Genomic DNA, 144179 nt, shown 5'->3' on the forward strand with positions numbered 1-144179 from the left:
TAGTCAATGCACGCAGAAATATGGGGGCTGGAGCCAAAGACAGGATTTGGGAGGAGATATCCAGGGCTGTTAATGCTGTGGGGACAAACTACAGAACACAGAAAGTCATAAAAAAAACGTAAGAAAATGATATTTTGAGTGTACTGAAAGCCAAAGCTTGATCTTATTTAAAAACATGAACACTTAATTTTTCAAAAAAAACATTGACAGCTGGACGGATTTCAAATACCAACTGAAGAGGAAGCTACGGAGTAGGATGGACCATGCTGTGGGGACAGGTGGTGGTCCCATCCCTGAGGAGCTGGCCTTGACAAGGTTGGAGACGTTGGCTCAGGGATGTGTGATGGAAGAGGAGATAGTCAGCGTGTCCACTATGGACACTGACATGGCCGACTTCAACGCTCCACATGTGCAAGAAGGTAATTTAATTTTGTAAGCCAAAAAGTATAAAGCTGAAACGTCTCTGTTTTTTTGTTTTGGGAAAAACAAATAAAATTTTTAATTTTATATTCCAGACTCAGAGGAGGTAGTGCTTGCTCCTGAGGTCAGGTCTGGGTCCAGCACAGATGGGGACTCTGCAGGGGAGGATCCAAGTACTCCATCTGGTGACCCTGTGGAGTCTACTCCAGGGCAAACATCAGACCAAGCAGTGCCTCTCCTCACCAGGTTGGTCTCCCAAACTCAGGATAACACATGTGTACTTCTGAGGATGGAGACCACTCTGGTGAGGCTGGCGGTGGCCCTGGAGACCATTGCTGGGGCCCTAGATCATTTGGCCAATACCCAGGAGCAGGCCAGCCCACCTGCCATGATGGAGCGAGACTCCCTTCCTCCTAGGACCACCACCTCTGGCAGCCCAACAGCCACCCCCGCAAGTATGGAGAGCCCTATGCCTAGGCCAGAGGAAATCCCATCTACCTCTGGCCAGGCCAGTCGGCGTGTTACACGCCAGTCGGCTGTCCGTAGCTTACCTCTTCATCCGAGCCGGCCCAAGCGACGCAAGTAGTCCTGGATATCTCCTCCCTCACCTGTTGTCCAGTCCCCATATTTCTGGTCATCAATGTCTCAAGCTCTTTTTTTTTTTAACCCCAAATTATTATTTTTTTTATATTTTCTTTATTTTAATTATATACAAATGTTGCCTAAACAATTATTCTTGACATTGTGATGAAAGGCAAATTTCACAAAAATAAAAAAATTTCAACCCAAAAATGTCTATCTTTAACTATATCAATGTATACAATGTTTAAACAGTGTGGTATCTGAAAAGGCTGCTACGCAAAACACAATGCTAGAATTTTGAAAAACTGTTTGAGCAAAAAACGGGATAAAAAGCACGAAGAAACATTTTGGTTACGAATTCACTAATGCACACGCAAGTGAAATGAGTTACAAGGTAATTAGCAGTGTTAATAGTTACAATGCAGCAATGTTAGCTGCTTGGTTTGTGTGGTTCAAAATCGAAACATTGCAGGGAACATCAGATTAACGATTGTACTGTTGTGGCTTACGGACGCTTCTTGCCTACCTTAGCCTGGACGATCAGCCTGTTCGTAGAGTGACGTTTTCATGCATCCGCAATTCTTGGTCGTACAAAGCAGGTAATTTATGCACTCCCCTAAAACGCCTGGAAACGCTGAAGAACGCCTCAGTTTCCAGACCATCACCCCCGTATACTCCCACAAATGGTCTTTCTTGTCAATCAACTTTAGCAACCCACATCCGTGTCGGAAGCCCTACGACCGACAGTAATTGTGATCGGTAGAGCTTGTACGCACATGCGCACTGCTAGCCATGTGCAGGCGCAGAAAGAAAAACATTGTATGCGTACGACCGTGCAGCAGCAATGACCGACTCTGAATGAGGTCCATAATCTCCACTAAACAACACAAATACTTTATAACTGCTACACTCTCTGATTATATTGGGACAAAACTGGTCCTAAAGAACATTTATTGAACTAAGGGCCTGATTCAGAGCCGTTCGCTATTTGCGGTCGTTCGTTCAAAAACAAGGGGTGGCTATTCAAATGATCCGTTCGCAAATTGCAGTCTGTTCACACCTCTAAGTCTGAACGAGCGAGCAAAACATACGCTCATTTATTTGTTAAAAACGCCCCCTGGCCGCTCGCACCATACGTCATGTCCGCTATTTATTAGATTAATCGAGTACATCGACCAGCGTATGAACTGCTCGCTATTCTTGTGGTTGGTTTTTGCTACCACAATTTTGCGAACAGTTCTGGCTTAAAAAAAACCCAGTGACGTGGTCAATGACGCTGCTGTTTTAAATATGCACTCCCATAAAACGCCCGTTTTGACCTTTAAGCACGCCTGCGTTCTGATTTCCACTCCCCGTTTTCAAGCACCTTCCCCTGTTACCACCCACATACGCCTCATCCTGTCACTCAAATTATCAGGCATTCGCTATTTTGCGAGCACATGAATTTCGGCCGCACTGACTGGTTCGCACATGCGTATAACGATCCGTACGCATGCGCAGATGTGCGAACATCGCTCGGAACGAGCGTACTGCCGCTAGCGAGTGGCTCTGAATGAGGGCCTAAGTACTGATCAATTGTAATTCTTTTGGATAATGCACATTTGAATAGATCGATCCTGCCACAAATTGGCATATATGTATTGAATCCATATATGTGTTATATTTGGAAACATCTCTCTTGTATATCTTCTTATGTAAGTATTGTAATTAGTTTAATCATTGTTTTAATTACATTATTTAATAATACAATTGTTTATATTTCATCTAAATCATTTAATGCTGTTTATTGTAAAATATATTGCAATACAGTATATACACAAGATATTTGTGGAATGAAATAGGGAATACTAGGACTGCCTTTAACTTATTTGTACCCACCAATCATGTTTATTGGTGCAGAAATGAAGCTTCCCTTGCTCTGTCAGCAAATAAATTAATTGTAGTGGAAAAAAATTCCACAGTAGTGGATATTAACTTTAATCTTGGGCTCTGTCCGAAGGCCAGGGCTAACCTCTAGAAATGGACTTGTTGTTTTGTAGGTCTTATTGTCTTGAATCATGCATTTACAATGTATCTAAAATCTAGGTGTGGTATGTGTTATGTTCCCATAAAAGCGGTACAAGTTCCATAGTTTTGCCTGAATTACATTAGATTGTGGACCTCTCATAATTGAGAAAAATGTGTCATAGAATAATATGTTTAAACCTATTCCTAATATGACAAAGCATAACAAATATTTGTATGATATATTACAATATGTTACTGTTTAATAAATGTACAAACATATTTAATTAAATCAAACATTAAAAATATTATCACAAGTATCTATATTTACATGTATTTTCTATAAATTACTTAGTTTTAGTTATCGGCATAAATATCGGTGTAGCTGACACATGTGCTGCTCTTGGCATCGCTCTCAGAGTAAAAGAGGTTTGCCTTAATGTGACACCACCAGCCCCATAATATTTATAAAGTCACAGATAGGGAGGCCAACCTCTGCGCATTTTTCAATACCGGGATTCGGTATTGAAAAAATGTCAATCCCGGGATTGAATTGTATTTAAATGTAATCTGCCCCTCCTCACCCTCCACCTCCCTCATACAGAATTTAAAAAAAAAATTACCATCCAGTCCGGGGATTATGATTTGCATAGTAGTATTGTGACCTCGCTTACGTCACACCTCACACAGCTGGGCACCTGGGGCCAGGCATTGTCTGATGCAGAGTCAAGCGCTAGTGCTCAGCAGTGCTGCCCTGACCAAAAAAATACAATACTACTATGCAAATCTTAATCCCGCAAATCCCCAGATTGGAGGCTTGAATCCTGGGATTCAAGTCTTGGCAATTTTCATGCACATGAGCCACACAGTTCTTGGGTTCAAAAACAAAATACTGCTTAGAGTGCTTGGAAATCTGATGCTCCCTTCTTCTCTAAGTAAGGTGTTTGCTCCCTAGAAACCTTGTGGATCTTTTAAAATGTTGCTATGACAATATTATGTAAGGCCCTTGACATCTGACTGGCACGTCTGCCACCTATGATAAAAGCCCCATTCACAAAAAGATACATTGTCAGATTTAGGCAATGTGGAGAGGTAAAAAAGGGGAATGGAAGCAACTGTTCAAATAAAATAAATTTACTTCAATATGCAAAAAACAACTTGTAATCAGTTAGTGTCTCGTGTCTCACCAAAGAAACAAATGGTCTCAATACAGTAAGTCAATACAAGAGTATAGTATTATCAATAATAAAGATCTGTCCAAAAAATTAAAATAAATCGCAATGGATGAAGATGGTATTGATATGCTAAAGAAATTAAAAAATAAATAAAGGAAATAAAGAAAATACCAATGAGTCAGAAACAAAAATAAATAAATAAATAATAAAAACAAAAAAATCACACAAAAAAAATCAGTTAAAAAATAATAAAATATATAGGAAAAAATGTGTAATAATTGGTCCTAAAAATAGGTGTCTTTAAAAGTACTGGTGGAATTAGAAAGTGGCGCCCACACCTCTAAACTGATGTTATCCCTGATGTTGATGTTCGTCCAGCATTGTTCTGATCCTCGCTTCCGGGTCCCATGATGGCGGTCATGTGACCACATCTATGCCGGCTCTGATCGGGTCTGCTTAACAGGGGTATTGTCCTGTAAAAAGTATCCAAAGGTGTAGATGGAAATGGTGTTGCTGTGAAAGCTCCTACGCATATCAGCCCTTCCGGGCATTCGTTGGGACCCGGAAGTGAGGATCAGAACAACGCTGGGCAAACATCAGTGAGGACAACTGCAAGAAGCAAGACAGGTGTTGGGACATATTTAGGATGTACAGAGGAGATACAAGAAGGTAAGATAGAGCGACACTCCCAGTGCTGTGTACCTAATTGTGGGAGCAAATAATTAAAGGGATAGGTACATAGGAGCAAAGACTACATACAAATTATGTGTTAATTTGCAATTATAATGGTTATATATATATATATATATATATATATATATATATACAGAGAAGTCTGGCACCTATGTCAGCAGCTATAGACCTCTAAAATGGGCACACCCTAATCCCAAAGAAACAGCTTTCAAATATAAACAAGAAGAGGTCATTAAGAGCTGACTGGTTGTATGAGAATGGATATAGTATTGTCCCTATGTACAGTAGATCCGGTTCTGTATGATCCTATATCTCTGGACAATTGGATCTGAACTTACATAAAAGTACTGTCCTGAATGTATACAAAGGTATCTTTAGGGGTATATCTCAGGCAAATTCAACAGTCACAGACATCAGGACCTCATGGAAAGAAAAGACTTACATTCAAGTACTGTCTCGCATGCACATCACATTTTCTTTAAACTCCAGGGATGCAAGCAATGTCCTCAAAAAATAATTTATTCATACACAGCAACACTCGGTAAAACACAAAAATGTTTATCGAAAAAGCAGGAATAAAAAATACAGATACAGACTCAGCCGATATCAGTCTTAGTGGAAAAGGAGATACCGCTGATGGAAAAAAGCTGGTACCAATCCTCCCTGCTGCAGACAACGGCCGATGGTATAGGCGGCTAGTGGGTACACTTCCTCCAGTTGGCACTCCTCTCCTGAACTTGTGGTGGTGTGGCTTCTATGCGTTTCGGAGACTCCCTGTCTCCTTTTTCAAGAATGGCCACACTATGATCCTTGCCGGGCTTAAATCCCCAAACACCCTGTTACATTGTAATTATTATCCAATTGTATAGCAGCAAGCTCATCCATTGAAACAAATTAATTAAAAAGACATGTGTCTAGCTAACAGGATACACATAATGAATTTGGTCAACTAATAGTATCATATAATAAATAATACATATTAAAAAAGTAAATACAATAAATACAATGAATCCAAATAAATAGTTAAATAACTGTGGTTCATCCTCATAAAATCTGATCATAAAACTTCATATTAACAAAATGAGAAAGAAGAGCGAGAGAAGAGAGAGAAAAAAAACATTAGTATAATAAAGCAAAAATGATTGGAACATCCAGTAAATCCTATATAAACCATTTAGTCTCAAAATCTACATTTAGACCACTGGGAATAAGCGTTTTTAATTCAAATATAGTTTGCATTTCTAACATGGCTAAAGCTGTTTCTGTACTGCTTAATCTCCAACTTTTTTTTACATATTTTTATCCCACAGAAACTTTTTAAATCCATAATATTACAAGAATGTTCTTTAAAATGCAGTGAAACATTATGTTTGTCATACCCCTTCTTAATATTCCTAGCATGTTCAGCTAGTCTTACTTTTAACATTCTACCCGTCCTTCCAACATATTGAACACCGCAGATACATTCTAAGAGGTATACCACATTTTTACTTGTGCACGTAATGAAGTCCCTTATTTCATACATGTGAGTGGTCACATTAGATATATACTGAGAGACCTTATTCTCAGTCTTGCAGCATTTACACATGCTGCAAGTTCCACATCGATAAAAACCTTTAGAGATAATTTTGGATGTTTTCTCTTTTATTGGCAGTGCACTCTTGCTAGAAAGTTTTTTAAATTCTCTACTTTCTTGTAAGTAATGCATGGTTTCTCTGTAGTACATTTTTTTAATAGAGGATCTCTCACTAAAACATTCCAATGTTTCTTAAGGATTGCTTCTAATTGTTTGTGTTGTGATGTGTACTTGGTAATAAGAAGTACTTCTTTCTCAATTTTGTTTGTTTGTTTATCCTTATAATTTAAAGCTTCTTCTCTTATAAGATTCCTATGTTTTTCCTTTGCTTTCACATCTCTTTCCTTATTGTAACCTTTGCTCAAAAATTGTTTTTCCATTATAGCTGCCTGCTCATCCTATACTTATTTTTGGGAAGAGTTCCTCCTCAAACATTGGAATTTGCTATTATTTATGCTATTAATTCAATTTGCATGATGGTTACTTTCTTGGATTATATATGAGTTGCAGTCGGTGGGTTTAACATAATTTTTAGTTAGAAGACTTTCTCCCTCCACATATATATTCAGGTCCAAGAAATTCACTTCAACCTGATTAATATGGAAAGTTAATTCAATCTTTCTATTATTAGATTTTAAATATTTACAGATAGAATCCAGTGATGACTCATCACCTCCCCATATGAAGAACACATCATCTATATACCTTATCCAGAGCACCAGGCTGGCCACCCATTCATGACCCATCCAGGCTTGTTGGTCCTCCCAGTGAGCCATAAATAAATTAGCGTAACTGGGTGCCAGCCTGGTGCCCATAGCAGTACCTGAACTCTGTAGATAAAATTCGCCTTCATACCAGAAAAAATTGTTACTAAGAATAAATGATACTCCTTCCAAAATGAACTCCATACGTCTAGTATTCATATTATTGTTATCTAAATGGTATTTAAGAGATTCCAGACCTAAACTGTGCTGAATTACTGTGTACAAGGCCTTCACGTCTGTGGTTACTAAATAATAGGCAGGTTGCCAATTACATCCCTTAAGTTGGTTAATCACAGAGATAGTGTCCTTCATATGTGATTTAGTCTTGATAACTAACAGTTGTATCATAGAATCCAAAAAACAGGATACATTTAAGGTTATGGAATTAACTCTTACCACTATGGGTCGTCCAGGCGGGTTCTCAATACTTTTGTGCACCTTTGGAATGGAGGGATTATCCAATTAATGTAGTTAGTTTCCTCCATTGATAAAGTCCCTTCAGATTTGTACAAACTCACCAGGACTTCTAATTTTTTAATTAATATTTAATATTATTAGAAGGATCCCCCCGTAACTTCTTGTATGTATAGTCATCTGATAATTGACGGAGGATTTCTGCATGGTAATCCTCCCTATCCAGAATTACCAGCCCTCCGCCTTTATCGGGGGGCTTAATGACAATTTGATCTTTATTTTTCAATGTTTTTATAGCCTGCCTCTGTCCTGCAATTAAATTAGGTTTTCTAAGAAGTTTAATTTGTGTGCTCTCCAAATCTTCCTTTACCAGGCATTCAAACGTTTCTACATAACAACCCCTTTTATGTTTTGGGAAGAAATTCGATTTTTTTCTTAAAGAGTTTAATATTTGGAGTACTATTTTCTTCCTCATTCTTTTTCTCTGAAAAAAATCTTTTTAGTGCTAACTTCCTTATAAAACGTTGGAGGTCCACATATACTTCAAAATCATTTATCCGATTCGATGGGGCAAATTTTAACCCCCTCTCTAGGAGTTTTGTCTCATCTGTATTGAGCTCATATTTACTTAAATTATAGATCTTAGTTTTACCAATCTCCCCATCTATAAATTTTTCTTCAGGTTCATTCTGATTAAATGATTTTTCCTCAATCATCCTGGCTTTCTTCTTTTTTGATAATTTTTTGTACTTCATGGCCCTACATCCCCTTTTTTTCTTTGTCTTATTCTTATCTGGGGATGTATTAACTATTTCTGGAATCTCACGGTTGGTCTTTCCCCTAAAAGATGTTGGTATTTGTAGTTGTTCCTATTATTGCCATCATACTGTGTTCTATATCTACTGTTATCTCTCCTAATCCTCTCTGTTTTTCCAAAATGTTCTTTATCTTGCTCAGTATTTGATTCTTAATCATAATATTCAGATCTTAGTGGTCTTCTGAATTTCCTTAGATCTGTACTACTGGAGAGATTTCTATTTCTTCTATCCTGATAAGTAGAAACCCTATTCTGATAATCATTAATTGTCCTACTATTTCTTTCCCATCTTAAACCTCTGTATTGATCTGGGGTGGGAGAACGGTAAGTGTTTCTCCTTGTACTTTTGTCTTTATCATGATTTCTTCTATACTGATAATATTTTTCTTCATCTACATTCTCACCCGATCTAGTCATTTTCCAATTTTTATTTTATTTCGTTCTTTCTATGGATTTATCTTTAGGGGATGGAGAATCACCTTCATTTGTCTCCATATAATTGTCCCTTCTATTAAAATCATACTGCACTCCCTCTTTATAGTCCCTCTTATCCCTTAAATACTTCTTTTGCTTCTTCTTCAGTAAATCCCTTTCATTCCTCTCAATTCTAAGTAGGATTCTACTTTCATACTCCATATAATCCTCTGATTTTTTAAAAGGGTCAATTAAAGTTTTCATAATATCTATATACTGTTCTAGATCCTTTAAGGATATAATGGACAGCTACAGGCTTCTGAATCACTGACCTGTGTTCCAACTCATTAAGAGGGAAAGGTGTCCGTGTGTTGTGGGGGCCCCCTGATATTTGCTTTCCCAAGTTGCTTACTGCATTGACCACCAGTGGAGGTGTCTGTAATCAAGCCAGCAAATAAGGCTCAGTGTTGAATACACTGTTTCAATCTCCACCAGTGGAGATGTCTGTGTTCAGACCTCTTTTTTTATTTTTTGTTTCCACCCCATTGGCCTTTTCTTTATTTCCTTTATTTCTTTTTTAATTTATTTAGTGTACAAATACCATCTTCAGCCATTGCGATTTATTTCTATTTTTTGGATAGATCTACAATATTGATCATATTATACTCTTGTATTGACTGCTAGATAAGAGACTAATTGAGACCATTTGTTTATTTGGTGAGACACAAGACGCTAACTGATTACAAGTTGTTTTTGCATATTGAAGTCAATTTATTTTATTTGAACAGTTGCCTCCACCCCCCTTTTTATCCAAATAGCGAGACAGTACATATAAACTTCTGGTGCAATTTGTTAATTATTTTCATATAACAGATGTAATGGACTGAGTTACCCTTAATCCTCAAATCTGCTGCCCAAACCTTTGCCCCTTTGGTGAGCACTAGGTTACACTTTTTCTGTCAATTTGGAGAGGTAAGATTAATGATAAGGGAACATGAACGGGAAATAAACAGAAGAAAACAAGAATAGTCAAATAACACCTCTTCCTTTTTTATCCTAAAATGTTAGTATTGACCATTACCCAAATAAATGTCTTTGAGAATGAAAATGTAACATACAACAGGCATATTATACAAAAGTAAAACATAGGGTTCTGGATGCCATTGGGCTCCTTATGCCTCCAGGCTGTATAGCAGTGGATAGGGCTGTTATGTCTATTGTTACTGATCAATGGAAGCTGTGGTTAACAGAGTTTCCCTAATTGCACAGACAGCTGTCTTGTATGTATACTCTCTTGTACAAAGATCCTTCCAACATAGAAATGTCTCCCCTTTCTACAAAAATGCTGTTATTATCTCTCTGATCGCTGAAATAACCATATGCCTATTAGCATCTCTATGATCACAAAGATACTTGCTTGCTATTTGCTTGGTTAAAGGTCTGAAGGAGCCATGAACATCCACACAAATCTGCAGAAGTTTAGATGCAAGTGAAGGACACTGCACCACAAGGAATTAATGATGCCATAATAGGAATTTAGGGCCTGATTCAGAGCCGTTCGCTATTTGCGGTCGTTCGTTCAAAAACAAGGGGTGGCTATTCAAATGATCCGTTCGCAAATTGCAGTCTGTTCACACCTCTAAGTATGAACGAGCGAGCAAAACATACGCTCGTTTATTTGTTAAAAACGCCCCCTGGCCGCTCGCACCATACGTCATGTCCGCTATTTATTAGATTAATCGAGTACATCGACCAGCGTATGAACTGCTCGCTATTCTTGTGGTTGGTTTTTGCTACCACAATCTTGCGAGCAGTTCTGGCTATAAAATAACCCAGTGACGTGGTCAATGACGCTGCTGTATTAATTATGCACACCCATAAAACGCCCGTTTTGACCTTTAAGCACGCCTGCGTTCGGATCTCCACTCCCCATTTTCAAGCACCTTCCCCTGTTACCACCCACATACGCCTCATTCTGTCACTCAAAATAGCAGGCATTCGCTATATTGCGAGCACATGAATTTCGGCCGCACTGACTGGTTCGCGCATGCGTATAACGATCCGTACGCATGCGCAGATGTGCGAACATCGCTCGGAACGAGCGTACTGCCGCTAGCGAGTGGCTCTGAATGAGGGCCTTAGTTCCATGGTCCCTACAGTGCAGTGAGTAATAGCAGAGGAGTCCACAAACCTTCACAATTTCACAGATTGCATGTACTTCGTAGAATCGAACATATATAGTAATGTACATTTAATCACTACAGTTATGTAGTCTACTGGGTGCACCTTGACTGGCATTAGAAGTAGCATGGATGGTGTAATGGTTAGCATTGAGGTCCTTGGTTTGATTCCCATCATGGCTCTAACTGTGTGTAGTTTGTATATTCTCCTCGTGGTTGTGTGGCTTTCCTCTGAGTTCTCTGGGTTTCTCCCACACTCCCAAAATACTGTATACTGGCAGATTAATTGGCTCCAAACAAAAGTTAACCCTAATGTGTGTGTGTTTTTGTGTACAGTACATGTGTAAGGGAATATAGGGCCTGATTCAGCAAGGATTGCAGATGCTAATATGCACACAGATGGCCGATGGTTGCTTTCTGCGCTTGCGTGAGTGGCTCACTGCGATTGGAAAAGTGATTGCAGAGATCACGCAGATTCATTGTAAAGTGATTGACAGGAAGTGCCGTTTGTGGTGGTTTCGGGGAGTGGTCGGCCAAACGCAGGCGTGGCAGTGACACTGAGAACAACAAAGAGTTGTCATTTTATACTATTTTGTGTTTCAAAAGTTTTATTTAGTAATGATAACTTTATAGACATGATTTACTGACCTTGTCACAATTCAATTTCCAAACTTAAAAAAAATATTCTAAAAATAAAAATCTAAGTTTTTGTATTTCATAAAAGTATTTTTTACAGATGATCAAATTATATATTTTGTAGTTAACATCATACAATGTAACCAGCTGCGTAACTTGATAGTAAGTAAATCACATAGTATAGCACTGTAATAATTAGCACACATGTTCAAAAAAACTTGAGAAAATCTAGCTATGTATTATTGGCTTATACCACTTAATTAACACAGAGTATATGTAAATATATGAGGATAACTTCCTCTTTATATAGAGAACAATGACTGGGAAATGTCCATATACAGTCAGTTCCTGAGCTGATTTCTCAGTAACTCCTCAGCCCAGTCATGCAGAGTCTCCTGTGGTTACTCTGTGTCCTCACTACAATGTGAGTCTGATTTGCTGATCATCTCAATGTGCTCCCAGTAACATAATCACTGGAAGAGCTAATAGAGAACTAACATGTTTTATGTTTATTTGCAGGTGTCACTGCACAAATCTCCTTAGTGGAGTCTGGTCCTGGGACTGTGAGACCAACAGAGACTCTGGAACTGACCTGTAAAGTGACCGGTGCCTCCCTCACTGACAGCACTAACATGAACGGTGTGAACTGGATCCGCCAACCTGAGGGGAAAGGGCTGGAGTGGCTGGGAGTAATTTGGTATGATGCAAACACAGTTTATGCCCAGTCTGTTCAGGGACGAATAACTCTGTCCAGAGACACAAATAAAGGAGAAGTTCATATTAAACTCACTGGAGTGAAACCCGAAGAATCTGGAAAATATTATTGTGCAAGAGATGCTCACACTGTTACACAGTAACCGAGGACATGTGCACAAACTGAGGAGATGCAGTCAGGAAGCCGATGGTCGAAATATTTATTACCAGTTATTTATATAGCGCACACATCTTCTGCATCGCTTTACAATATAGAATATTGGACCATTCACCTCAGTCCCTGCCCCAGTGGAGCTTACAATCTAAGGGCCTGATTATTGCGATTGCGGCTGCGATTACACACGCAGTTCAACTGCGAAGGTATGCTAATCTCTGTGCTCACAATGCAGTCTTAGCAAAACATAAGGACGCCCACTTCCCTTTACTCACATCTGTAATACTTAGCAACACTGCGATACCACGGACAATTACACCAGGTCATCAGGATGCTCCAAGCGATTGTACAGGCTGCAGGGTGCATGCCTGGAGAGTCCAAAGTATGCTCTGGGTGGCACCACAGCAGCTATACTGGCTGCAGGGTGCCATTCCAGGCACCATTCTAGCCAGATGCAGGGGCCATGGGGCAGCAACAGTGCCACCTATAGAGCCTTGTGCTCTGTGAGACAGCACTGCACACAAATTCCTAGTTACGGCCCTGGCTGCCACTTTCACCAACACACCCGCGACACTCGCATAACACCCCCATGAGACAGACCATCTCCATGCGTCTGTGTATGCACCTTTAGTCATTGCCTAGAGAAACCCAGCACCATTCCAATACATTTCTGATACCGTGATTGCAACAGCACCTTTGTGTGTACACATGTAATACAAGCTCCGGAGGAGAGATTAACGATTTCTGCGCACATGCAATTGCAAAAAAATCATCAAACACATGAAAATAAGCATTGCATGTGTCTCTGAATCAGGCCCTATATGTACAGAATGCACGAGGGTCTGCATAGCCTCATATGGGTGTGTCCACTTTCTAAGCATGTGCAAGATACACCATGCAAGCTGCCATACTGTATGGAGGAAATTAGCCATTCCAAAGGGAACAACTGGTCAGGCAAACAACAGCAAATCTGTGAAAAGATCAGACAGCCAATGAGTGTGTGACATTCATACCAATTTCCCCTCTTCTCTATCTACAGGAATATCTGGAGGTGTAATTCCTGTGAAGTAACCAGGATGTACAGCTCAGTGAAATACATAGGCTGGCTAGACACATAAACAAAATACAAGAAGCCTATATAGTTACCATAGGAATATGAATTTTCAAATCCCATTTCTTCATAATTCAAATTTTGCATTCTGTTTCCACTAATTTTTTTTCGTATTCTTATTCTTTATTTTATGGAGCAATAACGATTACCCAGCACTTTACAAATTAGCAAAACAAGAAAGTGACTTACAGTACAAAACACTGCGGAACAAGGACATGGTTTATAAACATTGTAACATCATAACACTCAATCAGCAGGGCAGCAGCAACCAAATATTAGGTGCCATTGAAGGGAGTATAAGATAGTGTAAGTTAAGGCCCCATACATCAGAGATGGATCGCCACGATGTAGCGATCCAGAGATGTCGGGTCGGCTAATCTGTGAAATCCAACATGTTGTATTTCACAGATTTGCCAATCACAATCAAAAAATTATCATGATTGGTGAAACTTAACATGCAGAATTTCATTGATTATGTGATGGATCGCGGAACATCGATGTTCGCCAGTCTGCATTTCTGACTGGCAGTTCGGCATTTCCGATCCGATTGGCGATCCATCTCTGATGTATGGTGGCCTTAATTTAAAGGAGAAGCACATGAGGGCTTCAGAGAATCAGTAACAGACTGAAGAATAGGCCAGCATTTCTGTAACATACCTTTCTTTTCATTGATTGAAGAACATAACCACAAAACATATTTTGGGGTCATCTCCATCTGATTTTTATGAATGAAACAATAGTTATTCTTTATTGTGTGATTTGGAGATTTTATAAGCCATTCCAGTATATTCTGACTGTAACCTCTATTTGAAAGTCTTTGTGTTCATTGAGTTCTCTTTCATCAATGAGTTATTTCTTCTAGTCTTTAAAAATTCATCCCTGGGGACCTGAAAAGTTGCACCCTATCTTGGACATCAGGAATGTTTCCTTGTAGTCAGCTGCACAACAGGAAAACCAGCAGCTGGGAGGTAAGAGGACTTCCGTGGGGAGCTGGACCGAGTTACCATATGAAGTGTGCTTAAATAGTAGCACACCTAATTACAGTGACTACATGGTGAATATGCTAATTGGACATATTTACAAAGATACTGTATATATTTGGACATACTGCTAATATCATATGGCTAAAGATTACTAATACTATTTGAAATACTAATGTTAACTTTCTGTACATTCTAAGAAAATTACAGTATATATCTGGAATAACTACAAAATGTTTTACTAACTTTTGGACTGAATAACTAGAATGTAATGTATATGGATTACAATAAAATATATATATATATTTTTTTCTTCTAATAATTGCCACTAATTATTTTTATTATTATTATTGTTCTTTATTTATATGGTGCCACAAGTGTTCCGCAGTGTCTTACATAGCACATAAACAAATAAGTGAACAAGAAACCAGTGACTTACAGTACAATACAGTACAATGCAGGAGAAGGACAGGGTTTACATACATTGCTGTATTAGCGATCATAACACTAAAATAAGCAACAGGACATAAATGTTACGTGCCCTAGAGGGTAAAGAGTGGATAAAAGCATAAGTAATGAAAAGCAGAAGAGGGTACAGGGCCCTGCTCATGAAAGCTTACATTCTAATGGGGAGGGGCAGACAAACTAGCGTGACACAGATGGGGTAGACAGAGAGGAAGGAGCAAGTAGCAGTAAGTTAGAAAGATAACTTGAAGGCTTTGATGAAGTAGTGGGTCTTGAGAGCCCATTTGAAGATTTGTAGAGCAGTGGAGAGTCTGATGAGGAGAGGGAGAGAGTTCCAGAAGTGGGGAGCAGCACAAGCAAAATCTTGGAGGCGGGAATTCAATGAAGTAATCAGTTGGCATATAGGTGGCATGCATTTGTGGAGCAAAGAGAATGGGTGGGAGTGTGAAGGGAGATAAGGACATAAATGTAAATAGGAGAGGAATGAGTGAGAGCTTTGTAAGTGAGTATACTGTAAGAACCTTGAATGGGTTCTAAAGGGGAAGAGGAGAGAGTGGAGGGCTTGTAGGAGAGGGGAGGCAGATGTAGAACATTTGGAGAGGAAGATGATCCAAGCAGCAGCATTGAGGACAGATTTGAGTGGAGAGAGGGTTGGAGTCATGGAGGCCAGATAGGATGAGGTTAAAGTAGCCCAATCTTGATATGACCAGTAAATGGAGTAGGGTTTTAGTAGCATCATGAATGAGAAAGGGTCTGATCTTAAAAATATTATTGAGATAGAAATGGCAGGACTGCGAGAGGTGCTGAATGTGGGTTTCGAAGGAGAGGGAGGAGTCCAGGATAACTGCAAAACAGTGCACTTTGGTGTTAGAGGAAATAGTTGTCCTGTCAATTTATAAAGAAATTGTGGAAAGTGAGGATATGTGGGAGGGTGGGAAGATGATCAGCTCAATATTAGACATAGTCAATTGGGTGTTAGGTGTAGCAAGATAAAAAACTTTGCACCCAATTTTGGATGCGGGCTTCTGATACCCACGGTATCCAATTAAAAAATAGTGTTTGTGAGGTTTTCAGCTCTGAAAACCCTGTGCCGCATAAAAAAATACATTTTCACTTACCTACCTTCATTAGTCTCTTCGACTCCTAGTGGCATCCCCTCCATCTTTTCACAAGGGAGGGGTCTGCTGGGAGTCCCGGGGGCTGCTGAGAGGCTCCAAGTGCTGCAGGGAGGTGCAAGGGCTGCTGGGAGATGTAGTTCTCCCAGTGCCTGTTATGGGGGGGATACACTTACACTGGGGAGGCCCACACATCAGGGGTCACATAAACTCACTCATACACACAAACATTCACAAACACACACACACACACTACATACTCACCGTTGCTGCAGGAGACTGGGTCCCGATGCTGGATGCAGAAGACAGCTTTTTGGAAGGTGAGTAATTACTGAATAATTATGATAATTGTAAAGTTCTCATTGCTTAATTAGCCCTCAAGGGGTTCATAGAGCAAGTCTCGCTGATTTTTCCTAAATTTAATGATTTTAGGAAAAATCAGAGTTGCTGTGATGGTGGTAAAAAAAAAAACCTCATGGTGCTCAAAAAGGAAAAAATACCTGATCCTAAGTGAATAGCAAAAATCCTGGCAGGCAAAACCATGCAGGTGCAGGATTTTTTCTGTTCTTGCCCCCATTTGAATATGCCCCATTAAGTTTAAGAAAGCACTGGGACATCCAGGAAGAGATAGCAGAGAGACATTTGGAGATACGAGTGAGGAGAGAGGGGGAGAGATCAGGGGAGAAAAAGTAGATCTGAGTATCTTCAGCATAGAGATGATATTGGAGGTCAAACGAGCTGATAAGTACACCTAGAGAGGACATATAGAGGGAGAATAGGAGGGGTCCAAGAACAGAACCTTTGGGAACACCTATTATAAGTGGAATTGGGGGGGAGGAGTCATGAGAGGAGACAGAGAAGAAATGGTCAGAGAGGTAGCACAGCCAGGAGAGGGCAGTGTCACATTGACCAAGGGAGTGAAGGATTCAACGGAGGACTAGGTGGTCCACAGTGTCAAAAGTAGCAGAAAGGTCAAGGAGAATGAGCAGAGAGTAATGGCTCTTGGATTTGGCAGCAAGGAAGTCATTGCTGACTTTCGTGAGGGTAGTTTCAGTGGAGTGGAGACAACAGAAGTCAGATTGAATTGGGTCAAGGAAGGAGTGGGAGGAAAGAAAGGCGGTAAGGTGGTTGTAAACTATACGCTCATGGAGTTTGGAGACAAAAGGGAAGAAAGAGATAGTTTGCTAGTTGGAGAAAGTGTTAGGATCAAGTGTAGATTTTTAAGACTGAGGGGACAAGGGCATATTTGAATGCAGAAGGGACAGTGCCAGATGAAGGGAGAGATTGAGGAGGTTGGCAAGATGGGAACAGGCAGAAGGAGAGAGGTAGCAGAGGAGACAGGAAAGGATAGGATCAAAGGAGGAGTTGGAGGGGGGTGGACACGAATAAGGGCCATGATTTCTTCTCCACATACAGTGGAGAAGGATGTTAGAGTTGGTAAGATGGATGGGGAGGGGTGGTTCAGGAAAGGAGGGATTGGAGTGCTGAAGGTCTAGTGGGATATGATGTCCTGAAGTATGGAGTAAATTTTTGATGTAAAGTAGGTGGCAAAGTCAAGGGCAGAGAGCGAGGAGGGGAAGCGAGAAGGGGGAGGGCAGAGGAGGGAGTTGAATGTGGTGAATGTGCAATAATCAAAGATTGAATTGTATATAAAAGTATTTATTCAATTTGCAACCAATTAGACCTGTGAAAATAAATGCAAAAAATATGTTTTTTTTTATCATGTTTTGAAATGTTTTATAATTGTGCAACAGCCGTATTCTTTTAATTATGTGATATTTATTTTATGGTAATAAAATAAATTATCTGATAGAACAGAGATCCCTACAGGAAACTTTGGGCCTGATTCAGAGCCGCTCGTTAACAGCAGTACGCTCGTTGCGTTCCGATGTTGAGAAACCGCGCATGCGTCGGTGTAACACTGCGCATGTGCGTACGGCATATTGCAAGCTTTTTTTGTCTCGTTCGTCAAATAGCGTACAGGAAGTGACATGTCAAATGTGATTGACAGAACAGGGCGTTTTTGGGCGTTGACGGGGGTGGAGATGGAAAAACGCAGGCGCGGCGAGGCGTTTTTGGGGCGTACATACATTATCAGATGCGAACGTCAAATGTGTTCGTACCAACTCATACATCACTGGATGGTCCTCTTTCCGTTCAAAATGCTCGCACAGCTTAGGGTCTGGATTACTCGACCACATTGGCGATGGCCTTCTCCTCCGTCCCTGCCCTCCATGATGTTGCATCGATTAATCACGGCGTGTCAGAAAAACAATTAGTGTTGTATTGAAAACCGGCTTGTAATGTGTTTTGAAATCAGTTTTTTGGGTTAGCACAAAACCGTACGCAGGTGGAAATCATAGCTGCTAATGTCAGGATTACACAATCAATTAGCGTACATTTGTTGGTGTTTTTTTTTCGGTTGATACTTGGTTTTTGGGCTATTGTAACAATAATGTCATCATGTTTGTGTGTTTTTTTCCATTTTGCTTTTGCCTGGAGAATTTGCATCCTTATGTAAATTTTAAAGTGTTCCTTAAAGAGCCCTTTTGTTTTTTATTTCGTTTAAATTTTGGGGGAGGTCGTTTTTGCCTTGTGGGCCATGATTAAATGTAAACCATTTCTACAATAATGTCAGAATACAATGTCGAACATTTTTAAAAAATTTATTTGAAAATAAAAACATTTTCATGCACATTTTTGGCCCAAACATTTTTGGCAGGGTGTTATTCCCAAAAATTTATTTATTTGTGCAAACATAAAAGGTATGAAAACTTAAAGCTAAAAATTAAAAACAATTCACAAGAAAGGAGAGGGAAGTTTTGGCCAGAAAGAAATATGGGGCAAGCACAGAAGGAGTGTGGGAAAAGTAGCCAGTGCTGTCAATGTTTTTTCCCCCGTTTGGCTAGGGGAGGGAGGGCGCCAGACCGCGTCCGGGATGTCATCGGGCTGGCCCGTCCAGAGGCAGATGTTGTGGCCTCTGGACTAGGCACAGGGCTAGGCACATTTGGAGGATTTGCTGATGTTGTACCAGAGGTGGAGGATCCTGATGTTCCAGCAGGAAGGGAGGTCGGCCCCACCATGTGCTGGCGAACGAGCTGCTCCAGGGCATTGGCGATGCGGATGTTGGCCCTGGTATTTTCCGCCAGGGCCTGACCAATGGTCACGTTGGCCGCAGCATTTTGCTCCAGGGCCTCAGCCACCTGTACCAGACTGGCGTCCATCCTCTGCAGAATCTCCGTATGGAAATCCGATTTAAAATTGAGTTCTGTGAGTAGGGACACTGCCTGTGAGGAGGATTGCCCTGGACTGGCTTCTGCAGGGTCCTCAGCCGGATATACTGGTTCCTCCCCTGCAGAGCCAGCAGAAATTCTGCGGCCAAGGCTCCCCTCTGGAGCAGACTCATCCGCCTGTGTCTCTGTGTGAAAAATGAGAAAAGAGTCACATTAGAATCTACATATTGGCACAATAACATTTCAGAGTTGGTGACATCACAATATTTACCTTGGACAACAAGAGGAGCCGCAAAGTCTGGCATGTCCGTATCCATGTTGGACACGCCAAACACCTCCACAGCCTGCACACACCCCTGTGCCAGCTCTTCTAAATCATTCAACTCCAATGACACAGGGGTGGGTCCCCCACCTGTACCCCTTGCATGCCTAGCCCTGTCTGCCAGTTTTTGCTTCAGGCGATATTTGAAGTCGGCCCATCTGTGGATGAAATTGGAACCATTATCCTTTTTTTTTTAATGGGTTTTGGTTTTAGGGGGGTCAAGTTTTTACTTACCGCCGTTTGGCATCCCAGGCTAGACGGACATAATCACCCACCCTATTGACAGCACTGGCTACTTCCTCCCACATTCTCCACTTCTGGCTTGCACTCATATTCCTGTCTGCCTGTGGCAGGATGTCCACACACTTCTGAACCAAAACCTCCATCTCCTTTCTTGTGAATTGTGGCTGCCTTTTCTTTTTGCCAGCTTTGGCCAGAATACTGGGCCCAGCAGCCTCTTCCATGTCATCCTCCTTACCTATTTATTTAAATGTTGAGCTTCACAACTTGCACTATATTATGTTTCAAATTAATCATTGTTTTGAAATGCCTGAAACACTTACCGGCAGACTGTTGGCCATTGTTTCCCTGGTCTGTAGCCATGACTTATCTACAAACAAGAAATACACACGAACGTTTTTTTTGGCTCGTGACGTATTTATACATGCGTCCTTATTTTTCGGCTGCATCATTGATTGTGCGTTCCTATGATCCCTCCTTAATTTGCGCGGGAAACTAAACACTATTTATGGCTTGGGGCGTCTCGAGTCGAGGTGGCGGTTGTTGGTTGTTGGAGGTTACGTTGGTCGGAGTGGATTGTTGGCGGGTTTTGGATTTGGCGTTGCTGGGAGTTGTTTTTGGTTTGTCTTTTTGTTTAATTTTTTTCCGTTCGCTTTTTTTCTGGTGGTTGTTTTTTTTGGCGTGTATTTATTTGGTAAGTTTTTGGCCGTCTAACTTTTGTTCAATTTGTGTCTCCTTCTTTTCTTGAATTTTGGCTCGTTAATGTTTTAAATTTTCTCCTTTGTTAGGTTTCTTTTGGCTCTGCCCCGATGACCTTTTGATCCGGAGACTTATATATTCTCTATTGGTAAGTTTATTTTTTCACTTGTTTATTAAATGTTCATGTTTTTTTTAACGCAACTTTGTTTGACCTTACACTTTTAACCTTTGGTTTTGTGAGTCCGAAATGTTTGAAAAAATTCGTGTTTTTCTATCTGCGTATTTTTGGACTTGTATTTGCGAACCAATTAGCGCATTTTTATCTGTTTCTATTGTGACTTGTATTTGCAAACTAATTAACGCATTATTATCTGTTTCTATTGTGACTTGTATTTGCGAACTAATTAACGCATTATTATCTGTTTCTATTGTGACTTGTATTTGCGAACTAATTAGCGCATTTTTATCTGTTTCTATTGTGACTTGTATTTGCAAACTAATTAACGCATTTTTAAATGCTTATTTAGACCCATGAAATTGGTTGTGTTTTCCCTTTAGCATTTGTTTAATACATTTGGGCCCAAATTGAGGTAGTCTGTGCACTGTCGCTTTGCTCTTTGCCCAAATGTGTGTTTCTCCCCTTTTATGTTTTGTCTTGCACCCAATTTAGATTTCTAAATGCCCACCCTAAATTGTTGCATTGTTTATTTTTGATTATTTATAGGTTTGGCCAATCATGACAATACCCCGGCATGTAAGCATCATTGGATTGTATCATCAAGCTAAGTAAAATTTCAAATATTTTTGTGGAAAAAAGCCTTACATTCAAATCTTGCCATTTCAGGTTGATCTTGGTCGGATTGTTCTGGCCATGCTCCCGGAAGCCGACCAACTTCAATCTCGTCCCAAGCGTAGGCATCGTAGGTGTGCAAGGCCCCAGATATATCGAACACGTGTCACCCTTTTTGGAATGCCCAATGATGAGGTGTTAAGACGCTACCGTCTTCCGTCCAAAATCATCATAGACTCTCTCTCATTAATAGAGAGTGATCTTGAGCGGAAAATTGACAGTCCTACAGCAATACCACCACTTACGCAATTTATGGCAGTGTTACATTTCTGTGCCTCAGGATCGTTTCAAACAACGGTGGGAATAGTGGCGGGAATCTCACAATCCTCCTTTTCCCGGATCCTGAGGGCAGTGATGGAGGCCCTTTTCAAGCACCTCCATCATTTTATTAAAATGCCTTTGGATATGGGTGCCCTTAGTGTGGCCAAGGCCAATTTTTACCAAATAGCTGGCTTCCTACACATCATAGGGGTTGTGGATGGTACTCACATACCACTTCAGCCTCCAGCACAGCTGGAGGCCATATTTCGCAACCGGAAACACTATCACTCCCTGAATGTATTGGTGGTATGTGATGCCTCCCTCCAGATCCTGTCCCTGAATGCAAAATTACCCGGAAGTGCACATGACTCATTCGTCATCCGTCAATCAGGGATATGGCACAAATTAAACAACCTACAAGCTGGTGATGCATGGCATCTGGGTAAGTGGAGTCCTTTACTACATAACAATGTTAAGCTTGATACACAGTGATCCTGATGTTGTCACTTCTTTTTCACAGGAGACAGTGGCTACCCTTGCACGCCCTGGCTGCTCACTCCTTATTTGGCTCCCACACCAGGGCCACAAAGTAATTTTAATGCCGCACTTACAGCCACCAGGCAAGTGGTGGAGTGCTGTATCGGCCTTTTAAAAGGCTGATTCAGATGCCTCCACCGCTCTGGTGGCGAGCTCATGTATTTGCCGGATATGGTTTCGAAAATTGTGGTCCTGTGTGGGATATTTCACAACATTGCCATAAGGAGTGGTGTCCCAATGCAGCCAGAGGATGCCTTACCTGAGGATGGCCCCCCCGAGGTTGGTCGGAGGTCAGTATGTGAGGGGGCCATACGCGATGATGTGGTGGCCAGATATTTTAGGTAATTATTGGCAACACAACAGTGTTTAGACACAATGTGGTAAGGATTTTTGGAGAACATCTAATTTTTTTTTTTTTTCCCATCTTCTGTTTGATTTCATAATCTTTGGGACTCAAACGATGACTACTTCCTGCTACCCTAAAAAATCCTTCATGGGGACACATTGGATATATATTCTGGAACCCATATTGCAACACAACATTTGTGGAATCATGTTGGCATGCTCCTTCGTCAACCAGTTCTTGATTTTTCATTTCTTTTTTCATATGTTGTTTTATGGGTTGTATTTTTGTTTATCACTGTGTGTATTGTTTGTGAGTGAACACTTTGTTATTTTAGTTATGTTGTGAATAAATGTTTTGAGAGTGTAATTTCGGTCATTTTATTGCCCATTACAAGCAAGTGTAACCAGGTTCACCCACGTTAAAATTTAATAAGGGGTAATCCTGTAATGACGTAAGTTGAGCTAACTTTAAAGATGTTTTCTGGGTCAAAACCAACACCAAAAGGAATCCTGTACAATCAGTTGGATTTGTAATCTCGGCCTAAGCAGGTTGCCCCCCAAATTGGAACCTGTAAAATGTAGTAATATATAAATTGTCAAACACAAAAAAAGGCCAATCAGATTGTTACTGTTAGGTGTTTCTTGTGCCTGTTTTCCAACAAAATACAACACACAATCTTAGTGACAATAATTGCAAATACTTGCTGGAAGAGTCTACTTATGTCAGTGTAAACAATCTCAGATTTGGAGACAAGGAATGAGACAGAACGGTAAGATTAAAATTTTATTGTAGACAACTATTTTTTAAGAACAAAAAAAATTTAGGGACGCAGGATGACAGACATATGGTCAAGGACCACCAGCAGCCCGATGACGTAGGCCCGCATCCGTTTTACACATCCGGCTAAGTCCGCCAAACGCCTCTGTTCCTCTGTGGGTTAGAAAAGTGTGGGGCTTAATACATAAATAATGAAACCACATTAAAAAACAAGCCAAACAAAGCTAACCAAAAATGACAATATTGTGACCAAAAGCAGAATTACCCCAAAAAAACCAAGGCCCCAAAAATGGACACCCCAACAATTGCTAGAAAAAACATCAGATTCTGGCAGGTGTGATATGTGTATGGGGAAATCAGCAGTAAAAGGTAAAGACAAACAGAAATCTACACCAAATTCTCACAAACCACACAAAAAAAGGAACAGACACAGGATTACATACAGTTTTTTCTAAAAAATAAAAAATAAAAAAAACATACCGTTCAAAATAACGCCCGCTACAGAAGCCACTCCCTCGTCCTCCTTGGAGGTGCCAACATTCCCCAACGAGGTTGGCGGGGTGATTTGGGATTCAGGGGAGGGGGTAGTTATGAGAGGGGTGGTTGGAGGAGAGGGGGAATTGGGATGGAGGGGAAGGAGCCCCGAAACATCGTCAACAGGGTCTGTTCAGGCTGGGGAGGAGGGGGAAATATGGGAATTTTGGGGTGTGGATGTTTGGCTTGGGGTTGGGGAGAGGGGCCGAGAGCGCAGTCTTTGACGCCGATGACGCCGTAGTCTTCGCTCTGCCCCTAAAAGATGGGAAACAAATTGTGGTTATTTTCAACCCAGACCTAGTTAAACACTAATTTTTGACAACACAAATATGTAAACATGGCCATGCACATATGAGTACAATGAATAAATAGGACATACATGGAAACATGGCCATGCAGATATGAATACAAAGAATAAAGAGGACATACATGAAAACATGGCCATGCACATATGAGTACAATGAATAAATAGGACATACATGAAAACATGGCCATGCACATATGAGTACAATGAATAAATAGGACATACATGAAAACATGGCCATGCAGATATGAGTACAATGAATAAATAGGACATACATGAAAACATGGCCATGCACATATGAGTCCAAAGATAAAAATGAAAACAACAGTCACAAAAACTTACTTACCGTGATCTGCATGCGAAAGCATGCCAGCAAGCGGGGCGTCCGCCGTTGTAGGTCGGACCTCCTGCGCTCCAGCTGGCCGATCTGGCTGCGTGAGCCGAAGGAACGCAGGCGGCCACGTACCGCCGCATATGCGGAACGCTTTTCTCTATTGGTGATGGGGGGAGGCTGGCTGGTGATCCGCCTGTCCATGACCTCGGTTAACACCATCAGCTGGCGCCTGGTGAATGCCGAGGCTCTCATGATGGCAATGGTGTATTTTCTAAAAATAATTTTTAATAAAGACCCGAAAAAAAATTTGATTGGCTAATGTATTTGGGGAATTAACAGGACCAATTCTATTGGTTAGTGTATGAGTCATGTGTTCAACAGGGCCCCAAATCTATTGAGAGTTATGATAGGCTTGATGCAATGACATGCGTAAGCAAATTTAAATAAAGAAATTAACCCAGGAAAATATGCGTGGTTAAAAACAAAAAAAACAAATGTTTAATTGGCTCAAACATGTATTTTGACAAATAAAAGCGAATGTTTAAGCCGTACGTATTCTGCAGGGAAACACAAACACGGACAAGAGTAAAGTTTATTGTATTGTCAAAAAAAAAAAAAGGAGCAATTAAGATAATTCATATATTGATTGGCATGATACGATTGAGGGAGGTAGGCAGAATAAAGGAGCAGGTAATCGGAATCTGACAGGCCCACTTCCGGTTTGTACTTGTGCGTGCGTTCCCTTCAAGCCACATTGGGGATGTACGCTCGCTATTTGGCACGCTCGTTTGTTAGAGGAGGGGTCGGTAGAGTTTGGGGAGGATGTTTAGATGCGTTCGAAATTACAAGCGAGTGCTTGAATTAACATATGTGTGTACATACGCTGAACGTACGAACGGCCACTTGCGTCCGGGTCTGAATGAGGGACTTTGTTTCCACTTTTTTTTGTGTATTTGAGGTTTCAGCATTCCCTCTTATTGGAAGCAGCAGTCATTCCAGTATTATTAGAGCAACGTAAACAGGGATGGGTGTGATAATTGGCGCTACAGTACCTTCACTATCTTTTATTATTGACGTTAGTCTGTGTCTAAATACTCCTTTGTGACCATTGTCCGGGTTTTTTTCATACTAGAAAAGTGAAAAGAGAGGGGCGAACAATGTGTAGTATTGTCTTAAATTCTCCACTCAAACAATTTTTTTAGTATTAAGAATAGAGTGTACCCAATTTGTTACAGTTATTCATATAACAGATGTAATGGACTGAGTTACCCTTAATCTTCAAATCTGCTGCCCAAACCTTTGCCCCTTTGGTGAGCACTAGGTTACACTTTTTCCGTCAATGTGGAGAGGTAAGATTAATGATAAGGGAACATGAAGGGGAAATAAACAGAAGAAAACAAGAATAGTCAAATGACATCTCTTCCTTTTTTATCCTAAAATGTTAGTATTGACCATTACCCAAATAAATGTCTATGAGAATGAACATGTAATAAACAACAGGCAAATTATAAAAAAGTAAAACATAGGGTTCTGGATGCCATTGGGCTCCTTATGCCTCCAGGCTGTATAGCAGTGGATAGGGCTGTTATGTCTATTGTTACTGATCAATGGAAGCTGCGGTTAACAGATATTCCCTAATTGCACAGACAGCTGTCTTGTATGTATACTCTCTTGTATCCTTCCAACACAGAAATGTCTCCCTTTTCTATAAATATGCTGTTATTATTTCTCTGATCACTGAAAGACCCTTACATCTATTAGCATCTCTGTGATCACAAAGATACTGAGCTTGTTATATGCTTGGTTACCATAGGCGAAACTAAGGGGTGGTCCGGGGGTGCACTGGACCACCCATTAGCCTCTGCTACCAATTTACATTTTTAAAAAATATATAATTAATGAGCTCCCTTTAACGCCGCTCAGGCCGCCACCACCTGACCGGGAGGGCCTCTGTGCGAGAGTACGGTGATGTCATGACGTGCACGCTCGCGCGCTATGCTAGTGGGGAGCCGAGGTATTCTCACTGTCACCTGCTGCCTAGCCCTTTACATGGGGAGGAAAACACTGCGGCTTGCAGGGGAGGAGACTTGCCAGGTACAGCAGCAGCAGGAGACTCCATCTCACCTCCACACACATGACCCAGTGCTGGGAGCCTGGAGGCACAGGTGAGGTAACCCAATGGTCTGTGTTTTGTGTGCTGCGAGGGGGAGTTGTACTGCGAGGGGGGGTCTGTGCTGTGAGGGGGGGTTTGTGCTGTGAGGGGGTGTCTGTGCTGTGAGGAGGGTTTCTGTGCTGCAAGGGGGGTCTGTGCTGCAAGGGGGATCTGTGCTGTGAGGGGGGGTGAAGTGGGTTCTGTGCTGTGAGGGGGGTGTCTGTGCTGTGAGAAGGGGTCTGTGTTGTGAGGAGGGGTTCTGTGCTGCGAGGGGGGTTTTGTGCTGTGAGGGGGGTTTGTGCTGCGAGAGGGGGTCTGTGTTGTGTGAAAGAGGGGGTCTGTGCTGTGAGTGGGGATCTGTGGTAAGAGGGGTCAGTAATGTGAGAAAGAGGGGGTCTGTGCTGTGAGGGTGGGGGGTCTGTTGTGAGAGGGGTTAGTTATGTGAGAAAGAGGGGGTCTGTGCTGTAAGGGGGGTCTGTGTTTATAGGTGATGGGTCTGTGCTGGGAGGGGTCTGTGCTGTAGGGGGGCTCTGTGCTGTGAGGGCTCAGTGAATTGAGAAAGAAGGGGTCTGGGGGCAGTGACATATCTATAATGGGTGCAGTGTGTGCGGGGCACATGGACCCCTGGGTCATGGGGGGCCCCGCACCGCACACACTGCACCCATATCTTTTTAAACTTACCTGTCCATGGTCCCACGTCGGGTGTCACTGCTGCTCAGAACACCATAAAAATGGCTGCTGCGGCCATTTTTCCGGTGTTCTGCGCATGCGCAGTAGACTCTGGGCACTAAAGTGTGCCCAGAGTCTACTGCGCATGCACAGAACGCCGTCAAATGGCCACCGTGGCAATTTGCCAGGCGTTCTGCGCATGTGCAGTAGACTCCAGGCACACACTGCGGGCCCCCTCCTCTCTTAAGATGCCCCTGTCTGGGGGGGTTGGAGCTGACTGCACAGGGGGCTGGGGGTGATTGGCGCTGACTGCACAGGGGGCTGGGGGGATTGGAGCTGACTGCATAGGGGGCTGGGGGGTAGGAGCTGACTGCACAGGAGGCTGGGGGGTAGGAGCTGACTGCACAGGGGGCTGGGGGGGAGGTTGGAGCAGACTGCACTGGGCTGGGTTGACATGGGATGGGGAATGATGCTGATGCACACTTGGGCTGGGGGAATGGGGGCAGAGAGATGCACACTGCGGCTGGGGAAATAGAGCTGAGAGATGCACTGGGGCAGAGAGATGCACACTGGGGCCAGGGGAATGCAGCTGAGAGATGCACATTGGGACTGGGGGAATGGGGCTGAGAGATGCACACTGGGGCCAGGGGAATGGGGTTGAGATACGCACACTGGGACCAGGGGAATGGGGCTGAGAGATGCACAATGGGGCCAGGGGAATGGGGCTGAGAGATGCACACTGGGGCCGGGTGAATGGGACTCAGAGACACACACTGGGGCCGGGAGAATGGGACTCAGAGACACACACTGGGGCCAGGGGAATGGGGCTGAGAGACGCACACTGGGGCCGGGGGAATGGGGCTCTGAGAAGCACACTGGGGCCGGGGGAATGGGACTCAGAGAAAATCACTGGGGCCGGGGGAATGGGGCTGAGAGACGCACACTGGGGCCGGGGGAATGGGGCTGAGAGATGCACACTGGGGCCGGGTGAATGGGACTCAGAGAAGCACACTGGGGCCGGGGGAATGGGACTCAGAGACACACACTGGGGCCGGGGGAATGGGGCTGAGAGACGCACACTGGGGCCGGGGGAATGGGGCTGAGAGACGCACACTGGGGCCGGGGGAATGGGGCTGAGAGATGCATACGGGGCCAAAGTGATGCACACTGGGGCTGGGGGAATGAGGCTGAGAGCCACAGGTGAGCCTAAGGATGGAAAGATGCAGGGGGTCCTGGGGATGGAGAGGCCCAGTGGGTCTTGGGGATGGAGAGGCCCATGGGGTCCGGGTTAGAGACAAGGAGGCCTAGAGATAAATAGACACAGAGAGCCTGGAGAACCACAGGGGGGCCTAGGGATGGAGACATTGGGGGGTCTGGAGTAACACAGGGTTGCCTGGAGAGACACAGAAGTTTGATTTGGGAAATTCATATTTTTCCTGCACAAAAACTTCTGTTACTACAGTATATATTAACTGGTTATGATGATGACATTGGTTATATTTATAATTAAACAGGCATCTTCCAGACAATGTTATCTCCTACATGAATAGTGAATACCGGCTGAAGACGCTGCCCAGTGAGGCTGAAATTCCTCCGAGGTTCCCTGTTGGAGAGAAACCACCATATAGGTAAGAAAAGACTTTCAAACTGACTGGGGCCCCAAAAAAACCACTGAGGGGTGACTCCAAGGTAACAGGAGCCCTGTGCTGCCCTGTAGCATTAAGTGCAGCACTCGATTCTTAATAGTGTGAGGGAGCCGGGACTGCACAGTGCTCACCTGTACTACTGGCACCCACCACCACACCGGACCACTGGGGTTCGTGCGGCAAGGCCATACCCCAGTGACCACGCCCCTTGTCGGCGGCGCGCAGCTAAGCCGCGCACACAACATCCCCCCCACACAGGGTAACACCATGGGGACGGATGCCACTGGTGCGTGTGTGATACAATTTTTTTTTTCAAGAAACAGTAACACAATATCTGATGTGCTAAACCTGGTACCACCCATTACCAGATCTCTAGTTTCGACCTATGTTGGTTACAGCTCTGAAGTAGCCTTGAACATCCACACAAATCTACAGAAGTTTAGATGCAAGTGAAGGACACTGCACCACAAGGAACCAACGCTCCCATAAAAGGAATTGGTTCCATGGTCCCACTAGTGCAGTGAATAATATCAGATGAGTCCCCAAGCCTTCACAATGTCACAGATTGCATGTACTTCGTAACTAGTGTAGAATTGAACATGTATAGTAATGTACATTTAATCATTACAGTTATGTACAGTAGTCTTATGGGTGCACCTTGACTGGCATTAGAAGTAGCATGGATGGTGTAATGGTTAGCATGCACTTTGACTGGCATTAGAATTAGCATAGACGGTGTAATGGTTAGCATTGAGGTTCTTGGTTTAATTCCCACCATGACCCTAACTGTGTGTAGTTTGTATATTCTCCCCATGGTTGTGTGGTTTTCCTCTGAGTTCTCTGGGTTTCTCTCACATTCCCAAAATATACTGGCAGATTAATTGGCTCCAAACAAAATTAATCCTTCTGTGAATGTGTTTTTGTGTACAGTACATGTGTAAGGGAATATAGGGCCTGATTCAGCAAGGATCGCACATGCTAATAGGCACGCAGATGGCCAATGCTTGCATTCTGCGCTTGCGCAGGCAGCTCACTGTGATCGGAAAAGTGATTGCAGATATCATCCAGATTCATTGTAAAGTGATTGACAGGAAGTGCCATTTGTGGGTGGTTAACGGGAGTGGTCGGCTGAACGCAGGCGTGGCAGTGTGTTTGAACGCCGTTACAGGGGCAAGCATAAATTAGCCACTGCGAGACTCTACACAGCCTGAGATCTCCCTGTGCAGGAAAGTTAGCAATTTATAAGTGAGGTCTGACCTGCCATAATTGTACCAGAGGCTCCGATGTACTTCAATGTTACCTATGTTTTGGATGGATTGCAAGGTATTACGGATGTGCGAGAGGTGAAGTGAGCGTCTGCATGTTGTACGTTTCAGTGCTTTGCAATTGCAAACATTAGCATACTGTCACAGCAGACTTGCGATTGCAACCGCGATCACATCAGCGATTCTTGCTGAATCAGACCCATAGTTTGTAAGCTCCACTGGGGCGAGGTTTGATGTGAATGGCAAATATTCTCTTTATAGCCTTGGGAAATATGTGTGTGCTATATAACTAACTGGAAATAAAATTAAATAACAATAACTTGTGTATTTTGTCATTTAATTTTGTTTACTGTTTTCCTTCAATATGGTCCACATTGTAACTGCTAATGATTTCCTAAGATTTTACAAAAAAGTTTTTTAAATTGTAAAATATCTTGTAAGAATAACAATATGCATCTTTATTTAAGAAAATGTATTACAGATAATTAAATGAAACTGATAAAAACTACAAGTATAATATTTAGCCAACATAAATAAATGCATGTAAGCACTATATAAATTACACTGGACAATTGTTCTAAATGTTATTAGATAAAGTACCTAACATAATGTATGATCACTGCATACAAAAAAGGAGCAGCTGTGTTAATATTCCCATAGTGTTATAGATAATCAGCAGCAGCACATTTGCCACTTACTATTCATACAGGTGCACTTTAATTGTCATTAAGTAAAAGTACGTTCATACACTGAGAACAACAAAGAGTTGTCATTTTATACTATTTTGTGTTTCAAAAGTTATTTAGTAATGATAACTTTATAGGTATGATTTACTGACCTTGTCACAATTCAATTTCCAAACTTATAAAAATCTTTATAAAAATAAAAAAATAAGTTTTTATATTTCATAAAAGTGTTTTTCAGATGAACAAATTATATATTTTGTAGTTAACATCATGCAATGTAACCAGCTGAGTAATTGGATAGTACATAAATCACATAGTATAGCACTGTAATAATTGGCACACATGTCCAAATGAAACTTGAGGACAATCTAGCTATGTATTATTGGCTTATCCCACTTAATTAACACAGTGTATATGTAAATATATGAGGATAACTTCCTCTTTATATAGAGAACAATGTCAGAGAATTGTCCACTGCAAAATCTATACAGTCAGTTCCTGAGCTGATATCTCAGTAACTCCTCAGCCCAGTCATGCAGAGTCTCCTGTGGTTACTCTGTGTTGTGTCCTCACTACAATGTGAGTCTGATTTGCTGATCATCTCAATGTGCTCCCAGTAACATAATCATTGGAAGAGCTAATAGAGAACTAACATGTTTTGTGTTTATTTGCAGGTGTCACAGCACAAATCTCCTTAGTGGAGTCTGGTCCTGGGACTGTGAGACCAACAGAGACTCTGGAACTGACCTGTAAAGTGACCGGTGCCTCCCTCACTGACAGCACTAACATGTATGGTGTACACTGGATCCGCCAACCTGAGGGGAAAGGGCTGGAGTGGCTGGGAGTAATTTGGTATAATGCAAACACAGCTTATGCCCAGTCTGTTCAGGGACGACTAACTCTGTCCAGAGACACAAATAAAGGAGAAGTTTATGTTAAACTCACTGGAGTGAAACCCGAGGAATCTGGAAAATATTATTGTGCGAGACGCTCACAATGTGACACAGTAACTGAGGACATGTGCACAAACTGAGGAGGAAGCAGAGTACAGTATATTGAACCGATATAAACATATTTATGCATGGAAACTATTATTAAAATACCAGCAGAACTGCCATGATAAAGCCAACATGCACCAGGCACCGGACAATTGTAGAAGGAGGAAATTTTATTTTTTTCCCGAAAAGCAGTCACTTTATTTCCAGGGATTCAGCAGCAGATGAATAAAGTTACTTATTAAAGAATAAGCTGAGTTAGGGGTGACATAGGTGAGTATATAGAATTGCCTGCTGGCTGAGCTATATGTACACAGAGATCCATTTCTTTTGACCAGGTATAGGATTGTATGCATGTGTGCTGATAATGATGGTCACTATATTCACATGTAGATTATTGTGGCGGAACAGTCACTTTAATGTAACCAATAAGGCCTACAGGCAATATATGAATTCAGTTATCCCAGCGGTAATATATTTATTTATTACCATTTATTTATATTTGGTAGCGCACACATACTCCGCAGCAGAGAATATTGGTCCATTCACATCAGTCCCTGCCCCAGTGGAGTTTACAATCTAAGGGCCTGATTCATTATGGATCACTATTGCGATCGCAGCTGCGATTACACACACAGTTCAACTGTGAAGGTATGCTAATCTCTGCAATCGCAATGCAGTCTTAGTAAAACATAAGGACACCCACTTCCCTTTACTCACATCTTAGCAACACTGTGAAACCATCGGTAACATCGAGTAACATCGGAGCCTCACGCACAATTACACCAGGTCATCAGGATGCTCCGAGCGATTGGACAGGTTGCAGTTTGCAAAGTATGCTCCGGGTGGCACCACAGCAGCTATACTGCAGCTGTACCATTCCAGGCACCATACTAGCCAGATGCAGGGGCCATGGGGCAGAAACAGTGCCACTCACAGAGCCTTTTGCTCTGTGAGACGGCACTGCACGCAAATTCCTAGTTACGGCCCTGGCTGCCACTTTCACCAACACACCCGCGACACTCGCATAACACCCCCATAAGACAGACCATCTCCATGCGTCTGTTAATTCATCTCTTAGTCATTGCCTAGAGAAACCCAGCACCTTTCCAATACAATTCTGATACCGTGATTGCAACAGCACCTTTGTGTGTACACATGTAATACAAGCTCCAGAGGATATAGTAAGGATTTCCGTGCACATGTAATTGCAAAAAAATCATCAAACACATGAAAATAAGCATTGCATGTGGCTCTGAATCAGGCCCTATATGTACAGAATGCATGAGGGTCTGCATAGCCTCATAATGGTGCATTCACTTTCTAAAGCAGAGCATACACATCCAGATAAAATGCCTGTCAGACCGACAGACATTTTATCTGGCAGCCTGCTAGCCACAGATGTCCGCGGCATACACTGTGAGATTTCTCTCACAGTGTATTAGCCCGACATCTGCGCTCCGCCCCCGGGGGAGGAGACATTTCCTTGTTCCTTCCAGGAAATGTCTGTCTGTCTGTCTGTGGCCGATAGTTTACCTCATATATTTCACATCGGACGGGCTTGCTGGACAATCCTGCATGCCCGACTGAGCAATATTTAACACTCGGTCGCCCGCACACACACTACAATTATCGGGGCGATCCGAGGATATCGGGCCAATCGCCCCAATAATTGTAGCGTGTATGGCCAGTTTAAGCATGTGCAAGAAACACCATGCAAGCTGGCATACTGTATGGAGGAAATTAGCCATTCAAAAGGGAGCAACTGGTCAGGGAAAAAACAGAAAATCTGTGAAAAGATCAGACAGACAATGAGTCTGAGACATTCAATCCATTTCCCCTCTTCTCTAACTACAGGAATATCCGGACATGTCATTCCTGTGAAGTAACCAGGATGTGCAGCTCAGTGAAATACATAGGCTGGCTAGACACATAAACAAAATACAAGAAGCCTATATATTTACCATAGGAATATGAATCTTCAAATCCCATTTCTTCATAATGCAAATTTTGCATTCTGTTTCCACTAATTTTTATCCATTTCTTATTATTGTCCTTTATTTTTAATGGAGCAACAAGGGTTACCCAGCGCTTTACAAATGAGCAAAACATGAAAGTGACTTACAGTACAAAACACTGCAGGACAAGGACATGGTTTATAAACATTGTAACATCATAACACTCAATCAGAAGGGCAGCAGCAACCAAATATTAGGGGCCATTGTAGGGAGTATAAGATAGTGTAAGTAAGGGAAAGGAGAAGCACATGAGGGCTTCAGAGAATCAGTAACAGACTGAAGAATAGGCCAGGATTTCTGCAACGTACCTCTCTTTTTATTGATTGAAGAACATAACCACAAAACATATTTTGGGGACATCTCCATCTGATTTTTATTAATGAAACAATAGTTATTCTTTATTGTGTGATTTGGAGATTGTATAAGCCTGTCCAGTATATTCTGGCTGTAACCTCCATTTGAAAGTCTTTAGGTGCATACACACGTAGCGATTTTGTAACCAATGATTTTCTGTCAAATTATCTGTCAGATTTTCCCTTGAAAAAGTGAACGATTTTTTGAAGTGTAATGAACGATTTTTACAATGATGAACGAAAAATGTTCCTTCCCTTAATGAAAATCGTTATGTTGGACAGTCTGAAATGTACGATGAACTACAAACTACAAAATGGGAGCGCGCTTGAACGATTATCATTCATCGTTATAACTCAGAAACTGAACGATTTTTTGAATGATTGAACGATAACGACGTCGTTAACGACAAATCGTTAAAAAAATAGTTACGTGGGTATGCACCTTTAGTGTTCATTGAGTGCTCTTTCATCAAAGAGTAATTTCATCTAGTCTTTAAAAATTCATCCCTGGGAACCTGCAAAGTTGCACCTTATCTTAGACATCAGAAATTTTGTCTCCTAGAAATCAGCAGATGGGTGCTAAGAGGACTTTCGTGGGGAACTGAACCGAGTGCAGTGTTCTTAAATAGTAGCACACCTAATTACAGTGACTACATGTTGAATATGCTAATTGGACATACTTACAAAGATACTGTATATATGTTTGGACATACAAATAATATCATATGGCTAAAGATTACTTATACTATTTGAACTACTAATGTTAACTTTCTGTACATTCTAAAAACAATTACAGTATATATCCGGAATAACTACAAAATGTTTTACTAACTTCTGGACTGATAACTAGGATTGTAATGTATATGAATTAAAATAATATACCTAGCTGCATGCTGTGATTATTATTCAAGTCCATGGAGTGCTGCCGTTTGTTTGTATCTGAGCTACGGGTATGCTGAGGGCCTCTGGATGTGCACCCTGGCAATATATCAACTATTTGGAGTGCCGGCCATCACATTGTGTATATATTAGGGGTGTGCACCAGCCACTTTTCGTGTTTTGTGTTTTGGTTTTGGATCTGGATCTTTCTTCGTGTTTTGGATCTGGATTGGTTTTGCCAAAACCACCCTTCCATGTTTTGGGTTCTGGGTTTTGTGTTTTGGATCTGTATTTTTTTTTTAAAAAGCATAAAAACAGCTAAAATCACATAATTTGTGGGTTTTTCTGCTCCTATGCTATTACACGAGTGGGCGGCACAAACACATGGTCCATCTAGGAGTGACACAGCAGTGGCAGACAGGATGGCAGTTTGAAAAACTAGGCCCCAAACAGTACATAATGCAAAGAAAAAAAAGAGGTGCAAGATGGAATTGTCCTTGGGCCCTCCCACCCACAAACTGGCTCTACGGAGGCAAGATGTCGTCCTCATCCACCGATTCCTCACCCTCTTCAGTGTTGTTTACATCCTCATCCTCACAGAGTATTAATTCGTCCCCGCTGGAATCCACCACCACAGGTCCCTCTGTACGTTCTGGAGGCTGGTCTCCCTGGAAGAGTTGATAATTCATTTTATGAACATCATCTTCACCACATTTTGTGGAAGCAACCTCCTACGCCTTTCGCTAACAAGGTTCCCGGCTGCACTAAACACTCTTTCAGAGTACACACTGGAGGGGGACCTCCAAATTGCCTCTTTTTCCTGCCAGTACAGGTACGGACTGTCTGACATGCCTACTTGGATGCTGTCACTGATGTAATCCTTTAACAGACAGACGCACGCTTATCGCTGCTGCTTTGAGGATGCAGGTGTGGCTACAGCCCACACAATTTACAAAGACAGAAAAAAAATTTTTTTTTTATTGTTTGTGGAGCGCACTTTAAGGGTTACACCACCCTTTAACAGACAGATGCACGCTTGTTGCTGCTGCTTTGATGATGCAGGTGTGGCTACAGCCCACACAATTCACAAAGACAGAAAAAAAGAAGAATTTTTTTATTGTTTGTGGAGCGCACTTTAAGGGTTACACCACCCTTTAACAGACAGATGCACGCTTGTTGCTGCTGCTTTGATGATGCAGGTGTGGCTACAGCCCACACAATTCACAAAGACAGAAAAAAAGAAGAATTTTTTTATTGTTTGTGGAGCGCACTTTAAGGGTTACACCACCCTTTAACAGACAGACGCACGCTTGTCGGTGCTGCTTTGAGGATGCAGGTGGAATCTAGACGGGATTTGGAACCGGGGACACACTCCATCAATTGTCTAAATCCCACTGCACTAATGGCGGATACCGGATGCACGTCTAACACCAACATAGCAGTCAAGGCCTCAGTTATACGTTCTGCTTCAGGATGACTGCTGTCGTACTTCATCCTCCTCGCTAAGGACTGTTGGAGGGTCAATTGTTTAGTAAAAGTAGTGGTGTTCCTACTTCCTCTCTGGGATGATGAACAACTCCCAGCAGCAGCAACAGCACTAGGAGGAAGTGGTTCTTGATCTTTCCCTATTTTATTTTTATAGGAGAAAGTTTGGTCCTCCATTTATGTTATATTGATATATATGTGCGGCTAAGGCGCACACAAACACAGAAAATAATTTTTTATTTTTGTTGGAGACTAGTGCACTTTGTGGGTTACACCACCCTTTAAGAAATGAGCCAGCCGGCCCTTTACATATGGGACACAGGCGCACGCTTGGTGCTGCTCCTTTGTTGATGCACGTGCAGCCACAGTGCACACAATTCACAAACACAGAAAACATTTTTTTTTTGTTTGGAGTGTACTTTGGGGGTTACAGCACCCTTTAACGGTCAAGCCAGCCGGCCCTTTACCTATGACACAGGCGCACGCTTGGTGCTACTTTGTTGATGCACGTGTGGCTACTGCGCACACAATTCACAAACACAAAAAAATATATTTTTTTATTTTGTTTGGAGTGTACTTTGGGGGTTTGTGAATTGTGTGCACTGTGGCTGCACATGCATCAACACAGAAAATATATATTTTTTTGTTTGGAGTGTACTTTGGGGGTTACAGCACCCTTTAGTGGACAAACCAGCCCGCCTTTTACTTATGGGACACAGGCGCACGCTTGACGCTGCTCCTTTGTTGATGCATGTGCAGCCACAGTGCACACAGGGCCTGATTCAGAGCCGTTCGCTATTTGCGTACGTTCGTTCAGGAAAAGGGGGTGGTTATTCAAATGAACCGTTTGCTCTTTGCGGTCTGTTGACGCCTCCATGTCTGAACGAGCGAACAAAACCAGCGGCCGCTATTTTGATTAAAACGCCCCCTGGCCGCTCGCATCATATGTCATGTCCGCTATTTATTAGATTAATCGAGAACATCGAACAGCGTATGAACTGCTCGCTATTCTTGTGGTTGGTTTTTCCTACCGCTATCTTGCGAGCAGTTCAGGCTATAAAATAACCAAGTGACGTGGTCGATGACGCTGCTGTTTTAATTATGCACACCCTAAAAACGCCCGTTTTGACCTTTAAGCACGCCTGCGTTCTGATTTCCACTCCCCGTTTTCAAGCACCTTCCCCTGTTACCACCCACATACGCCTCCTCCTGTCACTCAAAATAGCAGGCACTCGCTATATAGCGAACAAACGATTTCTGGCCGCACTGACTGGTTCGCAAATGCGTACTATAAACCGTACGCATGCACAGATGTGAAAACATCTCTCCGAACGAGCGAACGGCCGCTTACGAACGGCTCTGAATCAGGCCCACAATTCACAAACACAGAAAAAATATTTATTTTTTTTGCACTTGGGGGAAGCACCCCTGATCGACAGTGCACTCCCTGGACAACACTACAGCACCCCTTTAGGACTGGGACACATGCACAGGACTTTGGACAACTGACTGTACAACACAGTCCAGCCAGCCCCTATGGACTTTGGAGGAGTGGACACAGCCCCTATGGACAACAGCAGCACAGCGCAGCACAGAACAGCACAGCACAACACTACACTGCACTACACTACACAGCCCAGCCAGCCCTAACTTCCACCATCCCTCTTCACTGTCCACAGCCGAGTGAGAAAATGGCGCTGACGCGGGTACCTTATATAGGATCCAAAACCCGCGAAACCCGGAAGGCGGGACGATGACGTTTTCAGAACCGAGTCAGGCGGGAAAAGTCGAGCTTGACTCAGATCGGCCTCGGATCGGGGGGGCTCGGGGGGGTTCGGATTTCAGAAATCCGAACCCGCTAACCCCTAATGTATATATATATATATATATACACATAAACATATATATATATATTATATATATATATATATATATATATATATGCACTCACTTTTTTGGGGGAAAAAAAAGCATCAAAGAATCAGCACTCACGTTTAGTAGATTTATTGTGAAGGTCACATATGAAAATTACAGCGTCCAGTAGTCAGCAGCAGCCCGCCCCTGCTGCTGACTACTGGACACTGTGTTTTTCATATGTGATCTTCACAATAAATCTACTAAACGTGAGTGCTGATTTTTTGATGCTTTTTTTTCCCAAAAAAAGTGAGTGCATTTATTTTGTATGAACCAGGCACCGCATCTTTGAATAACTTTTTTCAGGAGTGCTGTCTTGTCCCAAAATTGGTTTTTGTAGAAATTGCACCAGTGCCCTCCTAGATTACCGACCCTGTGCAGAGACGGAAAATAAAACATATAGGCCCTCATTCAGAGCCACTCGCTATTTGCGGTCGTTCGTTCTAAAACAAGGGGTGGCTATTCAAATGAACCGTTCGCTGTTTGCGGTTTGTTCACGCCTCTATGTCTGAACGAGCGAACAAAACTTGCGTTCGTTTTTTGGAAAAATACGCCCCCTGGCCGCTCGCATCCTACGTCATGTCCGCTATTTATTAGATTAATCGAGTACATCGACAAGGGTATGAACTGCTCGCTATTCTTGGGGTTGGTGTTTGCTACCACAATTTTGCGAGCAGTTCTGACTATAAAATAACCCAGTGACGTGGTCAATGACGCTGCTGTTTTAAATATGCACACCCATAAAACGCCCGTTTTGACCTTTAAGCACGCCTGCGTTCTGATTTCCACTCCCCATTTTCAAGCACCTTCCCCTGTTACCACCCACATACGCCTCTTTCTGTCACTCAAAATAGCAGGCATTCGCTATTTTGCGAGCACATGAATTTCGGCCGCACTGACTGGTTAGCGCATGCGTATAACGATCCGTACGCATGCGCAGTTGGGCTAACATCGCTCGGAACGAACGAGCGGCCGCTTACGAGCGGCTCTGAATCAGGCCCATAGATTCTTAAATAGGCGGCACTCTGGTGACTTTTAAAGAATACTCTGAACCCCACAAATAGTGTCAACGTTTCAAAACTCTTCACTTAGGTTTTTTCATCAGGATACAATAGTACAAAAAAACACATACCTTTATGCACTTCACCTCGTGACACAAAACAGCAGAGTTTCCGCTCAGGAAGTTATCTGACGTCATTTCAGTGTAACCCTTCACCACACTTAGAAAAGCTAATGAATTTTAAAAAAGCACAATATTATTTAATACTGCTTGGCAGAATACATTTGTGCTATAACAATGTAACAACTGTATAATAACCTTATAATATCATTGTATAAATGCTTAAATGTTAATACAAACTATATTTATGAAAACATAGAACATGCATAGTAGCGGGTAATAATAATTACAGACCTCAATGTCAATTCCTCCTAGAGTTAAATTGTGCCTGAAGATTAATGATCTGTCCCGTGGGCTATGTTGTGAGCTAACCCTAGGATATATTATTTAAAGATAGTGTCGGATGACACAAACTAATGAATCATCTCATAAAACATTATGCTCACTGATGGTAATACTTATGCTTGAAGCTTTTTATTGCTCCTCAGCTGACAGCCTCGCAGGACGATGTTAAACCTTATTGAGGGGTCTATTTACTAAGCTGTGTTAGGAAAAGTGAATTGAATGGTGATAAGGTACCAGCCAATCAGCTCCTAACTGCCATGTCACAGGCTGTGTTTGAAGAATGACAATTAGGAGCTGATTGGCTGGTACCTTATCACCGTTCACTTTATCTCCTAACACAGCTTAGTAAATAGACCCCTTAGTCTTTCCAAATAGCCAGCTTTACTAAAACATGGCCCTGTAAAGAAATCAGTATACAGGATTATCTAACCATAATATTTATACATGATAAAAACACATGCTCTTTGCATATAAAATAAATACCTTTTGATATGCCAATTAAGGAACTCATTCATGAAAAACAATGCATATGCTAATGTACCAAAAGAGAACAGTTCAATTCAATGTGATCGTATCTTAAGTATAATAGAATGTATAATCTGCCACCTTTGTTAGTCAAACGGGCACCCAGGAAAATTAATAATTGTCAATAAATATCACCACTCTCAAATGCCCTCGGTGGACAAAAAAACAAAAATCAAACTATGCATATCTGTTAGGATTTACAATTAGCAAATAATCTTGGTGGCAGTTCCCAGTCATAGTTGTCACTGGGATACTGCATCATGTCCTTTCCTTGTTCTGGCTTTTTGCAGGAAGCTGGAAATCCTGTCTAGTCTGTCATTCATGTCTTTCTGTGTGTTTTGTATCATGTGCTTCACTAATTACTAGCTGTCTGTGTTCAGAGCTCAGGTGCACACATGCCTTTGACTAGGAAGTGCTCTCGCCAGGAATTGGTTCTGATTGGACCCTGCTTTCTTTAGGTTTCAGCCAGCCTTGCACTCTATGCCGGTTATACTGTCTGACAACCAGTGTATGCATGTCTCTCTGAAGTGTGAACTTTTGATGGTCTCCCCAAGTTCCACAGTTCCAGTGTCCTGCACCTATGTGTCTATCATATCATCTGATACAGAATTACCAACATTGGCTAATAAACGCATTAGGGCTATTTTTTACATGGCAGAAACATCAGGGATTACCTTGTGCATGCAGATGTTACCAACTTTGGCAAAAAATCCCCAAAAACTGTTTTAGGAGTCCCTAAAATTGGCCGTTAAATGTACGGGCTGCGTGACAGACAGCTACATACAGACAGGTGACACCATCAAGCATCCTTACTCTGCTAAAACATTTAAAATCAGACATCATTTATCCTGTATGTCTAAATATGTAATCTATGCATTAATTTGCCCGTGCAGCAAATAAGTGATACCCCAGTATATAAGGCCTGGCTGTTAGGGGATATTTTACCAATCATACAGCCCCTTCCATCTATATATAAATATGTAAGCTGCTTTGCTTGTTGGATTTAAGTATCATCCCCCCCCCCCCTCTCTGGGACAGGACATTGCAGCAGGCTGCCCTCGCTGGACTTAGAAACTACAGGGGTACATGCAAGGGACAGGACACTGCAGCCACTGCATAGGGGGAACTGTTCCCATAGTGACCTACAGTAGAGAGGGGCAGAGCGGCGTGTGCGGTGAGCAGGAAGGAGCCCGCACGCAATAAAAGGGAGCACCCGTGGGGGCCACTGGGTTGTAGAGCCTGAGGTGACAGGACAGGGGAAGGATCCGCCAAAGGTGAAGAGAGTTAGTCTTATCGGTGGGCGCTGTGAGGAGCCGCCTCTGCCATGTGGAGCTGCCGGAGGTGTGAGGAGCTGCTGCTAGAGCACACAGGAAGCTGCTGCCAGGACCCTGAGAGGGGGAAGCAGCATGAACAGTGGAGCCACCCTACATCCTCACCCTGCTTGTTGACTGACAGCCGGGAGCCAAAGGAGCAGCCCCGGCAGCAGCAGTACAGAGAGCCTGAGTTGGAGGAGAGGCGGAGCTGACTGGCTGGAAGGCGGGCTAGGGACGGCATCCAGGTCCGGTGGCACGAGCAGTGACAACAGAGCTGGCTGGAAGGGGCAGTGATTGCCCTAAGCAGAGAGACTATCCTATCGCAGTTTCCCTAGGAGTTAAATAATAGTGACTTCAGTAACTATCCCGGGCACCGTTTTGCAAACATTACATCAACTAGTCACTCACTTGCATGCATAAGGGACAAGAAACTATAATTTGTTTTGTCCACAAAATAATAGAACAATTTATGTCATCCATTATTGATGATATATGGTAATATTTTCTTGTTGCATGCCTATTGCTTAACCCCTTTCCTCATCAGCTTGGACAAAGGTTCCTGCGTTCCAGTCATAATAAAATTTACAGATTCCAGTGTACTTTTTCTGGTGTAAAGTTGTGTAACATATTGTACTTTAAATTGTTGTATTGAGATGCTGGTGTAGAAGTTGTTACTTTGCTGCACTACAAATAGATGAATAAATATCATCTTATTGCCATTCTTGCCTGTATCTATTTGGTAACATTCCGGAAGAACTCAAGGTGATCCAGAGACACAGTACTTGGTAAGGAATCACCATAACACAACACACTTAGAACAGTACACACATAAGTAAGTTGTTACACTTGGCGTCCCCGAACAGGATTCGATACAGACTTCCAACGTTAAGATGTCGGAACCCCAGATGCCTGCATCCACTCCAGGCCGGAGACTACTACCTGCTTCACCCGGTCAGAGACCTTCACCGTCGACAAATGCATCACCCAGTGGAGAAAGGTTATCTGCAGCACTGGTATCGCCAAATACCCTGCGCTATTATTTCGGTGCTCCGTGGCTTCCGATTTATAATGGAGATTACCGAGGAATGGAGAGAAATACATTAGCTGAATTCAACGTGAACAACAGCAGGTGGAAATATTGATCGGGCAACTCAAAGGTGCTGCCCTCCGAGAAGTTGCTTCATGGCCACGTGAGGAAAAGCAAAAAGTAAACCAAATTCTGCAATGGTTAAGGACTACCTTTGAAACCAGAACTATTTCCGAGCTAAAAATGAAATTTTACGGATGACAACAGCGGGCTTTACAGGAAGCTTTGAAGGCAGTACAAGCTGTGGATGCTCAGTAAATTGGGAATATTGATGAGGCTCTAATCTCTCAGTTAATTCAAAGGGGCCAGTAGAGAGGAAGTTTGAAGTCAGCTTAGAATGCTGAGAATGCAATTGGAGGATCACTCATTCCTCGATTTCAAAGAAGCCACTGTCAAAGTAATCGGGCATGGTGCGGGGCAAGAAATCCTGTTTCCAGAAATAACTGGATATCAGGAAACCTATAATACTGATGGGTGTGAAAGCAGCAAAGTGGGGAAGGAATCAACAGTGAAGGAGAAAGTAGGACAGAGTGGCCAGGTACCCACTCGAGATCCAATACAGATCTTATAGGGTCAATTAGAAGGATTAACAATGGAATTATGGAAATGCGCAAGGAGATGTGCCAGCTTTCTCGGCAGAGGCCTAATGATTCCTCAGGATGGAGAGATAATTCGGAACAGAGACGTACTAGCAGTGATTGGTGGGAACCCCCTCAAGGCTATGGGAGAAGAGCCACAGATAGATTTGATGCCCAAGGACAACCCATCTGTCGAGGATGCCACCAGAGTGTCCACACTGAACGGTATTGCAACCAGAGAGAGCCATTAAACTCAAAAGTCCTGCGGTTGAGGACCAGCCCTCAGGAGAGACAGACCGAATAGGTCCATTGTTGGAAGATAGGCAACCCGGAGATGTAAATCAAGGCCCAATATCACAGAACCAAATAAAGTTTGTGAGCACTCTACCCCCTGGAAGAATTTCCGGAAAGGTCATATGGTTCCACATGAGAAGCAGCTATGGATTAATCAACCGGGATGACACCCAGGAAGACATGTTCATCCACTACACTGCTATCAAAAAGAACAACCCAAGAAAGTACCTCCGCAGTTTGGGAAATGGAGAGATGGTAGGGTTCGATATTGTTGAGGGACAGAAAGGCCTGCAGGCAACAAATGTCACCAGTCCTGGTGGTTCTCCAGTACACGGCAGCAGATATGCTGCAGATTGTAAGCATTATTGGCGCTATTCACAACGCATAGGTTCTCCACATAATTACCAGCAAAATGATCAATACCTCGAATATAGAGAGGAACCTCAAGAACTGGAAAGTGAGACAGTGCTGCAGAGTCGGCAGAACGTTATTGGGCCAAAACCTTCTTCAGAACCAGAACCTGAGAGCAAAGCTAGAGCGGAAGACATCCCTCCCCAAGTAAATTACTTCAACTAGAAAATTCCGAGGCCACTGAACACGATACAGACCCTGAAAGGGTGATTCACATGGCCATGGCAGAAGAATCAGTACCTCCTAAATCCCAATGCCCAGATTCAGCTACACTGAAGTTTGAACCTGATATCCCTACCGATACCGCAGCTAAGGAAGTAGTAACGTATCTCTTCCCAGAGTGGCATCGCACAGACTGCGAGTATATCATGATAAGCTCTCAAGAGGTAGCTGCAATTCTGAAACAAGCATGTAAAATGTCAGGGAAGAGACGCAAAGGAAACACGACCCATTAGATACAGGCAATATAATGTCAAGAAACTGCTTAAAAGTATAAAACTAAATTGTTACCTACAGAATTGTTGTTGATGACTTTTGTGACTAACTAGTGTTGCTGCTACCAATGTAGTTAAAAGTTTCTGATTGTGAAAACAGTTGTTTTTGCTACACTTGTTATTGTGTATATAAAGAGATGATTGTCAATATAGTTTGCTGAAACTTATTAAGAGAAACCGATGCATGGGGGTATGCATCATTCTAGCGGGGAGGAATGAGATACCCCAGTGTATCCTGTAAGGCTTGGCTGTTAGGGGATATTCTCCCAATCATACAGCCCCATCTATATATAAATATGTATGCTGCTTTGCTTGTTGGATTCATGTGTCACCCCCCCCCCCTCTCTCAGGGACAGGACATTGCAGCAGGCTGCCCTCGCTGGACTTAGAAACTACAGGGGTACGTGGAAGGGACAGGACACTGCAGCCACTGCAAAGGGGGAACTGTCCCCATAGTGACCTACAGTAGAGAGGGGCAGAGCAGTGTGTGCGGTGAGTGGGAAGGAGCCCGCACGTGACCGCTAGTATAAAAGGGAGCACCCATGGGGGCCGCTGGGTTGTAGAGCCTGAAGTGACAGGACGGGAGATGGATCCGCCAAAGGTGCAGAGAGTGAGTCTTACCGGCGGGCGCTGTGAGGAGCCGCCTCTGCCATGTGGAGCTGCAGGAGGTGTGAGGAGCTGCTGCTAGAGCACACAGGAAGCTACTGCCGGGACCCTGAGAGGGGGAAGCAGCATGAACAGTGGAGCCACCCTACATCCTCCCCCTTCTTGTTGACTGACAGCCGGGATCCAAAGGAGCAGCCACGGCAGCAGTACTGCAGAGAGACTGAGTCAGAGGAGAGGCGGAGCTGACTGGCTGGAAGGCGGGCTAGTGGCGGCATCCAGGTCCGGTGGCAGGAGCAGTGACAATGGAGCTAGCTGGAAGGGGCGGTGATTGCCCTAAGCAGAGAGACTTTCCTATCGCAGGAGTTCTGGAGAGGTGATGAGCGATCCAGCATTATCCTCCCTGTGGTCAGCTGCTGGTGTTGGAGACCGGAGGCATGGCTACCTAAGTCGGGGGTTGAGCCGGAGGCAGGACATGTGAGTAATCCAACCAGCCTTTTTAATAAAACATACACACCACCACCACAATGTCAGGGGCTGACAAGACTGAATGGAGAGGTATAACAGTGGCCCCCTAGTTATAGTCAGCAAAGACTTTGCTAACAGCCACAAGAGAAGTAAATGAATCATCACAACTTACCGGAATTGACAGTGTATATGCAGGTTATGCCCCTATATGCCTGTCTCTGTTGTCTTCACTAGAGGAGACAAGTGAGATCTCAAACATTATTCTACCGTATTATTCTTCAGAGATAGGACAGCCCAAGTCAGTAATAAATATTTAGATAAGAACGGCGGAGAACCCCTATGTTAATGGTCAACATAAAATCTTTTATTTATTCTAGTGACTACATAGCCCCATTGGAGGTAGTGGAGTTATTACGCTGTGTAAGTTGTAAGAGGAATAAGGCCAGAATATCACCATAAAAAGATTTGCAACTTTAAATCTCACTGCATAACAAACCATTAAGCCGTTATTTCAATGTTTTGTCATCTGTAATCACAAAGGAAAGGAATATAAAGAGGCAGGAGACCATACACTTATTCTTCATTCTCAATAGATGTTAATACAGTCTGCAGTTTCCCTAGGAGTTAGATAATAGTGACTTCAGTAAATATCCCGGGCACCATTTGCAAACATTACATCAACTAGTCACTCACTTGCATGCATAAGGGACGAGAAACTATAATTTGTTTTGTGCACAAAATAATACAGCAATTTATGTCATCCATTATTGACGATATATGGTAATATTTTCTTGTTGCATACCTATTGCTTAACCCCTTTCCTCATCAGCTTGGACAGAGGTTCCTGCATTCCAGTCATAATAAAATTTACAGATTCCAGTGTACTTTTTCTGGTGTAAAGTTGTGTAACATATTGTACTTTAAATTGTTGTATTGTGATGCTGGTGTAGAAGTTGTTACTTTGCTGCACTACAAATTGCTGAATAAATATCATCTTATTGCCATTGTTGCCTGTATCTATTTGGCAACATTCCGGAAGAACCCAAGGTGATCCAGGGACATACTTGGTAAGGAATCACCCTAACACAACACACTTAGAATAGTACACCCCTAAGTAGACAAGCAATAAGGGCAGCAGTACTCTAAGGCACTAGTGAACAGCCAGTTGCCAGGCATCTTTCTATGATGGGTCACTCGCCAACGGCAATTAAACATATGATTATAGATCATGCCCCCCTCCCCTTACTAAGGGAGGTGACAGATCAAAATTATTACTTCAAAAGGAGGCAAAGTGGATGTTTTTATTAGATGCTTTAAGTTTCATTTGACGTCTCTTTGTACTGTATATTTTGTGTGTTGTTTCACCTGCACTTTGCATTTGATCAAACTGCCTACCTGTTTGCAAGCAGTAGATATTTGTCAGTTGATTAATTGTTATTAGGATGTAGCATATTAGTGATGCTTTTAGGACAGGTATGTGTGATATTTGTGTTTTTTTGTTTACTTGCAGTTAGGTTTGTCTTTTAATGATGATAAATTGTCATGTGTTAATTGTACTATTAGCTACAAATTAGCTGGGCTGCATTGGTATATGGAGCTTGACTACTTGCTTTGATTAATTATCTGCTCACTGGGAGCCTAACAACTGTGCTACATTGATAATGTGCAGAGTATATCCGTTTTACCCCAGATTATCTTGCGTCTTATTAATGGATTATTACGATTTCATATGCAGGCAGATTATGCATATACTTTTTTATTATATGCCTCATTATTTTTAATGTATTTTTTGTACTTTGACATGAAAGGAGCACTGGGTGTGACATCATCAACCTGCATCCCATGGCTGGGAGACGTGCCAGACAAGAGGCAACATTGGTGGAGTAGAGCATGTTTTTTGTATTTTGCATTGCCCTGATGAAAATGCACCAGCATTGAAACTTTGGCCCTCATTCAGAGCCGTACGCTCTGAGCAGAGCGCAAGCTCTGAATGAGGGCCGGCCTCCATGAAAATGGAGCGTCCTCCTGGACGCTCGTATAGCTGTGGGTCACCACCCACAGCCTATACGAGCGTGCTATTTGATGGGCGCGATGGTCTTGACCACCGCGACCATCGAAACTGCGAGCCGGAGCCTGCGGTTGAGGTTTTCAACCGCAAGCTCCGGAGTGATTTTGGCTCTATCAGAGCCAAAATCACTCCCACTGACATCACTAGTGATGTCAGTGGGCCGGCTTCTGACGGGAGGCGTTCCCGTGAGAACGCCCCCGTCAGGGAGGCACGCCCCCGGCACGCCTACCAAAGGGGGCGTGCTGTCAATCAACATCGACAGCACGCCCCCTTTGATCAGACACAACGAGCGAAGGACTTTCCTTCGCTCGTCGCGTCTGGCGCATGTGCACGACGGAGCTCCCTCCGTCGTGCGCATGCTCAGTCCAGAACATCGACCCACTTGCGAGCGGACAGCCGCTCGCGAGTGGGTCTGAATCAGGCCCTTTGGCTTTTGCACTACCTGATGGACTTGCATTTCTTTCAATTCCTGAGTGCCGCTTCATGTATTCACGTCATATTGGCCCCTCCCCATTGACCTGCAATCGTTTCTGTTAAGGGGGTTATGGCTACTCAGAAACTCATATTGGTCCCTCCCCTTTGACTGTTAGGGGGGTGTTGAAGCCAGATGATTGGCTGAGACCAGATCTTAAAATTAATATTGAGTGATGCCATTTTAGGTTGCCTCTGACGACGCCATCTTGCGTCGTCAGCATGAAACCATGGTGTGTGATGCTAATATGCTCTTATTAGCATTGTGCAATCGCATTACCACTGCATACTGTTTAAAATCCTATCATACCCCATATGCACGGATACACATATAAATATATATATTTAAAGACTTCATATATTAAGTGATGACAGACTTGTCTTGTAGACATGTCTGTGACAAATAATCAATAATACACAAAGATACTGTGAGTGTTTACCTCAAATATATGTGGCAATTGAAATGTAACCCAGACACTGATATGCACAATTGTGTCCTGAATGTGGATTTAAAAACAATTGCCAGATGTGTAGCTATTGTTAAGAAATGTAGGCCTTGTATCCAATGTTGATGTATTTAAGTAGAACTAACAGTTGTATTAGGACAGCCTTTTGTTAAAATTATCAGATTGTTTTCCAAAGCTTGCTCCATCTATGAACAGGACAAAACCCCATTGTCTGTCAGTTTGAGGATATATATATGTGAATGTATATATATATATATATAAATATATATATATATATATATATATATATATATATATATGTATGCATATACTGTATATGTATGTATGTATATGTATATATATATATATATATATATACACTTAAACGATCACATGGGTATCCACAATGCATGCACACATATATATACAGTTGCAATTATAAATAGAAACACACAGCGCACCTTTTACGCTGCATGAAGACACACAACGCATACTTACATATAATCATAAATATACACGCACTCATAAAAGGTTCCTGCACATTATGGTTTATATTAAAGTTATTAATTATGATGTAAAATGCATGTATTTAATATTTATGGTATACAACATGGCATGTTTGGTACTAAACTGACACAATGTTTATTTCCAGATATCTGAACCTATCAGCGAGGGAGCCGCATATTGCGTTCGATGGTTATGGAATATAGGAAATTATTGGTTAGAATGTATACACTGTAATGTAGTGTCTCTATCTAATTTAAATCAATTAAAGAATGACAATGTAATCTGGAGAATTGGGACATACCCCTAGTGAACTGTCCTATGAACTACAGCATACTACAGAGACCAAGAGCAAGAACCAATCTAATTATGTTTGTCTGTCTACATGATCTGTTAGGGTATAAAGCCTGTGTCCTGGTCCCAGTTAGAAGCCATTCTCTTGGATGACCACAGACCTCTGGATTGATGACTGTAACTGGGACCGGTGCGCTTGCATAATGTATCGACTATATCTTGTTTATGTATAACCTGCTTCTGGCTGGACAGAGTTCAGCTGACAGCTCTGATTGGGCCCGGCAGCAGCAAATAGTGAGCTGGTAGCAACAGAACAGCCGGCGGTGGTTTTCAGGGCACCTGGACTGCGGCTAGTGGCGGCATGCACCGGGATGCAACCTGCTAGCCTGAGCTGGGAAAAGCACCTCCACCACCCACTGCTTGCTGTACCTCAAGTTGGATGGCTCTGCAGGCTGCGCTCAATTAAAGTAAGTCTGGAACTGGGAGAGGGTTGAGGTGCTGGCTGCTGGGATAGTGTCGCTAGGTGACGGTTGGTGTTGATACTGTGCTGTGCTGGGAGAGGAGGGTGCTGTGCTGGGTGATGACTAGGGTGCTGGGTGAGTGGTGTTGGGTTGGATGAGGGGGATGCAGTGCTGGGATAGGAGTGCTGGGCCATGTAAGGTGTGCTATCATGCTGTGCTGAGAGAGCGCCGGGGTGCTGTGATCTGTGCTGGGAGAGGGGTGATGTGCTGTGCTCTGTGCTGGGAGAGGGGTGCTGGGAGCACAGCACAATGGGGGATAGGGCCACAGTACAGTGAGACATGCCCCTTCAGTGAGGCCACACCCCTTTTCAGGATCCCACAGAGGGGGGGCATACTCCAAAAATCTTGCCTAGGGCACTAATTTGGCTAGGGCCAGCTCTGGTATATCTCTCAGCTATTGTTATATCCATCCAAGCTTGGTTTCCATACTCTATACTGGACCCAGCCTGGTTACCATATGCTATACCTGTTCCAGCTCGGTTACTTACATTAGTTATCTCTTTGGACCCACACCTCACTATATCATATCTTGTGTCTGCTCTTCTCCTCAATCCTTACTCCATGCGAAGGAACTTAATCAAGCCACCTAGATTTCTTCACATAGCCTCCAAACCAGCTGCCACTGAAAACTCCAGTCCGAATACCGAAAAATCCTAATTTTCCTCGTCCATCATGAGGTTTTTGACTGCCCCCTTTGCAGCCTGCTTTACTGATTCATATCTTACTTAGAAATCAGTTCAAAGTTTTCAACCTCACTAAAGGTGCATATACACAGTACGATCTGTGCCACCAACGACTTGAAAGATATCTTTCAAAGATATTGTTCATAGATATCATTCATAGATCATTCAAAGATTGTTCAAAGAGCTTTCAAAGATATCTTTCAGTGAGTCATCCTGCCACATCTCTGAACAGGGAAAATTGACGATATCGTCCAAGTTGGCCTGCATGCATGGACGATGAAAGATATTTTATAGTCCATACGGGAACGTGCATCATTGGTCGCTGGTCGATCGTTTACTGCCTAAAAATGAATGATATGAACGATATATTGTTCAACGATATCGTTCTCATTCATATTGTTCATGTGTATGCAGCATTAAAAAGCATTAAGCCTCCCTGCATCTCTATGCTTATCTCTGTCCATACTGCCTCCTCTGTCTAATGCCTATCTTTCTCTTTCTAGAGCCTCTCCTCCACCCTGGTCACTTCCTCTGTTGCTCATATCCATGATTTTGCTTGTAGTAACCCCATATTCTGGAATGTACTCCCTCTCCCAATCAGAATTTCTACCAAGCTCCATAGTGAAATGCACCCCCTTAAAATTCATCTTTCCAGTTCATCCTCCAAGCAGGGCTCTCCTTCCACAGCATCACCAGTGCCTTGCTCTCTTGTCATCTTCCCTACTCCAGTCACTCTGACTCTGTTTGATCACCTATATGTTCAGTGCAGGATCATTGAGTACTGAATTGATTCCCACCCAAGGCTCATGCTAGCTTCATTGAGTTTCCCTACCCTCATCCATGTTATCTGTCCAAACCAGTTTGTGGCATTATTTTAATATTTGATACTTATGCTTTTATGACTATTGTATTTATTGTCTGATAATCATGTATACCCTGTGGTGAACTATAAGATAATAATAATAATAATAATAATAATAATAATAATAATAATAATAATAATAATAAATAAAATATGGTTTAAACTTTAAAATCATTTTAGAGAACATATTGTCCAGTTAGAATCAAGAGAAATCTATTCATATGTGTAAAAACAATAGTTGTGCCTGCGCTTGAAAAATGGTGAGGTGGTAATGAGATAAATGAATAGAGATAACTAAGTACAAATGGTGAGTATTTTATTTATAAGTTGCAGAGTTATTATGGAGTCACAGTGCTCCTTGTCTGCTAAACACTTCTGATGCCGGGTGGGAAGGGGGGGAAGGTATAAGGAAGGGGGATAATGATGGATGCCGGATGGAACACGGAGGTGTCTAGTGCCAAAATGGTTGGGACTAGTAATTGTTGTTAGAGGGGGTTGTGTGCGTATAGCACACTGGATATGATCATTGAGGGTGGGTAATTGTCACATGGAGCATCCAAATAGATAGTGGGAAAAAAGAAAAAATGTAAAAAAATAGGATGAAAGATAGATAAAAATTATAGAAAAAAATTCTAGGTAATGGCACTCTGGAGGGGCGGGGTCCTGTGCCCTCCGGTCTGTCAGCTTACCCTATGTCCCGTGAAACACCACGATCCTCCACTGTCCTTGGTGGGAATCGACCCACTGCCTGCTGCTTGAGTGTGTGCCGCGTTACACACTCACTGTGGTGCCTTCCTGTTCGCCGACCACAGGGACGTCTGATGGAGCCCACGCTTCTTTGTGGTCACGTGGTCCCGGCTGACTGATAACGCAGCCAGCCGCTCAACCCACTAGCCGGTGGGGAGACTTAGGAAATGTAGTTCTATTAAGCAGCTCTGGGTGTGCACATATGTTGTGTGCCAGACGAATTCAGTGGGTTCATTGGTAGATTCGCTGGCAATAAATCAATAACGATGATGGTGTGTGTAAGACTGTCTATTTTTTCTATCATTTTTATCTATCTTTCATCTTATTTTTTTAAATTTTTTCTTTTTTTCCACTATCTATTTGGATGCTCCATGTGACAATTACCCACCCTCAATGATCATATCCAGTGTGCTATACGCACACAAGCCCCTCTACCAACAATTACTAGTCCCAACCATTTTGGTACTAGACTCCTCCGTGTTCCATCCGGCATCCATCATTATCCCCCTTCCTTATACCTTCCCCCCTTCCCACCCTGCATCAGAAGTGTTTAGCAGACAAGGAGCACTGTGACTCCATAATAACTCTGCAACTTATAAATAAATAAAATACTCACCATTTGTACTTAGTTATCGCTATTAATTTATCTCATTACCACCTCACCATCTTTCAAGCAAAGGCACAACTATTGTTTTTACTTATGCTAATTAGGAGTGGGGATTACTCCTAGTACCCGCTGCTCATACTACTATCCCAAGAGTAAGCGCAGGTAGTATTCAATTTCTATCCATCCTATTCATATGCGTGTCTACTAAATGGTAAATGGTTGGTCAGATCCCCTTCAAATAATCTCAAATGAATAGTATTGTTTCAATAGGTGACGGAACAAGGAGGGCAAGAGGCGGCTCGCCACCCCCAATTATTTGAGAGGCACCATTCAGAAGAGTGGTGGCTGCGGACAGTCAGAAATTGTGCATTATAGGAATAGGCTGCACAGCCACTGCTCTGCATGGATAAGAAGGTGTAATGTGCAACTTAAAAGACTGCACATTACACCTCCTTCGTGCAGTGCAGGGGCCATGCAGCTTATTCATATAATGCACAGCACCTGCCTCATGCTTCATTTAATCACTACAGTTATGTACTTTTGTGGGTGAACCTTGACTGGCATTAGACGTAGCATAGATGGTGTAATGGTTAGCATGCACCGTGACTGGCATTAGAAGTAGCAGAGATGGTGTAATGGTTAGCATGCACCGTGACTGGCATTAGAAGTAGCATATATGGTGTAATGGTCAGCATGCACCGTGACTGGCATTAGAAGTAGCATAGATGGTGTAATGGTTAGCATGCACCGTGACTGGCATTAGAAGTAGCATAGATGGTGTAATGGTTAGCATGCACCGTGACTGGCATTAGAAGTAGCATAGATGGTGTAATGGTTAGCATTCACCTTGACTGACATTAGAAGTAGCATGGATGGTGTAATGATTAGCATGCACCGTGACTGGCATTAGAAGTAGCATATATGGTGTAATGGTTAGCATGCACCGTGACTGGCATTAGAAGTAGCATAGATGGTGTAATGGTTAGCATGCACCGTGACTGGCATTAGAAGAAGCATAGATGGTGTAATGGTTAGCATGCACCGTGACTGGCATTAGAAGAAGCATAGATGGTGTAATGGTTAGCATGCACCGTGACTAGCATTAGAAGTAGCATAGATGGTGTAATGGTTAGCATGCACCGTGACTGGCATTAGAAGCTTTCCTTTGAGTTCTCTTAGTTTCTCCCACACTCATACTGGCAGATTAATTGGCTCCAAACAACAATTCACCCTAGTGTGTGTATGTGTTTTTGTATACAGTAGTGTAAGGTACTATAGTTTGTAAGCTCCACTGGGGCGAGGTTTGATGTGAACGGCAAATATTCTCTTTAAAGCCTTGTGAAATATCTGTGCTCTATTTAAATAACTGGTAATAAAATAAAATAATAATAACTTGTGTATTTTGTAATTTCATTTTGTTTACTGTTTGAAACTTTTCCTTTAGTAGGGTCTGCATTGTAACTGCTAATGATTTCCTAAATTGTAAAATATATTGTAAGAATAACAATATGCATCTTTGTTTAAGAAACTGATAAGTACTACAAGCATAATATTTAGCCAACATAAATAAATGCATGTAAGTACTGTATAAATTAAATTGGACAATTTTTCTAAATGTTATGTGATAAAGTACCTTATATAATGTATGATAATAGGGTACAAAAAAAGGAGCAGCTGTGTTAATAGTCCCATAGTGTTATAGATAATCAGCAGCTGCACATTTTCCACTTACTATTCATACAGGTGCATTACGTGGAAGTTTGTTCATGCACTGAGAACAACAAAGAGTTGTCATTTTTTACTAAAGTTTTATTTAGTAATGATAACTTTCTAGGCATGATTTACTGGCATTGTCATAATTCAATTTCCAAACTTAAAAGAACTTTATAAAAACAAAAGTGTTAGTTTTTGTATTTCATAAAAGTGTTTTTCATATGATCAAATTATATATCTGGTAGTTAACATCATAGAATGTAACCAGCTGCGTAACTGTATAGTACATAAACCACATAGGGGCAGATGTACTAAGCTCTGGAAAGTGATAATTTTGAGAGTGATAAAATAATAACCAATCAGCTCCGAACTGTAAGTTTGCAAACACAGAACTATAACATGACAGTTAGGAGCTGAGTGGCTGCTCATTTATCACTGTCCACTTTTTCACTTCCCAGAGCTTAGTACATATCCCCCATAGTAAAGCACTACTAATAATTGGCACACATGTACAAATGAAACTTGAGGACAATTTAGCTACATATATGTCATTTGCTTATCCCACTTAATTAACACAGTGTATATGTAAATATATGAGGATAATTTCCTCTTTATATATAGAACAATGTCAGGGAAATGTCCACTGCAAAATCTATACAGTCAGTTCCTGAGCTGATATCTCAGTAACTCCTCAGCCCAGTCATGCAGAGTCTCCTGTAGTTACTCTGTGTTGTGTCCTCACTATAATGTGAGTCTGATTTGCTGATCATCTCATTGTGCTCCCAGTAACATAATCATTGGAAGAGCTAATAGAGAACTAACAAGTTTTATGTTTATTTGCAGGTGTCACTGCACAAATCTCCTTAGTGGAGTCTGGTCCTGGGACTGTGAAGCCAACAGAGACTCTGGAACTGACCTGTAAAGTGACCGGTGCCTCCCTCACTGACAGCACTAATATGTATGGTGTGGGCTGGATCCGCCAACCTGAGGGGAAAGGACTGGAGTGGCTGGGCAAATAGAAGCCATTAAGATGTAATTAGAGTTGCAGGTAGATGGAGTGGGTGGGAGGGTGTAACAGACTGCAGGTGTCTTTGTCATTGTGTATGTTTGTCAGATATTAGCTAGCAGCAACTGCAATCTGTGTACAAAGAGGCTACTGTCACATTGACTGTGTGTTTGTTTGTCAGACACACATATTACCTGCAATCTAGTGCAAATAGTCTATTGTGTATTTTTGTTAAAGTGAGCTATACTTACTTTTTACATGGATCTCTATTTGCACTGCAGTATGTATTGTTTCTTGTGTAGGAGGGCAGAAACAGTGTTATTTGAAGCTTACTGTAGCTGTCCAAAAATACTGTGCTGTATCTGACTGAGCTGTACCACAAAGAACATAGAACATAATTTTTCCTGTTTAAAAACTGCAGTCTTTTATAATTCAATTTATAATGATGCAGCATATATTATTGTACTTGGTGTGGTCATGTCCCAGTCAGCTGCACCCCAATTTCATAAAAGTGCAAGAAATATATATTTTTTCTGTTGTAAAAAAACTAAAGTCTTTTATAATAAAAATTAAATAACATATCAAGGGAATAGTGTGTGTTTTTGAGAAGCAGCAAATATTATTATTACTGTACCTTATTGGGGGTTTTGCCCCTGATTTAAAAGATTATAATAATCTGCCCAATTATCACCAATATTCTCCCATCCAATGACTGTGAGTAGTGATGATGATAGTATGATTATATGCAAACTATAATAGAAAATAAGAAGTCAGTGGACTTTCTAAGCCGTACCAAATTTCTGGAAATACTAAAAGATGCCCTCTGGTAATGAGACTTTCTTTTTTTATTCCCCCTAATTGACTATGACGAGTACAGATCATCCAAGTTGCTCATTTCAGCTTTTTCTCCTTTAGTACATATTAAAGAATAAGCTTTTCTACTCTCTTCTAGAGGTCTCAGCATCAGCATACAACTAGTTTTGGACAGCCACTTGCTACAAATATTGATGTTCTATATCTTGTATCTGTATCTTGTATCGGCATGATTTGATTTTATTGGGCCTTTGATTTGCTGGGTAGAAAAGTTTGGTATTAGGTTATTAATTATCAATTTCTACTTTCTACAATCATCAATTTCTATTGGTTTGAGGCCTGTGATTTTTAATATATTATAATTTGTAATGTACTAGGTTTTTACTTTTAGGCTAATGAATTAAGCCTAACAGTAATGAATATATTCTTGATTATTGAATAAATTCAATGGGGGTGTGGCTTGACAGCTATATTAGGTGGATGTGTGTGGCAGGAGTTCTATCTCACAGAGACTTATTGGAAAGACGTTCCTCTGGCATTCCCAGCATATGAGTACTTGCCCACTTCTGCACCTCACCACTGACTCCACTGGGTCCCTGTGGGTCCTTTTTTAGCTGACTTTGTCACCTTTCTGGCTGACTGTCAGCCCCAGGCCTACCATGTCCTTCAGTCCAGCTACTGAAGTTTGTCGGCTACCCCTCCAGCCCCAATTGGCACCCATTGGAGCCCCTTTTCTTACCATAAGCTTAAACACATTGGAGCCACTGTATACCTGTTCCTGCTAATGAACTGTCTCTTCGCTAACTACCGATGTCCTGGTACTACCTGATGGTCCCTGCGCATGGACACTGGAGACTCCTGAGACCGCCGGCATTTGTTCTCAGTTTCTCATGTCTGATGTCTCTCCTGGCCTGCCTGTGACAGTCCCCAAGGTTGCTTTTGGTGTGCCAGTCCCATAAGGTCCCACTGCTCCTCTGGATGCTGCCTATGCTGAGCTGCTGCTAGAAGATAGGCAGCACATGTGCCATATTGACAGTCAATCAGGTGAAAAGTGCATATATGTTGGCACTGTGTTCCCCTGGGTGTTTTTCCTTGTTTAATACCCCAGTGACTCTCCTCTTTTTTCTGTGCTGTATATTTGAGAAATTAATTTTTTTCTAATGTTGTACATTGTGTGAATTGGCTGGCTGCAATTTTAAACCATATTGCACTCTAATGTGGAACCGGAGCTCCACCTAGTGGTTCTTTGGCAGAAATGCTTGCATTTAGACTATTTTTTTTCCAATCACCTGTAGTCCTGCACAGAGACTGTATTACTCAAAAGTTGCTCCATTTTCCCTTATTATATTTTTTCTTCCATTTTTTATGTTTTGATCTGTATCAATATGTTCCAATAGAAATACCAAGCCATCCTGGTCCCCCAGTATACTCAACCCATTTTCCCTTTCACACTGCACACTGATCCAATTGACTTATAATTTTCCTGGAAATTCCAATAATGTTGCAGAAAATCAAGAAAACTCAAGCTGCCTCAGCTAATTTCTTTGGAAATAAATCTAAAGGTTTGATCGGATCTATATCTCAACCTGAATCTCCATCTTCACTCCATACCTTGGAAATGGGCATTGATCCTCAGATCCAAAAAGTTATGACTAGCCTACAAGAGGACGTACTGTCGGCCTTTCACCAGGAACTTTCTAAAACTGTTTCAGACTTTAAATCAGAAATTGCCTCTCTGGGTTGTAGAACTCATGCTCTAGAAACAAAAACAGATGATCTTTGCAATAATCTTTGAATCCGGAATTTGTCTGAATCAGTCATGAGCTTGGTATTACCTTCCTTCCTCAAAGACCTTTTCCAACATGTTGCTCCATACCTTTCTGCTGAGAACTGCCTTCTAGACAAGCTCACAGAGCCTTTAATGTCAAACCCACATTGTCTCAACTTTTATGGGACATTATTGTCTGCCTGCACTGTTATTGATTGAAAGAAAGATTCCTCATGGCTATTCGAGACACACCAATGACTTCCTTCCAAGATATATGTAAGGAAGAAAAAAGAGATTGGCGCTAGAAAACTGATAATAGCTTTTTTAATATAAAATCCAATATTATTATATTAATTAATATACAGTTGAGAAGCAGATGTCTAAAAACACAGTGTACATTTATTAGAATCAAAAAACACACATGTAGCTAAAATATACAATAATATCTCTATAGGAGCATATATGTGAGAGTCATATAATGGAATACACTCTAGGGAAATCCTTGTGGGAGTAGATGAATAGGAATATTATCCAGATGAATGGTCAATACAAAATCGATATAAGTTCAAAGGCAGCAGATAATTACCATGTAAAAATCCTTTGGGATGGCAGTCCAATTAGCAGAATAACTGCAATGGCAATGGTGATGGTATAGAAGACTGGAATTCAATCATCAGTCCACAGGAAAAGTCCCTCAGGATGGAGTTTCAACCAGCAGATCACTGCAGTGGTGTTTGGTGTTATCGTCAGCTGTCTCCTCAGATGCTTGAAGGTGAAAACATGAATGGAAAAGCTGCAGAATAATCTCTTGGTGAGCAATAAAGAGATGTCCCAATGTCCATAGAGTGTTGATCCAAAGATTGCTTAACGCGTTTCGCTGGATATTAGGGCTCCAGCTTCATCAGAAGCATAATTGAAATGACTCCATAAAGCTCCTTATATACCCCTTTAATGAATAAATTAAAAAACACCTGTGTATTACATCAATTATATTTGATTAGACTTCCACTTCTCTAAAACCATTGAAAATAATAAAAAACCCGAAGGCAGTCCCATTTTACTATACCATAGTATACATACTTTGATAGAATAAACAGAAATAAAAATCTATTACCTTGTTATCGCTATTTAATACATTTATTACGAATTGCAGGCCAGTCATGTGATCGGTACTTGTCACGTGGTCGTAAATAACCAATAATATTCTCAATGCATGTTTACCGGTTGCATGGTAACTGATTGCGTCATGAAGCCCCCGATCATGTGGCCGCATCAGATGTCTCAGGTGGACCAATAATAGGTTAGTCTTAGTGGACCTCTGTTGCTAAGCAACCGTCTCTATGTATTAAACGTATTTAAACAGGATTGTGGGGCCAATCATATTAAGCACCTCGACACACAGTGTCAGTAAACGCAAACAATTAGGGAGTTAATAGGTCAAACAGATCATATTTCAATCTCCATAAACATGTACTTATAGACAATCTTTAAGTTATATCCCGTTCTACCTAAAATTCAAATACCGTCACATAATACATTATATATATTCTCTTCAGTAAATCACAACATTGTGGTTGATAATATATTACCTTGTTATTGCTATTTGATACATTTATTAAGAATTGCGGGCCAGTCATATGATCGGTACTTGTCACGTGGATGGAAATAACCAGTAATATTCTCAATGCATGTTTACCGGTTGCATGGTAACTAATTGCATGATGAAGCCCCCGATCATGTGGCCACATCAGATGTCTCAGGTGGGCCAATAATAAGTTAGTCTTAGTGCAACTGAAAATCTTTCAAGAGTTAGCTCCCTCAACAATCTAGAAGTTTAGGGATCTGCAAATAATAACAAAGAACCTTCTACAGCATCATATACATTACAGATGGGGATTCCTCTCCCTACTGCAAATCTTCACCAACAAGTAGAAACATCAAAACCCTGACTCAAGGGCAGGACTTGTTAGTCAAATTGGATGCCCTCCTGGAATCCACCTCTAATTCTTTTCATGGTTTCTAACTGAAACACCAATGTTCCAGACCTCTGCATCTGGAATGGTTTTGGGTGACCAATCATAACAAGAGATGAGCGGGTTTGGTTCTCTGAGAGCCAGACCCACCCAAACATAGTGATTCTGATCTAGATCCGAGTCAAGCTCAAGTCTTCCCGCCTGACTCAGATCCGAAAATTAGGAAAAATGTAATCAATCGTTTGTTGGCTTCTTGCGGGTTTTGGATTGCATATAAGACCCTCCCTGCAGTTGTCAGCACCATTTGCTTCACTCCGGCTGTCCTGTGTGACTGAGTTGTGGGCTCTGACGAGTCCGTCCAAGGGCTGTGCTTTCCAATGGCTGTGCTGTCCATCCCGGGGCTGTGCTGTCCATTAAGGGGCTGTGCTGTCCATCCAAAGGCTGTGCTGTCCATCCAGGGACTGTAAAAAAAGTCAAGAAAAGTTTTAAAAACATTTAAAAAATAATAAGTAAAAAAAAGTTAAAATGTAGTTGTTTTTTTGTGCTGTACCACAGTGTATCCATTTAAGTACTGTGACGCTGCAGGCTGTACACCAGTGCATCCATATGAGAACTGTGATGCTGCAGGATGTTCCCCAGTGTATTCATACAAGTACTGTGACGCTGCGGACCATACCCCAGTGTGTATCCTTAACACACATGTACTGTGACACTGCAAGCCGTACCCCAGTGTATCCAAATAAGTACTGTGATCAGAGGCGGGCTGGGCCGGGGGGCAGGGTGCCATGTGCCCCCCGGGCCGTAGCGCCATGCGGGCCGTGGGCAGCCTGCAGTGCACGTGTAGCACTGACCAGACGGAGTTTGGTCAGCGCTGCACAGTGACTGACAAACACACAGCCGCCGGCACCGGCAGCTGTGTCTTTGTTTTAAGTAGCGGCCAATGAGAGTCTGTCAGACTCTCATTGACTGCTGCTGCGCCCACTGCAGGAGCCGCTCAATCTTCCAGCTCCTGCAGTGGGTAATGGGAGAGACGTCATGACGTCTCTCCCATAATGCAGAGCGGGCCACCCTGGGAGGACAGACGGAGGAGCGTATGGCAGCGGCGGGAGCAGGGATTCAGGTAATTGTTTGTTGTTTTTTTTTAAACTACTGGGGGGGGGGAGACCACTACTGAAGACTATTACTGGGAGCACTTCAAGGGGGACTACTACTAGGACTAGGGGCACTACAAGGGGGGGGACTACTACTAGGGGCACTGCATAGGGGGAGGGGACTACTACTCCTGGGGGCACTTCAAGAGGGGACTACTACTAGGACTAGAGGCACTACAAGGGGGGGACTACTACAAGGGGCACTACAAGGGGAGGGGACTACTACTAGGGGCACTGCATAGGGGGGAGGGGACTACTACTAGGGGCACTGCATAGAGGGAGGGGACTACCACTGGGGGCACTGCATCGGGGGACCACTGCTGGGGGCTCTATATAAAAGGCAATACTGGGGGTACTGCATAGCGGGGAGACTACAACTGGGGCCACTATTTAAGGGGCACTGCATAAGGGTTACCTCTACTGGGTGCACTATATAAGGGGCTTACTACTGGGGGCACAAGGGGCACTGCACAGGTGGGACCTCTACTGGGGGCACTATATAAGGGGCTTACTACTGGGGGCACAAGGGGCACTGCACAGGGGGGACCCCTACAGGGGGCACTATATAAGGGACTTACTACTGGGGGCACAAGGGGGACCACTACTAGGGGCACTGTATAAAGGGCACTGCATAGGGAGGATCACTACTGGGGGCACTACTGGAGGCCTGCATAAGGAGGCCCTCTCCTGGGGCACAGGGGGGCACTGCATATGGGCACCATGACAGGATGCTGCCCCTAATATTTATTTTTACTTTACATTAATTCCATATGGACCTGCCTTCTCCCTGGAACACTGGGGGGGGCGCCGTAGCATGCATGTGCTCTGGGCACCCTGGCTACACAGTACTCCTCTGCCAGGGCCGTCTGCATGCATTTGCCCCCCAGGCTAAAAGTTGCCAGCCAGCCCCTGACTGTGATGCTGCAGCCCATACCACGGTGTATCCATATAAGTACTGTATCGCTGCAGGCCATACCCCAGTGTATTCATACAAGTACTGTGATGCTGCAGGCCATACCCCAGTGAGTTTCCCTAACACACAAGTACTGTGACACTGCAGGCCGTACCCCCGTGTATCCAAATAAGAACTGTGTTGCTGCAGCTCATACCACAGTGTATCCATATAAGTTCTGTGATACTGCAGGCCATACCAAAGTATATCCATACAAGTACTGTGATGCTGCAGGCCATACTCAGTGTATCCATATAAGTACTGTGACTCTGCAGGCCGTACCCCAGTGTATCCATATAAGAACTGTGATGCTGAAGCCCATACCCCAGTGTATCCATACAAGTACTGTGATGCTGCAGATCATACCCCAGTGTGTATCCCTAATACACAAGTATTGTGACGCTGCAGGCCATACCTCAGTGTATCCATATAAGCACTGTGACAATGCAGGCCGCACCCCAGTGTATCCATATAAGTTACTGTGACACTGCAGGCTGCAGCCCACTGTGTTCACATAAGTGGTGTGACACCACAGTGTCATTTGCGAATAAAGTTTTAAAGTTAAGAAATTTGTATATTTGTTGTGTACTGTTCCATCCAGTAGCTGTGCTGTGCTGTGTTCCACATCCAGTGGCTGTGTCCAACCACTCCCTGTCCTGTCACAGACAAAGACTGGTGTTGCAGTGACTCAACAGGCCATAGCCCACTGCGTTCACTAGCTTTGCATAAGCACTGTGACTCCAAGCAGTGTTATCTGAAAAAGAAAAAGTATAAAAAAAGAAAAAGAAACATATTTGATTCTATTGTTACTTGTACTGTTCTGTGTGCTGTACCACTGTGAGTTTGTCCATGTACAAAGTCCTTTGAATCTCCGCTGTGTGAGTTGAGCTGTGAATTGAAAAATAGATAATGATCAGTTTGAAGAGAAGAGCAGGAGACACAACCAAATACTTTTTCCTGCAGCTGCTGCCACCATACAGTACTAGTCCTTCAATGTCATCTAAAGATGATGCCCAAGGGCATAGAGCATTTAAGTCAGGGCATCTAAAATCAAAGAACCAATATTTTACAGTGGTAAAGCAAAAAACATCAAAGAGAAAGTTGCCTGCAGAAAAACATAAAATTGCCAATATGCCATTTACCACATGGAATGGCAAGGAAAGGCTAAGCACTTAGCCTTTATTTATGAGTGGTGGTTCTACAGTTGTCAGTGAGGCATGTTCTTCTGCCTCTTATGATGATGTAAGTCCTTATCACTCTAAAAGAGGTGTCAAAAAAATTAAAACCATTAAGGTACAGGAACCAGATCAATAATCCAAAAAGATTGGAAAAAGAAGAATGTCCTATAAGGTGCACTAATGTGAATAGAATAAATAAAATATAACTTTTATGATATATTATTATTAAAACCTTGTCCAGTGAAATACAGTTAAAATAATATAGATTGAAGAAATAGTGATCAAAGATTGAGATGTGAAAAATAAAATACTTAGACGCTGACTCACTGAATGCTGCTAATCAAATAAGTATTAAATAATATTGCGTATTTGTGTGTCCACAATCCTTATTCCTGATAATGTATCAGATTGAGTGTGCTATCCATACATAAGGAATTGGTATACAATTAAATATAATAATCAGAAAAAATATAATACCTTGAATGGAAGCACTTGAAATAGTAATCCTATAAACCCAGAGCTAGCTTAATCTATTATGTGGGACATCAGCAACAGTGTCTCTATTGAGTTACATTTATTTGGCTAACTTGACACAATTGCTGCTGTTCTTAACCAACATGTTACATAACTTCATATGCACCATTTAATGTTTTATTGAAGCATATTTTGTATACATGTATGTTTGACCATGAAATCCACACAGTTTAATCGTATATATTCAGATAACCTTAATTTCTAACATATTGCAGTGTTATTGTATCCAAGGACAGTTATTACCGTCCTTGCACCACATATACTATTCTCTCATGTACACCTTATTAATATATAGATTTTAATTAACATAAAGCTCCCAGACGCTGACCACTGTTGCTGTCTAAAATTGATATGTAATAATTGAAGTGTTCCAAATTGCTACCTTGTAACCGATACCCACTGCATACGTTATGGTTCCTTCATGATTGCACGCTGTTTTAAACCTCTCCGTAACACATAAGCTGAATAGCTGGAGAGCGGCGCATGACATACCCGAGCTATTTATGAGTCAAGGTCCCTATACTACGGCTCTCTCATAACTGCATGCGATCCTGCAGTACAATCATATCTCTGTAATATTTATACTGATTAACCCGGAGAGTGGTGACGATCATATTTAATTGGTTATGAGCTAAACTCCATATAGGAATCAGTGAATCATACGGCAATACAACGGCCAGGCATTATTCAGACTTAATTAAGATCTGTGGCTTAATGGTCAGTGTATGATACACTTGAATTACCCTTGGATTATTCCTAAAATAGGAGAGAAAACCTATATTATGGCTCATAGGAACTTACCATTTGTTACCATGTAGGGTTGTTTGCCTTATATATCACAACCGTTCATGCACTCAAACTGAAATAGGAAGTCTATCAATTACAAGATAGATGGTACCTTCTAGACATAGGGGAATGAAAGTGGTAATCCTATGATCGAACTGTATGTGAACCAACTTTATCTTAATTAAAATATATATATTAATAAGGTGCACATGAGAGAATAGTATATGTGGTGCAAGGACGGTAATAACTGTCCTTGGATACAATAAAACTGCAATATGTTAGAGATGAAGGTTATCTGAATATATACGATTAAACTGTGTGGATTTCATGGTCAAACATACATGTATACAATATATGCTTCAATAAAACATTAAATGGTGCATATGAAGTTATGTAAAATGTTGGTTAAGAATAGCAACAATTGTGTCAAGTTAGCCAAATAAATGTAACTCAATAGAGACACTGTTGCTGATGTCCCACATAATAGATTAAGCTAGCTCTGGGTTTATAGGATTACTATTTCAAGTGCTTCCATTCAAGGTATTATATTTTTTTCTGATTATTAAATTTAATTGTATACCAATTCCTTATGTATGGATAGCACACTCTGAACGAGCGCCCGTTCTGAATCAGGGCGTGTTTTTTATTTAATTGTGCGGCCTCTTGGACGCTCGCATAGCTGTGGGTTACCACCCACAGCTTATGCGAGCGTCCATGATGATGGTTGCGATGGTCAAGACCATCGCGACCATCAGGCTTGTGATGAGACCATTGCGGTAGGGTCTCGTTGCCGCAAGCCCTGGAGTGATTTTGGCTCTATCAGAGCCAAAATCACTCCCACTGACATCACTAGTGATGTCAGTGGGGCCGGACCCAGATGGTAGGCGTTCCCATGGGAATGCCTCCATCTGGACAGCCACGCCCCCGGCACGCCCACCAAAGGGGGTGTGCTGTCACTCACCATCAATAGCACGCCCCCTTTGGTGCTTCCCCGTTGCTCGCCGGGTCTCGCGCATGCGCACGACGGAGCTCCCTCCGTCGTGCGCATGCGCACTTGGGCACCATCGATCCACTTGCGAGGGTACAGTGCTCGCGAGCAGATCTGAATGAGACTCTCAATCTGATACATTATCAGGAATAAGGATTATGGACACACAAATACGCAATATTATTTAATACTTATTTGATTAGCAGCATTCAGTGAGTCAGCGTCTAAGTATTTTATTTTCACATCTCAATCTTTGGTCACTATTTCTTCAATCTATATTATTTTAACTATATTCACTGGACAAGGTTTTAATAATAATATATCATTAAAAGTTATATTTTATTTATTCTATTCACATTAGTGCACCTTATAGGACATTCTTCTTTTTCCAATCTTTTTGGATTATTAATCTGGAGTCTACACTTATGTCCTAGGCAGCACCCGCAGACCTGCAAGTGAGCTTCAATTGGTCAATATTAGGGTTAGATTTATATGAGTTAGTGCAGTGGTTCCTTTTCCCCTTCCCTCTTTCAATTTTGAAGTACAGGAACCAGCTGTGTAATCAGAAACATTACAAATCCATGAGGAGAGTCTAAGGGCCTGATTCATATCAGCTCGCAAGTGCTATGTGCTTGCAAGTGGGTCGATGGCCGGGCAGTGTTGATCGACAGCTTGCCCCATTTTAAAGGCGGGGTGGCTGGCCAAACAGAGGTGTTACCAAAGGAATGCCTGCCATTTGGGGGCGGCCCTACTGACATCACAAGTGATGTCAGTAGTGAGCTTCCAGCTTTATTGGAGCCAGAAGCTCTCTGGGGCTTGCGGCAGATGAGACCCTACCACAAGGGTCTGGTCGCAAGCCCAACAGTTGTGATGGTCGTGACCATTGCAACCATCACCTGGCCGCTTGCAAAAGCTGTGGGTGGTCACCCATAGCTTAGCAAGTGGCAAGCGGGTCTGAATCAGGGCCAAAGTGTGTTACCGGGTGCAATGTGTGAGCCTGACCTTTCCAGTACTGTACTCAAAGAGGAGTCTCCTTCCACCATTTGTGCACCCTCTGCAAATGTGGGGATAAGCAGCACAAGTCAACATGTTGACTTAGAAATTAAGGAAGCTGCTGTGGCAGTACATCAGGGTGAGGAGGATATTTGCAGCTAATAAGGATGTTGATGACAAGGTTGTTGTTGATGGTGTTTGTGTAACTCTGGCACCAGTGGAAACAGTTGTTGCTCATGATAAGAAAAAGCCCAATGTCATGCCTGGGCATAACAAAAAAAATCCACCTCTTATGTGTGTAATTATTTCTACCCAAATCCAGACATTTGTCAAGCCATATTTAGCATTTGTAAATCTAGATTAAGTAGAGGTAGGGGGCCTTAACTATCTAGGAACCTCCTCCCTGTCATGTCATTTACAGCGCATTCATCAAAAGTTTTTGCCAAATTCAGAAACTTTGGCTAAAAAAGTAACAACAAGCAGTCCCGTGTTAGCTAGCTCCTTCTCTCTGCTAAATCCAAGCACCTGCCATCTCCACCACTCCACCACTAACACCTTCAACAACAATATCCTCAATCATGATCGGAAGTAGTCCTGCATCCAATTTGATAAGACTAACTGAGTCCTCCCCTATCCAGGATTCCTCAGAAGAATCCTTGAGCACAATCCTTTCCAAGTGGGAGCAAGTATGACTACATTCACCCAGTTGCATAGCAGATCACTGAGACCATAAAATCTATGCTGGTATTACATGTAAGTCCAATATCTACCATTAATGCAGTGGGTTTTAGACAGTTACTTGAGGTCCTCTGTCCCCACTACCATATTCCATCTAGATTCCTCTACACTAGAAAAGCAATTCCCAGTATGTACAGGGACATTAAAAATTAATTAGTGTCTTCCAAAATGCCATTATAACCACTGTCCACTTAACCACAGATATGAGGACAAGCGGAACAGAGCAAATGCAAGATTACAGGACAAACCCAAGATTACATGACTGTAACAGCCTACTGGGTAGGTGTATTGCCTTTAGCAGCACCAACAGCAGCAGCATCTAAGATACAGCAGCTCATTCACAGGCAGGTTACTTTCTGTATCACCGGTTTCAATAAGATGTATACTGCTGACAACCTGAGGGAAGTCATTGCAAAAGGGCATAACCACACTTGGACTCTCCTCAGTATTTGTCATTTCTGACAATGCCACCAATATTGTGAGAGTATTACAGCTGGATGAATTTCAACACATCCAATGTTTTGCTCACACAATCAACTTGGTGGTGCAAATTTTTTTTTAAAAAATGACAAGGCCTGAAAAATTTCTGGACATTTTCGCCATTCAGCAGGTGCATGTAGAAGATTGCAGCACCTGCAAGAAATGTTGAATTTGGCCTGCCATCTGTTGAAACAAGAGGTAGTAACAAGGTGGAACTCCACCCTTTATAAGCTTTAACGGATGGAGGATCACCAAAAATCCATCCAAAGCTACACAATGACCTATGAAATAGGAAGAGGAAGTGGAATGTACCTTACTTAAGCTTAGTGGAGAATACTTTCCATATTGTGCAAGGTGTTGAAACCCTTCAAAGTAGTCACCTGTGAAGTGAGTTTAGACACTGCCAGCTTGAGTCAGGTAATCCCCCTAATTAGACTGTTGCAAAAGCAGCTCAAAGATAAGAGACTAAAGGAGGAACTGAAACAAAGCAATTCTGCTAAATATGTTGGACTTGTAGATCGAGTCCTTTATTTGCTTCTCTAGGATCCAAGGATTGTCAGGATCTTTGATTCAGATCAATACATTTTAGCAACCATGCTCGATCCTAGGTTCTACATTGTGTCTTGCTTCCCCACGGACACAAATCTGAAGAAATGCAAAGAGCTGTTGGTGAGCAAGTTGTCAGCTCTAATGGCATGTGATACAGTGATGGCTTCTCCTTCAGTTTCTCGAGCAAGTGCGGCTGCCAGGAAAAAACTCAACTTTCCTAGGAGATCCATTGGTGATGCAGATGAGTCAACACAACCTTTAGACATCTGGATGGGTCTAAAAGAATGGTGAAAATGAATGACACCTCTACCATGACTCCATCTGATAAGGTCACCATTCAAAGAATGGTTGAGGTTTATTTTATTGATAGCATCCAAAAAGGCAGTCCGGATAGTCCATTTGACTACTGGCGGGAAAAAAGCCAACCTTGCACAAATTTCCTTTGCTCTTCTTGAGCTGCCCACCTTCCAGTGTGTACTCAAAAAGAGTTTTCAGCACAGCCGGGAACCTTGGCAGTGATCAGTGTAGGAGGCTGCTTCCTTAAAATTTGGGAACGATGGTGTTCATCAAAATGATGTACAAATTTCATGAGGAAGATCTTTACCACAAATTACATCCAAAAAATACAGAGGCACCTGCAGGGAAATATTTATAATGGGTGCAGGGTTTGCGGTGCACATGGGCCCCTAGGGTCAGGGGGGGCCACACCCTGCACCCATAAAACTTACCTCTCTGGAGTCCCACATCGGCTCCGGTGTCTGCGCCTGTAAAAACGTCTGGAAAATGGCCACTGTGGCCATTTTCCAATAATTTGCCCATGCGCAGTACAGGGAAAATGGCTGCCAATGCCATTTTCCCTGTGACCTGTGCATGTGCTGTCTACTCTGGGCACACTCTAGTGCCCAGAGTCTGTAAGTGCAGCTCTGGCTTCGCACCGTTTAGTGCGCAGCAGGCCACCGGACGGAGAGGAGGGGGCCCATGTGGGAGACTGCACACAGGCCCCCTCCTCTCTAGAAACATCCGTGGGCACCTGTAATGGAGGATTCCAGCAGAGACCAATTAATATAGTGTGAAGATGATGTACATACTGATGAGGGTGAGGAATCTGATGATGATGGTGACAACATCCTGCCTCTGTAGGGCCAGTTTGTGTACATAGAGATCTTTGCCAGCAATGTCAGCTTCCCATTGGTAGCTTGTTTTGTGGGGGCCCAAACAAACCAATCATTTTGGCCACAAAGGGCCGTCCCTGTTACTGAAGTTTGTTAAACTGTGCATGTGCTGTTTAATATATACAACATAAGGGTGGGTGGAAGAGCCCAAGGACAATTCCATCTTGCACCTCTTTTCTTTGCATTATGTGCTATTTGGGGCATTGTTGCCTGACATTTTTCTATGTGATATTTTATTAAACTGCCATCCTGTCTGCCACTGCAGTGCCACTCTTGTTTCCTAGTTGTGCCATGTTGGAAGTCGCACTGCCACAGCTGTTGAAATCTTCTACATGTAGTCAATGAATCCTAAAAATGTCCAGAAATTGTTATTGCCACAGACAGCATCTCCTATATGCCCCTTTCATTTTTTAAATCAAATTCTGAACCACCAAGTTGATTGCATTGGCAAAACATGGTAGATTTTTAAATTTTCCCAGTTTTAAAATCCCCCCTAACCCCAGCCGGTTGCCCCAGGACCCTGGTGAATTGATAGGCTATTTTATATATATAAAAATTTAGTTGTGTATATTCGTCGTATACATACATATTTACATGGTACATGCCCTGCATAAAGAAGGCTGAGGTAACCTGAGGCATCCACCCATTGTTGACAAACAACTTCCAGCGGGCCCAGCAAACAGCACGGATGCTGGGAGTTGTAGTTCAGCCAGAGAGCTACAGACTGCTTTCCTCTGATGTAAACAGCAAGTGTTGGTCCCATTATCCCCAACAACCTCCCTGAGCACAAATTAAACTTCTGTTTTACAGTGTGTAATATTTAGCAGCACCTCCAGAAGCAAGGCTCTGTGCAGTTCACCCCTCTTAGGCGCTCCATTTTGTCCTTACTTGGCTCCCCTCTCATGTTCCCCTTAGATTACACATATATTCCATATATAAGGGATATTCTCTCACCCCAGCTCTGGCTGTGCCACTGGGAAGCAGATTATCTGGTTTTATGGTGTGATACAGTCAGGTTAGGGGGTCCCTCTCCTGGGTAGAAGGACTCCTTTCTTACACACACCCACAGCAGCAGGGAAGCAGCACACCAGTCTGGATGCAAGTAAAAGCTGGTCGGCGCCAGTCTTTATTGTACAATGTCAGAAATAACATAAAGAAAACAAACATAAATCCTAGCCCTGTCGGGGCACTAACTTCACAGGTAGTTCCCTCACTACCAGAACCTGGCAGGGCCTAATGCCCTCACCAGCAACAAAAGCACAGCACAACACTCACAGTTAGATTTCCAAGTGTCTCTGAGCAAACTCCCTGTCTGCTCTCCCAGGTGAGACAATCAGCCCTCAACACATTAGGCTTATATTGGCCACTCTCAGGTGGAAGCCCTAATAAGCCTGTTACCAGGCTAAGAGAACCAAAACCTGGAGTGGCCGTGGGTGGAGCCCTCCCTCTCCTCTCACCCACAACCCCCAGGTCCCAAACCGGCTTTTCAAAAAGCCGAGACTCAAGCCTGCTACACTGCAGACTTTCTCCTGGGGATTTTAAACACATAGGACAGTAATCTGGGATAAATGTCCCTGTCACAGACCACTTTACCAGTGATCCTATCACATACCCCCCCCCTTTGTTTCGACCTATGGGGCGGAACAACTGAAGCCCCCAAACAATGAACGCGTGACAACGCGTCTGCTTTAGACAACAGGCCCCCTGGCCTGTGTTCCACTGAAAATTTAAAAGTTTGTAACGCCAAGAACCATCTCGTAATTCTCGCATTACTGTCCTTCTTTTCGGACATCCACTTCAAAGGGGCATGGTCAGTGATCAATTTGAACTTTCTACCAACCAAGTAGTAGAGAGAGCCTCTAATGCCCACTTTATGGCCAACGCCTCCTTCTCCACTGTGGCACCGGGTAGGCATCGAATTTTGAAACACTGTTCCACTTTCGGAAGTCATTGCAGAAACGCACACCCCCGTCGGGCTTGGGAATCAACACAATGGGACTTGACCATTCACTATGTGATGCTTCAATAACCCCTAACTCTAGCATATTTTTAATTTCTTTCGACACCGATTCTCTTGGTGCTTCTGGTAACCTATAGGGCTTTAGATTAACTTTAACCCCTGGGTCAGTGATGATGTCATGTTTAACGACCGAGGTTTTCCCAGGTACGTCAGAGAACAGCACCCTATTTCTGACCAGAAACTCCTTGACCTCTAGTTGTTGAATTGCCGACAGGGTTTTTGCCACTTAGCCAAAAGTTTATTTTCCACAGTGGGAACCAACACCAGGCATTGCAGTTGTATACCCTCTGCTGTGCCTGTTGAGCCTGTTCCAGGTGCTCTCTCACTATCAGCACTACCGCAGCAATTCTCTCCTGCATTTGAGAAACATACTCAATCACCGTTTTGTAAGGACTAGACTGCCCCTCCCATGTCTCTTTGGCAATGTCTAGTAACCCCCTTGGGTGTCTCCCATACAACAAGTCGAAGGGTGAAAACCTGGTGGAGGACTGGGGAACCTCTCTTATGGCCAACAATAAATACGGCAATAAGTAATCCCAATCCCTACCATCCTTGTCGACCACTATCCTAAGCATGTGTTTTAACGTCTTGTTAAACCTCTCGACCAGCCCATCGGTTTGGGGGTGATAAACAGAAGTTCTTAACTGTTCAATTTTGAACAGGCGGCATAACTCTTTCATGACTTTTGACATAAACGGTGTACCCTGGTCAGTTAGTATCTCATTGGGTATACCCAGCCAGCTAAAGACATGAACTAGCTCTCTGGCAATGGTCTTGGTTGACGTATTGCGCAACGGGATTGCTTCCGGGTACCTGGTAGCGTAATCCATTATGACCAGAATATACTGGTGTCCCCTGGCAGACTTCATTAAGGGTCCAACCAAATCCATCGCTATTCTTTCAAACGGCACCTCTATAATAGGCAATGGAACTAGTGGACCCTTAAAATGTGGCCTGGGAGCATGATACTGACACTCAGGGCAGGATGCGCAAAAGTTAGACACCTCTTTATGAAGCCCGGGCCAGAAAAACCTCTGCATTATTCGCTCAGTGGTTTTCTCTACCCCTAGATGGCCTGCCGTTATATGACCATGGGCCAGATCCAACACTGTTCTTCTGTAGGCTTTGGGAACTATTAGTTGTTCCATAATATCTTCCCCCTTCTTAGTCACCTGATATAACAAATCCTGACACATTGCCATGTGGGGATAGGACAAAGGACTATCAGGGTCTACAGGTTTACCAACTACTTTTACATTCTCCCTGGCTTTTACCAAAGTAGGGTCATTCAACTGCTCCACGGCAAAGACCTCTCTTCTGACCTCTAAATCAGGCAGACGATCACCTGGCCCAACAACACTTCCCACCTCAATGGGAGGCACATCAGTTGGCGGGCCACCGTCACACTCCGCATTCTCTAGTTCGCCAATCATAGTAGAAAAAGGGAATAACTCTGACTCAGAAGAAACTCCCTCCTCCACTACATCGACAACCTTCTCAAATGGATCGGGGTTGTTCACCTCTGGAACAAAACGGCTTTCCCACAACTTCCAGAAGTGAGCAAAGTCTCTCCCCAATATTGCATCGTACACCAGACCATGCACCAAACCCACAGAAACTATAGCAGAGCCACATGGTGTCTCAATGTTCACCTCGGCAGTAACATAATATCGAGTATCCCCATGTATGCAGGTCACACCAACAGTTTTCCCTGTATGCCTCAAGGGTTCACCAGCTCAGCTTTTATAAGTGTCACCAAGCTACCAGAGTCTAACAGTGCCTCTACTCGGTTGCCATCTACAGTGAGTACACACATGTGCTTATCAGTCTCAGCCTGCAGGTCAGCCGTACAGGCTATCTGTGCAAAGAAAGACCCCCTGCGGTAGACATGAGCAGTATCACATTGCATAGGTTCAGTTGTAAGTGAACAATTAGCGGCAATATGGCCGAAGCCACCACATCGGAAACACTGAGTCATATTAATGTCTAGTCGTTTACGGGGCAAGAACCTTCCTGGCCTGGCAGGCCTGTCTCCAGGTTCTACACCCTCAGTCTTAGGTACATTCCACCGCCCAGCACCCTTCTCCCCTGGAACAGTCTTACCAGTGTCTGTGGGAGTTCGCCGGTGCGCCATCGGGGCTCGGTGGGGCATAGTCATCAGCTCCTCAGCCGCCACGTACCTCTCCACCAGCTCGACCAACTGGTCCGCGGATTTAGGGTCTGCATGGCTCACCCACTTGCGCAGAGTCACAGGTAACGATCGCAGGTACTGGTCCATCACGACCCTTTCCACGATCTGTGGTCCCATCAGCGTCTCGGGCTGTAGCCATTTTGAGGACAGATGGACGAGGTCATGCATCTGTGAACGTGGAGGCTTGTCCCTATGGAACTCCCAGCGGTGGACCCGTGGGGCACGAACAAAGGTGGTGACTCCCAAGCGAGTTAGGATCTCCTGTTTTAGTTTTTTATAGTCCTTGGCATCAGCCAGGCATAAGTCGAAATAGGCCTTTTGTGGCTCCCCAGACAAAAAAGGTGCCACCAGACTTGCCCACTGCTCCTTGGGCCAACTCTCCCTTTCGGCCGTTCTTTCAAACGCGGTGAGATAGGCATCCACATCATCGCCCGAAGTCATCTTTTGGAGGAAGTGACTGGCTCGTACGGAGTGAGTGGGGGTGGGAGGACCAGCAGTAACCTCTCTGGGCCGGGCGACCAGGTGCTGTACCACCTCTTTTATGGCCTGGCTGTTTTCCGCTAAGGCCTGGCGGTTTTCCGCTAAGGCCTGGCGGGTTTCCTCGATGGTGACCTGTTGTTGCCTGGCGGATTCCTGCTGAAGTTTGTTAGTCTCCTGCTGAGCCCTGGTAGCTTCCTGCTGAGCTGCTGTAGCTTGGAGCAAGGCCTTAATAATTTCCTCCATTTTGTCCTGGGGTGTAGATTGGAAGCTGAACCTTGCCTCTCTGAGCATTGGCTGATGCCTCCTCTATGGGAATCCAAGGACACAGTGTTATTTCCACACTCACAAATTGGGTGTCTGTCCCTTTAATTTTTAAATGGAAAGTTTTCCTCTCGCTGCAACTTCAGTGTGTGTGGATGCCCGCATTCTCCACCATATTGTGACACAGTCAGGTTAGGGGGTCCCTCTCCTGGGTAGAAGGTCTCCTTTCTTACACACACCCACAGCAGCAGGGAAGCAGCACACCAGTCTGGATGCAAGTAAAAGCTGGTCGGCGCCAGTCTTTATTGTACAATGTCAGAAATAACAAAGAAAACATAAACATAAATCCTAGCCCTGTCGGGGCACTAATTTCACAGGTAGTTCCCTCACTACCAGAACCTGGCAGGGCCTAATGCCCTCACCAGCAACAAAAGCACAGCACAACACTCACAGTTAGATTTCCAAGTGTCTCTGAGCAAACTCCCTGTCTGCTCTCCTAGGTGAGACAATCAGCCCTCAACACATTAGGCTTATATTGGCCACTCTCAGGTGGAAGCCCTAATAAGCCTGTTACCAGGCTAAGAGAACCAAAACCTGGAGTGGCCGTGGGTGGAGCCCTCCCTCTCCTCTCACCCACGACCCCCAGGTCCCAAACCGGCTTTTCAAAAAGCCGAGACTCAAGCCCGCTTCACTGCAGACTTTCTCCTGGGGATTTTAAACACATAGGACAGGAATCTGGGATAAATGTCCCTGTCACAGACCACTTTACCAGTGATCCTATCACAATGGTTACCCATGATGGGATCCATTCAGTATCTCGATGTGTGGGGTACTGGTGCTTGTCTCGGTGCCGGAATTCCGACATCACAACCACCGGGAACCCCAAGGTAAGTAGCAGGGTTAAGGGGAGGGCTAGGCACTAGTGGGGGTTATGGTTAGACACTAACTAGGTTTAGAATGCAAGGAGGGGGAGGTTAGGTTTAGGCACTAGGGGTGAGGTTAGGGTTAGGCACTGGGGAGGGAGAGTTAGGGGTAGAGTTAGGGGTTAGGTTAGGACACTCACCTCTCCACTTCTGGATTCTACTGGTCGGATGCTGGCATAAGGATTATTACTGCCAGGATCCCAGGCTCCAACATCTCGTACCCATCCCATCCGCGACTACCCCCCCATGCACCCTCACGTCTAGTATAATATGTTCCAATATTGAACAGGGGCCCATTTTCTACAGGGTTCTTGCCCAATTTTCTTGCTCTTCCTTATCTACCTCCCTCTTTCTTTCTTTTCTTATTGTGGCATCTTTGGGTGGATTGCCAAAATTCCCCTTTTAGTTGCTTGGAGAATTAAATTTTTTATATAAAAATGTTCTTTTTATTATGGATCCTCTCCTAGATACATCTGGCTCTTTGAAAACAAAGAAGGACCCTGTTTCATCTAAGGCCTCCCTCACTCTTATGGATTACATTAAGCAGCACAATCTCTATGATTCCTGGCACCTTAAACACTCCTCTGCTAGAGACAACAACTACTACTCTGCTCTTCACCTTCTTTACATTTATAGTTACATGATACATTTTTCTCATTTATGTATGTATCACTCCATTGTCTTGGATAGACCATGCAAGGGTGTATATTCTGTTGCACATATACAGGGCTCCACGTGGTGAATGTAAGTGGCATTAGATGAGCGGCAAAGCTCTGTGTATTCGGGCTCAATATCCGGATATAATGGACAGCCACAAGCTTCTGAATCACTGACCTGTTAAGAGGGAAAGGTGTCCGTGTGTTGTGGGGCCCCCCTGATATTTGCTTTCCCAAGTTGCTTACAGCATGGACCGCCAGCGGAGGTGTCTGTAATCAAGCTGGCAAATAAGGCACGGTGTGGAATACACTGTTTCAATCTCCACCAGTGGAGATGTCTGTGCTCAGACATCTTTTTTTATGTTTTGTTTCCAACCCATTGGCCTTTTCTTTATTTCCTTTTTTTTCTTTTTTAATTTCTTTAGTGTATAAATTGCATCTTCAGCCATTGCGATTTATTTCTATTTTTTGGACAGATCTGTATTATTGATCATACTATACTCTTGTATTGACTTCTAGATAAGGACTAATTGAGTCTATTTAATTCTTTGGTGAGACACGAGACGCTAACTGATTATAAGTAGTTTTTTGCATATTGAAGTAAATTATTTTATTTGAACAGTTGAACAGTTGCCTCCACCCCCCTTTATATCCAAATCAGGAGACAGTACATATAAACTTCAGGTGCGAATTTGTTACATTTATTCATATAACAGTTGTAATGGACTTAGTTACCCTTAATCCTCAAATCTGCTGCCCAAACCTTTGCCCCTTTAGTGAGCACTAGGTTACACTTTTTCTGTCTATGTGGAGAGGTAAGATTACTGATAAGGGAACATGAAGGGGAAATAAACAGAAGAAAACAAGAATAGTCAAATAACATCTCTTCCTTTTTTATCCTAAAATGTTAGTATTGACCATTACCCAAATAAATGTCTATGAGAATGAACATGTAACATACAACAGGCATATTATACAAAAGTAAAACATAGGGTTCTGGATGCCTTTGGGCTCCTTATGCCTCCAGGCTGTATAGCAGTGGATAGGGCTGTTGGGGTACATTTACTAATATGGGAATTCTATTTAAAAGTGATGTTGCCCATAGCAACCAATCAGATTCCAGGTATTATCTTCTAGAAGATGCTAGATAAATGAGAAGCAGAATCTGATTGGTTGCTATGGGCAGCAATACTTTTAAATAGAACTGCCATCTTAGTAAATTTACCCAGTTATGTCTACTGTTACTGATCAATGGAAGCTGCTGTTAACAGAGATTCCCTAATTGCACAGACAGCTGTCTTGTATGTATAATCTATTGTACAGAGATCCTTCCAACACATAAATGTCTCCCCTTTCTACAAAAATGCTAATATTATCTCTCTGATCATAGGCGAAACTGGGGGCTGGCCCTGGGGTGCACAGGATCACCCATTAGCCCAGTTTGCCAAACCACTGCTGCCTGCCCACCACCATCCAGGGCAGTGGCCGGCAGCCGCCCTGCACCCTCCACACCCATTGCCGTGATCGAAGTTGAGCTCCTATCGGGCAGCTCTAGTTTTCGTAAAAAAAACAAATGGACGCCAGGGGAGCTGCTGCTCATGCCCAGCAGCAGCTCTTCCCACAAGCAGCCAAACAGAGGATGGAGCAGCACGCAGCAGGTAAGGGCTGGCGGCGGCAGGGAGGTGGGAGGGGAGAGGGGGATTGGAGCTGACTGCACAGGGGGCTGGGGGGTGGAAGGTTGGAGTTGACTGTACAGGGCTGGGGGGGGGATTGGAGCTGACTGCACAGGGGCTGGAGGGAGGTTGGAGTTGACTGCTCAGGGCTGGGGGGATTGGAGCTGACTGCTCAGGGCTGGGGGGGGATTGGAGCTGACTGCTCCGGGTTGGGGGGGGGATTGTAGCTGACTGCTCAGGTGGCTGGGAGGGGGAAGGTGGAACTGACTGCAAAGGGCTGGGGGGGTTGGAGGTAACACAGGGCTGGGGTATGATGCTGATGCACACTGGGGCCGGGGGAATGGGGCAGAGAGATGCACACTGGGGCTGGGGAAATGGGGCTGAGAGATGCACTGGAGCAGGGAGATGCACACTGGGGGTGAGAGATGCACTGGGGCAGAGAGATGCACTGGAGCAGGGAGATGCACACTGGGGGGTGAGAGATGCACTGGGGCTGAGAGACGCACACTGGGGCTGGGAGAATGAGGCTGAGAGATACACACTGGGGCAGAGAGATGCACACTGGTGCCAGAGGAAATGGGGCAGAGAGATGCACTGGAGCAGGGAGATGCACACTGGGGGTGAGAGATGCACTGGGGCAGAGAGATGCACACTGGGGTGCCGGGGGAATGGGGCTGAGAGACACACATTAGGGCCGGGGGAATTGGGCTGAGAGATGCACACTGGGGCTGCGAGATGCACACTGGGGCACCGGGGGAATGGGGCTGAGAGATGCACACTGGGCCGAAGGTATGGGACTGAGAGATGCACTGGAGCCGAGAGTGTGAGACGCATGCTGGGGCTGGGGGAATGGGGCTGAGAGATGCACACTGGGGCCGGGGGAATGGGGATGAGAGATGCACACTGGGGCCGAAGGAATGGGACTGAGAGATGCACTGGGGCAGAGAGAGTGAGATGCATGCTGGGGCTGGGGGAATGGAGCTGAGAGACGCACACTGGGGCAGAGAGATGCACACTGGGGCTGAGCGTTGCACACTAGGGCTGGGGGAATGAGGCTGAGAGACACAGGTGGGCCTGAGGATGGAGAGGTGCAGGGGGTCCTTGGGATGGAGAGGCCCAGGGAGTCCAGGTGAGAGACAAGATGGCCTGGAGATGGAGAGACATGAAGACCTTGAGATAAAGAGACCCAGAGAGCCTGGATGACCACAGGTGGGCCTGGGGATGGAAAGACGCAGGGGGTCCTGGGGATGGAGAGAGGTAAGGGAGCCTGGAGATGGAGAGACATGAAGACCTTGAGATAAAGAGACCCAGAGAGCCTGGATGACCACAGGGGGGCCTGGGGATGGAGGCATTGGGGAGCTTGGAGAGACACAGAAGTTGATCAGGGAAATTCACATTTTTTCTGAACAAAAACTTCTGTTACTACAGTATATATTATGTGGTTATGATGATGACATGGGTTATATTTCTATGTAAACAGGCATCTTCCAGACAATGTGATCTCCTACATGAATAGTGAATACTAGCTGAAGACGCTGCCCAGTGAAGCTCAAATTCCTCAGAGGTTCCCCGTTGAAGAGAAACCACCATATAGGTAAGAATACTTTCAAACTGACTGGGTCCCCAAAAAACTCGCTGAGGGGTGACACCAAGGAGACAGGAGCCAGGTGCTGCACTGTAGCATTAGGTGTAGCACTCGGCTCCTGACTGTGAGGGAGCCGGTACTTCACAGTGCACACCCGTACTTCTGGCGGGATTGGTATGGAAGACCGGCAGCAGTGAAAATCCCAACAGGTAATTAAGGTAAGTATAACTAAACCTCTCCCCCCCTAACCCTAACCCTCCCTAAGGAGTGCCTAACCCTAACCCCCTGTAAGTGCCTATACCTAAACCCCCATCCCCACAACCTAGGGATGATGATAGGCGTCGAAATCTCGATGCCTACCATCATTAGTCTCCTATCAGGATTGCACAGTCAGGAAGCCGTCGGTCGGCATTTCGACCATCGGCTTCCTGACTGTATCCCACTTCTGGCACCCCCCACACACCGGACCACTGTGGTTTGGGCCGCGAGGCCATACCCACTTCCCAAGTGACCATGCCCCATGTCCATGAGACCACACCCTTTTTGTGGTGGCGCTCGGCCGCGCGCGCAACCTGCCTCCCCGCACAGAGGGCCTGATTCAGAGCCGGACGCTATTTGCGCTCGCTCGGTCAGAAAAAGGGGCCGGCTATTTAAATTGAGCGCTCGCTCTTTGCGGTCTGTTGACGCCTCTATGTCTGAGCGAGCAAACGAAACATGCGCTCGCTATTTTGTAAAGACACCCCCTGGCCGTTCGCATCCTACGCCATCTCCGCTATTTATTTGATTAATTGAGTACATCGAAAGGCGTCTGAACTGCTCAGTGCTTGTGGTTGGATATTCCTACCACAATCATGCGAACAGTTCAGGCTAAGAAACAACCAAGTGACGTGGTCGATGACGCTGCTTTGTTAATTATGCACACCGTTAAAACGCCCGTTTTGACCTATTGACATGCCTGCATTCGGATCTCCACTCCCCGTTTTCAAGCACCTTCCCCTGTTACCACCCACAAACGCCTCATCCTGTCATTCAAATTAGCAGGCACTCGCTATTTTGCGAACACACGATTTCCGACCACAATGACTGGTTGGTGCATGCGCATTACGACCCATACGCATGCGCAGATGTGCGAACATCGCTCGGAGCGAACGAGCGGCCGCTTACGAGCGGCTCTGAATCAGGCCCAGAGTAACACCATCGGGACAGACGCCACTGGTGTGTGTGATAGAATTTTTTTCCAAGAAACAGTAACACAATATCTGACATGGTGCTACAACTGGGACCACCCATTACCAGATCTCTAGTTTCACCTATGCTGGTCACTGAAATACCCATACGTCTATTAGCATCTCTGTGATCACAAAGATACTCAGCTTGCTATTTGCTTGGTTAAAGCTCTGAAGGAGCCTTGAACATCCACACAAATCTGCAGAAGTTTAGATGCAAGTGAAGGACACTGCATCAGAAGGAATCAAGGCTGACATAATAGGAATTGCTTCCATGGTCCTGACAGCGCAGTAAGTAATAGCAGAGGAGTCCACAAGCCTTTACAATTTCACAGATTGCATGTACTTCGTAACTAGTGTAGAATTGAACATGTATAGTAATTTACATTTAATCACTACAGTTATGTAGTCTTATGGGTGCACCTCGACTGGCTTTAGAAGTAGCATGGATGGTGTAATGGTTAGCATTGAGGTCCTTCGTTTGATTCCCACCATGGCCCTAACTGTGTGTAGTTTGTATATTCTCCCCGTGGTTGTATGGCTTTCCTCTGAGTTTTCTGGGTTTCTCCCACACTCCCAAAATATGCTGGCAGATTAATTGGCTCCAAACAAAAATTAACCCTTGTGTGTGTGTGTTTTTGTGTACAATACATGTTTAAGGGAATATAGGGCCTGACTCAGCAAGGATCGCAGATGCTAATACGCATGCAGATGGATGATGCTTGCTTTCTGTGCATGCGCGAGCGGCTCACTGTGATCGCAAAAGTGATTGCAGAGATGGCGCAGATTCATAGTAAAGTGATTGACAGGAAGTGCCACATTAGCATACTCTCGCAGCAGACTTGCGTACGTGATTGCAACCGCGATCGCATCAGCGATTCTTGCTGAATCAGGCCCATAGTTTGTAAGCTCCACTGGATCAAGGTTTGATGTGAATGGCAAATATTCTCTTTAAAGCCTTGGGGAATATGGGCCTCATTCAGAGGCGGTCGGAGGATGCAAGCGGTCGCTCAGAAACTGGGCGGCCACTTGCATCCTGACCGCCCGCCTCTGTTGCGGTCGTTAGGCTGTGTGTTAACACCCACAGCTCTAACGACCGCTCCGGTGATGGTCGCGATGGTCAGAGACCATCGCTACCATTGGGGCTTACGACGAGACCCTAGGGTAGGGTCTCACTTGTCGTAAGCCCCGGAGAGCTTCTGGCTCTGTCTGAGCCGGAAGCTCTCCACTGACATCACTAGTGATGTCAGTGGGGCCGCCCCCAAACGGTAGGCGTTCCCATGGGAACGCCTCCGTTTGGGCTGCCACCCCCCCGGCCCGCCTTCCAAATGGGGCGAGCTGTCAAGCAACATCGACAGCTTGACCCCTTTGGATCGAGACCCGCTACGACCGGCGCTGTCGGTCGCAGCGGGTCTCACGCATGCGCACGACGCCGCCGTCGCCGTCGTGCGCATGCTCTGTGGGGGGCCAGTGACCCAGTCTGAGCGTATCGGCGCTAACGACCGGGTCTGAATGACCCCCTATGTGTGCACTATATAAATAACTGGTAATAAATTAAATTAAAAATAACTTGTGTATTTTGTAATTTAATTTTGTGTTTCAAAAGTTATTTAGTAATGATAACTTTATAGGTATGATTAACACCTCTTTCACACCGAAGCTAAAACCCGGGTAAATGCAGGGTTAAGCTGGGTAGCGCCTTGGTGTAAAAGGGGAGAGGGTTGGATTGCCAGGTCGACTGACCCGGCAATCCAACCCAGGTAACTTGCAGGGTTTAAACACAGGAGTAACAGGTGAAAACCTGCAGTGTGAATGTCACGCTACGGGTCACAATTACCTGGAGCGCGCTGCATGCCGGTGGCGCTTGGAGATGATGTCATCTCCAAGTGTACACGTCAACGCCGGAAAAGCCGGGTCAATGCAGACCCTGCTCTGGTGTGAACGGCGCTGACTCGGGAATATCCTGGGTTGGTGCTGGGGAAATTCTGGGTCTGATCCAGATTGGAACTCTGGGCCTGATTCACACCCGGTTGCAAGTGCTGAGCGCTCCCAACCGGGTCAATGGTGGCCCAGTGCGCACGCGTGGCATGCGCGAGCCCCGGAGCGAGCGCAAAAAGCACTCACTCCGGGACTCACTAAAAAAGGGGCGGCTGTCGATGTTGATCGACAGCTCGCCCCATTTTGTAGGTGTGGCGGGGGGGTGGCTTCACAAACGAAGGCGTTCCCATGCGAACGCCTGCCGTTTGTGGGCGGCCCCACTGTCATCATCAGTGATGTCAGTGGGAGAGCTTCCGGCTCTATTTGAACCAGAAGCTCTCTGGGGCTTGCGGCCATGAGACCCTACCACAAGGGTCTTGTCGCAAACCCGAGGGTCTTGACCATCGCAACCATCATCATGGCCGCTCGCAATATGCGAGCAACCAAGAGGCCGCAACTAAAAAAAAAAAGTGCCCATCCTGATTCAGAGCGAATCTTTGAATCAGACCCGGAATTTCGGTGTAAAAGCGGTATTACTGACCTTGTCATAATTTAATTTCCAAACTTATAAAAATCTTTTAAAAACAAAAAATTAAGTTTTTATATTTCATAAAAGTGTTTTTCAGATGAACAAATTATATATTTTGTAGCTAGCATCATACAATGTAACCAACTGAGTAATTGGATAGTAAATAAATCACATAGTATAACACTGTGATAATTGGCACATGTGTTTAAATGAAACTTGAGGACAATCTAGCTATGTATCATTGGCTTATCCCACTTAATTAACACAGTGTATATGTAAATATATGAGGATAACTTCCTCTTTATATAGAGAACAATGTCAGGGAAATGTCCACTGCAAAATCTATACAATCAGTTCCTGAGCTGATATCTCAGTAACTCCTCAGCCCAGTCATGCAGAATCTCCTGTGGTTACTCTGTGTTGTGTCCTCACTACAATGTGAGTCTGATTTGCTGATCATCTCATTGTGCTCCCAGTAACATAATCATTGGAAGAGCTAATAGAGAACTAACATGTTTTGTGTTTATTTACAGGTGTCACTGCACAAATCTCCTTAGTGGAGTCTGGACCTGGGACTGTGAGACCAACAGAGACTCTGGAACTGACCTGTAAAGTGACCGGGGCCTCCCTCACTGACAGCACTAACATGTATGGTGTGAGCTGGATCCGCCAACCTGAGGGGAAAGGACTGGAGTGGCTGGGAGCAATTTTTTATGATGCAAGCACAGCTTATGCCCTGTCTGTTCAGGGACGACTAACTCTGTCCAGAGACACAAATAAAGGAGAAGTTTATGTTAAACTCACTGGAGTGAAACCCGAGGAATCTGGAAAATATTATTGTGCAAGACGCCCACAATGTTATACAGTAACTGAGGACATGTGCACAAACTGAGGAGGAAACAGAGTACAGTATATTGAACCAATATAAACACGTTTATTTTATGCATGGAAACTGTTTTTAAAATACCAGCAGAACTGCCATGATAAAGCCAACATGCACCAGGCACCGGACAATTGTAGAAGGAGGAAATTATATTTTTTCCCGAAAAGAAGTCACTTTATTTCCAGGGATTCAGCAGCAGATGAATAAAGTTACTTATTAAAGAATAAGCTGAGTTAGGGTGTGACATAGGTGAGTATATAGAATTGCCTGCTGGCTGAGTTATGTGTACACACTACACAGAGATCCATTTCTTTTGACCAGGTATAGGATTGGTGCATGTGTGCTGATAATGATGGTCACTATATTCACATGTAGATTATTGTGGCGGAACAGTCACTTTAATGTAACCAATAACGTCAACAGGCATACGCCCTCTATGCCCTGAGGCGTTAGATCCTTACACAGGTGTTATTGTCTTAATTGACCTTAATGAAAACACGGACAACTGTAGTGGAATCAAAAATTTAACAAATATTTATTAAAATACACATCTCTTTGGTGGCGAATAAAAGCATTGCTTTCCGAGCTCTAGCCCACGAATAAACTATAAATGAGGCTACCTGAAGGCCTCTGACGCAACCTGAGTTACAATAGGCTACACCCCCTTTCATTAGTACTACTGAGCCCCACCTCTAGGAAGAAGCCCAGGTCCCCCCTTAAGGGCACAGACAACTTGCCCTGGGAAAGGCAGGCGCCCCGCAACTACCACTTGCGCCCTGTTGGGCCGCTGAGAAGCAATGCTTTTACGCCTCACAATATAGCTGAAAGATAAATAACAAAAACAATGTATCAACAATTGGGTAGGGACGGGTGGGAATTTGCAAGTCACAAAGAGGAAGTAAACCCTGCTTTCCCTTTTTTAAGTATGTGAGCTAAGGCCCTCCCCACCAGAACTTGTGATAGGCTGTTTTAACCAGCCTAGACCTGTCAATCATAAGGCAGATTGACACGAAAAACACCCAATGAGCTTCTCTAACCCCCATATACAGAGTCTTATGTAGCATCAGGCATATGCTGCCTTCAGCTACCTATATATGAATTCAGTTATCCCAGAGGTAATAGATTTATTTATTTATTTCCATTTATTTATATTTGGTAGCGCACACATACTCCGCAGCACTTTACAGAGAATATTGGTCCATTCACATCAGTCCCTGCCCCTGTGGAGCTTACAATCTAAGGGCCTGACTCATTATGGATCGCTATTGCCATCGCAGCTGCGATTACACACACAGTTCAACTGCGAAGGTATGCTAATCTCTGCAATCGCAATGCAGTCTTAGTAAAACATAAGGACACCCACTTCCCTTTACTCACATCTGTAAAACTTAGCAACACTGTGAAACCATCGATAACATCGAGTATCATCGGAGCCTCACGCACAATTACACCAGGTCATCAGGATGCTCTGAGCGATTGTACAGGCTGCAGGGTGCATGCCTGGAGAGTCCAAAGTATGCTCCGGGCGGCACCACAGCAGCTATACTGCAGCTGTACCATTCCAGGCACCATACTAGCCAGATGCAGGGGCGATGGGGCAGCAACAGTGCCACCTATAGAGCCTTTTGCTCTGTGAGACAGCACCGCACGCAAATTCCTAGTTACGGCCCTGGCTGCCACTTTCACCAACACACCCGCCACACTCGCATAACACCCCCATAAGACAGACCATCTCCATGTGTCTGTTAATTAATCTCTTAGTGATTGCCTAGAGAAACCCAGCACCTTTCCAATACATCTCTGATACCATGATTGCAACAGCACCTTTGTGTGTACACATGTCATACAAGCTCCGGAGGAGAGATTAAGGATTTCCGTGCACATGCAATCGCAAAAAAATTACCAAACACATGAAAATAAGCATTGCATGTGTCTCTGAATCAGGCCCTATATGTACAGAATGCACGAGGGTCTGCATAGCCTCATATGGGTGCGTTCACTTTCTAAAGCAGAGCATACACATCCAGATAAATTCAAACCGACAGACACTTCATCTGATAGCCTGCAAGCCGCAGATGTCCGCGGCTTACACTGTGAGATTTCTCTCACAGTGTATTAGCCCGACATATGCACTCCGCCCCCGGGGAGGAGACATTTCCTGTTCCTTCCATTGGAAGGAACACAGGAAATGTCTGTCGGTCGGCCGCGGCTGGGCATATACAGCCGGATGTGGCCGATAGTTTACCTCATATATTTTGCATCAGACGGGCATGCTGGACAATCTGGCATGCCCGACTGAGCAATATTTAACACTCGGTCGCCCGCACACACGCTACAATTATCGGGGCGATCCGAGGATATCGGGCGGATCGCCCCAATAATTGTAGTGTGTATGGCCAGTTTAAGCATGTGCAGGAAACACCATGCAAGCTGCCATACTGTATGGAGGAAATAAGCCATTCCAAAGGGAACAACTGGTCAGGCAAAAACAGAAAATCTGTGAAAAGATCAGACAGCCAATGAGTGTGTGACATTCAATCCATTTCCCCTCTTCTCTAACTACAGGAATATCCGGACATGTCATTCCTGTGAAGTAACCAGAATGTGCAGCTCAGTGAAATACATAGGCTGGATAGACACATAAACAAAATACAAGAAGCCTATATAGTTACCATAGGAATATGAATCTTCAAATCCCATTTCTTCATAATGCAAATTTTGCATTCTGTTTCCACTAATTTTTATCAATTTCTTATTATTGTCCTTTATTTTTAATGGAGCAACAAGGGTTACCCAGCGCTTTACAAATGAGCAAAACAAGAAAGTGACTTACAGCACAAAATACTGCGGGACAAGTACATGGTTTATACACATTGTAGCATCATAACACTCAAGCAGCAACCAAATATTAGGGGCCATTGTAGGGAGTATAAGATAGTGTAAGTAAGGGAAAGGAGAAGCACATGAGGACTTCAGAGAGTCAGTAACAAATTGAGGAATAGGCCAGCATTTCTGCAACATACCTCTCTTTTCATTGATTGAAGAACATAACCACAAACATATTTTGGGGACATCTCCATCTGATTTTTATTAATGAAACAATAGTTATTCTTTATTGTGTGATTTGGAGATTGTATAAACCTGTCCAGTATATTCTGGCTGTAACCTCCATTTGAAAGTCTTTAGGTGCATACACACGTAACGATTTTCTGTCAAATTATCTGTAAGATTTTCCCTTGAAAAAGTGAACGATTTTTTGAAGTGTAATGAACGATTTTTACAACGATGAGCGAAAAATGTTCCTTCCCTTAATGAAAATCGTTATGTTAGACAGTCTGAAATCGACAAACTACAAAATGGGAGCGCGCTTGAACGATTATCCTTCATCGTTATAACTCAGAAACTGAACGATTTTTTGAATGATTGAATGATAACGACGTCGTTAACGACAAATCGTTAAAATAATAGTTACGTGGGTATGCACCTTTAGTGTTCATTGAGTGCTCTTTCATCAAAGAGTAATTTCTTCTAGTCTTCAAAAATTCATCCCTGGGGACCTGCAAAGTTGCACCTTATCTTGGACATCAGAAATTTTGTCTCCTACAAATCAGCAGATGGGTTGTAAGAGGACTTTTGAGGGGAGCTGGACCGAGTGCAGTGTTCTTAAATAGTAGCACACCTAATTACAGTGACTACATGTTGAATATGCTAATTGGACATATTTACAAAGATACTGTATATATGTTTGGACATACAAATAATATCATATGGCTAAAGATTACTTATACTATTTGAACTACTAATGTTAACTTTCTGTACATTCTAAAAACAATTACAGTATATATCCGGAATAACTACAAAATGTTTTACTAACTTCTGGACTGATAACTAGGATTGTAATGTATATGAATTAAAATAATATACCTAGCTGCATGCTGTGATTATTATTCAAGTCCATGGAGTGCTGCCATTTGTTTGAATCTGAGCTACGGGTATGCTGAGGGCCTCTGGATGTGCACCCTGGCAATATATCAACTATTTGGAGTGATACATAGTCCAGAAAGCTGCACTCACTGTTATAAAAACTCCAATAGTGGGGTGCTCCATTACAGACACAAAAAAAGTCCAGAAGTAGATAAAGTCCAAATAAATGGGATAGGCACTCACCAGTTAGTAGAAAAAAGTTTTAATCACTCACATGATGTAAGACAATAGTCGACGTTTCGGTCCATATAGACCTTTATCAAGACAAGGAATTCACCACCATGATTCAGCCACAGGTAACCCCAAGTACACCTGCTGTGAGAGCCACCTTAAATAGCCCAAATCATCCCCGCTGGTACCACCCACAATCAAATACCAGAAGTGCCATAAATATATAATATAGCCAGTCGTATTAGACATACAGAGAAACATACCCGGTAGATGCATCAACTCACATTGTAACCCTCCAGCGGCACCACAAACAGGGCCAGCACACAGGGTATACGACCATTCATAGCTGAAACCGGAAGTCACCTGCGTTCCACATGGTGGAACGCAGGACATCCGGTTATTGCGGAGCAAGTGCCTATAATACGTCATCAAACTCCGATGCCAAAGCAGGCATACGTAACACCACTAGGGACGCTTCTAAGTCGGAAACAAAAAGGAAGGACGTTACCATAGAAACCGGTAACAACCACAACGCTACCCGCAAACCTAAAGTGGGAATAGATACCAGCATAACCAATCAGGACATCAAAAACTAGATGGTGTCTGAGACATCAACATACACATATTTAGATGCAAAATAGTGACATATTTAGATACAGAAAGTGCAAAACTGCACCCATACTCTTATACATCATATAAGTCAGAAACTACATAATGACACCATTACACACCATCTCATAGCACGGGCAGAAAAAAGGGGGCTCACAGAACAGGAGAATACCCTCCCAAAAGACTACATACATACAAATACTTAGACAAGACAAACAAAGAAATAACAAATATTACAAACATTATAAGATATATAATATTAAAAGATAAAGAACTTCAAGTATGTGCCAACACAGGTTCCATTCAGGTTAGAACTTTTGCATATTCTAGTCACCTCAAAAAAATATTATATGGGTGATACTCATTCAGGCCACGTGGGGCCACAGTATCAAGCAAAAAAATCCATTTAGCCTCACGTCTTCGTAGAAGCAGTTCTCTATCGCCACCACGACTAGATTTGGGAACATGGTCAATCAGCATGCACTTGAGTGACGCAGCAGAGTGTCCACAAGCAGCAAAATGTTTCGCCACTGGTTTATCAGAGGTCTTTGATTGTAGGGCTGCACGTATGGTCGAGCGGTGATTAGCCATACATTCTCGAAATGATCTTGTAGTCAAGCCTACGTAGTACAAACTACACGGGCATATCAATATATATATGACATATTCCATAGTGCAGTGTAATCTGAATTTGATCTCGATTTTCTTTCCACTATGTGGATGAACAAAATGGGTCCCAACCTGCATGGAACGACAGGTAGTGCAATCAGCACAACGATAGCATCCATTTTTGCCACTTTGAAGCCACTGCGTCGATGGCTGAGTCGGCTGCTTAGTTGGTCGCATCAACAATTGTCGCAGATTTGGGCCACGGCGATATGCCATCATAGGTGGTCGCTTATTAATTCCTTTGAATAATGGATCAGAGGAGATTATAGGCCAATGCTTCTTAATGGCCTTTCTTGCCACATTAGCTGCCAAATCATATGTCATGGGATAAATCATCCTGTTGGTCTCGATCAATTTTCTGTCAGTAATCTTAAAATGTCTGTGTCGTGCCTTGACCAGACATCTATCAACAACAACTGGTGAGTACCCACGTGCCAAAAATCTATTGCGCATATCATGCAACTGTATTTCTGCCAAATCTTGTGACGTATTGTTACGCAACACTCTAATAAATTGCGATATAGGAAGTGATTCCTTGAGACTGCTTGCATGATGACTTTTCGAATGAAGCAAAGTATTCCTGTCACTCACTTTTCGATAAAGTGTTGAACTCATCATCGCACCCTCACGCATAATTGTAACATCAAGGAAATTAATGGAGTTTTTGTCAATACAGGCGGTAAACCTAATTGGACTCTCCAATGCATTGAGGAATGTAATCATTTCAAAAAATTCAACTTTTGTGCCTGTCCAAATCATGAACAGATCGTCAATAAATCGTTTATAGCACAGGATCTTGTTACCATACATCCCTAAGATATATTGCTGTTCATACTGGTGCATATAAAGGTTGGCATACGATGGGGCCAAATTTAACCCCATCGCCGTTCCAGACACCTGTACAAAAAACTCATTGCCATAACTGAAGTGATTGTATCTAAGCATGAGTTCAATCAATTCACATATGAAATCAATCGGTGGCCCCACATGTTTACCATTAAGTAGAGCAGTTCTCACTGTCTCAATGCCCGCCTCATGGGGTATCACGGTATGCAGTGACACCACATCCATAGTAGCAAGCCACACATCCCCGGTAAGGTTATTAAAGGTCAAGACCTTATCCAGAAAATCGTGAGTGTCTTGTACAAAACTGCTCATCGAGGCCACATGTGGTTGCAAAAATGTGTCAACGAATTTAGCCAATGGTTGTAAAACCGAACCCATAGCAGATATGATCGGTCGACCGGGCGGGTCAACTAAGGTTTTGTGGATCTTAGGCAACAAATATATAATCGGGCATATCGGATGCCCAACTTTAAGAAAAGAAGCCACTCCATCATCAATCCACCTATGTTGTACCGCCCGGTCAATGACCACATCTACCTTACACTTAATATCAAACATGGGGTTATACGGCACACTAATATATGTGCGTAAATCACTCAATTGGCGTCGTACCTCCTTATCATAGGCCAGCCAATCTTGTATGACGACGGCCCCGCCTTTATCGGCTGGTCATATAACAATCGTGTCATCCCAAATTAAATCCTGTAAAGCCTGCCTCTGATCAAAGGTTAGATTGTCATATTTCTTAGTAACCTGCGTCAAAGCCATTTCATGTTCCACTAATCATAGAAACGTTTTAATACTAGCACTATTCGATTGAGGATCGAATAGGCTAGGGTTCTTAAATCTTTTAGTAGTAGGTATTTCCTTGGAATTGGCAAAATGTTCACGTAAACGTAGTTTACGGCCAAATTTATAGTGATCAACAGACCAATTGAACTTATTGTGTTGCACCGTAGGAAAAAAAGGTAAACCAAATGAGAGAACCTCACATTCTGAATCAGTGAGGCATCTACTAGATAAATTATATACTGGTTCTAATTCCTTGTGCGGCCCCTTCCACGCTTTTTTGCTTTTACCACCACATCTGCTCGGGTATCTGGGGCTAGGCTTCGGCCTGGACTTAAACCGGACCGTTGGCCTCTCTCTAAAAAAGAGGAAGAACCACTAGGGGGTCGACGACTATTTAATTCACTTTCAGAATTAGATTGTGAGGAAGATGTATCAGGCTGTAGGGGGGGCCTAAATCTCAAAGGGCCACCTCCACGTCGTATAGAATTCTCACCCTTCAGCCACCGATACACACTGTGATTAGTATAATCAGAATTAACAGTTGCTAATTTCTTACGTTTAAAAGATATAAGTTCCCTCTGATAGTTATTAATTTGTTCTTTCAATTTTCCAAGCCAATCATCAGAGGTATCGGTAGTTAAAGTACTAAGGTGCCCTGTATTGAATGTTCTGATCTCTTCACGTAATTTTATCAATTCTGTCCCTACTTCCTCCACTACCAATAGAATGAGGTCGAGCGAGCACTTATTCAATACCCCACACCATTTTGCGCAAAACGTCAAATTATTACGCCCAATGGTGGGGTTATTGCTCACTCTGAACCCTCTAGGGATCTTCTTATTCCGGTAGTAGTCTGAAAGAAACTGACCATGTAGGGTCAGGTCTACCTCGCGCTTCTTAAGCCTCAATAGTTTATAATATAGATCAGTACAAGACTCATCAGGTAATTTCGAGAACTCTGTGTGATCAAACAACACTTTATCCGCATCATCATCTGTAAGTGACACAAAATTGTTTTGTGCTAGATCAAGTAGTGTATCATCTAGCATCTGGAAGCCTTCATTCGCCATATTAATAAAATAACCCAACAGACAACAAAAAAGACAGACTTTACACACAAGCACCACACAACAATATTCTTAAATACTATTATCAGATATCAACATACAATAATAGTATCAGTAGAACCAATGAACAAGTGACCACTCCTCAATGCACTAGATGTTGAGCCCACAAGAACATGTTGGCACATACAAACACAAAACACATATTAACTCTGCCCCTAAAAAAAGGGGGATTTTTATTAAAAAGCATATAGAGTCCAAAAAATTGCTAATTAGATGATTGCAGACATCCAAAAGTGGGTATTATGTAACTCACGGTAAACCAATGAAAAAAGAGAACAACTCCTGTCTCATGTCCAGGTGCCAGCTTAAGGGTATATCAATAACCCGTAATCCATATAGTCCAGAAAGCTGCACTCACTGTTATAAAAACTCCAATAGTAGGGTGCTCCATTACAGACACAAAAAAAGTCCAGAAGTAGATAAAGTCCAAATAAATGGGATAGGCACTCACCAGTTAGTAGAAAAAAGTGTATATATATATATATGCACTCACTTTTTTGGGGAAAAAAAATCATCAAAGAATCAGCACTCACGCTTAGTAGATTTATTGTGGAGGTCACATATGAAAATTACAGCATCCAATAGTCAGCAGCAGCAGCCCGCCCCTGCTACTGACTATTGGACACTGTATTTTTCATATGTGACCTTCACAATAAATCTACTAAACGTGAGTGCTGGATCTTTGATGCTTTTTTTTCCCCAAAAAAGTGAGTGCATTTATTTTGTATGAACCAGGCACCGCATTTTTGAATAACTTTTTCAGGAGTGCTGTCTTGTCTCAAAATGTTTTTTTGTACAAATTGCACCAGTGCCCTCCTCGATTACTGACTCTGTGCAGAGACGGAAAATAAAACATATAGATTCTTAAATAGGCGGCACTCTGGTGACTTTTAAAGAATACTCTGAACCCCACAAATAGTGTCAATGTTTCAGAACTCTTCACTTAGGTTCTTTCGTCAGGATACAATAGTACAAAAAAACACATACCTTTATGCACTTCACCTCGTGACACAAAATGGCAGAGTTTCCGCTCAGGAAGTTATCTGACGTCATTTCAGTGTAACCCATCACCACACTTAGAAAAGCTAATGAATTAAAAAAAAACACAATATTATTTAATACTGCTTGGCATAGTACATTTGTGCTATAACAATGTAACAACTGTATAATAACCTTATAATATCATTGTATAAATGCTTAAATGTTAATACAAACTATATTTATGAAAACATAGAACATGCATAGTAGCGGGTAATAATAATTACAGACCTTAATGTCAATTCCTCCTAGAGTTAAATTGTGCCTGAAGATTAATGATCTGTCCCGTGGGCTATGTTGTGAGCTGACGCTAGGATATATTATTTAAAGATAGTGTCGGATGACACAAACTAATGAATCGTCTCATAAAACATTATGCTCACTGATGGTAATACTTATGCTAGAAGCTTTTTATTGCTCCTCAGCTGACAGCCTCGCAGGACGATGTTAAACCTTATTGAGGGGTCTATTTACTAAGCTGTGTTAGGAGATAAAGTGAATGGTGATAAGGTACCAGCCAATCAGCTCCTAACTGCCATGTCACAGGCTGTGTTTGAAGAATGACAATTAGGAGCTGATTGGCTGGTACCTTTTCACTGTTCACTTTATCTCCTAACACAGCTTAGTAAATAGACCCCTTAGTCTTTCCAGACAGCCAGCTTTACTAAAACATGACCCTGTAAAGAAATCAGTATACAGGATTATCTAACCATAATCTTTATACATGATAAAAACTAGGGGTGAGCGGGTTCGGATTTCTGAAATCCGAACCCCCCCGAGCCCCCCCGATCCGAGTCCGATCCGAGTCAGGCTCGACTTTTCCCGCCTGACTCGGATCTGACATCGAGGCAAAACGTCATCATCCCGCCTTCCGAGTCTCGCGGGTTTTGGATCCTATATAAGGTACCCGCGTCGGCGCCATTTTCTCACTCGGCTGTGGACAGTGAAGAGGGAGGGTGGGAGTTAGTGCTGTGTAGTGTAGTGTAGTGTAGTGCTGCTGTTGTCCACTACTTCAAAGTCCATAGGGGCTGGCTGTGTTGTGCTGTGCTGCTGTTGTTAATAGGGGCTGTGTCCACTACTTCAAAGTCCATAGGGGCTGGCTGGACTGTGTTGTGCAGTCAGTTCTCCATAGGGGCTGTGTCCACTCCAAAGTCCTGTGCAGTGTCCCAGTCCTAAAGGGGTGCTGTAGTGTTGTCCAGGGGGTGCTCTGTCCATCAGGGGTGCTCCCCCCAAGTGCTAAAAAAATAATATATTTTCTGTGTTTGTGAATTGTGTGCGCAGTAGCCGCACGTGCATCAACAAAGTAGTGCCAAGCGTGCGCCTGTGTCATAAGTAAAGGGCCGGCTGGCTTGACCGTTAAAGGGTGCTGTAACCCCCGAAAGTACACTCCAGTCCAAACCAAAAAAAAATTATTTTCTGTGTTTGTGAATTGTGTGCGCAGTAGCCGCACGTGCATCAACAAAGTAGTGCCAAGCGTGCGCCTGTGTCATAAGTAAAGGGCCGGCTGGCTTGATCGTTAAGGGTGCTGTAACCCCCGAAAGTACACTCCAGTCCAAACCAAAAAAAAAATTATTTTCTGTGTTTGTGAATTGTGTGCGCAGTAGCCGCACGTGCATCAACAAAGTAGTGCCAAACGTGCGCCTGTGTCATAAGTAAAGGGCCGGCTGGCTTGACCGTTAAGGGTGCTGTAACCCCCGAAAGTACACTCCAGTCCAAACCAAAAAAAAAATTATTTTCTGTGTTTGTGAATTGTGTGCGCAGTAGCCGCACGTGCATCAACAAAGTAGTGCCAAACGTGCGCCTGTGTCATAAGTAAAGGGCCGGCTGGCTTGACCGTTAAGGGTGCTGTAACCCCCGAAAGTACACTCCAGTCCAAACCCAAAAAAAAATTATTTTCTGTGTTTGTGAATTGTGTGCGCAGTAGCCGCACGTGCATCAACAAAGTAGTGCCAAGCGTGCGCCTGTGTCATAAGTAAAGGGCCGGCTGGCTTGACCGTTAAGGGTGCTGTAACCCCCGAAAGTACACTCCAGTCCAAACCAAAAAAAAAATTATTTTCTGTGTTTGTGAATTGTGTGCGCAGTAGCCGCACGTGCATCAACAAAGTATTGCCAAGCGTGCGCCTGTGTCATAAGTAAAGGGCCGGCTGGCTTGACCGTTAAGGGTGCTGTAACCCCCGAAAGTACACTCCAGTCCAAACCTAAAAAAAAATTATTTTCTGTGTTTGTGAATTGTGTGCGCAGTAGCCGCATGTGCATCAACAAAGTAGTGCCAAGCGTGCGCCTGTGTCATAAGTAAAGGGCCAGCTGGCTTGACCGTTAAAGGGTGCTGTAACCCCCGAAAGTACACTCCAGTCCAAACCAAAAAAAAATTATTTTCTGTGTTTGTGAATTGTGTGCGCAGTAGCCGCACGTGCATCAACAAAGTAGTGCCAAGCGTGCGCCTGTGTCATAAGTAAAGGGCCGGCTGGCTTGACCGTTAAGGGTGCTGTAACCCCTGAAAGTACACTCCAGTCCAAACCTAAAAAAAAATTATTTTCTGTGTTTGTGAATTGTGTGCGCAGTAGCCGCACGTGCATCAACAAAGTAGTGCCAAGCGTGCGCCTGTGTCATAAGTAAAGGGCCGGCTGGCTTGACCGTTAAGGGTGCTGTAACCCCCGAAAGTACACTCCAGTCCAAACCAAAAAAAAATTATTTTCTGTGTTTGTGAATTGTGTGCGCAGTAGCCGCACGTGCATCAACAAAGTAGTGCCAAGCGTGCGCCTGTGTCATAAGTAAAGGGCCGGCTGGCTTGACCGTTAAGGGTGCTGTAACCCCCGAAAGTACACTCCAGTCCAAACCTAAAAAAAAATTATTTTCTGTGTTTGTGAATTGTGTGCGCAGTAGCCGCATGTGCATCAACAAAGTAGTGCCAAGCGTGCGCCTGTGTCATAAGTAAAGGGCCAGCTGGCTTGACCGTTAAAGGGTGCTGTAACCCCCGAAAGTACACTCCAGTCCAAACCAAAAAAAAATTATTTTCTGTGTTTGTGAATTGTGTGCGCAGTAGCCGCACGTGCATCAACAAAGTAGTGCCAAGCGTGCGCCTGTGTCATAAGTAAAGGGCCGGCTGGCTTGACCGTTAAGGGTGCTGTAACCCCTGAAAGTACACTCCAGTCCAAACCTAAAAAAAAATTATTTTCTGTGTTTGTGAATTGTGTGCGCAGTAGCCGCACGTGCATCAACAAAGTAGTGCCAAGCGTGCGCCTGTGTCATAAGTAAAGGGCCGGCTGGCTTGACCATTAAGGGTGCTGTAACCCCCGAAAGTACACTCCAGTCCAAACCTAAAAAAAAATTATTTTCTGTGTTTGTGAATTGTGTGCGCAGTAGCCGCACGTGCATCAACAAAGTAGTGCCAAGAGTGCGCCTGTGTCATAAGTAAAGGGCCGGCTGGCTTGACCGTTAAAGGGTGCTGTAACCCCCGAAAGTACACTCCAGTCCAAACCAAAAAAAAATTATTTTCTGTGTTTGTGAATTGTGTGCGCAGTAGCCGCACGTGCATCAACAAAGTAGTGCCAAGCGTGCGCCTGTGTCATAAGTAAAGGGCCGGCTGGCTTGACCGTTAAAGGGTGCTGTAACCCCCGAAAGTACACTCCAGTCCAAACCAAAAAAAAATTATTTTCTGTGTTTGTGAATTGTGTGCGCAGTAGCCGCACGTGTATCAACAAAGTAGTGCCAAGCGTGCGCCTGTGTCATAAGTAAAGGGCCGGCTGGCTTGACCGTTAAAGGGTGCTGTAACCCCCGAAAGTACACTCCAGTCCAAACCAAAAAAAAATTATTTTCTGTGTTTGTGAATTGTGTGCGCAGTAGCCGCACGTGCATCAACAAAGTAGTGCCAAGCGTGCGCCTGTGTCATAAGTAAAGGGCCGGCTGGCTTGACCGTTAAAGGGTGCTGTAACCCCCGAAAGTACACTCCAGTCCAAACCAAAAAAAAAATTATTTTCTGTGTTTGTGAATTGTGTGCGCAGTAGCCGCACGTGCATCAACAAAGTAGTGCCAAGCGTGCGCCTGTGTCATAAGTAAAGGGCCGGCTGGCTTGACCGTTAAGGGTGCTGTAACCCCCGAAAGTACACTCCAGTCCAAACCTAAAAAAAAATTATTTTCTGTGTTTGTGAATTGTGTGCGCAGTAGCCGCACGTGCATCAACAAAGTAGTGCCAAGAGTGCGCCTGTGTCATAAGTAAAGGGCCAGCTGGCTTGACCGTTAAAGGGTGCTGTAACCCACAAAGTACACTCCAGTCCAAACCAAAAAAAAAATTATTTTCTGTGTTTAGCCGCACGTATATATCAAATCGATATAACATAAATGGAGGACAAAACTTTCTCCGATAAAAATAAAATAGAGAAAGATCAAGAACCACTTCCTCCTAGTGCTGAAGCTGCTGCCACTAGTCATGACATAGACGATAACATGCCATCAACGTCGTCTGCCAAGGCCGATGCCCAATGTCATAGTAGAGGGCACATACAATCCCAAATGGCAAAGTTCAGGAAAATGACCTTGAAAAAGACATTTAAATCAGCTGAAGAGAAACGTAAACTTGCCAATATGCCATTTACGACACGGAGTGGCAAGGAACGGCTAAGGTCGATCCCTAGTATGTTCATGACTAGTGGTTCAGCTTCACATGACGATGGAAGCACTCCTCCCACTAAAAAAATCAAAAGAGTTAAGCTGGCAAAAGCACAGCGAAGAACTGTGCTTTCTAAGAAGATATCACAAATCCCCAAGGAGAGTCCAAGTGTGGTGGTGGTTGCGATGCCTGACCTTCCCAGCACTGGACGGGAAGAGGTGGCTCTTTCCACCATTTGCACGCCCCCTGCAAGTGCTGAAAGGAGCACCCACAGTCCACTTGCTGATATGCAAATTGAAGATGTCACTGTTGAAGTACAACAGGATGAGGATACTGGTGTAGCTGGCGCTGAGGAGGAAGTTGGCGAGGAGGATTCTGATGGTGATGTGGTTTGTTTAAATCAGGCTCCGGGGGAGACAGTTGTTGTCCGTGGGATGAAAAAGCCCATCACGGTCATGCCTGGGCAGAAGACCAAACATTCCACCTCTTTGGTCTGGCAATATTTCTATCCAAATCCGGACAACAACTGTCTTGCCATATGTACCATATGTAAAGGTGAAATAAGTAGGGGTAGGGACGTCAACCACCTAGGAACATCCTCCCTTATACGGCACCTGCAGCGCGTTCATAAAAAGTTACTGTCAAGTTCAGAAACTTTGGCTCAGACCGTAAGCAGTCCAGGGACACCTAAATCCCGTTGTCCTGTTGTATCCAAGCGCCTGCAAACCACACCGTCAACTCCCTCCTCGTCAATTTCCTCCTTAGTCAGGATCGGAAGTAGTCCTGCAGGCCATATCACTGGCATGACTGACTCTCCTATCCGGGATTCCTCCGGAGGATCCTGCATTGCTACGCCTACTGCTGCCGCTGCTGCTGTTGCTGCTGCTGCTGGGAGTCGTTCATCATCCCAGAGAGGAAGTAGGAACACCACTACTTTTACTAAACAATTGACCCTCCAACAGTCCTTAGCGAGGAGGATGAAGTACGACAGCAGTCATCCTGAAGCAAAACGTATAACTGAGGCCTTGACTGCTATGTTGGTGTTAGACGTGCGTCCGGTATCCGCCATTAGTGCAGTGGGATTTAGACAATTGATGGAGGTAGTGTGTCCCCGGTTCCAAATCCCGTCTAGATTCCACTTCACTAGGCAGGCGATACCGAGACTGTACAGAAACGTCAGAAAAAGTGTCCTCAGTGTCCTGAAAAATGCCGTTGTACACAATGTCCACTTAACCACGGACATGTGGACAAGTGGAACAGGGCAGACTAAGGACTATATGACTGTGACAGCCCACTGGGTAGATGTATCACCTTACGCAGCAACAGCAGCAGCGTCACCAGTAGCAGCATCTCAGAAACGCCAGCTCGTTACAAGGCAGGCTACGCTGTGTATCACCGGTTTCAGTAAGAGGCACACCGCCGACAACCTCTTAGAGAAACTGAGGGAAATCATCGCCCAGTGGCTTACCCCACTTAGACTCTCCTGGGGATTTGTGATATCTGACAACGCCACCAATATTGTGCGGGCATTACATCTGGGCAAATTCCAGCACGTCCCATGTTTTGCTCACACAATAAACTTGGTGGTGCAGAATTTTCTGAAAAGCGACAGGGGCGTGCAGGAGACGCTTTGGGTGGCCCGAAAAATTTCTGGCCACTTTCGCCATTCAGCGACTGCGTGCCGAAGACTGGAGCGCCAGCAAACACTCTTGAACCTGCCCCGCCATCACCTGAAGCAAGAGGTTGTGACGCGGTGGAACTCAACCCTCTATATGCTTCAGAGGATGGAGGAGCAGCAAAAGGCCATACAAGCCTATACATCCACCTATGACATAGGCAAAGGAGGGGGTATGCACCTGACTCAAGCGCAGTGGAGAATGATTTCCGTGTTGTGCAAGGTTCTTCAGCCCTTCGAACTTGCCACACGTGAAGTCAGTTCAGACACTGCCAGCTTGAGTCAGGTCATTCCCCTCATCAGGCTTTTGCAGAAGCAGCTGGAGAAAGTGAAGGAGGAGCTAAGACGGAGCGATTCTGCTCGGCATGTTTGACTTGTGGATGAAGCCCTTCATTCGCTTTGCCAGGATTCCAGGGTGGTCAATCTGTTGAAATCAGACCACTACATTTTGGCCACCATGCTCGATCCTAGGTTTAAAGCCTATGTGGTGTTTCTCTTTCCGGCCGACACAAGCCTGCAGAGGTGCAAAGACCTGCTGGTGAACACACTGTCAGCTGAAGCGGAACGTGACACGTCAACAGCTCCTTCTTCATTTTCTCCCACAACTGGGGCTGCCAGGAAAAAACTTAGCTATCCTAAGGAACCCGCTGGCGGTGATGCAGGGCAGGCAGGACCAAGTTTGGACATCTGGTCCGGACTGAAGGACCTGGCAACAATTTCTGACATGTCTGCTGTCACTACATATGATACTGTCACCATTGACAGAATGGTGGAGGATTACATCGGTGACAGCATCCAAGTAGGCATGTCAGACAGTCCATACCTGTACTGGCAGGAAAAAGAGGCAATTTGGAGGCCCCTGTATAAACTGGCTCTATTTTACCTGAATTGCCCCCCCTCCAGTGTGTACTCCGAAAGAGTGTTTAGTGCAGCCGGGAACCTTGTCAGCGAAAGGCGTAGGAGGTTGCTTCCACAAAATGTGGAGAAGATGATGTTCATAAAAATGAATTATCAACTCTTCCAGGGAGACCAGCCTCAAGAACGTACAGAGGGACCTGTGGTGGTGGATTCCAGTGGGGACGAGTTAATACTCTGTGAGGATGAGGATGTACACAACACTGAAGAGGGTGAGGAATCGGTGGATGAGGAGGATGAGGACGACATCTTAATTAATTGCACATTAATTGCCAGCTTGTTTTGTGGGGGCCCAAACGAACCAATCATTTCAGCCACAGTCGTGTGGCAGACCCTGGCGCTGAAATGATTGCTTTGTTAAAGTGTGCATGTCCTGTTTATACAACATAAGGGTGGGTGGGAGGGCCCAAGGACAATTCCATCTTGCACCTCTTTTTTTTCTTTGCATTATGTACAGTTTGGGGCCTAGTTTTTCAAACTGCCATCCTGTCTGCCACTGCAGTATCACTCCTAGATGGGTCACGTGTTTGTGCCGCCCACTCGTGTCGCTTAGCATAGTCATCCAGCTACCTCGGTGCAACCTTTTGGACATAAAAACACTATTGTGAGGTGTTCAGAATAGACTGGAAATTAGTGGAAATTAAGGTTATGGAGGTTAATAATAGCATAGGAGCAGAAAAACCAACACATTCTGTGATTTTAGCTGTTTTTATGCTTTTTAAAAAAAAAAATACAGATCCAAAACCCAGAACCCAAAACACGGAAGGGTGGTTTTGGCAAAACCAATCCAGATCCAAAACACGAAGAAAGATCCAGATCCAAAACCAAAACACGAAACACGAAAAGTGGCCGGTGCACACCCCTAATAAAAACACATGCTCTTTGCATATAAAATAAATACCTTTTGATATGCCAATTAAGGAACTCATTCATGAAAAACAATGCATATGCTAATGTACCAAAAGAGAACAGTTCAATTCAATGTGATCGTATCTTAAGTATAATAGAATGTATAATCTGCCACCTACAGTATGTTAGTCAAATTGTCAATAAATATCACCACTCTCAAATGCCCTCGGTGGACAAAAAAACAAAAGTCAAACTATGCATATCTGTTAGGATTTACGGTTAGCAAATCATCTTGGTGGCAGTTCCCAGTCATAGTTGTCACTGGGATACTGCATCATGTCCTGTCCTTGTTCTGGCTTTTTGCAGGAAGCTGGAAATCCTGTCTTGTCTGTGTTTTTATTATAGCCTGTCATTCATGTCTGTCTGTGTGTTTTGTATCATGTGCTTCACTAATTACTAGCTGTCAGAGCTCAGGTGCACACATGCCTTTGACTAGGATGTGCTCTCTCCAGGAACTGGTTCTGATTGGGCCCTGCTTTCTTAAGGTTTCAGCCAGCCTTGCACTCCATGCCGGTTATACTGTCTGACAACCAGTGTATGCATTTCTTTCTGAAGTGTGAACTTTTGATGGTCTCCCCAAGTTCCACAGTTCCAGTGTCCTGCACCTATGTGTCTATCATATCATCTGATACAGAATTACCAACATTGGCTAATAAACGCATTAGGACTATTTTTTACGTGGCAGAAACATCAGGGATTACCTTGTGCATGCAGATGTTACCAACTTTGGCAAAAAATCCCCAAAAACCTTTTTAGGAGTCCCTAAAATTTGCCGTTAAATGTACGGGCTGCGTGAAAGACAGCTACATGCAGACAGGTGACACCATCAAGCATCCTTACTCTGCTAAAACATTTAAAATCAGACATCATTAATCCTGTATGTCGAAATATGTAATCTATGCATTTATTTGCCCGTGCAGCAAATAAGTGATACCCCAGTATATAAGGCTTGGCTGTTAGGGGATATTTTCCCAATCATACAGCGCCTTCCATCTATAAATATGTTTGCTGCTTTGCTTGTTGGTTTCATGTGTCACCCCCCCCCCCCTCTCAGGGGCAGGACATTGCAGCAGGCTGCCCTCGCTGGACTTAGAAACTACAGGGGTACGTGGAAGGGACAGGACACTGCAGCCACTGCATAGGGGGAACTGTCCCCATAGTGACCTACAGTAGAGAGGGGCAGAGCAGTGTGTGCGGTGAGCAGGAAGGAGCCCGCACGTGACCGCTAGTATAAAAGGGAGCACCCACGGGGGCCACTGGGTTGTAGAGCCTGAGGTGACAGGACGGGGGAAGGATCCGCCAAAGGTGCAGAGAGTGAGTCTTACCGGCAGGCGCTGTGAGGAGCCGCCTCTGCCATGTAGAGCTGCCGGAGGTGTGAGGAGCTGTTGCTAGAGCACACAGGAAGCTACTGCCGGAAGCCTGAGAGGGGGAAGCAGCATGAACAGTGGAGCCACCCTACATCCTCCCCCTTCTTGTTGACTGACAGCCGGGATCCAAAGGAGCAGCCACGGCAGCAGTACTGCAGAGGAGAGGCGGAGCTGACTGGCTGGAAGGCGGGCTATGGGCGGCATCCTGGTCCAGTGGCAGGAGCAGTGACAATGGAGCTGGCTGGAAGGGGCGGTGATTGCCCTAAGCAGAGAGACTTTCTTATCGCAGGAGTTCTGGAGAGGTGATGAACGATCCAGCACTATCCTCCCTGTGGTGTTGGAGACCGGAGGCATGGCTACCTAAGTCAGGGGTTGAGCCGGAGGCAGGACATGTGAGTAATCCAGCCAGCCTTTTTAATAAAACAAACACACCACCACCACAGTGTCAGGGGCTGACAAGACTGAATGGAGAGGTATAACAGTGGCCCCCTAGTTATAGTCAGCAGAGACTTTGCTAACAGCTGCATGAGAAGTAAATAAATCATCACAACTTACCGGAATTGACAGTGTATATGCAGGTTATGCCCCTATATGCCTGTCTCTGTTGTCTTCACTCGAGGAGACAATTGAGATCTCAAACGTTATTCTACCGTATTATTCTTCAGAGATAGAACAGCCCAAGTCAGTAATAAATATTTAGATAAGAACGGCCGAGAACCCCTATGTTAAGGGTCAGCATAAAATCGTTTATTTATTCTAGTGACTACATAGCCCCATTGGAGGTACTGGAGTCATTACACTGTGTAAGTTGTAAGAGGAATAAAGCCGGAATATCACCATAAAAAGAATTGCAACTTTAAATCTCACTGCATAACCAACCTTTTAGCCGTTATTTCAACGTTTTGTCATCTGTAATAACAAAGGAAAGGAAAATAAAGAGGCAGGAGACCATACACTTATTCTTCATTCTCAATAGATGTTAATACAGTCTGCAGTTTCCCTAGGAGTTAAATAATAGTGACTTCAGTAAATATCCCGGGCACCGTTTGCAAACATTACATCAACTAGTCACTCACTTGCATGCATAAAGGACGAGAAACTATAATTTGTTTTGTGCACAAAATAATACAGCAATTTATGTCATCCATTATTGATGATATATGGTAATATTTTCTTGTTGCATGCCTATTGCTTAACCCCTTTCCTCATCAGCTTGGACAAAGGTTCCTGTGTTCCAGTCATAATAAGATTTACAGATTCCAGTGTACTTTTTCTGGTGTAAAGTTGTGTAACAAATTGTACTTTAAATTGTTTTATTGTGATGCTGGTGTAGAAGTTGTTACTTTGCTGCACTACAAATAGCTGAATAAATATCATCTTATTGCCATTCTTGCCTGTATCTATTTGGTAACATTCCGGAAGAACCCAAGGTGATCCAGAGACATACTTGGTAAGGAATCATCCTAACACAACACACTTAGAATAGTACACCCCTAAGTAGGGTGTTACAAATATACCTGTAGGAAAAACTGTTTGCCAATTTGAAACCAGAATGGCATAGCATAGACAAGCAATAAGGGCAGCAGTACTCTAAGGCACTAGTGAACAGCCAGTTGCCAGGCATCTTTCTATGATGGGTCACTCGCCAACAGCAATTAAACATATGATTATAGATCATGCCCCCCCCTTACTAAGGGAGGTGACAAATCAAAATTATTACTTTAAAAGGAGGCAAAGTGGATGTTTTTATTAGATGCTTTAAGTTTCATTTGACGTCTCTTTGTACTGTATATTTTGTGTGTTGTTTCACACTTTACATTTGATCAAACTGTCTACCTGTTTGCAAGCAGAATATTGGCTGTATAGCATATAGATATTTGTCAGTTGATTAATTGTTATTAGGATGTAGCATATTAGTGATGCTTTTAGGACATCAGGCATGTGTGATATTTGTGTTTTTTTGTTTACTTGCTGTTAGGTTTGTCTTATCATGATGATAAATTGTCATGTGTTAATTGTACTATTAGCTACTAATTAGCTGGGCTGCATTGGTTTGTGGAGCTTGGCTACTTGCTTTGATTAATTATCTGCTCACCGAGAGCCTAACAGCTGTGCTACATTAATAGTGTGCAGAGTATTTCTGTTTTACCCCAGATTATCTTGCTTCTTATTAACCATGGATTATTACGAGTTAATATGCAGGGAGATTATGCCTATACTTTTTTATTATATGCCTCATTATTTTTAATGTATTTTTTGTACTTTAACATGAAGGGAGCACTGGGTGTGACATCATCATCCTGCATCCCATGGCTGGGAGATGCGCCAGACATGAGGCTACATTGGTGGAGTAAAGCATGTTTTTTGTATTGCCCTGATGAAAATGCACCAGCATTGAAACTTTGGCTTTTGCACTACCTGGTGGTCTTGCGTTTTTTTCAATTCCTAAGTGCCACTTCATGTATTCACGTCATATTGGCCCTCCCCATTGACCTGCAATCGTTTCTGTTAGGGGGTTATGGGTACTCAGAATCCCCCCCCTGCATGCTCTTCTGGCTATATCGGTCCAACTCAATTACCTATTGCTATAGTCAGAGTGTGATGTCCTGGTTTTGTTGTGGGCCTGGGGTGGTGATAGGAGCAGACACAGAAGCAGATTTAAAACAAAACGTGGAACTTTTAATAAGTGGTTTGGCAGACATGAACAATGGGACAAAATAAGTCCAGGGATGGCACTAAAGTGCAAATGGGAACTGAGGTGAATGCAATGAGTAAAAGTCCAGGTAGTGGCAGATAAGAGCAGTCCAGTATCCGGGCAGGCAGGTAGCGTTTCACAAGTAACAGGTGGTGAGCACAGGGAACTCTCTCAGCTATGCTGAGAAACATGTTGCACTGGCAATGAAGTGAGGCTCTGAACCTCCCTAAATACCAAGTGCTGTGCTATGACTGGCCAGAGAGAGCATGTGACAAACCAGGATTGGGCGATTAGGTCACGTGACCGGAAGCAAGATGGCGGCGCCCATGCCAGAGTGGAAAGGAAGCACCACCAGGCCTCACCAGCCCAAAGTGACAACATGCCTGCACAGAACTACGCACAGCCAACGCTCCTCACCAAACACCAGCGCCACCGCTAGACGCCCTCTGCCATAGTGACTTCACAGGTAATACCCGTCGACCACCGTGCCGAGAAACTCTGGTCATGACACAGAGCCGGCCCTAGGCATAGGCAAACTAAGCAAATGCCTAGGGGCATTCAAGCCCACCTAGAGCCAGCGGAGTTTGGGGGCAGGTACGGCCGGAGCACCTGCTTCTGGCTGGGCAGAGTTCAGCTGACAGCTCTGATTGGGCCCGGCAGCAGCAAATAGTGAGCTGGTAGCAACAGAACAGCCGCCGCTGGTTTTCAGGGCACCTGGACTGCGGCTAGTGGCGGCATGCACTGGGATGCAGCCTGCTAGCCTGAGCTGGGAAAAGCAGGTCCACCACCCACTGCTTGCTGTACCTCAAGTTGGGTGGCTCTGCAGGCTGTGCTCAATTAAAGTAAGTCTGGAACTGGGAGAGGGCTGAGGTGCTGACTGCTGGGAGAGGGGTACACTGCTGGTATAGGGTCAAGGATGAGTGTTGCTACTGTGCTGGGAGAGGAGGGTGCCATGCTGGGTGATGACTGGGGTGTTGGGTAGGATGAGGGGGGTGCAGTGCTGGGATATGTAAGGTGTGCTATCGTGCTGTGCTGAGAGAGGGCAGGGGTGTTATGATCTGTGCTGGGAGAGGGGTGATGTGTTGTGCTCTGTGCTGGGAGAGGGGTGCTGGGAGCAAAGCACAATGGGGGATAGAGCCATAGTACAGTGAGACCATGCCCCTTCAGTGGGGCCACACCCCTTTTTAGGATCCCATGGAGGGGGGGCATACTCCAAAAAACTTGCCTATGGCACTAATTTGGCTAGGGAAAGCTCTGGTATATCTCTCAGCTATCGTTATATCCATCCAAGCTTGGTTACCGTACACTATACTGGTCCCAGTCTGGTTACCATATGCTATACCTGTTCCAGCTCGGTTACCTTACATTAGTTATCTCTTTGGACCCAATATCATATCTAGTGTCTGCTCTTCTCCTCAATCCTTACTCCATGTGAAGGAATTTAATCAAGCCACCTAGATTTCTTCACATAGCCTCCAAACCAGCTCCCACTGAAAACTCCAGTCTGAATACCGAAAAATCCTCATTTTTCTCATCCACTGTGAGGTTTTTGACTGCCCCCTTTGCAGCCTGCTTTACTGATTCATATCTTACTTAGAAATCAGTTCAAAGTTTTCAACCTCACTATAGGTGCATACACACGGTACGATCTGTGCCACCAATGACTTGAAAGATATCTTTCAAAGATGTCGTTCATTGATATCATTCAAAGATCGTTCAAAGATCTTTCAAATATATCTTAAAGTGAGTCGTCCTGCCACATCTCTGAACAGGGAAAATTGACAATATCGTCCAAATTGGCCGGCATGCATGGACGATGAAAGATATCTTTATAGTCCATATGGGAACGTGCATCATTGGTCACTGGTCGATCGTTCACTGCCTAAAAATGAAGGATATCAACGATATATTGTTCAACAATATTGTTATCATTCATATTGTTCGTGTGTATGCAGCATTGCAAAGCATTAAGCCTCCCTGCATCGCTATGCTTATCTCTGTCCATACTGCCTCCTCTGTATAATGCCTATCTTTCTCTTTCTAGAGCCTCTCCTCCACCCTGGTCACTTCCTCTGTTGCTCATATCCATGATTTTGCTTGTAGTAACCCCATATTCTGGAACTTACTCCCTCTCCCAATCAGAATTTCTACCAAGCTCTATAGTGAAATGCACCCCCTTAAAATTCATCTTTTCCAGTTCATCCTCCAAGCAGGGCTCTCCTTCCACAGCATCACCAGTGCCTTGCTCTCTTGTCATTTTCCCCACTCCAGTCACTCTGACTCTGTTTGATCGCCTATATGTTCAGTGCAGGATCATTGAGTACTGAATCGATTCCCACCCAAGGCTCATGCTGGGTTCATTGAGTTTCCCTACCCTCATTCCTGTTGTCTGTCCAAACCAGTCTGTGGTGTTATTTTAATATTTGATACTTATGCTTTTATGACTATTGTATTTATTGTCTGATAATCATGTATACCCTGTGGTGAACTATAAGATAATAATAATAATAATTAATAAAATATGGTTTAAACTTTAAAATCATTTTAGAGAACATATTGTCCAGTTACAATCAAAATAAATCTTTTCATATGTGTGTCTACTAGATGGTAAATGGTTGGTCAGATCCCGTTCAATTAATCTCACATGATAGGTGACGGAACAGGGAGGGCAAGGGGGTGGCTCGCCACCCCCAATTATTTGAGAGGCACCATTCAGAAGAGTGGTGGCTGCGGACAGTCAGAAATTGTGCATTATAGGAATAGGCTGCACAGCCACTGCTCTGCATGGATAAGAAGGTGTAATGTGCAACTTAAAAGACTGCACAATACACCTCCTTCATGCAGTGCAGGGGCAATGCAGCTTATTCATATAATGCACAGCACCTGCCTCATGCTTCATTTAATCACTACAGTTATGTACTTTTATGGTTGAACCTTGACTGGCATTAGAAGTAGCATAGATGGTGTAATGGTTAGCATGCACCGTGACTGGCATTAGAAGTAGCATGGATGGTGTAATGGTTAGCATGCACCTTGACTGACATTAGAAGTAGCATGGATGGTGTAATGGTCAGCATTGAGGACCTCATTCAGAGCCGGTCGCACAAAGCGTGCGGTCGGTCTGAATGACGTCCTCCTTTGCGGTGGTAAGGCTGTGGGTTAACACCCACAGCCTTGCGACCGCCTAAGGTGATGGTCATGATTGTCAAGACCATCGCGACCATCGGGGCTTACGACGAGACCCTAGGGTAGGGTCTCCCTTGTCGTAAGCCCCGGAGAGCTTTCGGCTCTGTCTGAGCCGGAAGCTCTCCACTGACATCACTAGTGATGTCAGTGGGGCCGCCCCCAAACGGTAGGCGTTCCCATGGGAACGCCTCCGTTTGGGCTGCCACCCCCCCGGCCCACCTTCCAAACGGGGCGAGCTGTCAATCAACATCGACAGTTTGCCCCCTTTGGATCGAGACCCGCTACGACCGGCGCTGTCGGTCGTAGCGGGTCTCACGCATGCGCATGACGGCGCTGGCGCCGTCGTGCGCATGCTCTGTGGGGGGCCATCGACCCGGTCCGAGCGCATTGGCGCTAACGACCGGGTCTGAATGACCCCCTGAGATCCTTGGTTTGATTCCCACCATGGCCCTAACTGTGTGTAGTTTGTATATTATCCCCATGGTTGTAAGGCTTTCCTTTGAGTTCTCTTCGTTTCTCCCACACTATACTTCTCCCAAAATATACTGTCAGATTAATTGGCTCCAAACAACAATTCACCCTAGTGTGTATGTGTGTGTTTGTATACAGTAGTGTAAGGTACTATAGTTTGTAAGCTCCACCGGGACAAGGTTTGATGTGAATGGCAAATATTCTCTTTAAAGCCTTGTGGAATATGTGTGCTCTATTTAAATAACTGGTAATAAAATAAAATAATAATAACTTGTGTATTTTGTAATTTCATGTTGTTTACTGTTTAAAACTTTTCCTTTAGTAAGGTCTGCATTGTAACTGCTAATGATTTCCTACATTGTAAAATATCTTGTAAGAATAACATTATGCATCTTTATTTAAGAAACTGATAAAAATTACAAGCATAATATTTAGCCAACATAAATAAATGCATGTAAGCACTGTATAAATTAAATTGGACAATTTTTCTAAATGTTATTAGATAAAGTACCTTATATAATGTATGATAATAGGGTACAAAAAAAGGAGCAGCTGTGTTAATAGTCCCATAGTGTTATAGATAATTAGCAGCAGCACATTTTCCACTTACAATTCATACAGGTGCACTTTAATTGACATTAAGTGGAAGTTTGTTCATGCACGGAGACAACAAAGAGTTGTCATTTTATACTAAAGTTTTATTTAGTAATGATAACTTTCTAGGCATGATTTACTGAACTTGTCATAATTCAATTTGCAAACTTAAAAGAACTTTATAAAAACAAAAATCTTAGTTTTTGTATTTCATAAAAGTGTTTTTCATATGATCAAATTATATATCTGGTAGTTAACATCATAGAATGTAACCAGCTGCGTAACTGTATAGTACATAAATCACATAGGGGCAGATGTACTAAGCTCTGGAAAGTGATAAATTGGAGAGTGATAAAATAATAACTAATCATCTCCAAACTGTAATTTTTCAAACACAGTCTATAACAGGAGCTGAGTGGCTGCTCATTTATCACTCTCCACTTTTTCACTTCCCAGAGCTTAATACATATCCCCCACAGTATAAAACTACTAATAATTGGCACACATGTACAAATGAAACTTGAGGACAATTTAGCTACATATATATCATTGTCTTGTCCCACTTAATTAACACAGTGTATATGTAAATATATGAGGATAACTTCCTCTTTATATAGAGAACAATGTCAGGGAAATGTCCACTGCAAAATCTATACAGTCAGTTCCTGAGCTGATATCTCAGTAACTCCTCAGCCCAGTCATGCAGAATCTCCTGTGGTTACTCTGTGTTGTGTCCTCACTACAATGTGAGTCTGATTTGCTGATCATCTCATAGTCCCAGTAACATGATCACTGGAAGAGCTAATAGAGAACCAAAATGTTTTGTGTTTATTTGCAGGTGTCACTGCACAAATCTCCTTAGTGGAGTCTGGACCTGGTACTGTGAAGCCAACAGAGACTCTGGAACTGACCTGTAAAGTGACCGGTGCCTCCCTCACTGACAGCACTAACATGCATGGTGTGGGCTGGATCCGCCAACCTGAGGGGAAAGGGCTGGAGTGGCTGGGAGTAATTTGGTTTAATGCAAATATAAACTATGCCCAGTCTGTTCAGGGGCGACTAACTCTGTCCAGAGACACAAATAAAGGAGAAGTTTATGTTAAACTCACTGGAGTGAAACCTGAGGAATCTGGAAAATATTATTGTGCAAGACACCCACAATGTTACACAGTAACTGAGGACATGTGCACAAACTGAGGGAGAAACAAAGTACAGTATATTGATCCAATATAAATATATTAATTTTATGCATGGAAACTATTTTTAAAATACCAGCAGAACTGCCATGATAAAGTCAACATGCACCTGGCACCGGACACTCGTAGAAGGAGGAAATTATATTTTTCCAGCCATGCAGTCACTTTATTTCCAGGGATTCAGCAGCAGATGGATAAAAGTTACTTATTAAAGAATAAGCTGAGTTAGGGTGTGACATAGGTGAGTATATAGAATTGCCATCTGTTTTCACCAGGTATAGAATTGATGCAAGTGTGCTAATACTAATGATCACTATATTCACATGTAGATTATTGGGACGGTACAGTCACTAAACGCAACCAATAAGGCCTACAGGCAAATATATGAATTTAGTTATGTGCAGACACTTTAAGTGCAATTATGCCCAAATTGCTTGCCAAACTGACCCCTAATTGTTCAATTTCTTTAAACCCTGTGGTAATAGAGGCATATTTATAACCCATAATCATTAAACTGGTATATATAGTCCTTTGTGAGAACACTGTGATAAATAATAAATTGTGATAAATGATGAAATGTGATTATACTGTACATATAAATTGGTTACTGCCTCCTCTGAGATAGTACATCTGGGTTAGTGTATGAGTTCTGAGACATTACAAGTAGAATGTTCTTATCTTCCTTTATAAAAATAGCCAATTGCGACATGTGTTGGTAATATAATTGCATAAGACCTGATACAGAGCTGGTAGCAAAGTAAATCACTAAAAAGAAAAGTTCAAACAAAAATATGTGATTATTGCACATATGCAGAGCTGTACGTATCTCTAGATGCACATATTTCTGCATTGCCAGCATAACTGTATGCACCTGGTTTACTACACTCATCATTGTCGGTTTGTTTTTGCCCCTGACATATAACAGGTGACAATGCTTGCTCTTCTGCATGGGCTACATTAGCATTATCACGCCCTTACTCAATGCTGTCTATGTGAGAGCAGCCATTCCCTCTTCTCTAGTCAGTATGTTTATGGGCCTGATTCCCAGGTGGGTGCAGATGCAGTCACAGTTGCATCTACTGGTGATAGCCCATCTGTGCCTCCAAGTAAATGCCAATATATGTCAGATGATAATGATGAGCTTCTTAACAGGCGTGTGCACTCTCACTTGCTGATCTGCATGTACCACAATCCCAGTAACATGCTCTTTCTCAGTGTTGTCTATGTGGGAGCAGCCATTCCCTCTACTGTTCTCTGGTCAAAGGTTAATGGGCCTGATTCAGAGGTGGACACGGCTGGGTCTATTGGTGGTCGCCCATCTCTGACTTCATGCAAATGCGGCAACATATATCTTTATATACACCATTGGTCACACCATCAAACCTTCCATCAGCCCTATGGCAGGTGCAGTTTCTCTGTGTGAGTACGGCCTCCTATATGAGCGGTTCAGCATCTGTCTAAGCAACCACTTTCACTGACACAGCCACAATACTCCATAAGATGTACAATCTCTGTGCACCTGTTTAGCCACCTCCCAGACACCACCCAGGAACAGACATTTCAGGAGCAGTGCATCTCGATTACAACAGGGCCTTTGTGTGCATACTCTGTGTAATGCAGGTGCTGTAGGAGATTTTAAGGATTTTCACACAAATGCAAGTGCAAAAAAAACCTCAACTATGAAAACATCTGCATTGGCCCATGAATCAGGCTTTATATGGGCAATATGTGTGTGGATCAGTATAGCCTCATATGGGTGCATTCACTTTCTCAGCATGTGCAAGATACACCATGCAAGCTGCCATACTGTATGGCGGAAAATAGCCATTCCAAAGGGAACAATTGGTCAGGCAAACATCAACAAATCTGTATGAAAAGATCAGACAGCCAATGAGTGTGTGCCATTCATACCAATTTCCCCTCTTCTATAATTACAGGAATATCTGATGTCAAATTAACAAATATGTGCATCTCAGTGAAACCATACGCTGGCTGGAGAAGTAAACAAAATACAAGAAATTGGAATTTCTTCATAATTCCAATTTTGCAACCTCCTTCCAATTATGTGTATCCTAGTGACTATGGCTTCAGGAATCTGTAACAGACTAAAGAATAGGCCAGCATTTCTGCCTTATACCTCTGATCTCTTTCACTGATTGCAGGACAGATCCACAAAACGTATGTTGGTGTCATCTTCATCTGATTTATGTGAAGGAAACAATTATGATTCTTCATTGTGTGATTTCGAGACTATAATTATTTTCAGTTTTTTTCTGGATATACTGTAATCTCTTTTTGACAGTATTTGTTTTAACTGAGTCCTCTATCATCAAATTAATCTGTTCAGAGTAATAATGAGCGGTTCAGTTTTGCAGAAAACTGAATACACACAAACTTGAAGTTTCCAAGTAGAACTTAGTCCCAGCTCGGGCTTTCCTGACAAGTTCGGATCTCAAAACGGGGCAAAACATATTTTGCCTTGAAATTTTGGATCTTCTGTGTTTTGGATTGCATTTAAGAGTCCTGCCCTCATGATCAGGTGACATTTCATATAGGAGAATGTAAGAGCAATGTGTGGGCTGTTGTTGTGCTTCAAATAGATACCATTAAGAATGTAATTATAGTTCCAGGTAAATGGAGTGGGTGGGAGGGGGCGTAACAGACTGCAGGTGTCGTTGTCACTGTGTATGTTTGTCAGATACTAACTAGCAGCAACTGCAATCTGTGTACAAAGAGGCTACTGTCACAATGACTCATATTACCTGCAATCCAGTGCAAATAGTCTCTTGTGTATTTTTGTTAAGAGTGAACCTGAAGTGAGCTGTACTTACTTACAATTGTTTTTTTTACATGGATCTCTATCTGCACTGCAGTATATATAGTTACTTGTGTATGAGAGCAGAAACAGTGTTATTTGAAGCTTACTGTAGCTGTCTAAAAATACTGTGCTGAATCTGACTAAGCTGTACCACAAAGAAGATCATTTTTCCTGTTTAAAAACTGCAGTCTTTTATAATTCAATTTAAAATATATTTAAAGGAAATATTGTATATTTTTGAGATGCAGCGTGTATTATTGTACTTGGTGTGGTCATGTCCCAGTTAGCTGCACCCCAAATTCATAAAAGTTCAAGAAATCTAGTTTTTCTCTGTTGTAAAAAAAAAAACTAAAGCCTTTTATAATAAAAATTAAATAATAAATAATATATCAATGGAATATTGTGTGTTTTTGAGAAGCAGCAAATATTATTATTACTGTACCTTATTGGGGGTTTTGCCCCTGAATCAAAAGATTACAGTAATCTGCCCGATTATCACCAATATTCTCTCATCCAATGACTGTGAGTAGTGATGATGATAGTATGATTATGTGCAAACTGTATTAGAAAATAAGAAGTTAGTGGATTTTCTCAGCCATACCAAATTTCTGGAAATATTAAAAGATGCTCTCTTGTAATGAGACTTTCTTTTTATTCCCTCAATTGACTATGACAAGTACAGATCATACAAGTTGCTCATTTCAGCTTTTCTCCTTCAGTACATATTAAAGAATAAGCTTTTCTACTCTCTTCTAGAGGTCACAGCATCAGCATACAACTAGTTTTGGACAGCCACTTGCCACAAGCATTGATGTTCTATATCTTGTATCTTTATCTTGTATCTGCATGATTTGATTTTATAGGGCCTTTGATTTGCTGGGTAGAGAAGTTTGGTATTAGGTTATTGATTATCAATTTCTACTTTCTACAATTATCAATTTATATTGGCTTGAGGCTTGTGATTTTTAATATATTAGAATTTGTATTGTACTAGGATTTTACTTTTTGGCTATTAGTTCTTAATTAATGAAAACATTCTATGGGGGTGTGGCTTGACAGCTATCTTAGGTGGATATAGCAGGAGTTCTACCTCGCAAAGACCTATGGCAGAGACTTTCCTCTGGCATTCCTGGCATGTGAGTGCTTACCCACTTATGCACCTCACCCCTGACTGCACTGGGTCTCTGTGGGTCCTTTTTTAGCTGATTCTATCACCTTTCTGGCTGACTCTCAGCCCCAGGCCTTCCATGCCAACCAGAACAGCTACTGAAGTTTGTCAGCTACCCCTCCAGCCCCAACTGGCACCCTTTTGGAGCCCTTGTGCTTACCATCAGCCTATACACATTGGAGCCACTGCCTGCCTGTTCCTGCTACTGAACTGTTGCTCCGCTAACTACCACTGTACCCTGCGCATGGACACTGGAGGCTCCAGAGACCACCGGCAGTTCTCAGTTTCTCATGTCTGATGTCTCTCAGGGCCTTCCTGTGACAGCCCCCAAGGTTGCTTTTGGTGTGCCAGTCCCATAAGGTCCCACTGCTCCTCTGGAAGCTGCCTATGCTGAGCTGCTGCTAGAAGGAGATGATCTTAAAACAGGCAGCACATGTACCATATTAACAGTCAATCAGATGAAAAGTGCATATATGTTGGCACTGTGTTCCCCTGGGTGTTTTTTCCCTGTTTAATACCCCAATGACTCTCCTCTTTTTTTGTTGTACATTTGAGAAATTAATGTTTTTTCTAATGTTCTACACTGTGTGAATTGGCTGGCTGCAGTTTTATACCATATTCAACTCTAATGTGGAACCTGAGCTCCACCAAGTGGTTCTTTGGCAGAATTTACAATATTTTTTTCCCAATCACCTGTAGTCCTGCACAGAGACTGTATTACTCATAATTTGCTCCATTTTCCCTTATTATGTTTTTTTTTCCATTTATTATGTTTTGATCAGTTTCAAGATGTTCCAATAGAAATACCAAGCTATCCTGGTTCCCAGTCTTTTCCCAGTCATGTATACTTGACCCATTTTCCCATATACACTGCACATTGATCTGATTGACTTATAATTTTCCTGGACATTCCAATAATGTTGCAGAAAATCAGGAAAACTCAATCTGCCTCAGCTAATTTCTTTGGAAATAAATCTAAAGGTTTGATCGGATCTGTGTCTGAACCTGAATCTCCATGTTCACTCCATACCTTGGAAATGGGCATAGATCCTCAGATCCAAAAAGTTATGACTAGCCTACAAGAGGACGTGCGGTCGGCCTTTCACCAGGAACTTTCTAAAACTGTTTCAGACTTTAAATCAGAATTGCCTCTCTGGGTTGTAGAACTCATGCTCTAGAAACAAAAACAGATAATCTTTGCAATAATCTTTTGGATCCGGAATTTACCTGAATTAGTCATGAGCTTCGTATTACCCTCTTTCCTCAAAGACCTTTTCCAACATGTTGCTCCATACCTTTCTGCTGAGGACTGCCTTCTAGACAGAGATCACAGAGCCTTTAATGTCAAACCCACATCGTCTCAACTTTCACGGGACATTATTGTCTGCCTGCACTGTTATAGATCGAAAGAAATATTCCTCATGTTTATTCGAGACACACCAATGACTTCCTTCCAAGATATGCAACTGCAAATCTTTCAAGATTTAGCTCCCTCAACAATCTAGAAGTGCAGGGATGTGCAACTAATAACAAAGAACCTTCAAAAGCATCATATCCATTACAGATGGGGATTCCCCTTCCTACTGCAAATCTTCACCAACAATTAGACACATCAAAACCCTAACTCAAGAGCAGGACTTGTTAGCCAAATTGGATCTCCTCCTGGAATCCACCTCTAATTCTTTTCCTGGTTGCTAACTGAAACACCAATGTTCTAAACCTCTACATCTGGAATGGTTATAGGTGACCCATCATAACAAGAGATGAGCGGTTCCGGTTCTCTGAGAACCAGACCCACCCAAACATAGCGATTCCGAACCAGATCCGAATTAGGCTCCGGTCTTTCCATCTGACTCAGATCCAAAAATGAGGAAAAACGTAATCAATCCTGTGTCGGCTTCTTGAGGGTTTTGTATTGCAAAATAAGTTAAAAAGTAGTTGTTTTTTGTGCTGTACCACAGTGTATCTATTTAAGTACTGTGATGCTGCAGGCTGTACACTAGTGCATCCATATGAGTACTGTGATGCTGCATGATGTTCCCCAGTGTATACATATAAATATTCTAATGGTATTCCAGTGTATCCATACAAGTACTGTAACGCTGTAGGGCATACCCCAGTGTATTCATACAAGTACTGTGACACTGCCGACCATACTCCAGTGTGTATCCTTAACAAACAAGTACTGTGATGCTGCAGGCCATACCCCAGTGTATCCAAATAAGTACTGTGATGCTGCAGCCCGTACCACAGTGTATCCATATAACTAATGTGTTGTTGCAGGCAGTACCCCAGTGTATTCATACAAGTACTGTGACACTGCCGGCCATACCCCAGTGTGTATCCCTAACACACAAATACTGTGACACTGCAGGCCGTACCCCAGTGTATCCAAATAAGTACTGTGCTGCTGCAGTTCATACCACAGTGTATCCATATACGTACTGTGTCACTGCAGGCTGTACCCCAGTATATCCATATAAGTTCTGTGATGTTGCAGGTCGTACCCAAGTGTATCCATATAAGAACTGTGACGCTGAAGCCCATACCCCAGTGTATCCATACAATTACTGTGATGCTGCATGATGTTCCCCAGTGTATACATATAAATATTCTAATGGTATTCCAGTGTATCCATACAAGTACTGTAACGCTGTAGGGCATACCCCAGTGTATTCATACAAGTACTGTGACACTGCCGACCATACTCCAGTGTGTATCCTTAACAAACAAGTACTGTGATGCTGCAGGCCATACCCCAGTGTATCCAAATAAGTACTGTAATGCTGCAGCCCGTACCACAGTGTATCCATATAACTAATGTGTTGTTGCAGGCAGTACCCCAGTGTATTCATACAAGTACTGTGACACTGCCGGCCATACCCCAGTGTGTATCCCTAACACACAAATACTGTGACACTGCAGGCCGTACCCCAGTGTATCCAAATAAGTACTGTGCTGCTGCAGTTCATACCACAGTGTATCCATATACGTACTGTGTCACTGCAGGCTGTACCCCAGTATATCCATATAAGTTCTGTGATGTTGCAGGTCGTACCCAAGTGTATCCATATAAGAACTGTGACGCTGAAGCCCATACCCCAGTGTATCCATACAATTACTGTGATGCTGCAGACCATACTCCAGTGTGTATCCTTAACACACAAGTACTGTGACGCTGCAGGCCATAGCTCAGTGTATCCACATAAGTACTGTGACAGTGCAGACTGCACCCCAGTGTATCCATATAAGTCATGTGACACTGCAGGCTGTAACCCACAGTGTTCACATAAGTGGTGTGACACCGCAGTGTCATTTGCAAACAAAGTTTAAAAAAAAGTTAATAAAAAGTAATAAAAAAAATTTTTGTTGTGTACTTTTCCATCCAGTGGATGTGCTGTGTTGTACATCCAGTGGTTGTGTCCAACCACTCCCTGTTCTGTTACAGACATTTAGGGGTATTCAATATGGGAGCGAAAACTCTGTTTTTGCGATGTTTTCGCACCTATGACGTCATTATCGCAGGTTTTGCTTTTACACTGTATTCAATTTCAAAGACTTTTCGCAGGTTCGAAAAGTCTTTGAAAAAAAAAAGGGGATAACTTTTCACCACTGAATAGGTGACGAAAAAAAGTGCAGAATTGGGGTTATGGGGTGCAGGCTTAAACAAAATAGCCTGCACCCTTCAGAATGACCCCTTGAAACGATCTGTGTCAAAAAAAAAAAAATCGGGACACCCCCAAAAAAGCACTTTGAATTTTGGGTGCCAAGAAAAAAATGTTGGGGAACAAAGTTAAAATATAGCGAACTTGACTCTGGGGGGGTCCCCAAGTATGCCCCAGGTGTTTTTTTCATTGCAGCTCCTTGCAGCAGGTGGGTTTTTCATGATTTTTTCAAGTCTCTTTAGCAACTTTAAAATATGCTGACCCCCATTTTCAAGTACCCCAAATTTGCTGGGCATAGTTATTTCCCCCCCCCAAAAAAAATCTAAATGCTCTTCTGCACCACTTTCTTCAAAGTCGCATTTATGCACTTGCCGTGGCTATTAGAAACCCCGACTTCCTTCAGGAGTTAAAAATGGGGGTACCCATAGTGATCCCCCATACACATCTTTAGGGGGGTCCCTAGAATATTTCCCGAAAATTCCCGTTTTTGTTATCCTGTAAAAAAAATTTGTAAAAATTTACAAATAAAAAGACATAAGGTCCCCCCGCAAAAGCCAAACCAGCCCCAGGCTTGCAGCCAGTGGTGGTTTCTAAAAATACGGGGAACAAAATGTGTAGGGTTCCACTGTATTTTAGAAACCAACACCAGACTACAGGGACTAGTGCTGGTTTTAAATATAGGGGGCAAAAATGACATGGGGTACCCCCTATATTTAAGACCAGCACCAGACCCAACCGACCGGGGTGTCATGCCACAGCCCAGAGACCCAATCACCGGGGCTCCAGGTCTAAAGCATTACACCCCAAGTCGGTTAGCGCAAGCCGGTGATCTCGGGGGAGTTGGGGACCCCCAAAAAAGAGTCCCCCCTCTCCCGAGCACCACAGGCTTACGCTGAAGCCTGGGGCTCATCCCCTTATCCCTGGAGTGGTGGGTATGGGGGTAATAGGGGGGCCAAATAATGTAACACTATTGTACTTTACAGTGGAACTACAAGTGCCAGCATGCCTGCCATTTTGCACTTGTGGAACTACAAGTGCCAGCAGACATGCGGCACCTGTAATTTCACTGTAAAATAAATAGTTAAAAAAAGAAAAACACACACCGTGCCCAGTATAAGTTTATTACATACACCTACCTACCCATTCACACATACTTACCTATACCAGAAGTTTCTGTCCTCTTCTCCAGTAGAGATCCTTACAACTTGGCCCTGCAAGGAAGATTTCATACTCACCTACATCCAGTGCTGGTCTCCGTAGTAATCCATGGGATTTAAAAATAAAAAACGCATTTAGCCGAGCCACGCAACACAGCTATCTGTATGTGTGTTGTCACACATACAGATAGTAGAGATATAATAAAGAAAATTTACTGTGCTCTGATAATACTGCTGGGACAAGGAACAACACAACCGCATAATCTGTCAATAAACCATTTAATTACCTAAAAGACACAGTACAATAAAAGTACCATGCATACACATATAATATGGAGGACACAATATAGGACTCCACTATGAACAATTGCACATATAACAATACCTTATTAAATGTTAAACAGGGAGAGGAAACATATGAAGGAGTTGATCAGGCTCCAATAATAAGTCTCCAATAACACCTGTGGCAAGCGGATATAACAAAGTAACTGGAGAGCCTGATGAGGGCTCTAACATACAATACTAACTGATTATGACACTAAAAAGCCTAATTAGTAATGGGACTTTGTTATTGTGTGCCCATCACAGTGAATATTCCAACCAATTGGTGTGGCAAAGTCCTGAATAATTTTGGTCAGCTTAATTGTGAGACTGACAGCAAATAGATATCATATAACGAATTGGAAGTCCTGATAATAATCAATTAACTACACAGCATCAGCTGCAATAATGTGGTCAAATAGTAGCAAAGTCAATAGTGTACCTGTGAATGAGGCAACACAGTCTCTAATCGTGAGACTAGTAGTCCTTATATGGCTCAATGTGGGGAGCCTGCAGCTGACACCAGTGGTAGTATAGCGGGGCACTGGTGGGGTCCCCAAGTATGGGGCGGGTGTTTTTTTCATTGCGCAAAGTAGTGGCAGGTGCATTTTTGCTGAATTTTTTAAAATGACCTTTAGTGACTTAAAAATATGCTAGTACCCATTTTCATGTACCCCAAATTTGATGAGACCACTTAAAAAAGCGAAAAAAAAACCTAAGTGCTCTTCTGCATCACTTCTTCAATGTCGGGAAAAAAAACACCTGCATGGCTATTTAAAAACCCTGACTTTTTTCTGCAGGCAAAAACGGGGGTAGCCATAGTGATCCCCGAGGTCTGAACATCTTTAGGGGGCTCCTACAATTAATTCCTGAAAATTCAAGTTTTCTTTTCGCTGATCCAAGTATCGCCGGGTCCCATTTTCGATGATTTCAAGTTGAATACGGGGATAAGCAGGAGCACGCGCGATACTTTTTCGCTGGCAAAACCTCCGATGTACGGCGAAAACCTCGCTGGCGAGGTTAACGTTTCATATTGAATACCCCTGCATTCACTAACTTTGCATAAGCACTGTGACTCCATGCAGTGTCATTTGAAAAAGAAAAAGTATAAAAAGTAAAGAAACATATTGGTTCTATTGTTACTTGTACTGTTCTGTGTGCTGTACCACTGTGAGTTTATTCATGTACAAGTCCTCTGAATCTGCGCAGTGTGAGCTGAGCTGCAAATTGAAAAATAGATAATTATCAGTTTTGAAGAGAAGAGCAGAAGCAACAACCAAATACTTGTGCTGCAGCTGCTGCCACCATACTAGTCCTTCAATGTCATCTAAAGACGATGCCTAGGGGCATAGAGCATTTAAGTCAGGGCATCTAAAATCAAAGAACTAATATTTTACAGTGGTAAGAAAAAAACATCAAAGGGAAAGTTGGTTGCAGAAAAACATAAAATTGCCAATATGCTATTCACCACATTACATGGCAAGGAAAGGTTAAGGCCTTGGCCTTTATTTATGAGTGGTGGTTCTACAGTTGTCAGTGAGGCACGTTGTTCTGCCTCTTATGATGATTTAGCCCTTCTCACTCTAGAAGAGGTGTCAAAAAAATTAAAACCACTAAGGTACAGGAAGCAGCTGTGTAATCAGAAACATTGCAAATCCCTGAGGGGAGTCTAAGTGTGTTCCCGGGTGCATTGTGTGAGCCTGACCTATCCAGTACTGTACTCAGAGGAGCCTTCCACCATTTGTGTGCCCTCTGCAAATGTGGGGATAAGCAGCACAAGTTAACATGCTGACATAGAAATTAAGGATGCTGCTGTGGAAGTGCATCACGGTGAGGAGACTATTTGCAGTTAATAAGGATGTTGATGATGGTGTTTGTGTAACTCAGGCACCAGTGGAAACAGTTGTCACCCATGATAAGAAAAAGCCCAATGTCATGCCTGGGCATAAGACAAAAAATCCACCTCTCATGTGTGTAGTTATTTCTACCCAAATCCAGACATATGTCAAGCCATATTTAGCTTTTGTAAAGCTAGAGTAAGTAGAGGTGGGGCCTTTACTAGCTAGTAACCTCCTCCTTGTTATGTCATTTGCAGCGCATTCATCAAAAGTATTTGCCAAATTCAGAAACTTTGGCTAATAAAGTAACAACAAGCAGTCCAGTGTTAGCTAGCTCCTTCTCTCTGCTAAATCCAAGCACCTGCCATCTACACCACTCCACCACCAACAATATCCTCAATCATGATTGGAAGTAGTCCTGCATCCAATTTGATAAGACTAACTGAGTCACCCCCTATCCAAGATTCCTCAGAATAATCCTTGAGCACAATCTTTTGCAAGGAGGAGTATGACAGCAGTCACCCAGTTGCACAGCGGATCACTGACACCATAATTGTCCAATATCCGCCATTAACGCAGTGGGGTTTAGATAGTTAATTGAGAACCGTGTCCCCACTACCATATCCCATCTAGATTCCACTTCACTAGAAAAGCAATTCCCAGCCTGTAAAGGGACATTAAAAAATAATTAATTAGTGTCTTCAAAAATGCCATTGTACACACTGTCCACTTAACCACAGTATGTGGACAAGCAAAACAGAACAAACACAAGATTACATGGCAAACTAAAGATTGCATGACTGTAACAGCCTACTGGGTTAGTGTATTGCCTTCAGCAGCACCAACAGCAGCAGCAGCATCTAAGAAACAGCAGCTCATTCAGAGGCAGGCTACTCTGTGTATCACCGGTTTCAAAAGGCATATCGCTGACAAGCTCAGGGAAGTCATCACAAAAGGACATAACCACACTTGGACTCTCCTCGGGATTTGTGATTTCTGACAACGCCACCAATATTGTGAGATCATTACAGCTGGGTGAATTTCAACACGTCCCATGTTTTGCTCACACAATCAACTTGGTGGTTCAAAATTTTTAAAAAATGACAAGGCTATGCAGGAGATGCTCTCTGTGGCCTGAAAATTTTTGGGACAATTTTGTAATTCAGCAGGTACATGTAGAAGATTGCAGCACTTGCAAGAACTGTTAAATTTGCCCTGCCACCTGTTGAAGCAAGAGATAGTAACAAGGTGGAACTCCACCCTTTATAAGCTTTAATAGATGGAGGATCACCAAAAAGCCATCCAAAGCTACATAATGACCAATGAAATAGGAAAAGGAAGTGGAATGTACCTTACTTAAGCTTAGTGGAGAATACTTTCCGTGTTGTGCAAGGTGTTGAAACCCTTAGAAGTAGTCACCTGTGAAGTGATGCAGATGAGTCAACACAAGCTTTTGACATCTGGTCGGTTCTAAAAGAATTACGGAAAATTAATGACACCTCTACCGTGACTCCATCTGATATGGTCACCATCCAAAGAATGGCTGAGGATTATTTTAATGATAGCCTCCAAATAGGTATGCCAGACAGTCCATTTGACTACTGGCAGGTAAAAAGCCAACCTTGCACAAATTGGCTTTGCTCTACTTGAGCTGCCCACCCTCCAGTGTGTACTCAGAAAGTGTTTTCAGCACAGCCGGGAACCTTGTCAGCAATCGGTATAGGAGGCTACTTCCTCAAAATATGTAAAAGATGATGTTCATAAAAATGAACTACAAATTTCATGAGGAAGAGCTTTACCACCAATAACGTCCAAAAAATACAGAGGCACCAGTAATGGGGGATTCCAGAGGGGACAAATATTGTGTGAAGATGATGTACATACTGATGAGGGTGAGGAATCAATAATGGCGACAACATTTTGACTCTGTAGAGCCAGTTTGTGTACATTGCCAGCAATGCCAGCTGTCCATTGGTAGCTTGTTTTGTGGGGGACCAAACAAACCAATCATTTCAGCCACAATGGGTAGTCCTGTCAAGTGAAGTTATGTTAAACTGTGCATGTGCTGTTTAAAATATACAACATAAGGGTGGGTGGAAGGGCCCAAGGACAATTCCATCTTGCACCTCTTTTCTTTGCATTATGTGCTGTTTGGGGCATTGCTGCCTGGCAATTTTCATTTGACATATTATTAAACTACCATCCTGTCGGCCACTGCATTGCCACTCTTGTTTCCTAGATGTGCCATGTTGGACGTCGCACTGCCACAGCTGTTGAAATCTTCTACATGTGGTCGATGAATTCTAAAAATGTCCAGAAACTGTTATGGCCTCAGATCTGCTGTATGCCCCTATTCATTTAAAAAAAAAAAAAATTCTGAACCACCAAGTTGATTGCGTGGGCAAAACATGGTAGATTTTAAAATTTACCCAGTTTTAATGCCCCCACCTAACCCCAACCGGTTGCCCCAGGACCCTGGTGAATTGATAGACTATTATTTATATATATATATATACATATATATATATATATTATAAATAACGGTTCAGCTCAATAAACGCCTGCCTCCTTTCTATGTAGATAATTTTAAGCAGAATAAATGGATAATGTAGATGGTGTGTGTTATGCGAGAGACCAGAAATATGAGCAACAGTAAAAAAGCATCTTCTTGTGTGCATGAAAGTGCAAATATGTTTAATACAAAATTTAGTTGTGTATATTCATCATATACATACATATTTACATGGTACATACCAAGTGTAAAATAGGCTGAGGTAACCTGAGACATGCCACCCATTGTTGACAAACAGCTTCCAGCAGACCCGGCAAACAGCACAGATGCTGGGAGTTGTAGTTCAGCCAGAGAGCTACAGACTGCTTTCCTCCGATTTAAACAGCAAGTCTTGGTCCCATTATCCCCAACAACCTCCCTGAGCACAAATTAAACTTCTGTTTACAGTGTGTAATATTTAGCAGCACCTCCACAAGCAAGGCTCTGTGTGGTTCACCCATCTTTTGTGCTCCATTTTGTCCTTACCTGACTCCCCTCTCATGTTCCCCTTAGATTACACATATATTCCCTTTATAAGGGATTTTCTTTCACCCCGGCTCTGGCTGAGCCACTGGGAAGCAGGTTATCTGGTTTTGTGGTTACCACAGATAGGATACATTCAGTATCATGATGTGCAGGGTTCTGGTGCTTGTCCCGGTACCGGAATCCCAAGACCGTTAAGAATCCCGGCACCGGTATCCCAACCGCTGGGAACCCGAAGGTAAGTAGCAAGGTTAAGGGGAGGGTTAGGCACTAGAGAGTTTATGGTTAGGCACTAAGGGGGGAAGGTTAGGTTTAGGGTGCAAGGAGGGGGAGGTTAGGTTTAGGCACTAGGGGGGAGGTTATGGTTAGGCACTGGGGAGAGAGGGTCAGGGGTAGAGTTAGGGGTTAGGTTAGGAAACTCACCTCTCCACATCGGGATTGTACACATCAGGATTGTACTGGTCAGGATGCATCAGGCCCAGTGTCCCTAGTAGTAGTGCCCCTTACACATAAAGTCACACAGACAAACAAACACAACACTATACATACCTGCAACAACTGCTATCCAACTGCTCCTCATGCTCGGCACTATGGGAAAGACATCATGACATCTCTGTCTTCACCTACTGTGGGAGCCGGAAGGTAGAGTTCAGGAGTGAGCTCCTGCCTCTGGCTTCCGCTGCAGGAAAGGAACTGCCAGGTGCTTGCTGGTAACAACATCTCACCGCCAGCAAATGGAGTAGGCGGCGGTGGCACCTCTCTAGCCTGGCACCTCCCTGTGGTGAAGGGCCAGCTAAGCACATTGCTCCAGCCCTGGCCCATGTCTAGAATGCATTTTATATGTACTGATGCTTATGACCAGAGAGCCAGATTTGGGGTATGAAGGGACAAAGATGACGATGAGGATTTGTATGACTTCATCAATTCTCATTGGATGATTGCTGAATCACTGACACAGCTCAAAACACTGCAATTAGTAAGCACACTTATATCAATAGACTCAGCAAATTGGTTTATACACCATCGCTGATGTGTGTGTCTTGCAAACTGTGTGACTGTCTGCAAACATTAACATTTCCATTTCATGTTACTGCTCTTATTTTCATGTTTATTACAGAATATTTTGTTACCTGATTTTCCTCCCCTGACCTTTCTCCCTTCAATCCCTCTCTCATCTCTATATGCCTGTCTGCTATCTTCTCCTGGATGTCCCATTGCTTCCATATAATGAACTAGGCCAAGATCAAACTAATTGTTTTTCCTTCTTCCAGGGTTCCTGCTCCTCTCCTCTCTATTTCTCTCTATTACATCACCCAATCTTCTGTCCCTGTGTATGCTGCTTTGGTGACATCCTCAACTCTGCTCTTTCCTTTACTTCTTACATTCAAGTGCTCAATCTCACTACTTCCACCTCTTGAACATCCGGCTCTCTCTTACCTTCAGTGCAACCAAAGCTCTATTAAAAACGTTTTCCTCTTAGACTACTGTAACCTCCTCCTCTCTGGCCTCCCTCTCTATTGCCTCTTACAACTTCAATCTATTTGTAATGCTGCTGCTCTTCTCATTTTCCTCTTTTTACCATACGGCCTTTGCCTACCCCCTGTACACCTGGCTTCACTGATTTCTATCCTGCTCAGAAATCAGTTCAAACTCCTCAATATTACTTACAAAGCCTAAGCCTCCCTACATCTCTAACCTCATCTCCGTCCATACCGCCTTTCACCTTTTCTGCTCTTCTTCTGACCAATGACTCTCCTCCAGCCTGTTCATTTCCTCTGATACTCACATCCATGATTTTCCTCATGATACCCACATCCTCCAATGGTACTTCCCTTTCCCTTAGTATGTAAGCTCTAATGGGCAGGGTTCTATTCCTTCCTAGCATGCTCCATGTCACCAATGCCTTGCTCCCTTGTCATCTTCCCCACTCCAGTCACTAAGACTCTTTTTGATTGCCCATATTTTCAGAACAGGATCAGTGAGTACTGAATCAATTCCCATCCATGACTCATGCTACTGTAGCTTTATTGAGTTTCTCTACCCTCATTCCTGTTATGTGTCCAACCCAGTGTGTGGTGTTATTATAATATTTAGTAGTTATGCTTTGTATATATGCTATGGTCTACCATTGTCAATTGCATTTGTTGTCTGATACTCTGTAACACTCTGTGATAATAAAATAACACTAATAATATTTAGAGGACATATTCTCCAGTTAGAGGCAGGAGAGATCTTTTTACTTATGTGTCTATTAGATGGTAAAATTTTGGTCGGTACTTCATTCAATGTATCTAAAGCATATAGTATTGTCTCAATATAATCACAGTGGAAGAAGGATCTTATTTAGGGATGATAATGCTCTGTAATTGTGAAATGTTGTAGATCTGTAATCTGCTAATATAGGGAGATAATCACCACTAAATGAGGCAGACACTGTAGAATGGCTACACTCTCTGATTATATTGGGACAAGACTGTTCCTAAAGAACATTAATTGAGCAAAGTACTAATCAATTGTTCTCCATCTAGCAGACACACTTTTGAATAGATTGATCCTATCTCAAATTGGCATGTATATATGGACTGGGTATGAAATCCTGGTGGCTTAATAGCAGCCGTGTGAAAAACCGACAGTGGAAGCCCTAAAGGAGCAGAATCCCGATGGCACAGGTAAGTCACCTGACCCTACCCTTCTCCCCCCCTTAACCTTAACCCTCTCTTGGGGGTGCCTAACCCTAAAACTCCCAGCATGGTGCCTAACCCTAAGTCCCCCCGGGGGATGCCTAAACCTACCCCCCCTCTCTGCAACCTAATCCTAACCCTCCCAAGGGGGTGACTAACCCTAACCTCCCACCAGTGGTGCCTAACAATAATCCCCCTTCCCCTAACCTAACCCTCCCCAGGGGGAGCCTAACCTGAAGTCCCCCTGGGGGTGCCTAAACCTAACCCTCACCCCCCCGCAGCTAAGAACTAAGTGTCCCTACTTACCTGCATTCAGGAAGCCATCTAGTCAGGATTCTGTCATCGGGCTAAAGATAGACGTCTAGATTTAGATGCTTGTCTTTAGTCCCATGTCGGAATTTAGACAGCGGGATTCTGATGGACAGCTTCTTGTCCATTGGTATATTAACTGAATGCCATATACTGTATAGCGGGTAAAATAAGTATTCAACATATCAACATTTTCTCTCAGTAAATATATATGTAATGGTGCTATTGTAATGAAATTTTCACCAAATGTCAGCAACAATCCATGCAATCCACACATGCAAAGAAATCAAATCATAGATGTCCATAAATTAAGTTATGTGTAATAATGTGAAAAGACACAGGTAAAAAGTATTGAACACATGAAGTGAGGTGCAAAAAGGCATGGAAAGCCAAGACACCAGCTGAAATCTATCAGTAATTTGAAAGCAATCCTGTCCCTTGTCAGTGCAAATTAATATAAACTGGTTCAGTCTCAACTGATGGCCTATAGAAAGGTGTCTCATTACCAAGGTGTCACACAAGAAACATCTCATGATTGGTAAAAGCAAAGAGCTCTCTCAAGACCTTCACAACCTTATTGTTGCAAAACATACACATGGCATTGATTACAAAAGGATTTCTAAACTTCTGAGAGTTCCAGTGAGCACTGTTGGGGCTATAATCTGGAAGTGGAAAGAACATAATATCACCACAATCTGGCCACGACCAGGTGCTCCTCGCAGGATTTCTGACAGGGGAATGAAAATAATTATCAGAAGTGTTGTTTAAGAGCCAAGTACAATTTGTGGAGAGCTTCAGAAAGACCTGGAATTAGCAGGTACAATTGTTTAAAAGAAAACAATAAATAATGCACTCAACCGCCATGGCCTGTATGTACGCTCACCACGCAAGACTTTATTGCTGAAGAAAAAGCATGTTGAAGCTCATTTAATATTTGCTGCACAACATTTGGACAAGGCTGTTAAATACTGGGAGAATATAGTCTGGTCAGATGAGATCAAAATTTAACTCTTTGGATGCCGTAATACACACCATTTTAGAAGGAGAAATGGCACTGTACATCACCCCAAAAACACTATACCAACAGTGAAGTTTGGAGGTGGGAACATCATGGTGTGGTGATGTTTTCAACATATGGTACTGGCATACTTCATATTTTTGAAGGAAGGATGAATGGGAAAATGCACCGAGATATTCTTGATAAAAATCTGCTGCCATGTACCAGGATGCTGTAGATGAAATGAGGGTACACATTTCAGCAAGTCAATGATCCCAAACACACAGCCAAGGACACTCTCAATTAGTTTCAGAGAAAGAAAATAAAGCTGCTAGAATGGCCCAGCCAATCACCTGACTTGAATCCAATTGGAAATCTATGGAAAGAACTGAAGATCAGAGTTCATAGAAGAGGGACATGGAAACTTCAAGATTTGAAGACTTTGTGGAAGAATGGGCCAAAATCACACCTGAGCAAAGCATGCGACTAGTTTCTCCATACAGGAGGCGTCTTGAAGCTGTCATTACCAACAAAGGCTTTTTTACAAAGTATTAAATAAATTTCAATAAGCGTGTTCAATACATTTTCCATGTGTCATTCACATTACTACACATAACTTAATTTATGGAAATCTATGGTTTGATTTCTTTGCATGTGTGGATTGCATGGGTTGTTGCTGACATTTAGGGGTGTGAACCACCCACTTTTCGTGCTTTGTGTTTTTGTTTTGGATCTGGATCTTTCTTCGTGTTTTGGGTCTGGATTGGTTTTGCCAAAACCACCCTTCTGGGTTTTGTGTTTTTGGATCTGTATTTTTTTTTTTTTTAAAAAGCATACAAACAGCTAAAATCACAGAATTTGTGGGTTTTTCTGCTCCTATGCTATTATTAACCTCAACAGCATTCATTTCCACTCATTTCCAGTCTATTCTGAACACCTCACAATATTGATTTTAGGCCAAAAGGTTGCACCGAGGTAGCTGGATGACTATGCTAAGCGACACAAATGGACGGCACACAGGGCACAGGGCAGCATACCCCTACACCACACAGGGCAGCTCCTGTAAAACTATTTGTATGAGTGTACCCCTATAGCAGACAGCGCAGCCCCTGTAAAAATTATTTGTATGAGTGTACTCCTACAGCAGAATGGGCAGCCCTGTAAAAATTATTTGTATGAACATACCCCTACAGCAGACAGGGCAGCCCCTGTAAAACTTATTTGTATGGGCATACCCCTACAGCAGACAGGGCAGCCCCTGTAAAAACTATTTGTATGAGCATACAGCAGACAGGACAGCCCCAGTAAAAATTATTTGTATGAGCATACACCAGACAGGACAGCCCCAGTAAAAATTATTTTGATTAAGGGCAGCTTTTCACACTGGGGGTGGGTGAAGAGAGCACCCCTGAAGGATAGAGCACCCCTGGACAATACAGCACTACAGCCAGCCAGCCCCTATGGACAGGACAACAGCCAGCCAATATATGGGCACAGACAACTGTAGCTAGCCAGACCAGCTTTTCACACTGGGGGTGGGTGAAGAGAGCACCCATGAAGGACAGAGCACCCCCTGGACAGCACAGCACTACAGCCAACCAGCCAGCCCCTATGGACAGGACAATATCCAGCCCCTATATGGACAACAACAACAACAGTAGCCAGCCAGCCCCTATGTATTGTATATGGACAACAGTACCCAGCCAGCCCCTGTGGTCAGCATCAGCAACAGCTCTCAGCTCCCTCCCTCCCTCTTCACAGTAGCCAGCCATCAGTAATTTATTATTTTTTATAACTAAGTGTAACTTAAGTAAGTAACACACAACACTGAACTCCCAGCTCCCTATCTCTGCACACTCCACAGCCGGAATGACAAATGGCGGCGATCATGGGACCTTTATAGAATCAGTCAGGCGGGAAAACCGGAGCCGGACTCGGTTCCCGACTTGGATCGGGGGGGCTCAGGGGGATTCGGATTTTGGAAATCCGAACCTGCTCATCACTACTGACATTTGATGAAAATTTCATTACAATAGCTTCATTGCAAATATATTTACTGAGAAAAATGTTGATGTGTTCAATACTGATTTTACCCGCTGTATAAAGTAAGTTATCTTAATTTTAGTTTAGATGGAAATGTTATCTTATAAACTAATTTTAATCTGGTTGTTAATTCAGTAGGTTAAAGCTTACCTAATTAGCATCTTTTTCCTTTTTAAAATAATAATGACTGGAGAATAATTTAATCATTCTCTTTAATAGGTCTACAGCCTAACAGTTGATTCTTATTGAATGCTGATTTTAAAAGATTGTTAAACAGCTTCACATATTAAACTAGTAAGTACATATTCTAATTAATGGAAAAAACATCTAAGAAACAATGTGTAAGATCAAAAAATATTGTGTAAGTTTCTAACAATCAATTATTATCCATTAGGATTGTTACTTGAGGACTAAAGAGGAACCTCAACCTATAAGCATATATTATACACTTACTTTGAGAAGCCTGAGCCATCAATACCAAGTGAGTACTAATTGTACTAGCTAAATTCCATTGAAAGGGTGTCTTATATCAATTGTGAGTCCTACAGTTAATTAACACTAATTTAACAGGGAATTAAACCTGTGTGTTACCAATTGTATGTCAATGTTACCAATTGTATGTCATTGAAATGCTGTTAAGAAACTATAGCATTATAATTGCTTAAAAGAAATTACCTGGAAGGGTGGCAGTCGGGATGCTGATGGTCCAAATGCCGACCGTCGGCATCCCGACTGTCTAATCCTGGCAGGGGTCTAATGACAGGCATCGAGATCCCGATGCATGTCATTTTACCTACTCCGGGAGCCTGACGCCCGGCATATCGATCGAAGGTAAGCCGGGCGGCAGGCGTGGACAGCCACGGGATGGGAGGGTTAAGTTAGTCACCCCCCTGCGAGGGTTAGGGTTAGGCTAAGGGAAGGGGGGGTTAGTGTTAGGCACCCCCGGGGGGAGGTTAGACTTAGGCACCCCCCGGGAGACTTAGGGTTAGGCTGTGGGGAAGGGGGTGTTAGGTTTAAGCACTTACAGGGGGGTTTAGGGTTAGGCACTTGGGGGGGATTAGGGTTAGGCACCCCTAAGGGAGGGTTAGGGTTAGGAGGGGGTTAGGTTAGTAAGTTGTTTAAATATTTACATGTCGGGATCTTCACTGCCGGTCTTCCGCTGTTGGGATTCCATACCAATCCCACCTGGAATTGACACCATTAACTCTGTGTGTACATTAAAAATCTATAAGTTATATTGTCACTCATGTTTAGAATGGAAATAGGTCTATATAGATCTGTTTAAAGTTCCCATACCTAAACATGGGAAACGCTAACATTTCTGTACCTAACCTCTATTCAAATGGATGAATATATGATATTATATATAAAATTAACATTATGGTTTTACAAGTATAATGATGTAAAAAAAAAATGAAAAAATTTAAATGATATCTGCTATACACTGAGACACCCATTTTTCTGTTCTTAAAGACACCCATGAAGAAGTCACAATTGACGAAATGCATTGGGTGATACCGTTTGTCGCTTACGGTGTTTCTAACTGGTCGGCATCAGAATCTTACCCAAATGGGGAACTAACAAGAGTAAACATTGTAACTCACAGGGGTGATGTTAATTCTGTATTATGTGAAAATGTGTTATAAGTTGTGCTTTTAATGCAATTAAATTGATTTTAATAATATTTTATTGATTATTGGAAAATTGTTTTGGGTGTACTCTGGAGATGTTATAATAACATATTAATTATATCTTTAGACATATGACATTACACAGTACATTTTGAAATTAAGGTTATTAATTTACAAGTAACCAATCAATATTGGAAAACTAAATATATACTGGCGCTCTCCAAAAACAAAAAAACTTTCATTGTTACCTATTGGTCCTCACTGGCAAGGGGCCTTTCTGGATATTATCTGCCCATATCCAATATAAAGATATAAAGAAGGAACAATTAAGACAAAGTTATATATTAGCGCATTCTAGGTATCCTTTTCAATAAATTTATTTATATATATGTGAGATTTTATACAGTTTACTCTTTTGTCTCTTCTTATGCAAGTAATTAATATAATCAATTTACTATCATTTTATAATAAAATTGTTTGTCTTTCAACGTTATCATTTAATACTGTTTATTGTAATATACTGTATATTGCAATACAGTATACAGATACAATATTTGTGAAATGAAATAGGGGATAATAGCATTGTTTTTAACTTATCTGTACCCACCAATTATATTTATTGCTGCAGAAATGAAGCTTCCCTCTGTCAGCAAATAAGTTAATTGAAATTGAAAACAAAATTCCACAGGAGTTGATATTAGCTTTAAGCTTGGGTTCTGTTCGGAGGGCAGGGACAGTCCAGGGATAGCCACACCCCCAGTGTTTTGTGGTTGCACATGAATGAATTTGTTGCTAAAATGGTCCTATAGTCTCCAGTCATGCATTCACAATATATCCAAAATCTATGTGTGATTCATGTTATGCTCCCACAGAAGAGGTACAACCTGAAAAATATAGTCACATAATTGGATGTTTATATACCTACAGTATTTCTAATATAAAAAAGTATTATACATATATGTATGATATATTAAAATATTTTGAGGTCTATGTACTAAGCCTTGGTTTCTTTCTTTAAGAAAATGTATTTCAGATAATTAAATCAGACTAATAAAATCTACAACCATAACATTTAGCAAGTACAAAGAAATATGTGTAAGCACTGTATAAATGAAACTGGCAAATTGTTCTAAATTTTATTAGATACAATAACTGACATAATGTATGACAATTGCTGGCTTATATAGTATTATAGATTATCAGCAGCAGTACATTTTCCACTTACTATTCAAATAGGTGTACTAATTGACAGTAAGTGAAAGCACGTTCATGTAATAATAACAGTTATAATATTTTGTGTTTCAAAAATTTTCTTTAGTAAGAATGACTTTATAGACATGTTTTATTGAGCTTGCCACAATTCAATTTCCCCACTTTAAAATACAGGTTGAGTCTCCCATATCCAAATATTCCGAAATACGGAATATTCAGAAATACGGAATAATTTTGGCATGACTCAGATAATGAAACCTTTGATTTTTGATGGTTCAATGTACACAAACTTTGTCTAAGGCACAAATTATTAAAAATATTGTATAAAATTACCTGCAAGCTGTGTGTATAAGGTGTATATTAAACATAAATGAATTTAATTTGTGTACACAAACTTTGCTTGAGCCACAAAATTATTGAAAATATTGTATAAAATTACCTGCAGGCTGTGTGTATAAGGTGTATATAACACATAAATGCATTATGCGTGTATATTGGGGTCCCATTCCCAATATATTTAATTATGGTATGCAAATATTCCAAAATACGTAATGTTCCATTATCCAAAATACCCCTGGTCCCAAGCATTTTGGATATGGGAGACTCAACCGGTACCTTCTAAAAAATGTAAGTTTCTGTATGTCATAAAAGTGTTTTACAGATGATCAAATTAGATACTGTATGTTTTAGTTAGCATGTGAAATTGGTTAACACATAAATCACATATTATAGCAAAAAATAATGGACAAAAATGCCCAAATAAAACTTAAGGTGAACATAACTACAAATATATATCATTGGCTTAACCCACTTGTAAAAGTTCCAATAGAAGTTGCTACCAGTCCTTGCTGTGGCTCTAGCTGTGCTAGAGTGTATAGAAGAAATGGTGGATGACCAGACATAGACATCTCAATAGGTAGGTATATACACATCAATGATGTGAGGCACCATCTCCCCTTTAACATTCAAAAAGTAAATTGCCATGTTCGAGAAATTGAAAAATCCACATACAATGCAAGAGAAGTGTCCAAATGGAAAATATCTAGTCAAAGTATTAAGGACCTCATTCAAAGTCATTTGCGAGTCATTTGGTTACCCACAGCTTAACGATCAACAAGGAGGCGGCCGTTCAGGATGCAAGCGGCTGCCCTGATTCAGCGCGACCACTTGCAACTAACGACTGCCTCTGAATGAGGTCCTAAGTCCTTAGCAGTGGCGACTCCAAAGATGGGACTGCAGCACAATCCATCCCAATTGCTGCAAACATTACTGGCAGTTGGTGTGGCTTCCCTATTTGGATATTGGATTGCACTACAGCCTACCTCTGAAGCCACCACTCGACTCAGACAATGAGATTACAGTCGCACAGCACTTGTGATATGTTGCTTTGTCACCCAGTCACCTCAGCTGAGAGGAAACAGTTTACTACTTTCACTTCTTTAAGGGTTGAATTTTGAAAAATTCCTGCTTACTGGGTGCTTTTGTTATGGATGGAATATACTCCCTGAATTTTATGTTTCTAGGTCAAGTGGTTTGGGCAGGGTGTTGATGAGTCAGTCAGTCAGGACATTGCACAGGGGGAGGAAACAGTATAGCCCTTTTCACCCCTTGAGAATCAAATTTAGAGAAATCCCTGTTTAGTGGGTTCTTACGTTATGGAAGGCATATACTCCCTGAGTGACATGTTTCTAGGTCCAGGAGTTTAGGCTGAGCATTCATGAGTCAGTGTGTCAGTCAGTCAGGACATTTGTTTATATATATATATATATATATATATAGCAGGCTGACAGACTTGATACCGATTACAAATATTTTATCAAGAATAAAAGATATTCTAATTTGAACTAATGAGTGGCCATCGGCCTTCTTTGTGGGTGATTTTTGGTGAGTGGGTATAATTCCGGAGCACATTGGATTTCCAACTAATTTTTTAAGAAAATCTCTGGTGGCTCAAGAAAGAAGAATAAACAGCATTAAGAAACACTTGGGTCTGCAATTGTTTCACTAATGGGCTTACTGATGAGCATATTAAACTACCATTAATCAGCTTTGTAAAGCACTATTATTTAAGCACCCTCTAAATGTTGTTTTGGAGTGATATATGTATATATACTGCACTTCAAGCACTAAACATCATTTTCCAAGTTTGGGTCAATGTATCTTTATGAATTTGGCTGCTGGTATGCCATACCACCTGCTCACTTTGTAGCTGCCATTAGAGGCCATTGCTGCCAGACTGTGCCACAGAGCAAAACCATGGTGCTCAGCATCCTGATGGCACCTCTGCTCCTACTGTTCCAGGGCTTCTAGGAGTATGAAGCAACTGGCACAGAGGAGCCTAGGAGCTGGGCGCATTTCTTGCATCCCTTGCTTGATTCACCACTGGCCCTCCTAGGCTCCTGTTAAACCTCAAAGAAACTTAGAGCAATGGAAGCTGGTTAATGATGCTGAGAGTAGTGGAGGGTTGTTGTTAGTGATGCTGGGAGTAGTGGGAGAATTTGTTAGTGGTGCAGGGAGTAGTGGGAGGTGTTAGTGATGCTGGAGGTAGTGGAGGGAAAGGGTTGTTAATGGTGCTGGCAGTAGTGGGGGGGTCTCATGAGGTGTTCCCATGAATATGCAGCCTTTGCTCTCTATAGATGGGCTGAATATCAGGAGCCTGAATGATAAGCCTGCTGATGGTGAAATCAATATTATTACCATGTGATAGGGAGAAGCCAGTCACCAGAAGGGGAGAGATTGCAGGAGACAGGAAAAGGATTGCAGACAGGGCCACTCCAGAGGTCATGGAGCCACACTGGACCTCTGGATCAACCTCAGGTCAGTCCCTTGCTTTTTATCCCCATTGCATTCACACTCTACACTAAAGACACTGAACTGCTGTTTGGTATCAGACCAAGCCCTCATGCAAAAGGGGTAGGAGGGTGAAGAGAATGGGCACAGGGAGCTGTACACTAATATTTACATATATTTTCTATAAATTTAGTTGTTTTAGTTATCACTGTGTTGGAGTGCCACGGTGGGAGACAGATGTCATCCACTTAGCCCAGAGAGACCAGTCTTTACTGCTGATCCACAACACCTAGAGATGCTGGTGCCACTTGTATCCTGCATTGCGACCCACATACTGTACATACAATCACTGGCTGGTGACCTCTATGCTCAGCTCTATGTGTTAAGTCTGTGTTTTCATAACTGTGAGTATGGCTGTACATTTCACATTGTTACAGAATATACCACCCCACTGGTTAAGTACTGGGTAGTTCATTGACTCCGCTGGTGTGTGCCTACACTCTGCCATACCACTGTCACTTATACACACATTTTCCAACAAGTTATGGTTCCAGACACAGAAGCTATAGTTAAACAGGTACCAAGTTACTAGAACACCCAGCAGCACACAGACACCATTTTAGACACCATCAAATACACAGTGTTTCCAGTTCTGTGTGTCAGCCACATGTGATGCTATAACAATCAAAGGAATTGGGAATTAAGTGGTTACAGCTATGAAAATTGGGACATTTATAGCCCACTTAAAATTTGGGACTAAAAGATGAGTCATAAAAATATAAGACATGTTTTATGTACCACAGATGGGGACAAATCATATTGCCATCAATGAGGTCACAGAGTTCACTTGGCAAAAGGAAAATTAATTTATCAGAATAGAAAAGGGAGAGTAATAGTATCAGGTACCCGGTGCAGTCAATTCTACAACTTCTTCATTAATTGTTCTTGACACAAAGCAGTCTTATGTGATTATGACAACTGACTCACAAAAGATTTGGTCACCTTGGATATGACAGTGTTCAAAAGGTAAGGAACAGGAAGGTAACAGGAATGTCAGTGACTTATGAAAAGAAACCCATAAGTGAAAGCTGTTCAAAAGGAAAACAAAGTCATCAGCCATTTCCAAAGTCAGCAACCAGAGCTGAAGCACCACTAGAGTTAATATATATATATATATATATATAGAGAGAGAGAGAGCGAGAGAGAGAGAGAGAGAGGTGTGTGGTCCAATGGAAGTCAATCAATAAGTGGTTACAGATACAGTACTTCATAGCATTCATTGAGGACTTCACAAGAATGATGCATATATTCTTAATGAAAGAGAAGTTTCAAATAGTGATGAAAATAACAGGCTACAAGAAACTTGTAAAGAATCAAATGGGCCACAGACTCAAAACCTTGAGATCTGATAATGGTGGAGATTATCTGTTCACAGATGTGGAATTCTTCCTAAAGGAATTGAGCACCAATTGAACACTGCCTATATCCCTAAACAAAATGGTACAAATGAGTGAGTAAACAAATCACACACCAGTGCAGAAAGCCAAATGCATGCTAAAGAATGCAGGCCTAAACAAGCAATTTTGAGTGAAAGCAGTCTCTATAGCAGTTAACCTGAAAAATTGTTCTACTACAGTTGCCTTTTAAGACAAAACACAGAAGTGTGGTCAATAAGAAAACTAAAAGTAAAACATCTCACAAATTTTGGGAGTACTGGCTGTATACACATACCAAAAGAGAGAAGACGCAAGCTGGATTCAAAGTCCATGAAGTGTATCATGCTGGCTATTACTTTTAATTAAAGTAAAGGTTACAGACTCTGTATTTGCAAGATTAAATATTGGAAAATTACCTAAAAGATATGGTGAGGTGTTTGCAAATATTGCGTTCAGTTAGCCCCAAGACATTTGAGAAGCATAGTTAAGAGCCGACTGGTGTGAGTGGAAGTCCAAAATAGGCAAATAGACTTTGCAAAATTGAGTGTCACTTGTATGGAATACATTGGCAATTGTGAAAGTGACAGCAGTCCGGAGTTCGTGAGTAAAGAGACTGGTGATGTAGTCCATGCAGACATTGAGAGAAAAGTGGACTAGAACCATTTGAAATGTTGATGTTTTTTTTGCTTGTCTAACCCATTTTTTTTACAGTTTGCTACAAGTAAGCTGAAAGTAGATGATTGTATAATATGAAGAATCCTTGTAGCAAGGGGGATATTGAAGCTGGTGAGCGCTATTGTGCATACTCCATATTGGTTCCTACAGGGAGACTTCCCTAACCAAGATGGCAATACTTCTGTACATGCACAACGCCATTTTGTCATTATGTTGGTGCACCACAGTAGGAGACGGATGTCTTCCACTTAGCTCAAAGAGGCCCTGTGTTATTGCTGATCCACAATGCCTACAGAGGGTGGTACAACTTGCACCCTGCACCGCTAACCACATACAGTTACCTGCTGATGACCTGTGTGTGCTGTTCCATGTGTTGAGTCTGAGTAAGCATAACTGTGAGTACGGCTGTACGTTTCACATTGCTGAAGAATAAACCACCCCACTGGTTAAGCACTAAGATGTTGGTTGACTCAGGACATCTGCTAGTGTTTACCTTTCATTCCATCAGCAGATGTACACACATATTCCAACAGATAGGAGGTCTGCAGTCAGAAGCATAATATGACATCACAACCCTGAAATTTTATAAAGTCATATATTCCATGCACATGAGCCACACATTTTTCCAAATCACACCATTACAGGCCCCAATATGTCCACATGGGCTTGGATGACCTTAATGACTGTCACAGCTTTGTGCTGCTTAATAAAGTTAATTGGAATCCTATCCATTTTTGCCCTGTATTTTAAGAACCAGGACAGGCTCAGTAGAGCCCAGTGCTCGTTTGTAAAATGCAGGGGACCCCTATGCATTTTTTCCCTATATTTTAAGAATCAGGGCAGGTTCAGCAGACCCCTGGGATGGTTATGCTTGTGGCGGGATGCACGTCTATTTTTTTTTTTACAGTTTACCATTTTTTTAAACACATCATGGATCTCATTGATCTGTGAAGACTTCTGTATAACTCAGACCTTTTAATGCTGGTCACATTAATAGGTCCAAGTTTTCATAGGAGAAAACTCGTCGGTACTCGCATAATGTAATAGCCTCAAACTAGTTTGCAGGCTATTACATTTGGCGAGTTGTGAGACAAACTCAGAATGTGTGAGAAGGTCTGAGTTTGTCTCACACAAAAGACTTGGACCCTATTATATCTATTTGTTGTTCACTTTAAGTGATATTATGATATTTGTATTCTTCCTGTTTTTGGGTTGGTTGTGGGTTGTTTGGGTTTTGTACGTGGGATGGGGATGTGTATGGGCTTGCCCATCAGTGGGCTTATACTGCCACCAAAAAGTTTTTTTTGTGGTTTTGATCTACTTAGTTTGAGTGCTCATCAGTTTGATTACTTTAGTCTTAGAGAGTCTTTTGATTTTTGTATGTCTTTTCTTCTTTGTTATTTTTTTCTTTCCCTTCCTCATAAGTCTAATGTGTTGCTGTTTTCTGTGCCTGTAGACTGCCCATTTCTGAGGTATTCACAACCCAGCTCAGCAAGGGGGGAGATATTTTGGTTAACTGCACTATATTCCCTACAGCGTTTACCTTGATCTCCCTTTATGCCCCATTTATTATACAACCAGCATTTTTACACAGATATTAGACAAAATTGCCACCCTGTACTTGAGTATTTTAATTCTGGGTGGGGATTTAAACTGGATCTCCTCCTAGACTCCTCTAATGGACACTCTCATACCTCCTTTTACATTCATCGTTGAGTGCGCTGCACTTTTTTGGACCTTCAGCTGATTGACGCATGGCATTTATAGTAGACATGATATTTGTTTGTCACTGATAGATTTCTTACTTTCGTTTAGGCCTCCTACATGGCCCCTGTGACTTGGTCTTACCATTCCCCCCTTGCTCACTTATAGTCCCCAATTTTACCCATCACAACTGAACCTGGCAGCTTAATAAGCTGATTCTTCAGGATCCTCTGTGTAAAGGTGAATTGTTGACCACCTTGGATGAGTTTATCCAACATAATCATCTCTAAGAGCCGTATTCAATTTGAGCCAAGCCGCAATACTTTTTCGTGGCCCGGACTTTTCGCCTACTTCGCCTGTTTTGTAGGTGGAAAAGTATCACGTGCGTGCCCGCTTTGCCCCATATTCAATTTGAAAGTACGCGAAAATGGGACCCGGCGAAACTTGAACAGGCGGAAATTACTGTCAGATTTGGGGAAATCAGCCTGGCACCCCCCAAAAGATGCTCTGACATGGGGGTTCACTATGGTACCCCCCGATTTGGCTTGCTGAAGGTATTTGGTGTTTTTAAACGGGCTCAATAGCTGCTAAATAGCGTTTTTCTTTACGTGGTGCTGAATAGTATTCAGGAGGTTTTTTTCCTGAAAATAACTTATCCCAGCAAATTTGGGGTACTTGAAAATGGGGGTCAGCATATTTAAAAGTTGCTAAAGTGAAGTTGAAAAAAACATGAAAAATCCTCCTTCCGCAAGCACCTGCAATCTAAAAAACATTTGGGGCATACTTGGGGACCCACCAGAGTCAAGTTCGCTAGTTTTTAACTTTGTACCCCAACTTTTTTTTATTTCGCCCGCTTTTTCAAAGTAATTTTTTGGGGTGTCCTTAAGTGTTTTTTTTTACATTTTTTGACACAGTTTACCTTTGGGGGACTGTCTGAAGGCTGCATGGGGGTTCCCACAACGTTGCACCCCAAAACCCCAATTCTGCACTTTTTTCCGCCTGCTATTCAAAGGCGTAACTTTTTCGCCTAGTACATTGCATTGACTTTTCGCCTAGGCGGAAAGTCTTTCAAATTGAATACGGGGTAAAAGCAAAACAGGCGAAAATGACGTCATCAACGAAAAAGTATCGCCGATCCGGACATTTCGCCTCAAATTGAATACGGGCCTAAGACTATCTGGGAAGCTCACAAATGTGTGCTAAGGCACTGGTCGGGGAACAGGGGTAAATTACCCCAAATGGTGTCAAAATGAAATTCCTGGGGGTAATGGACGGACAGCCGGGCATGCATATTAATCATTGCATGCCGGTTGTCCATCCATTACCCCCAGGAATGGAGGTCACTGGCGTTGGGTGCGGCTCCAGTGACCTCCAGCTCTGCGCCATAGGGAGGCTCTAAGCCGGACGCCCGCTGAGATGTTATTACCAGCGGGCACCCGGCTCCTTCCATTCAGCGCCGCGTTACTCGGAGGCTGGAGTTCTCTTCTGAACTCCAGCTTCCGGCTCTCCCCATGCGCACTATGGGAGAGACATCATGACTTCTCTCCCATAGTTCCGAGGAGCAGCCGGGCAGACAGGATGGCGGCGGATGCAGGTGCAGGGATTAAGGTAAGTGTTTTTTTATTTTCTTTGTACAAGCGGCACTACAGGTGCACTATATGGGGGCACTACTACAGGGCCACTATATGGGGGCACTACTAAAGGGGCATTATATGGGGGCACTGCTACAGGGGCATTATATGGGGCCTCTACTAAAGGGGCACTATATGGGGGCACTACTACAGGGGCATTATATGGGGGCACTGCTACAGGGGCATTATATGGGGGCACTACTACAGGGGCATTATATGGGGGCACTGCTACAGGGGCATTATATGGGGGCACTGCTACAGGGGCACTACTACAGGGGCACTATATGGGGCACTACTACAGGGGCACTATATGGGGGCACTGCTACAGGGGCATTATATGGGGGCTCTACTACAGGGGCACTATCTGGGGGCACTACTACAGGGGCATTATATGGGGGTACTGCTACAGGGCATTATAATGGGGCACTACTACAGGGGCACTATATGGGGGCACTGCTACAGGGGCATTATATGGAGGCACTGATACAGGGATTGCATTAACGCATCTAACCTTCTAAGGAAACCGGGGGTATAGAACCTGGAGAAATGCGTCAAGGACTTGTTGCTGCTACTCTCATCCATCATCTCCATCTACCAGTACACCAGCTGTATTGACTACTGTACTGCCAGCTACGGAATATTCCAACCCTTTACTACTGCCTGCATTTGGCTGGTCATCAAGAGATGGCTTCAGAGACCTGCTGCTGAGAGTTCAGATCTGGGCCGTTCACACCAGCCGGCTATCACCGCTCTCCAGCACTCACTGGTGTGAAGCGTTGACTGCAAGAGTGGCTATCTGTGTGTGTTTTCTCCCCGCTGCTGGATTATAAAATTTCAACCTGCCGGCCCTTGGAGTTACTTATGACAACCAGCTATCAGTGGTGCTCTGCCACAGAGTCACTTTCCATGAGTGCCGGGACTTAAAGAATCAATATAGCCGCCGCTAGTGCTACCTAAAGAGTGCTTTATTTGGAACCAACCTGCCGTCTGAAAGGATATCATACCCTCTTTGGTCAGGTACTATTTACAGAACCAGCACTCTAGGAGTGATTTTACCTTATTGGCTCTACTAATATTGAGACATTGTCACTGTTTCGTACACATTTACATTTTACAAATACCATCTCTCTTAATAATCACTACTCACTTGTGATCATTTATTTGTTTATTCATGTATGTATTTATCAGGTGGGTCTCTTGATTAATTTTTATCTAGAATATGCTATATGTTTATTAATCATTATATTCACTGACGGAGATTGGATTCAATAGAATATATTTTAATATATGTGTATTATATGTACGTTTATTTGAATAAAAGAGCATTATAGACTCATCAACTGTGTCAGTTTGAGCGCTCTAAGGTAAAGAACCACATTGTTCCGGCAATGTGCTAGAGGCAGCTGCATTGATAGGCATGGATGGCATCCAGGAAGCCCCACCAGATTTGGTAAACAGGACTAAGGGTGCATACACACTGGGCGATTAAAGTGGATGACTGAACGATAACAATATCATTATCGTTCAGTCGTCCATTTTATCATCCATTTTTAACACTTTTTTAACACAAAAACAATGGCCCTCATTCAGAGCCGTACGCTCTGAGCAGAGCGCACGCTCTGAGGGCCGCCCTCCTAAAAAATGGAGCGTCCCCCTGGACGCTCGTATAGCTGTGGGTCACCACCCACAGCCTATACGAGCGTGCAGTTTGATGGCCGTGATGGTCGTGACCATCGCGACCATCGAAACTGCGAGCCGGAGCCTGCGGTTGAGGTTTTCACCCGCAAGCTCCGGAGTGATTTTGACTCTATCAGAGCCAAAATCACTCCCACTGACATCCCTAGTGATGTCAGTGGGCCGGCTTCTG

The 144179-nt window shown here is 43.1% G+C and overlaps 1 protein-coding gene across 3 annotated transcripts; it reads right to left on the reverse strand.

Moving 5' to 3' along the window:
* Nucleotides 1–60632: 60632 nt before the first annotated feature.
* LOC148526583 (uncharacterized) lies at nucleotides 60633–110991 on the reverse strand. Of its 3 annotated transcripts, XM_088470227.1 has the most exons (5): nucleotides 110918–110982; nucleotides 103940–103969; nucleotides 93538–93635; nucleotides 63364–63418; nucleotides 60633–60888 (listed from the first exon to the last, which is right to left on the reverse strand). In XM_088470227.1, the coding sequence occupies exons 3-5, from the start codon at nucleotides 93616–93618 to the stop codon at nucleotides 60737–60739; spliced, it is 288 nt and encodes a 95-aa protein (XP_088326353.1). In that variant the 5' UTR covers nucleotides 93619–93635; nucleotides 103940–103969; nucleotides 110918–110982; the 3' UTR covers nucleotides 60633–60736. The 3 variants fall into 3 exon arrangements, with proteins under 3 accessions (XP_088326353.1, XP_088326352.1, XP_088326354.1); XM_088470226.1 differs by lacking the exon at nucleotides 103940–103969 and having other exon boundaries at nucleotides 110918–110991; XM_088470228.1 differs by lacking the exon at nucleotides 103940–103969 and having other exon boundaries at nucleotides 63341–63418; nucleotides 110918–110991.
* Between the last annotated feature and the right edge of the window lie 33188 nt (nucleotides 110992–144179).

This window comes from Taudactylus pleione, unplaced genomic scaffold, assembly GCF_031769625.1.
Source record: "Taudactylus pleione unplaced genomic scaffold, aTauple2 ptg000095l, whole genome shotgun sequence".
NCBI classification, from domain to species: Eukaryota; Metazoa; Chordata; class Amphibia; order Anura; family Myobatrachidae; genus Taudactylus; species Taudactylus pleione.

What these genes read in the sequence shown, in the direction of transcription:
- LOC148526583 (XM_088470226.1), bottom strand. Translation starts at nt 110,963, where the DNA reads ATGCATGTTAGTGCTGTCAGTGAGGGAGGCACCGGTCACTTTACAG. An exon ending in AGGCACCGGTCACTTTACAG is followed by an intron (nt 93,636 to 110,917) that starts GTCAGTTCCAGA and finishes TTAATTCATTAG; the next exon opens with CTTTTCTAAGTGTGGTGATG. An exon ending in ACGAGGTGAAGTGCATAAAG is followed by an intron (nt 63,419 to 93,537) that starts GTATGTGTTTTT and finishes TTCAATTCACAG; the next exon opens with CTCAACTCACACAGCGGAGA.